This window comes from Amblyomma mixtum, chromosome 4 (genome assembly GCF_055824585.1).
Source record: "Amblyomma mixtum isolate Tamu chromosome 4, ASM5582458v1, whole genome shotgun sequence".
In the NCBI taxonomy this organism is placed as follows: domain Eukaryota; kingdom Metazoa; phylum Arthropoda; class Arachnida; order Ixodida; family Ixodidae; genus Amblyomma; species Amblyomma mixtum.
Window position 1 is genome coordinate 147,218,664 of NC_143015.1, and position 144,179 is coordinate 147,362,842.

General features: G+C 46.6%; 4 protein-coding genes and 1 pseudogene across 14 annotated transcripts; 1 reads left to right on the forward strand and 4 right to left on the reverse strand.

Moving 5' to 3' along the window:
- The first annotated feature begins 22,221 nt into the window (after positions 1–22,221).
- On the forward strand, positions 22,222–26,278 carry LOC149348673 (uncharacterized; annotated as a pseudogene).
- Positions 26,279–27,825: 1,547 nt separating this feature from the next.
- On the reverse strand, positions 27,826–88,246 carry LOC149348674 (uncharacterized). Of its 11 annotated transcripts, XM_089588242.1 has the most exons (27): positions 88,155–88,246; positions 87,914–88,009; positions 87,651–87,746; positions 87,388–87,483; positions 87,125–87,220; positions 86,862–86,957; positions 86,598–86,693; positions 85,759–85,854; positions 84,872–84,967; positions 84,618–84,713; positions 84,363–84,458; positions 84,106–84,201; positions 83,851–83,946; positions 83,597–83,692; positions 83,340–83,435; positions 83,085–83,180; positions 82,573–82,668; positions 82,318–82,413; positions 81,298–81,393; positions 76,178–76,273; positions 67,269–67,364; positions 44,151–44,180; positions 43,056–43,166; positions 41,507–41,614; positions 34,988–35,098; positions 29,488–29,628; positions 27,826–27,975 (listed from the first exon to the last, which is right to left on the reverse strand). In XM_089588242.1, the coding sequence occupies exons 1-26, from the start codon at positions 88,219–88,221 to the stop codon at positions 29,525–29,527; spliced, it is 2,451 nt and encodes an 816-aa protein (XP_089444368.1). In that variant the 5' UTR covers positions 88,222–88,246; the 3' UTR covers positions 27,826–27,975; positions 29,488–29,524. The 11 variants fall into 11 exon arrangements, with proteins under 11 accessions (XP_089444368.1, XP_089444371.1, XP_089444369.1 ...); XM_089588245.1 differs by lacking the exon at positions 86,862–86,957; XM_089588243.1 differs by lacking the exon at positions 85,759–85,854.
- LOC149348675 (uncharacterized) lies at positions 65,780–66,359 on the reverse strand (the record flags this gene model as incomplete). Its single annotated transcript, XM_089586074.1, has 1 exon — positions 65,780–66,359. A coding segment is annotated over exon 1 (540 nt), but the record flags the coding sequence as incomplete, so codon positions are not given.
- Positions 88,247–88,382: 136 nt separating the features above from the next.
- LOC149348676 (uncharacterized) lies at positions 88,383–93,822 on the reverse strand. The gene is made up of 6 exons (XM_089541822.1): positions 93,743–93,822; positions 89,921–90,016; positions 89,210–89,305; positions 88,946–89,041; positions 88,682–88,777; positions 88,383–88,513 (listed from the first exon to the last, which is right to left on the reverse strand). The coding sequence occupies exons 2-6, from the start codon at positions 89,985–89,987 to the stop codon at positions 88,383–88,385; spliced, it is 486 nt and encodes a 161-aa protein (XP_089397948.1). The 5' UTR covers positions 89,988–90,016; positions 93,743–93,822.
- A 16,111-nt stretch (positions 93,823–109,933) lies between these two features.
- LOC149348677 (uncharacterized) lies at positions 109,934–118,469 on the reverse strand. The gene is made up of 11 exons (XM_089541823.1): positions 118,382–118,469; positions 113,285–113,380; positions 113,025–113,120; positions 112,760–112,855; positions 112,483–112,578; positions 112,195–112,290; positions 112,021–112,116; positions 110,749–110,844; positions 110,492–110,584; positions 110,230–110,325; positions 109,934–110,061 (listed from the first exon to the last, which is right to left on the reverse strand). Exons 2-11 carry the CDS (start codon positions 113,370–113,372, stop codon positions 109,934–109,936), a joined length of 981 nt encoding a protein of 326 aa, XP_089397949.1. The 5' UTR covers positions 113,373–113,380; positions 118,382–118,469.
- Between the last annotated feature and the right edge of the window lie 25,710 nt (positions 118,470–144,179).

The window sequence follows — 144,179 nt, forward strand, 5'->3', positions numbered from 1 at the left end:
TAGTCGGCGCACGTGTTGCCAATGAGCCTGCAAAACAGTCAATTTTATACATACCTCTCCCTGTAACGGTGTTAAGGAGCGTTCTTTAGGTGTTTTTGGACGGTATTCGTGTGATGGCATTGTAGGCACTGGTGTGCAATGTTTCTGCGCTGAGGCTCGCCTTTAACGGGGTTTTGACACCATTTCTCAGATTTGCGCTGCTTATTAGTGTTCCTCGCTATATATCTAGAAACTGGGCAATATATGAGCTCATTTGGTGCATCGAATAATTTGTAATTCAATTTTTTAAAGTTCTGCGGAACAAAGTGGTAGTCAGGCAACTCTGGCTCGCTCGCGGTTCTTGACGGTATAACCGACCATCGCGTGCTTCCTTGCGACTGAAAGACTGAAGTACGCATATAGTGTGCATAAGGGAGCGAATTGTTAATTGTTGAGGCTTGGGTTGTGGTGGGGTGAAGGGGTAAGTTGGAGGGGGACAAATCCGTTTCATGTTTGGCTTCTGCCCGGTATCGGAGACTTCACCACAATATCCCACGGTCTTACATCGAACGTGCGCAGGGCAGCTTTGCAGCAAACGACGGTGCTGTCAGTTTATGACGTCACTCAAGCTGCTTCAGTGTGGCTGGCGCTGCCAGGGGGAGCTGCTTAGAGCGGATAATTTCAAACTACAATTTATATCTCAAATGCGCGAGTAGATCCCTACTTTTTTTAAGCATGCATAGCAACATCGTTACTAACAGCTGCATCGTAAAAGCAGGATTTGTTGGTAGACCATGCTATAACCTCTTGAAGAACTGCCTTGGTCATAAAATAATGATCAGTTTTCACAGCGTACAGGGATTTCATGGCGCTAGGCGTGAGCCGTTGCTCCGACCCGGAGGTCAGTGAAAGGGATGGTCTTTAGCACCGTGTCCCGAACAGAATTTTTTGCGCTTTCTGGTTTCACTCACACCGTTGTTCTCTGCTGCGACTGTTTGTAACAGTGTGACCCCGCACTCGATTTTAGCTGTGAGGGCGTTCCGTAAGTACCAGCATCCAGTTGGCCCTAATTTAAAATTCGTCTATCGAAGACGCACAATTCTCGGTCCCCAACGATATGCCATCGCTCCCGCGATGTCCAGGGATTCCTCCCTCCTGTTTCAATGAGCTCCATTTTCATTACTTTAGACGCTATAGTGTAGTGAAAGCAATTAACATGAAACGTGCTGAGAAGAGAGAGTTGGCGTCCCGCTGCATTGTTCCGGTGACCAAAGGCCATGCTAAATTCCGGGCTGTTAATCCCTCCAATGACCCTGCCATGTTTCAGTGTGGACTAAAACTCACCTGTTTTGAAGAAAGCCTTTCTTTGCCAATTGCTGTCCTCAATAGCAGCGTCTCTCTTCCGTAGGTATCACGAAACATAATGTTCGTTTGATCGGACAATTAGCAAATACGCTTTTCAGTAGAGGTTCCAGCTGCGCTTTTGAAGTTCGGCATTGCTCCCTGATACTCCACGATATATCAGTAGAAGCCGTAATTTTTGCGCATTGTAAATGCAGTGCTTTAAAATTTCTTTTAAGTGCACGTCTTTCCATTTCATAGTTCAATCTCAACCTTTTGGAGCCATGAATTAGGAAAGAAGTTTTATTCTACTTTTATAGGAACTTCTGTCATAATTTCAATGTGTTGAACAAGCGGTAAATTGAAACACCCATGAAAAGCTGGAAACCAAGACCTCCAATCAGCATGGGAACTTTCTAATGACTACAAAAATAAGGTGATGTTAAAATATCTCAATAAGCGCTGCCACGAGCCGATGTGCACGAGCCGATGAAGAAGTGCGTTGTTGTCATTCCTTAGTTTCTGCTTGTATATCCGCTGAACTTTCACAGCACTGTATTCCTGAACATCGCAAACGTTTCCCTTAAGAAGCCAGCACGTTAGGCTGGTTTGAGTTTAAATGACAGCCGTATCTTTTCCCTCATAGCAATTGCTATCAAGGTCCGCTTACCATCATAGTGTAAGCAGCCATATCAACTCAATGGGCACACAGTGCCTCTTCAACCAATTATTGGAGTGGAAGTTGTGTGCCAAAATTAGGTACCAATAATAATTAAGTTCTAGAGTCGGAAAAAAAAGATCACGCTTTAATGAATTATTAGCTTCACTTACTAGGTGTATAAGTTATCGGATTCCTTGTTAGCTACGAAAAAACGCATAAAAGCCACTCACGTTTCGTGGCGCACAGCCCGAAACCCACAGTAAATAAAGTAACAAGAAGCATTTCTCTTTGCATCTTCACCCTGTAAATGAAAAGTACATCCAATGCCACTTTTTTTGGTTCGGGCACAGAAGTCATGGGAAGTAATCGCTGAGCTATGTTTACGAAGGTGAAAGGCAAAATAGGCCTGCACACGCAATCTGGTCGGCGCCAGCACTAACAAGAAAAGGACATATTTTTTTTAAATACTGATTGCAACCGGATCGTTTTAAACAGCATAACGTGGTGCCAATTCTGAGGCCTATGTAATAGTGAAAATTTGCGGAATATAAAAATTACGGCTCAAGAAGTCTCCAGCAGGTTATTTCTTCTCTAAATAGGCTCTTTTTATTCACACACACACTCATTAAACCTTCATAAAGACTTGATGGCCTCAGCAGTTGTTTCCAAGGATTGTGTAATAATGCTTGTCACTCAACAACCGAACAGCCTGTAACAAGACATTCGTTTTGTTGTTTGATGGAGGTGGTGGTTTCTGGGAGTACTCGAACGTCTGAATTATTCTTAAAAGCATCTTTTACCGACTTCCCTCTTTCCTTTCTACTTTCTGTGCGCTGCGCACGTTAATTGAAAGCTCTTTAGCGCAATTTTTGAAATAATATACTTCCATATCAGTTTTCGAGTTGTCCCTACATAATGTTGATGTAGAAAACGAAGCGACTGCGGAAGACATGTTTTACCCTCTTACACGCTCATAGTCCTAAAATACCAGTCAGTCTGCCTTTATGTTATCTGTGCCTTAATAATAATCTACAGCTTACGCAGTAGCGCATAAAAGTGTATTCTTGCAAATAAACTCCTATACTGCCAGCTATTGGACACAAAGAACGGGCTCGTTGAAGAATAATAATGTAGCTAATTCTGCTTAATAGCAGATAATTTTGAGAAGTATGTATTCAGAAGGAGGATTCACTGAAAACATCAGCGTTCAAAAAAATTCAGTTTTAAAGCAGTTGATATGACTGGCTTTAGGCTTGCAAAACTTCTCTCGATCAAGGCGAAACACTGAATATGGGTGGCAGCATTGCATAGAAAATTTTGAAGAAATTCTTTGTGGAACAAAGTAGCCTTTGAGCATGTTAGGCGCACACTGAATTTCAAGCCTGAGTAGTAATGCAAGTCTGAACCGTTTAGTTAGCCTCTTCCCTAAAAATAAACTTGAAGATGGAGCGCGTCTCTTATAAATTAAAACTCAAGTAAAAGAATGCTACTGCGTGTCTCACATGCTTTTCCAGTTTTAATGGATACCTTCAGGATTCAGCAATATACAGTGAAAAAAAATGGGCCCCTTCTGGAAGCTGGCATGTAAAGCGTAAATCACATGAGTCTATATCTTCTTGGAGCCCCAGGGCAATGAGCGTTGCTTGGTGTACTGAGGTCTGGAGCAATCACTCACGGAGGAAGAAACATTTCTCGAGTAGAAAGAGGAAAAATAAGCAATATGCTATACGGCGAACACATACCTAAGATAGCAACAACAGAATTCTCCAAACTCAGCACAGCAGGAGCAGAGATTCTGCCGAGAAAGAAAGACGCCTCATCAGTGGAGAGATCATCTTACGTAGCTAAAACAGATTGGACTCTGGAAATGTCGATTGCCTAAAAATTGTATTTGTGGCAGCTGTACGTTGCACTCATTTTCCTGGAGGTCGGACACAGCCAGCTCAAATATAAAACATCGCTCCTATGATTCGAACATTCACTTTTTTTATTTGCTTCAAATGCGAGTTATGATCTTTAAGAGGCAATTACAATGGCACCACTCGGACGGTAAAGCCAAAAGGGAACAAATGAGGCAAATGGTAGAGCCCCTTGCGAACAAGCGTATGTTACGATTAGCTTATGCCAGCTTTGGTGCCGTTGTTTTTCGCCGACCCCATTATTCATGCTTACATGGCATTAGCATGCGTTGCGTGCACTTCCAGAGCCTGCCAATACCAAGGCCTTTTCGCATCTAGAAAGTACATGAGGGCCTGCTTAGCCAAATGCTACGTTCAAATGACTTGAAGCCGGCGCAGCGCAGAGACCATGGAATTTCGCCGCTATAGCGCTGGAGTCGCGGCTTGTGCTTGGACGTTTACTGTCGCGTGGAGAACGGTGTTACCGGGAGGGTAGTGGTATTTCTGGTAGCGGTCAAGTCACCACGCTGGAAGTATGTACTCATGGGCCTTCATGAACTGACTTGATAAGTATTTGCTAGTTGCCTTATCTGTTCTTTTCGTGCTGAAATTGTAGAATGCCAATAATTTGTGGCCTTCTGCTGCCACTCGCGCGTTTCTCCTGATATTTTTGCAGTGCAGTATTTTGATTCCCACTGATGCTCTTTCTTCTCATGCTCAACATTATCGGAGAAAAATTTTGAACACTGAACAATTGTAAGAAACTGATATGACAATATTGAAAGTAATGGTCCATACTTCTGATATGTAACAAGATCTTTCTTTTGAAGTGTTTCCAACGATCGCATCTAAAAGTTAATACTCCCACAGAAAACCAACTTTCAACGCTTTCGACGGTAGCGGTAATATTAAGAGAAAAGAAATAAAATACTGCCTTCGATTGATCAAAGGATATATTCATTGTTGTACAGAAATCTTACATAATATGAAAAAATTGCATTCATAAATGATTTCCTGCTCAAAACTGCTTTCGTCCAGAATTGTCGGGTATGGGGGAGATTAAGACTACTGGAGAATTTGTGCGAAGGGTACTGACTGCGGCGTTGGTTTCCGTGTAAAAACACTCCCGCCAACTGCTTGGAAAGAAAACTTTTCAAGCAAAACTACTTTTGACCCATTTGATGAAAGTAACGCAAGGCGAAGTGACGGCGATCTTGAGTGCAATCGCTCTGAGAAGGGCAGGCGCTGCAGGGCCGTTTATTAATCATTACATGGTCCACAACGCTCATCTCGGTACTTATTTAACTGTTTCAGCAGCATACTGCGTTTGGCTGGTTCATCTAAATCCTTCCAAAACTCTTTCCTTCTCATCGCCACAGAAGAACAGAACGACCTATAATGTCTTCATTAAAGTCTCTCGCTCTCTCTCTCTCGCTTACCGAAACCTTTGTTTTCGGGTCTGATCACGCCAGGTTAGGCTGCTAATAACTAACCACTTTAACTTACATAGCTGCTTTCGTCATGCGCCTCTCATCGGTCCAATCTGCTTGTATGACAACATAATTGCTTATTTTCAGTATTTCTTCATCTTTTTTTCTTGTGTATATATATATATATATACATATATATATATATATATATATAAGCAAACAAGGGAAGGGGATTGAGGGGCTCGTTATGAATATAAGAGAAGCCAACAGCCACGAAACCGAGGGACACAGGGGATTTTTAATTAATTTATTTATTTTCTGGAGTTGATCAAGTTAGAATAATTATAGAATTTAGAGTAATTCGGAGGTCATGGGTTCGCTTCCCCCCGGCGGCGAGTGGTTGTTTTTTCTTGTTTTTTTTCTTCTGCTTTTCTAATCAATTAGCTTGAAGCGATAACATATTCAGTAATATTCTAAATTGTTAAAGACCACAAAATAAATAAAGAAATTAAAAATCCCCGGTGTCCCTTGGTTTCTGTGGCTGTTGGCTTCTCTCCTATATATATATATATATATATATATATATATATATATATATATATATATATATATATGCGTGTGTGTGTGTGTCAGCTAAATTTATGCAGGGCTAAAAAATATGCCGCTGCACTCTGAGACGACACGACCAAATGCATCTTGTCAGGTATTGTGTGGTGCAAGTACAGTATTTTTTGTAATGTGGTTAGTTGCACGATTAGTCGAGAATAATTAACAAACTTCCCAAGCAGCGAAGATAGGTGCAACATTTCAATTATAAAGTTGTAGAACGGTGCGCAAAGCGTCTGATTCAACAGTTCTAAATTTACATCTGTTAGGCGATAGCTTTTTTGTTTACTCACTGATAATGCCCGCGAAATAGCAGTGCTCTGAAACGTTCCGTCTGCAAACCAGCTTTTGTTTAGCCGGGCGTGCTGCTGCTTTAAATATGACAGGGCCGCGACCCCGGCGCTGGCTGTGCGACTTATGCCAGCGCAAGCGAAAAGGGCTGTGTCTGCTAATCGCTATCAAGAACAGCCGGGAGATAAGCATAACGCTGGCGAAAAATGCACAGCCAGCTGCTGTGTACCTGCTCTGCCACTATTTAAGCGGCATCACACTGGGATAAATGATCTGATCGCTCCTAGGCGGAACGCTTGAGAGCACTGCAATCGTGGCGCGCAAGAGGGCTTGTCACGTGGAATACTTGTGTTTCGCGCGCATCTGCAGTGAGTGGAAAAAAAGCTATTACGTAGTAGACGTAAAGCTATAATCACTACAATGTGACGTTTTGCGGACCGTTCTACAACTTTCCAATTAGAAATTTTCATCTATCTTCGTTGCTTGTGATGTCGGTTAATTAATCTAGACTAATTATGCAATTAATCACAAAACAAAAATATTGCGACTTGCTGCATGTAATAAGAAGCACGTATGGTCGCGTCGTTTCAGAGTGCCACGGCATATTTTTAATCCCTGACTAAAGTTAGCTTGGACAACCTGTATATAAAACGCGGCAAACTATGTATCAATACAAATAATAAAGGTAACGCAGTTAGGCATTATCTGCATAACTGGCCGCACTTTGGGCCACTGGTCTGTGATTCATCTCAAGCCAAGCGCGTAGGTGCTATTTTCGTACAGCGTTTGTTTTATTTCCTTTCTCCTTTCGAGGTTTAACTAAGGAACATTGTAGCAGCCTTTTCCGACGCTAATAAATACTCATCTGGAATAATCATGTAGCACTTTAATAAAACCTACATGCTTCAAAAAATTGAGTTTCAATACCGGCTCTGTTAATCTTTTTGCGTACATATTTATATCTTTTGTATGTATGACACGACACCCTTGCCCCCCCCCCCCCCCCCCCACCACCCCACTCCCCTTCCATCACTCGCGTACGGGCTGTCCCTGACGGTAAATTTAAGGGGAAATTCACGTAATGAAGATTCTGTATTCTTAGAAAAAACGACCACAGGATGCGTAGGCGGTAAATCCATGTAGGCCGAGCTGTCGATATTTGTACCTGAGGTAGACATTGCCAAACCCCCCGCAGTGAAAGCACGAACACCAACGGGTGGAGTATTTATTATCTTCTTAAATTACCTGTTTCGAATCAAGCTCCAAGCATATATCCCCCATGCTGCACACAGAAGCAACTATCAAGATTCTCAAATATCTGCTTCCCTCCACCTTTTTAAAATCGTCCTCGTCTGCTCACCAGGAGCGAAAATACCGAAGTCTGGGCTTCTGATCATGCTTATTATATCTCTTAATTTTATTCACAAAGTCATTCCAGCGACTAAAACGATCGTTTACCTTCCTCATAAAATAACTCTCCTCAATAGCCGTTCTAATCGTTTCGGATCTGAAGTACTTAATTTTTCATTTTTCTTATACTTTTATTTGTTATTGTTCTGAAATTAAGCCCGAAATTAAGTATGAAATTAAGCCCGTTATACTTAGTGGCACGAGCTGGGGTCGTTCCCTTTTAAATGTTTTTCTTCGCCCCTCCATAGTATTAATCCGGGCCATGCCAGATGTCCGCATTTTGCAGTGTTTGTTGATCATTTTGCATGTACCGTCCTGGCTACATGGCGTGTAGCAGGACGTGAAGAACAGTAAAAATAACGCCGAAGCTGAAGAGTGAGGGTATGTTGAGCGGCGGCAGTCCGTTGAGAAGGAGTGTGATTTGTAATTTCGTAACGTAGACCTGATCACTTCCTGTACCTCCTCGCGGATGCCTCTTGCAAAACGGCCGATCGTTGGATGCTACGTACAGTCAAGTTTTCACCACTCATTACGCGCAAGGCAGCGGTTCAATTCGCGGAGAATGTACGCTTTGCTTCCGCAGGCCTAGAAGGACTCCGCAACTGAAGCGGCGAGTACTGGGCTTCGTAAACTATGAAGCACTGCAAGAGAACTTTCTCCGTTGTAACTGCCTCTGTACAAAACTCGACCAGAGACCGGCGACGGGGGTTACCCACAAGGTCTACGAAAAGCTTAAAAAAGATGCCAATTAAGTGGCAAAACTTTTTGGCTTCTGACATGGGCGCGTCAGCTTGAGAGAAGAGCCGCGGAATGTCTTCGACATATACCGTAACGTCTCGATGGAGTATTTGTATGAGGGACAACAGAGCCCGCTAAGCTAATTCCCGACAATCCAGGCTGATGTACGCCACGAGTAGTTTAGTGCGGAACTGAGGCAATAACTTCAAATGTTCCTCGACGTTCTGGTACCATGCACGATAGCCGTCCTCCAGGCTGCAGAAGACGCACCTCAGCTTTTCGGCGCCATCCTGTTCGTTAAACTAGGTAACATGTTCAAGCTGAACGAGTCAGTCTTTCATGTTCTCACTCTAAGTGTTCTGTAAGGACTTCGGTAGTCTTGGTTCTTTAGCGATGGTCTCTGCTACTGGCTCGCTGAAATGGCATGTCGACAGGCAGAGGCCTGAGGTACTCTGCAGGAGGGCGGCGTGTAACATCTAACGGAGAACCTATCCAGTGCTCAACCTCAAAAATGCGTTACGGAACAAATGAATGAGGCACCGCTCACAAGCAGTGTTACAGCTTCAAGGGCGCGGCAGACATCAACTTGCTGATATTCAGGCACCACCTGGCGCCACCAGATGGCAATATATGCGGGTGAATGGCGAGCATATAAACCTCCACACTTGCCGTCTCACGTTCAGTTTTAGCCTCACATAATAGCAATAAGTATTTCCCTAAAGTAAGAACCTTCGGCGTAAATCTAGAAAGCCTCTGATGGTTACCACAACAGACTTAGTGGCATCTAATGGAGTTCAACGGAGCTAGTAAGCATACAATGGACAGGACGGGTGCCATAAGTAAACGTACAATGGAGTGGACGGGCGCCGTAAGTAAACATGCAATCGACAGGACGGGCGCCGTAAGTACAGTCTTTGTCAAAAGTAACCAGGCTGCATGGTTTGCCTCTAGCTCGTACAGTGGAGCCCTTACAGCTTCCCAGAAGCTGAAGTGGTCGTTAAAGGTAAGGAAAGCCACAGGGGCTCCACTATACAAGCTAGAAGCAAACCATGCAGCCTGGTTACTTTTGACAAAGACTGTACGTGGCACCCGTCTTGTTCACTCTTAGCTCTCGTCCTTGTTTTCTTGCGCCATTGTATTCCACTAGGCATGTATCATCACCAACTACCTCAAACCAAAGTGTGTCCTAGTGGAGATGTATTCTGTGATGGTGAGTGTCATGTGGTAAACGCCAGAGAAAACTCTCATTAGCAGTAAGTTCGTTAGAAATTTTCCCACTTAGCTCTACAAATTTTGCTTAAATACTAACTATCTGCGCCGCCCGACAGTACTGCAGCGGGTGAAAAAAGATTTGTAACATATTGCGGTAAAAGAAATGTCAGTGTTTATCAAAATGGTGATGGGTATGTTGCGTACAGGATGAGGCTCTACAATATGTCAGCAATGAAACTGATTATACAGTACGAAATGTACGTTCACTTGAAATATACTCTCGATATTCCACACGCTCCATCACTGCGCTAAAGCTTGTTGCCGACTATAATAATTCAAAATAGTATTACATTAGGATGACTTCTAAAGGCCATAGGATAAAATGTCAGATATCAGAAATGCCTTGAAACGTTCACATTGTTCGATGCAGCGGGAACATGGACACCCACTAAAGAAATTTGCACAATTGACTCTTCAGTTCTCATCTTGTTATTTTGAGCAGCCCTGCACTGACTTTTTTGTTGATTAGAATCTTTCTTTAAAAAGTTCAAATCCCAGAATAACACTACGTAGAGCCAACATTTATAGAGCTCATCCACAAACTATCATCTTACCAGAAACAACTACTTGAAAGCACGTCTGTGGATGCGGAGAAACGCTGAAGAAACATCTGGAGCGAAATAACGTCTTATTAAGGTTATAGTTTAACAGCACAACAGCAAGGCACGAAACTCGGCTCTAACGCGAAGAAAAGCCGCACACGCGGGACACTTTGTGCCTCCGCAAAACTAAATGTACAAAAATACCGCAAAGCTAGCCTGTGTTCTGGCGCAGCGAGAAACCATGGCTGAGCGACAGTGGCTTTAGAATAACTTGCAAAAAAAAACTATTTTTGACCTGGCCATACCATAATGAGCTTTTCGACGCTTTAGCTGCTTTTAACGCAACATATTTTGTTATACGTCTACTGGCTTTCGATTATACCGTATACTGGCAGAGATGGTTTTGGCCGTCACTAGTACCAGCATGACATCCGTTAGAATATTTGCATGCTGAGACACATTCTTCAAAACATAACACCGCGAGGACGCTTATGTGGCGAGATAGCCGGGTAGGCTGAGTATCAAACACAGGAACAGGCGGTGAAAGAAAAAAAGCTGACGAAGCACTTCGCAAACAATAAAAGAAGCAGAGAGTACTCTATTACGGGCTTATTAACAAAAATCAAGGGTGCAGCGTAAGACACTCGTACAAAACCAAAAGTACAGCCTTTGCCAAAAGTAACCGGGCACAGGTGGGGATTTCTTCCTTAGCTGCGTAGAATTGCACTTCAGCCAGCCCTTAAGCTCTGAATTTGTGTAAAGTAAGGCGAGCCCTTTTCCTCTCGTTGTTACAACTTTCGGTCTTTAGGGGTGCCGTAAAGGCTCCGTTATAGGGCTGAGAAGCGAAAACCTGTTGCTCGGTTACTTTTGGAAACGGAGGTACATAGGAAAAAGCTAACCGCAGCGGTAGCGCCTTTCGAACCATTAGTTGGGTACGCTAGCAACGTTGTGCGAGGAGTCCAAGGCAATGTGGTCCCTTGCTCAGGACTGAAAGCGATATAACAGGGCCGGCGGTGGTCTGTGGCACTCGGCACAATCTACAGGCCAACACCCACGTCCACTGTTCCAAGACACTGCCGGAGCTAAAGGCCATCAGAAGGCCCTGAAAGACTGGAGACATCAGGAAGCAAGGGACACAGCGCAGAAAACGTAGGCCCAAGGCAACACAGACATGCCGCTCAATCCCCGCCACCTCCACGCTCGAAGGACATGTACTTACCCCAACAGCATTATTTCTTGAGTCAGTGCAGCGCTGCTTTGCTACGTTTTTCTCGTTCTCATAGGCACGGCGCACAAACATTGCACCAGCGCCAAATAAAATGCGTTCTGGGCCATATGGCGACATCGCGCAGACACCTACGAAGGCGAGCGAGAAGCGTAAATAACCAGGCAGTTCTCCACCGCTGCTCAATCACACCGCTGTCTGTCCCTTGGTATTTGTAAGAAGATGTATTCGATGACGGGAGAAGTTTTCTGTGCACTTCAACATAGTAGTAGTAGTAAAAGACTTTTAATCGACCATAATTTATATATTTCAAGTCGAGACACGAAGCCAGAAAGCTGTGCGATGTTTAATTTGCCCTTTAGCCATCAGGAAGGTAACTTTTTCTGAACAATGGGATTCTATCACGAGGGGCAAGATATCTGGCTCTTTCTAAGTCCGCAGTTTCTGGCTAAGGGTGGCGACACAGTGCACATTGATCCAGTGAAAATTCACAATCAAGTACAACTTTGCTGTTTCGATTACACAGTAAGCGTAAGTATTGTGAGTTTTTTGTATGTCACATTATCGTGCCTAAAGTTGAATTTCTCCCTGAACGAGACAACAAGCATTGTGCTTTTTAAGGATGAGGTCATTTCCTACCTTAAAAGTATGTCCTTTCTGTTACGACATCGAATTCTGCGACTCTCCCATAAAAAGTGAGTTTTTTGTTCAGCGAAGAAATTCCGTGTGTGCATATATGGCTTTATGGCTTTTTTTCGCGCTGTAGCGCCTGTCCTGTGTGTTCCTCCTCTTGTGTGCGTGTTCCTGTGCGCTTGAATTCATTTCAATATAAGCTATGCACCATCTAGCCCAAACAGAAGTTTTGTTAAAATAGCATATATGGCTGATGCAGCGCGCCAGAACAAGGACTAGGGAGCATGAGACCAGACACAGCGCTGACTTACAAATGAAGAGTTTATTCATAGCTCTACTGTCTCCATAAAAAAAAAAAACCTGGAATACAACAGAGGTAAAACAAGGCTAAACATGTTGTTTATTCACAGACACTAGAATGACACGAGAAAATTGTGTTCTGCAGGAATGCCGCCCGTAACATTGAGATTCATTATCGTGATTGTTCTTGCCATCCACTGGTTAAAAATTCCCACGTTGTAGCCTTCCACAAAGATATTATTGAGAGGAAGATTACAGAAGGCTCATAGATTAAGAAGTTAGTTAAGCACGAAATCTGTTACCAATCCTTGCATCGGTACCTCAAAAAAAGAACATTATTATGTGGTGTTCCTAGAGACTTTAAGTAAGCATTCTTTTAGCTTGCTTTATGCCTATTGTTATCAAGGTTTTGTATTTATTGTGTGTAGTTTTGAATGAACTCTTGAGTTGTCATTCCTGTGTATTGTGTCGTCTTCCCTCACCCTGGCGCAGGTGCGCTGTTCTAGCTTTATTATGTCCTGCAATCTTGCCCATCAGTTTGCGTTCTTTGCCCGCTTGCTTGCGTATTAGAACCAATCCCATGAATTGTTCACAGCACCTTCGACTACTGTGTTCAGATAGCAATGAGAATGCTATCTTAATGACTTGGCCTGCAGATTGTTCCACTTCTGAGGCGACCAGTTGGACTAATGCTTCTTGTACTATGGTGTAAATAATCTCTTCCCTGCTGGGCACTCATTTGAGCAGCATCGTACAAATGAGAAAGGACCTGTTTGGAGATGAAATATCAGGAGCCTCATACACAAGCACCTGTGCTTGTCTCGTCTCCCGGATGCGCCCCTGTGTGGCTGTCAATGTAAGTTCAAAGATTTAACCCACCTCTGGAGTATATTGAAGCCTTCAAGCGGTCTGCACCAAGCAGTCAAAAGGGAAGTCACAAAGCAGTCAATGGAGTGCGGGGAAATTGCTTGTGAGCACCTCGCTTGCAGGCTTATGTGGCCCCACTTCAGTACAAGCGTAGCCTTTAAAAGCTGGATGCTGCGACAAGGTGTGGACTTTTTTGCAGAGAAGGACACAGGTCGACCGCTCTACACAAGGGCGGAGCATACTGTACACACTTTTCTTTTGTCTAAATTTACCAAAGACTGCAGCAGTTACAGGCACCTCTTTCTCATGGTTGAAGCCACAAAACAGGAAAGGCAAATATTCTCAAATTTAGTTTAAACTAAGGCAGTACACTTGAAATTGACTTCGCAGCTTTCTGTCTTCATGCGGGCCGCTTTAATTTCGCACCTCGCCAGGATCTCCACTTCTTGAAGCACTTCTTTAATTTATGTTGAGGCATTGCACTCTGTACAAGTGCCACTGAGAGGGACATCATGCGCACCTATGTTTTAAGTTCGCTTATTTTTTGCATGCTCTGTCGCTTCCTGCAATGGCCTGGAATTACTTGCCTCTAACTCGTGGTTAGCCATTCCAGGCGCATGCACCTGTGCATTTGGTTCAGCTAATATTTTTCACTTTTGCAGACTGCTGACCAGAGCTGGATTTGACTTCGTCATGTTACCATCCAGGTGGCATTTTCCTCGCAAGAGAAGTGATCTTGGAAACCTAGCAATTTATTCCGTGTCATCTACATAGAGCATCCATTGTTTTTTATTTTAACAACTGGTCGGGTGTCTACAGTTTTCAGCCATTGAAATGCTTGCCATTTTAATGTAAACTGAACAAGTAAACCGACCTTCTTAGTGGCGACTAACATTATTTCATGTTCAGTATCTTTCCTGCGTATGTAAGTTAATTGAATTCAACAAAGAATAACGCAGCGATTGAATAGCTTCTTTTCTTTTCACACTTAGCATGTGTATTTACGCCTCCAGACTGGAGCCCTTCATTCCTAATAATTTGTGCTCATGCTTCCCGTCATTGCAGATGAACTTTTAGCTCTTTTTTAGGCGGCTTCGTTCAGAAACACGGACTCTTTAGCATCTATATAGCTTTACGGCATTTAAAGGTAGCACTAAAATCAAATACGTAAACTATTCCGGGCCCCCATTTCTGAATAAAAAAGGAACGTTTAAAAAGTTCTTGAAAATGTCTACCTAAGACGATTTATTTCTACAAGCCTAGTGGTAGTGTAGCTACAGGAGGGCTCGTAAACATCTAAGTCTAAAGAACTGGACAGCTGACGCTTCTTTTAAATGCCAAGCTTTTTTCTCTAATGCTGTTTTTAGACGTCTATTAGATATTTGAATATTTCATGGGATCTATCGCACCAGCGGAACACTTGTAAGCCGCAACACACGAAATAGCCTCGGAACGAGCATCAATCATCGGCACAAAAAGGAATTATCTGTCATGCTGATGATCTGGAGTCCATCATAATCCAGACAACAGATAGCACCCTAAATCATAACGACAGTAATCTTCCACCTATGTACCAAGACGTTCGCGCGACTGCTGTGATGCACTAAAGCTTCTTGCTAAACGGTTTCCGTTTAATGAAGAAGGCTTCCCTGCGGAAGCCGTAATGTCGAACATTTTTTATCAGCCTTTGGTCTGCGCTCATTTTTATTTCGGCTTAACGCTTAAAATGCGGCTGTATTAACATAATGGCGGTAGTTTTTGTGTTCCCACTTCGCAATTTTTTGTGTTTCGTTCTTTACTCCTCTCCGCCAGTAGTAGTACGCGAAGGCCTATTAATACTATTGGAGACACTACCCTATGACGGTCCTATGAAAACAGGAGCAGCCGTGTTGTCTCAGGATTTTCTGTAGGAAATGATACAGCCGGGAAATAACGCGGGGATAATGGAGCGAACCTATTTATTAGAAGTTTATTTATGGTTGGGAAGCTACCCTGCCTAGCCCAGTGCCTCTAGACCACGATGCTGGCTTGTGCCCAGACGGTAGCGGAGGGATACCCGCACACCTCCCTCTATTCTCCACTGTCCCCTTCCCTATTGGGATCAATAAGATTGTTACCCACTAACTCTTTACTATTGGGGCTCTTTTGGCGAACACGTTTTAGATCGCTTTTCCGCAAAAGTTGGGAACCAAACATCGAAGTAACGGACTATTTCATTCTTCAGATTTCAACGCAGGCTTTTTCCCAGTCGGTATATGTCCAGTTTCTAAGAGGCCAAAAACTGCGGGTATTTGCGATTAACATGTTGATAATCTTTGACATTCGAAAATCGGGAAAGGCAGGCCACCTCTCAAGTAAAGATGTGCTGGTGCCGCGCTGTGGGGCCAATACTCGGCGGGCTTCGAGAGGAGCTGATGAGTTTTTTGTCGGAAGAACGTTTTTTCTTGGGAGAGGAAGAGTTTCTTCGCCTGTTGTCATCCTATCCATTTCTGTTAACAACGATCGTCTTTTTCTCGTTTTTGGACCAACTGGCGCTAAAGTCTTTTTCCTGTGTCAAATTATTGCTATTTTACTCTTCTGTCAATAGGTGTGCTATCCCGTTTTGCGTCGCCCAGGAGCAATTTATGTTGGTTACTCAAACATCTTCATGGTACCTCATTAATTGACTCGATTTACACGCTTAGCATAATGTCGACTTGTGAATGTGAATGTCATTGTGAATGTCAATGTGTCCGGTAACCTTGGCCTGTGTACATGTGTAAGTAAAATTTTTGTAAGCAACTAGGAGTCCTTCAGGCTGACATTGCCGGCATGTCCTAGTGCTTTGGGCTGCTTGCATCACGCTAGCATATAAAAAATCTAAGAAGTAATTTTTTTATCTTCTAGCCAGACGGAGGAACTGGGGCTGGGGCTGTCCCGAACCTGCCCACATCGGCCTCCTGCAGGGAAAATGCGGGTAAGCGCAAATTAGGGCTGCCACTGTAGAAGCAACATCGGTCCATTGCGATATTGGTGGGGCTGACCGATTTTACCTCCTCAATGGCTGCCTTATTCAGTCCAAAGTAAAACCGCTGGGGGTGGTGGTGGTGAAAACTGCCACCATGCTCAGCTTTTTTTTCTTTTTTTTTTACTGAAATAGAGTTTGAGAGCCAGAGAGTGGCCCCGCTACATGGTCGGCGTCCCTAGTCCGGGACACCGCATGACAATTCCCCGTCTCTCGCCCGTTTCACCAGAGCCCTTTGGGACTCAAGCGAGGAGCAGTTGAGGAGGGCAGTCTCCCATGCCTCTCTGGAAGGGGTAGGGGAAGGGGGGAGGAGGGGATTTTGAGTACATGCCCACACCATGTGGTAGATATCACAGGTCTCCCCACAGTGCGGGCATCGCCCATCCGTGTTAGGATCGTAATGCTTTAAGATTGCAGGACAGAGTAGAGTACCTGTCTGCAGGCGCCTTAAAGTTCGCTCCTCCGTCTTACTCAGCCCCTTTGCAGGGGCCGGGAAAAGGCTGTAGATGTCGCTATAATGCGTTATAATTTCCCTGAATCGCAGCAGCGGCTGGTTAGTCTCCGAGCCAGAAGAGCTGGGATGAGGAGCCCGGTGAGTAAGCGCTCGGGCAGCCGCGTCAGCGGCCTCATTACCTCGTAAGCCCTGGTGGCCAGGAGCCCAAATGATTCTTTTCGGTGTTGGATCAGTGGCAGTCAGTCTTAGAATGCAAGCAGCTAAGGGGGAGATCTCCCCTGCCAAGTAATGATGACATGCTTTTCGGGAGTCCGTAATGATGATTCTCGAATTGGCGTGGGCGGCAGCAAGCGCTATCGCTACTTCCTGGGCTCGCATTGAATTCGGGGCTCGAAAAGAGAGTCCATGAACGTGCATTTCCAGGTGAACGACAGCGGCCGTGTAAAATCCCGTGGGCGATGGCCCTGCTACGTCTACATAATATACACCGGGTCGGGAGCCGTGTTGTCTCTCAAGAGCCCGAGCCAGCGCTTGTCGTCTGTTTTCGTGCATGTCGGTGTCCATGTTACGGGGGAGCGGGGAGACCCAGAGCATATTGCGCCACAGTACTGGGATACGCTCCGCCTCCTCTGGAGTACAGTCGTGTTGGATGTGTAAGCGGTTTAGCAGACGGCGCCCAGGGGCCGTCTGCATGAGCCGCGTGTAATGGTTCACGAGGTGGGCCTCCCGCAGCTCCTGGTAGGAGCTTAGCAACCCCAATGCCTTGAGTTTGGCATTAGAGGTACCCACCGGGAGATCCAGGGCTCGCTTAGTTGCCTTGCGGATGATGGCGTCTATTCGCGCCTCGTCTTGCTTAGTAGTGCGGAGATATTGCACGGCGTAGAGGATCCGGCTAGTCACGAAGGCATAGACGAGCCGAAGCGCGTCCCTGCCCCGCAGACCGCCCCGCTTGTTGGAAACACGGCGGATCATGCGCCCTACCTGTTCGCCTACTCTCTTGAGTTTCACAATGGTGGAGTCCGGTCTGAGTCTGCGGTGAATGAAAAGGCCCAGAATACGGAGCTCCTCCACCTCGACCGCATAGCCAAACTCACAGAGCAAGCTGCAGCGTATGCTGCCGATCTCTCAGATTCAAATTGGATAGCACGCTGCGACGCCGCAGCTCATCAGATGAGCTCGAAGGGGATGTGGCGTCTCTTTCGCAGTCTAATCGACCCCTCCCAAACGAGAGGGGAGACGCAAAAGCAGCTCCGGCGGGCTCTGCAAGGGTATCAAGGTACGACGGCGCAACTTTCGGACACTCTGTGTGACAGATATCTCTGTCGTACGGAGGACCCGCCAGGGCCTGAGTACATGTACTCTGGCAGGCCTAATGAAACACTTGATGCCCCTTTTGAGTTGCACGACCTTAAGGCGGCCTGAGCAAAAATGCGCCGGGGTACGGCTCCGGGACGGGATCACATAACAGTGAACCTGTTGGCGAACCTACCGGACTCAGCCTACCTCCATTTATTAGAATACATCAACCAGGTCTGGGACGGGCGTCCACCCCCTCCCGAGTGGAAAACGTCACTTGTGACGTTTATCCCTAAACCAGATAAGGCCGTGAATACGGACAACCTGGGGCCCATATCACTGACCTCATGTGCGGGAAAGTATATGGAGACGATGGTTCGGGATCGCCTCTCTCCATACCTGGAGAGTAAGGGCTTCTTTGCAGTCACCATGTTAGGGTTTCACCCCCACATGTCTGCACAGGATGTCCTTCTCCAGCTGCACAGGGATGTAATACGACCCACAACTATGCAACACAATGACAAAGCCATCCTCGCCCTTGATCTGAAAGGGGCTTTCGACAATGTTAAACACGGAAGCATCCTGGTCAACTTGAGTTCTACCGATTGTGGGGCTAGGGCCTACGCGTATGTAAGAAATTTCTTGCCTAATCGCCAGGCCTTTCTTCGGATTGAGGGCGTGGAATACGGCCCTTACATGATCGGAACACGGGGTACCCCTCAGGGAGCGGTGTTATCATCACTCCTGTTCAACATAGCTATGATGCGCCTCCCAAGCCAACTGGCCCGGGTGGAAGGCATTCAACACGCGTTATATGCAGATGACATTACAATTTGGACCACTGAGGGGAGCCTTGGGGACATGGAGGTCCGCCTTTAGCAGGCCGCTTCCATAGTCGATGCGTATGCTATTGACTGTGGGCTCCAATGTGCTCCAGCGAAATCACAGCTTCTGCATGTCAGAGCGAACCCAAAGGATAGGACAGCAATTCACATGTCTCTGTCAGGAGGTCCGCTGGGGGAGCTGGGTGAGCTGCCCGCCAAAGCATATACCTCTCATGACACATCAGACAAGCCAGATTTACACTCCAAGAACTGCGTTGCTAGCAGAACCTTTTTTTACAGATGATATGCTTATAATAAATTAAATTACAAAATTTATATTTCATGCAATAGGGCCAAGCTGTTGGATATTTTCTACGGAGCTTTATGACATCACCTTGTCAATTTCCCCAAAGTTTGTCGTTTTCATTACTATTTTACGCTTTTTCGGTACATGGATCATCCTAACTTTCTGCGAAAAATTTGGATGATGATGATGTCATCAGGCTTAATGGCACGTACTCACGGCAGGCGACTGGCCGGGGTGCATCGAAGAAGATAATTTTCTTTGTTTTTCTTTTTTCCCATTTGTTCCCCGCGCTTCCTTTTCTTTTCTCTCTTCTGGATTTTAGTGTTTCTGGCTGCATACACAACAGTGCTAATATTTCTCATAAATATTTAATCAGAAGATAACCGAGGATAGTTGACAGCAAAGAACATGAGAAGGATCAAGGAAAACAAAGAGGTCGAGAACAAAAACATTGAAGGGTGAAACCGACGTGAAGGTTAAAGGCACATTTAAGCTGTCCAAAGATATCATTTTGCACCGGTGGTGATATTGCATTTAAAGTTTCAAAAAACAACAGGCACATTTTCAAAAGAGTAATCCTCAGTGGCAACTATTGCCACGTAGGTATATTTCGCTACCGGTTTAGAGACGTGGCCAGTATAGCTACCAGGGTGGAAAAAGACGATGAAGTGGAAACTCCCCCGACGCCGCTGGGATCAGCACCGAAAGACAGCGGCCGAGTGCAGCCCCGTTCCTCGCCATCGGGTAAGTATCATTTCTGAGCCGCTCCTCCCCTAGCCCGTTGTGCACTTTATCGGTCGCCTATCAAGAAAGAGAGTAGTCGGTTTATCTTGTGCGAATTGCTAGAGGCCCGTGTACTGTGCGATTTCAGTTCACGTTAAAGAACCCCAGGTGGTCGAAATTATCCGGAGCCCTCCCCTCCAGCTACCCCTATAGCCTTAGTCGCTTTGGGAGCTTAGTCGCTTTGGGACATTGAACCCCATAAACCAAACCAAACGAGTTTATCTTGGGGATAACTGACGAAGTAACGCATCTCGTCCTCACTGGAACGTTTTTCTGGTGCTAAGTGTCATTGTGCTGCGTTTTTAACCTAGTGATTCCTGCGCCATATCATTACAAAGTGCTGCGCTTCAGACACCAGCGAATTTCAGTTTCTGTGCGCAGGTCTCCTGGACGCAGCTTTTTGCTGTGTGGAGCATATGTGTTTTATGATTCGATCGTAGGACATGCAAGAAAGCATATTCTTTCCAGGAAACGTCCGAGCTAAATGCTGTTTTTTCTGGGGGAGGAGGGGGGGGGGGGGGGGGGGGGGCACTTCTGGAGGCAAAAAAAAAAAAAGCCGGGAAACATTTATATTTTGAGTGAACTGTTTCGAGAGCAGCTTCATTTAAAAATCACCTTCAACCTTATGAAGCCTGGAGAGAACTGTCAGCTCCGTTTTTACTTGGTTTTGTGCCGACAGCAGCACGCATAACTGACCATAATATGAATTATAACTGCACGCAGCTCTCAGCTGCATTACCGCTTATGTAATTCCCTTAGGGGGGACTTTTAAGGTAATAAACTGAACTGAACTGAAACCAAACAGTGTGGTCTCGGGCACTGCTTCGCCAGCCAGTGGATTATTGTAAGCATTAGAAACCGACACACGGATGCCACTGACGGAAGGAGCAGGCAATATTGTTTTAGTGTTTGGCATGTTACCCGCACGAATCTTGGAGTTCGAAGGCGTGCTATGTATATTTAAGGTTTAGAAGTATGTCACCTTCATATAATTAAGATGTAATTTTACATGGGGTAATTCCTAAGAGCAGGTTTTGATGACAACCAGTGGGGTGAAAGTGTCGACCACCCTCAAAAGCGTCGTGGTGGAGCAGCGCAAAGGACGGAGCACAAGAAACAAGGAAGGACGTACACAGGCGCTGAGAAGGCTGGGGCCAGAATGGAGACAGCTTACAGAGCCCGATGAAAAAGATATGAAGTTCAGAAGAGCAAGTTCCTGGGCTAGTTGATCCTCTTGCATCGTGGTGGAGCAGCGTAAAGGACGGGACACAAGAAATAAGGAAGGACATACACAGCGCCTGTGTACGTCCTTCCTTGTTTCTTGTGGACCGTCCTTTGCGCTGCTCCACCACGATGCAACAGTACCAACTAGCCCAGCAACTTGCTCAAAAGCGAGCATTTCATTATCATGGTTACAACATAACGTGCAGTGCCCCAACTAGCAGTATGTTACGATTCACTACGCCCCTGACACCGTTTTCCCATATGAAAAGCCTCATACCGCTCTACCCTTACGAAGAACCGCATGCATTCCTATTATTGCAGCTTGCAATGACAATGCAGTGAGCTGAGTGACCCGCTATATTTACTGCACTCAGGACCTATTCAAGTGGCTGCTGTACTCTATCTAACACACGAATATTTCAATGGCTTACGTAGTGTGGTGTGTAACAGTGACAGTATCTCAAGTTGCACAATTGCAAACTGCGCGGCAATACGCCATTGCTGATTATAAACACTGCGTCGTGTCTTCACGAAGTGGTGACGATTGCTTCCTCACTCTGACACGCCACGAGGTCCTCGAAAAACACAAATGGAAAGATTTAAGTCCACCCGTGCCATGAATGCAATATTGGTCGGTGCTCGAAAACCACTGTCGCCACATACTGCTCGCAGTATTCAATTAAATATTGTTAAAGGGTGACTTAAAATATATATCTTTAAAGCGTAATGATGCCTTATGTCTTCCCACGCGATAAATCTGGTACCGACAGCTACGCAGCCTGTGTTCACCTTGCCACGAGACCGCGAACTCCATAGACCGCCGAAATAATGTGATCCCCGATGGTACCTTCCTCGAAAGAATTCTCCTCGCCACTAGCTTGTGTCGAACAATTCTCTTTCGTCATGCCACATTCAGGGTGACTGCTTATCTTAAACAAGTTCCTGATTTTACAGATACTGCTTTGAATACCTAAGTCATATTTACAGTCCACGAGCGATGTGCTAATGAAATAGGGAAGCACGCCCCTCAGGCGCTATTACTTGCGCGCAGTGTCAGTTAGGCCGGGCAACCCTGGTTATCACGCTACTCTCTTGCGCAGATCCAAAAGACGGACACCACAGGGCGCGAAAAGGTCATGAGGCCGCCGGAGCAAGAGCACGGCCAACCAGAAGTAATACTCTTGGGCAGCATCGAGGGCATCAGCGGGGGCTTCTCCGGAATCGCTCTAAACTACCGTGCCCCCTGCACTGGTTCCGAACAGCGAACCTGTCACCTCGCCTGCAACATGTCGGCATGGAATGAGATCCTTATTCACGGGCGTCTAGAACTGCGTCATCTTCCAGGGACAAGCGGAAACCTATGCCTGTCTCGTATAGCTGGGAAACACCCACGCCCGGAGGAGATCGATGAATTTCAAACTCGCCAAGCTGCAACCCTTTTGTACTGGCTGCTGCATGAACACCCCTGTATTACCTCGGCGCACGTTCATTTAGACACCCTTGGTAAGCACGCTGCAATCGCCTCTAGTGCCCTTAATTTCAACACGTCGTTGAAGCAACTCAAGCTACGCTTTTCACGTTCCGACACCCCGGAACGCCTTACCGCGGTGATCTCCACTTTATGGCGTCTAGAGCAGCTTGAATGCGACTGCCTCGAAGACTGTCATTCAAGGCTCTTGGCAGCACTCTCGCAACTCCTGCATACGACCACGTCTCTTCGAACCCTGGATATATCATCAGTATGGATCGAAAGCGACCAAGCCGCACTGAAATTTTTCGCCGCCCTTAAAGTAAATTCGACCCTGAAAGAGCTTTCTTTCCGTTATGATGCGCGAAGGGCAGCATACCGCTCTGCCTTTAGCGATTACCTCCACAGCACAACCACGCTAGAAACCCTAAAGATCATTGCATCTTCTGACTCCAGCAGCTGTCAAACTTCAATTCTGGAAGGCCTTTATGCAAACGGAAGTCACCCTTGACTTTTTCAGAATTGATCGCAAGAATACGGAGCTCATGGCAGATGTTCTACAAAAGAACGACGTTTTACGCTGTCTGCATCTCGGACCGCTAACGGGAATGGGTCAGTTTCAACCTCCCAATATAAGCGGCCGCTTTCTCGAAGCCATCATACGGAACGAAACCTTGGAAGAACTAAGCATACCGGTCCATATCTGGGAGCCGGCACGATGGTCGCGGCTCTTCAACGCGCTGGCATATAAAGAAAAAATGAAGAAACTAACCATCCTGACTTCTATGTGGAACGCTGAGCTTTTGCAACATATCTGCAGCGTTCTTAGTGGTACCGGCGCAGAACAGAAGGTTTGCCTCGGAAAATACTACGTTGAAGGCGACATCAGCGTCGTCGAATGCAAGGCGGTTTCCGAAATCTGCTTCTTAAGCGGAACGCGAGACGACTTGGAACGCGGCGTTCTACAGTTCCTGCCGTCTTTGAACCACATAACAACGGTGTCAGTCGCTGTCTCCAGAAGCAATTTGGCCCTTTCATCTGCCGTCGCCAATTACGTTCGAGCAACCACATCGCTTCGAGCGCTCAAGCTCTATATTTCATCCGGGGAGAGCCCAGCCGACGCGGCAGAAATGGGCTGGGGAGTAATCCTCGATGCACTCTCTCAAAACACAAGCGTCACCGAACTGTTCGTTTCCGTGAGTAACATATTCAGCATGGATGAGGAAGACCTGGAGAAACTGGAGGATGAAGTGAGGAAAAGCAAACGCATCCGAAGCGGAGAGTTCTCTTTTGAGATGCTCGCCGAAACTAGCGTGTTTGTTCGTCGGCTGTCGATTGGAATTGGTGCAAACTACACACTGACCAGTATTCTCCTTCGCACCGGGATGGAACCGACCAGAGAGTGGTTCGCTGTGCTGGACGCCGTGCGGCGCAACTCGGACCTTGTGACCCGGGCTGCCCTCTTTCTGAAGACAACGCGATGGGACAAGTACGTAATCGCCGGTTGCTGGAGGTGCTATAACGCAGCTTTTCGTACAGTACGAGAGTGGCGTCGAAGAGTTAACCTTTGACCCTATTCCACCAGTACTCTTGCGTTTCAGTTACTACAGTGTGGCGAATAATCACTGGTTGAATAACTAGGTCACAGATACTTCTGCATACCTGCCTATCTCTTCGGTCTGAGAAGTACCGTGTTTGCCAAACGTAACCTGGCCGCACGTTTTTTTCTTTCTTAACCGTGTAATATAACAGTAGCAACCGCCTTTAGTTCGAAAATTATGCAATGTAAGGAGACCCTTTCTGCACACACTCTGAGACCTTTCGGTGCTTAGGAGTGCCGTAAGAACTCCACTGTGTGGCTTAAATGGAGAGCACTTTGTTTGGCTACTTTTCGCAAAAACTGTACTTGCAATCGGCTTGAACGAAGTTGACTACGTCTAAGCGATGATGCAGCGGTACTACTCACGTTTCAGATGCATTCGGCGCACCTACCACCTATATGAAAAATGTTCTCTCAGGTCACGCCACTGTTACCTGATAGCTTCTACCATGTGCCTCTGAGCTCCTTTGTTCATGCTCCAGCACTTAACACCGAGCACTTAAAGGTAGTGTTCGAATCGACTCTAGATATGAAATTATTTTTGTACTCTGCCATGTTTTACTTTTTCGGATCGCACTTTTAATTGTCTTTGCTCTCACCCAACAAGTTTTTTTAACGCTTCTTTAGGACTTCTATTTCATCACATTTAGTGGACCCTTTACTGTATTCCTTCTTGAACTAAAAAATATTGTGACGAAGACGAAGCTGGCAGTGGCGCGGGACGGAGCGCTCGCGCTAGGCCAGCGGCCATTAATCATCTGATAGCCATGGTTCACCACGTCTCATTCTTCGGCTGGCCGCCGCGTAACATTTGGTGTGAGGTGCGGGGGTCCCTTCATCGCCATCCTGGTCACAGAGCTTCGGCGTCCTGGGCCTGCCGTGGACGTCGGCAGTGAGTACCTGGTCAGCGCCGCACGGCCGTCCCCCAGCCCGCCCGACCTGAACCGACCTTGACGCTCACCCCAGCCCCGTCCCCCGCCCGGACCACACTACACGACGACCCAAGACCCGACGGACCCAAGACCCCACCGACCCAAGACCCCACTGACTCAAGACCCAAACGTGAAGACACCGTCCCCCTGCCTCTGCCGTTCGGTGCGTCCAGAGACCTCGGCCGTCAGCTCCTGGCACCCTACGGCCCGGATGCTTCGTGGGCCGGGACTCATTCTCTCATCTTTCTCATCGTGGCGGCCAGCACTGCACCATCTTGTATATCTGTTCAACCCTCCACTCAAGACCATCGCCATTTCGCCCGTCTCTTCGTCACCGATCGGGACAATCGCTCGGAGGCCCCGGGTAGTGTGACGAAGACGAAGCTGGCAGTGGCGCGGGACGGAGCGCTCGCGCTAGGCCAGCGGCCATTAAATCATCTCATAGCCATGGTTCACAACGTCTCATTCTTCGGCTGGCCGCCGCGTAACAATATCTACGCCTTCAGAATTGGCGAATAACTTCGCATAGCACAAGCATTGAAAATTCCGCGGCAGCAACGCTCTGCACCCCGTCTAGGGAATCATTTTGCCGTAGATGTGTTCGTACCGCACTGCTACAAATGCGGAGTACCTATTTATACCAGACATTTAGATGTTTTTGTTTTGTTTTGACCTTTTAATTATTGCACTGGTAATCTGATTTTTCGCCTATGCCGAAGCACTGTCTTGGTCTCTCTGGAAATGTCGTAAAGCTTTCAAATACACAATTAATACCCACCTTTTATTCTTTATTAAACCATAATGAGCTAACACTTAATATTTTTAGTAGTTTCTCATAACAATATTGTTACTACAATACAGACACTGCGCCTCAGCCCTCGAGCCGGTCGCAAGACACCCTGCCCTCCTTCAACAGTTGGCTGAGCTATTGTCTGTCAACGATGCTGAGGCAGCGGCCATTGTTCAAAGTGGCCTCCTCGCCTTCGAGGACATGGACGATTTCATGCGAATCACTGGCGTCGTCAAGCAACGAGTGGTATGTCATCCGCGCGAAGCCGGTATCATCCAGCTGGATGAGCTTAACGGGGACTGCTGGCACCACGTCAGAAGATATCTGGCCCTGGAGGACATCAAGGACCCTGTACGCCGTATGGGCACACCGTAATCAAGTTTCATGCAGGAATGCCTTAACTGCAGAACAGAAAAATTTGCCGTGATACGGTGCACCATTACTTGTCATTACCTTTCTTTTTGCTCTAGTTATCTCCTCCGGGAGTTCGCTTGGACCATAAAGTACGGCTACTTGAGCTAAAATCCAGTCTACTGTGCTCTTAGTATATCAACATTAAAGAAACTAAGGAGTCTTTAATCCTTTGGATGGTCACTTCGACTGCAATGAAGGTTGACTCTCACACCAGACATCATATTCTCTTGCCCTTCTCATACAGGATAGTGTGCCCAAATCATGTGGGTGCAAACTGAAACTAGTCGCAGTCATACACCCTTTATTTACGGGCCACAATCTAGAGTTTAGTTTGTTCATTAACGCTTTATTTTAGTCAATATGCTCCGTTAAGAGCCTTCAACGCACATTCTTCATCCTGCACCTGCCACAGGACATTTTCTGGGGCACGTACGCAGAGGCGACAAAGGTTTGAGAAAAATTGCTACTGCCTTGTCAGAAAATTTTAATTTAAATATACGTCCTATGATGAAGAACAGGAACTGGGGCAGAAATGTTTGATTTCAATTTCTGTCCCTGATTAGACGTCCAGAATCTCCGAGAAGAGCCGTCCAGAGGCCGATCTAGGATGCGAACCCAATCAGACAAAATTCCGTCACATAAGTAATCGTTCATAGCGTACAGACTACAAAGGCTAATAGCGCATAAAATGAAGCGTGAGCAGGACAGTTGAAACTGGAACAACTAAATGAGTAGATTTTTATTGAAGAAAGTTATATAGGGCAGACCTTCATTTTCACTTCGATGGCACGAAGACCACAAAGGGGGGGGGGGGGGGGGGGGGTGATTATAGACTGCACCTTTAATTCTCTCTTGTTATTTTGTGCTCGTCTTTACCCGTTTGTTTTCCTGCTGCCATTTTCATTCGACGCTAACAGTGCATGCGCACACTTACATGCTCCGTACCGTATGGTTTACAACATGTTGCAGAAAACAGCCAATTCCTTAATCGGAGGTCACAAAAGTAAATGTTAATGCTGCAATTACACTGAAGAAACTGAAGAGCATGGTGACCCTTCGGAGAAAACTGACAAAATTATTCACTGTTTCGGTCGTAAGGCTTCACCAGCAATTTAGGTGAGCAGGTAAAAAGGTTATCCTTAATGCTTTCAAATCGTATCCTAAAATCACGCGTCTGTGTAACTATATTAAGCACGGGTTTGTAACAATGAGCTTGGACGCTTATTGCGCTCTGAAGCGGTTACTTCAGATGTCAGTGGTATTCCTTGTGAAAAACAAGGTGTGAACTCAAAAGGGAACAAAACGTTTCAGATAATTTTCAATACCAGCGAAGAGGCTCTTTGTGGATTGAAGCTATAGTGGCATATTGGTGTTCTCAAGAAGGCCCTACGAAATGTTAAGGAATGGTCATGCGACAGATGGTGACGTAGCGCTATGCAGGTACCATGGAAAAAGAACCATCGCTCGCTTGCATCAATGGGGATATACGTTCCTGCGAATTTCAAGCGCAGTCAATATCACGTGAGTAGTATAATTTAATGCATAATACTTTAACAGCGTTGCTCGAGTGCTTGATTATAGGCTATTTTCTAAATAATTTATGCAAGGCGTTGCAGGGTGCTTGGTCATTATCTTCTCGTGCTGCCTTTGTTTGGTCCAAGTAGAAGACAGCAGACACGTAGTTTCCTAGAAAAGAAGTAAATGTTGGTGGGTAAGACAGGCTTTCGGAGTGATCTCCTAGAAGCGCTGGTCTTCTAAGAAAAAGGTTCCTGCGTGACTTTCTCACTTTCTATCTATGCGCTACACAGTGCTGCGCTTAGCGCAAACAACACGGTAACTTGGCTTTGGTGTCTTCAAAATTGAATTAAATATTTGTCTGAGTGTCTCGTCGTTGCTTTTTGCCATAAAACTATTAGAAAAAGCTAAACGCAAACAACACATAGTCTTAATATGCCAGCTATATAGACTGCGGCACTCTTCAAAAAGGTCGCCGCGCACAATTTCAATTGTTCTCAAACGTTTCGCGACATTTAAAAAAATTCTGCACCTCGATTTAGGCTTTTCTAATTGTATACTTCTGGCTGTATTCAGTGGATGCCCAGCACTTCTGAATAATAGCACAAGGTAAACTCAGCGGTATGACTTGGCGCGATTCAGTCCTCTTTGGATTTGCCACAAAAGGGGGAAAGTGTCGAAGGGTTTCGTGCCCACTGTTCGTTCGGGTAGGGGTATTGCGTCGCCTGCCCCACTACAAGACGGTTGCAGCGGAACTTAAGGCTGTTTTCAGTATTGGTTTATGTAGGATGCTGAGCAAAATTTTCGGCAGCCGTGTTGGGTGCACTATCCCTTTTATTACTAGTGATACCCTCTTGACTGATTTTTAACCTTTTCTGATCGTCACAGGTTACTGTATAGTCCCGCAAACAGTTGTACGGTCCCCTTAAGTCATTTTGAGCAGACATTGAAAACACTACAGGAACTGCAACAGAACAATAGCTTCTTTTTTTTTCACTTTTTCGCCAGATATGTGATGACATAGCCGTGAAAGTTTCAAGGCATGCGTTAACGTCATGGGTCCACCGGACTTGCATTCCACTTACAGGTTAGGTTAGTTTACGCCGACAGGAATTAACTTCTGGATTATGACTTTGCATTAATAATGATCATCAGCCTTAGGACGCCCTCTGCAGGACCAAGGCCACTTCCATGTCTTTCCAATTAACAAAACCGAAAGCTATACCGCGGCATCGCATTTCTCGACAACCCGCGCCTGCGCATACGAAAACACCACGAAGGCGGCACCAGTCGCTTGTGCGTTAAAGCGAGATCTGGTAAAGCGGATTCGAAGTTAAGCTGTGAAGCGCCGCTGACTGCCCAGTCCTTTGTTGCGCGGAGCGACACAGCTTGCAACAACATCAAAACAAAATGAGGGCCGTGTCTTGGCTGCCTTGATATTTATATTAGCCCGCTGCCAGCAAGCTGCGAAACATCGTGGCAACAGAAATTATAAGTTAGCTTTTCTTGCTTATTTACTCTAAACGTTATTAAATCGGATTTAGAGGCCGTTTGTTTCATTATTTGGGGTGATTAATAACAGCGAATCTAAGGGTACTTGCCGGGGAATCAAAATTTGTACGTTAAACCGAGAACTTCGTAAAATCACGTTTCGTTAGATGGAGGATTAACTGTAATACTCACTTGAATATTTCTTTTGATTTTGATTGAAAGCTTCTTGCTAAGGATTGCACAGACACACATCACCTTTGCACTTCGCCAACTTGAGCAGTTTCTTGCCAATTTGTATTTCACAATATTCTTGACATTTGTTTTGAGTACAGTCTATAATCAAAAGAGATGTGATATAATGTACTGAACCGTAAAAATATCTGGGCCGCCTCATAATCCATGATGGCAGTTAAATGACGGCATTGCTCTTGGAAGCCAGGAATGCGGTCGCTCCACGGAGCAGCTGGAAGCACAGCTCTCCAGCTTTCTTTACTTCTACAAATACGCGAGCAGTTAGCATACTGCAACATTTGCGCCACAGTGCTGCACATGTACGATACTTCCCACGTCGTATGTGGCTACTGCGTCCCCGCACAACAGCAAGACCGCCAACAGCACTACACGCCAGGGCACTCGCCTCTCAATGTATTTTCCGCTCACTGGGATTACCTTCCTTTCTTGACAATGCCTACGAAGCAGGCTGAAGGTAAAAGATAGTAAGGGGCAATAAAACAATGAGAAAACACACCGGGTGGTTCCCGTGGTTGAATGCGAGATGTATCAACAACTGCTTGTTAGTGCAAATGTTAATTGTCATCGTTATAGTCTCCCATCCTGGTACAGTGCGGGCCACGTCCCAAGGCGACCATTTGTGACGTCAGTTTTCTCGGACCAGGCAGCGTGAATCGGTACCATGACGCGTAGCAGTGACGTCAAACGAAGGCATACGAGTTCAAAACTCTGGAAAAAAGTGACTGTTTGATAGGTGGTGTCTGGCCACGCCTTTCAATGACTGGCCGGTTTGCAAATGGCAAGAAAGCACGAAGGAGGAAACAGGAAATAAACAAAACAATTTCAAACGCGGTAACTAGGTCCTTGATTTACAAATCAGCCAATTAAAGAAAACCAGTTAAGAAAGCAAGACCAGATGCCACTCTGGCTTACGGGGGGAGGGCTACGACGCAAAAAGTTTCTCCTGTCCTGCAGAGTGAAATGCAGCTCATTGGCCCGCACTAGAGTCAACCCCGTGACACATATTGTGCACACGCAACCTTTTCTGATTGCAACGCTACGGCTATGTTGATACATTAAAAAAACACAGAGGGGTAAGAACGGATTAAGACATCATCTAGCGCATTCTCTTTAGTAAAAGAGAGTGCGCTAGAGAACCGCTTACTCCATTTTATTCGAGTGTAGACGTATTGTTGTTTCAAGCGTAATCGCCAGAGTCGCTGCGCTGAGAGAGACACATCAGCAAGAGGTGGTCAACCTACCAACGCAGCTTACTCAAAATGAACAGAAATATAAGCAACTGCAGAAACCATTTTTAACTACCCTCACCAAACCAGCAAATTTACTGTCGGTGCGCCGATGTCCTCTAAGAACATATTCAAGCACACTTAAGCACCTACCTTCATCAGAGCAGACATCTGCACTCTCTTTTTGATCATGGAGCATACCACGGAATCAGAATAGAACAAACGGCCGCATTCCTCGCTGGCGTGAAGTATACGGAGAAACCATCCATTTTCGCCTCATAATTACAACTAAAGGATCGCCGAGCTATACACTGTAAATATCAAAGAGCTAGTACACTCCGCTTCCTCCATCTTCCCCCTTGCTTACAGCTGACTCGCCGCGAATTTCAAAAATCAGACAAGTGAAAACAGTCTTCTGCCTCGTGAACATTACAACCATTACGTTTTCAACCGCCATGGCGGCCCCTGCTGTGGAATAAGAGCGCCTATCCGAAGAAGACACAAAAGTCGGTCCTATTCAGGCGCCATTTTGTCACCTTAAAAGAAAACGTGTAAGGTTCATAGGAGATTTAGGACTCCGGTCCTGCTACACTACGCCCAAGATTATGGCAGCTTCTGGTGCTACACGTCACCCACGCGTTAGCTAGCGGCAAGACCGCGCTGATAAGCAGTCTCAAACGGACGTTGAAACATTGACTTGGAAGTTTAGGTTCTCTATCTGTCTCTGTCGAGAATTTGTGAATCATCGTGTCTTCGGCCGCGAGCATTAAAGTCTCACCAGCAAGTTATTTTCGACATTGTTCCTTTTATAACGAAAAAAAATTGAGGGGCACTTTGTCTAAAGTGCGTAGAGGCGAAAGCGTTTCCCGCACCACTTTGACTGCCACTGTGGCGCCAGTGACGTCACCCTTGATGATGTCACACATAATTAATGACTAATTACTATGTAATGAAAATTCCTAACTGATGGTTAATTACTGATTAATGACTAAATGCTAATTAATGATGCTTAAGCTTCGTCTTTCGCAGTGAAACGCGACAGCGTGTTGTAGCGCTGCCAGGGACTCCACGGAACGCCACCGCCTGCTTGGCGCGATGCCTTGCCCTTTGAACGCAACGCTTTTTTGAGGAAAGGAAATGACGCAGTAACTCTGTCATCTCGGTGGAAAACTGAACCGCACCGTACAGGAAGAAAGGAAAAGGGAGTGAAAGAAGAAAGAGAAAGAGGGGTCATAATGAAAATGAAGAAAATGAAAATTGCATTTGAGGAAAGCAAACGAAGCAGGAACTGTCACACATATCTCGGTGGACACCCTTCAAAAAAATTAGCTGAGGTTTAGCTTTGGTTAAACCCGGTAGGTTGCGTAAGCACAGCGCACAGCGCGCCCGTCTAGCAGCATCCTGAGGTCGCAGTTTAGCAAGCCGCCGTTCACGCTCTTCATCGGTCTTTTGGGTCCACTGTTGCTTCCTGGCTGCTGCAAGTCGCCGTAGCTTCTCTTTCTGTTTATCGGGCAGCATGTCGAATGAATCCAGTGTTGTTGCTGTTGTTGAGACTGAGACAAGGATGAAAAGGAAAGTGCACGGGCTTGACGACTGGCTCAAGCCGAGCCACCACGGCTGTCACGTGCAGATAGAAGAGAGTGAAAAGATAAGAGGAAAGAGTAAAAGTGTAAAAAGGCGCGCGGCGCAACAACCGCGTCCACCGAAGCGGACGCTAGCTGAAAAAACGGATAAGCGGCGGTAGCCGCGCCTCCTGTTGTTGTTGTTGTTGCATCCCGGCGGTGTAACCACGTTTGACCTTTAGCATGACCTCCGCTGTGACGTCACGCCAGAAGGAGAGAGGCAGAGCCCCAACTCGTCTCGTCGCGGTCGTCCCGGCGTAACCACGCCGCGCCGTGCAGCAGCTGCGCGCAGGTGCCGCGAATAAAAAAGAAGAAATAAAGAAATAAAAGAACAAAAAGTAAAAAATAAAAATAAAAAGTAAAATAAAAAGAAATAGAAAATAACTCAAATAAAACACAAAAAAATACGAAACAAAAGCTGAGCATGGCAATTGCCACCACCCCGTTTCAAAGGGGGCGCTCCTCCATCCATCCATCCATCCATCCATCCATCCATCCATCCATCCATCCATCCATCCATCCATCCATCCATCCATCCACCCACCCACCCACCCACCCACCCATCCATCCATCCATCCATCCATCCATCCATCCATCCATCCATCCATCCACCCACCCACCCACCCACCCACCCACCCACCCATCCATCCATCCATCCATCCATCCATCCATCCATCCATCCATCCATCCATCCATCCATCCATCCATGCGTCCGTCCGTCCGTCCGTCCGTCCGTCCGTCCGTTCGTCCGTCCGTCCGTCCGTCCGTCCGTCCGTCCGTCCGTCCATCCATCCATCCATCCATCCATCCATGCGTCCGTCCGTCCGTCCGTCCGTCCGTCCGTCCGTCCGTCCGTCCGTCCGTCCATCCATCCATCCATCCATCCATCCATCCATCCATCCATCCATCCATCCATCCATCCAACCAGCGGTTATCCGCAACCTCGGCCGCCGGCTTTGGCCGCGTAGCTCGCAGCTTCTAGACAATCATCCGTTAGCGTCAGCCTCTCGTTTTGGCGATCGAGGCACGCATAAATCTCCCAGCACGTGGGGGCCCTCGTGTGGTGAGTATAATACCATGTAAAACAAATGGGCAAAATTTGATAAACGTAACCTTTACTAAGAGCACTACCAAGACACACCACCAGCCAAACCAGGCGCCGCCAGGACTATTGCTTTCGCAACTTACCGGGCTTAACCAAGCTAAGCCTCTGCCAATTTTGCTTACACAATAAAACGTGACACCTCTGCTGACAGCCTTCTGTCCACAACGATGAGGCATTAAAGACTTTCGCCTTAATATGTCTGGTCCTTACTGCCGTAGTAGCGGAACGCATGCTGATGACAGGGAAGGGCGCATGTGGGTGACGACTGCCTTCTGTTTATTTAGTAGTCCTGGAGCGGTAGCCAGTGAGCCGGCGGAGCAGGCCGTGGAAGCTTCTGTCTTGGCCAGTTGCTGAAACGTTATGTCTTGAGCGAGCGAGCGTTCACGCTGCAACTCGTCGCCGGCTGCAGTGCGGAGGGCATTTTTGCTTTAGTAGTAAGCCAAGATGTATAAGTAGTTGCCTCAGCCTTCATATCGAGTTCTGCAGTACGGTAGTCAACGACATTCCCATCGTGGATAACTGGTCAAAAGAACTTTCTTTGACAAAATGCTTCAATAACTTTTCTTCAAATTCAGGACGAAGGAGTGCACGTGTATTGTGATACTGTAGCTTCTATTTTCATTTTCGTTGCTGTCTGTGTCTGTGCCCATAGAGTTTCTTACTATTACCTAGAGGGAAAGCTGGCAGCCCGTCTATGGGAGTTTGCATGGCGATCCCTCGAGACCACTTCAGCCACCATAGGCGCTCAAAGCATCATGGGGCGGTGAGCTACTTGTTGCGGAACTGAAACTTTTGGCCAAAAAATAATAGAAAAATAAAGCTGTTTGATAACTACAAACGTCCTAACATTCAATATCTTGTCTAATGATTGCAACAAACGAGCAGAAAAGCATTTATGTGCAAAGTTTGCCCAAAATAAGAGACGACTCGCTCTCCTATTGGCCAAGTGATGAACACTAAAAAAACTAATATTGCGTAATTAACAGGCGCGTTTTTAAAAGTAAATATGTTTTCAAAAAAGATGTTGTTGCTTCAATACTATAAGAGGTTTTTTAATAGCATTTCGGAAAAGTGAAACCTTTTATTGGCGTCGTGTGTCGTCGCGTTTTCACTACTATGAGTTTTGCCCACTGCGTTCGCGCGAAAGTCGTCTGCGCACACACGAACAGCGTTTTCGGAATGGAACGTCTTAGTAGTGCCACTCTATGTTCCCAAAAAATTACGACTGTGCCGCAACAAGTAGCTCACCGCCCCATGATGCTTTGGGCGTCCATGGTGGCTGAAGTGCAGCGCCGGCAGCTTTCCCTCTAGGTAATAGTAAGAAACTCTATGTCTGTGCCAAAATGCAGAACATCCTTCGACAGCAGCTTCTATTCTTGCGCATTTTAGAAGACTTCGTTTCATGCTCTAGTGCGCAAAAGTAAGCGCTAAAGCAGTCAATACACGCCGAGCAAGCATTATGATCGGATGTGTTTGATGTACTTTACCCTCTTGGTATTTGCAATTACATCTTCCTTGTCCAATGCACTCCGCACTCAGGAATGGTTTGTAAGGTATTTGTGCCTTGCACGCTTTAGCGCAGTCAGCCTCTGTGCATGCTGTAAAAGCACAGGAGACCAAATATTACCTTGCAAATACTGCACATGGCAGAAAGCTGCGAGCAAAATGCCTTTTAATATCTATAGCCTGTCAGTACGAGGGGGTACCCAAAAGAAACCGGACTAAATTTTTTGGTCGGCAAAGCTTCTGTGGTACCGCGTTTTGCCACTAGGAGCGCATAGAACGAACATTCCAGAGTCAGTAAGCCGAGTGCCGTCGTTGAAGGAGGTCAGACTAGTTTAGGCAGAGTTTTAGAGTGACGACTGTTTTGTGTGAATGTCGTTTTTGCAATGACTGATTTTCGTGAACAGCGTGCGCCGGTGAAATTCTGATTTTTGCTTGGAAAAAGTTGAATTGGAAACTCTTGAAATATTAAGAAAGACGTACAAGGGCGATGCTATGGGGACAACTCAACTGGATCGAATCCTGAATCAAAGCAACAATCATGCCAATGGAAAACTTCAAATTCACCTCGCCTCAAGAAAGCTCGTCATGTGAAACCAAACCTCAAAACAATGCTGATTTGTTTTTCGACGTGAAAGGAGTCGTCCACTGAGAATTTGTTCCGCAGGGTCAGACAGCCAGGCTTTCTACTTGGATGTTTTGAAAAGATTGGGCAACAGTGTGCGGTGGAAGCGGCCAGATTTGTGGCGGTCAGGTGTCTGGTTTTTCCATCATGGCAATGCCCCTGCTCACACAGCCCTGTCTCTGCGACAGTTCTGGATCAAAAATGGCATGACCCCTATTCCTCAACCCTCATACTCTCCCGACCTTGCCCCGTGCTACTTTCTTAGTTTCCTAGAATGAAAAAATAGGTGAATGGAAAGCGTTTCGCCGATGTTGCTGAGGTGAAGAAAAAAAACGACGAAGGCACTGTCAAGCATCACAAAAGATGAATTTAAACAATGTTTTGAAAAATGGAATGAAAGATTCGACAAGCGTATCATTGCAAGTGGGGAATACTTTGAAGGAGTTTGAAGGTCTGTGCTTAAAATGTGAACAAATAAGTTCAAACAAAAATAAGTCCGGTTTCTTTTGGGTACCCCCTCGTATATAGCCCGCAAACCACTTTTTTTAGGTTGCATTGCTGTAAAAACATTCACAGCAGCCATGCATCTACGTAATCATGATTTCTGAGGGGGCTTTGCCATTTTTTTTACCCTAGTTGGAGCTACATGCATTTTAATAGAATCATTCAGCTCATAAAGTTTTCTCTTCTACCTGGACGTAGAATAAAAAGCTTTGTTCTATCCGCGATGTGAACGGGCCGCGAAGTGCAGAACTGCCACCGACCAGTAAAGGAACCTCTGTTTGGTTTCATTTTATGTATATGTACATTTCTGCGTGCAGGTTTCATATTCTAATAATAACTGCAGATTTTGTAACAATTCATTGTCATTCAACAGCTAAAACAAATAGGACAGAGTAAAAGAAGGTGCACACAAAATGGCGCTGAATTTGAAACTGAGTTTTATTAGAAGTATGCATGTCAATTTATAAAAAAGTAACTTTTACTTTTGTATAAATTTAAGCTGTTGTATAAATTGACGCACATACTTCCGATTAAACTCGGTCGCAAGTTCAGCGCTGTTCTGCGTGTACCTTCTCTTACTCTGTCCTGACCTCCTTGTTACCGCTGTTGAGTCATCATGAATTTCATATTCTATGCTTGTGGGAATCTGGCTTTCCGCCGTCGCCTTTGCGCGGCTGTGCCGGCCGCCCGCGTTGTTTCTCCTCTTTCCCTTGCTCCCGCCTCAAGCGGTGGAGAGGCGGCTGGGTGACTAATCACTGTCATTTAGCCACAGCTCCGCCCCGGCTCCCCAAGGGCCTTTGCCATTGGCGCCTTTTGGCGGGAATTCGGGACCCCGCTTTGGGCGGCCGCGCGCCGCGCGACCGTCCGAGCGGGGCCCAGAGAGAGAGCTCCCTCCGAGACAGCGAAAGGTGCGTACGTTACTGTTTGTCCCTGCCAGCCTTTGCCGCTCGGACCAGTGCTTACTCGAGCTCGCCCGCACGTGTCCTCTGACCTGCAGCGGCTCGAGCCTGTCCAGCGGGGTCCAGCGACCTCTGACAGGCGTACCTTGCGTTGAATGCCCACTCTCTCTCGCAACCGGCCCAACGGTCGACACGAGAGAGAGATCACAGCACTGCCGCGGGGACATTCTCCTGCAGCGGCGTGCTAGCGGTGCGCATTACTCGAGTCGCTTCGTGCGCGCAGCGGAGCCTTGCTCCTCGCGCGCCCCCGGGACGGGGTGACTATTGAGTGTGTGTGTATCAGCTGGAGGACGATGTGAATAAACGTCTCCTTTGTGAACTTGGAGGCCTATTTCTTTGCGGCGAATCGCTCTCCTCCCAGCGGAGGTTGAGTGCACCGCATCGGTGTCCCAGTGTGTGTGTGGTGACGGCTGATCGGGGCCCTTGGCTCGCGCGAAGCTCGAACCCGCGGTGGGTGGTGGCCTGTGTCCACTTAGAAACCCACAACTGGCGCCCAACGTGCTAAGTCATTGGCGCTTACGCCTTTGATGGCACATTAGCCGAGCAGGTCGCCTTGACGATCACGCTTGCGCACCGTGTCTACCACCCCCAGCGCGGCACTCGGCAGCTACATGTCGGCTCCCTACGGAGTTGTAGCGTCGTTTGATCCGCTGGCTGCTGTTCCTTCGAATAGCTAGACATCGTGGTTGGCCGCGGCCCCCATTGGGGTTTACGGTGACACAACCCAAAATGTTGACCACGTGGCTCCCATTGGAGCTGTATCGGAAGCACCCTGCGGTGCATCCGCTGGTCACATGCCTCAGCTGTGCACGCTTTCCGCCCAGTGCGAAAGCAGTTCGTGTCACGCTGCCGCAACCGGCAGTTTCGAACAGCAGCAGCCGTGCCCCGCGAGCAGTCAATTCTGCTCTGCGAACGGCGAGGCGCTGGCCCGGTTCCCTGTGGAAACCACGCCGTTCATCGAACTAGGAGCCTTGCCTCCCTCGTTCGTGCAGCCCGCCCAAGCCTCCACTGAGGCAGGGGTGCAGTGCGCTCAGTTGGCTGATGCGGCTCCGCGAGCCTGCGGGTCGGCTGGTGCGCTGGGCTCTCCTGATACAGCATTACGACTTTTCCGTGCAGTGTCGAAAGGGGAGCACAAACGTGGTAGCTGACGCGCTATCCCGTGCCCCACTCGCCAGCGGCGCCTTGACGCCTGTAGGCGGAGGGGGCGAAACAGCGGACGAGCCGCCGGGCGGCAAGGAGGGGGAACCCGCAAACGGGTTAACCCATTCCGCTAACCAGGCGAGCAGCGCTTCGCAAAGCGGACGAGAGGCAAAGCTCTTCGTGAGCGCCTCGGAGGTGCCGACGCGAACGGAAATTTTGGCTGCAAACCTGAGTGGGGACGAGACCATGCTCCCCTCTGGGATGACTGGAATCGTTTTCAGCCGTAAGAGCTACTGAAAGCCCAGCAAAATGACCCCTTTTGTCGCGAGGTGAGCGACGGTCTCAGGGAGACGGAGCGCCGTGACGCTACTTGTATTGTAGCGGGCGCAGGGGGGCAGAAGCCAGCGTGTGTCGTGGCGAACCCCGGGGAGTCATATTTGCTGGACCATGACGGGCTCGTGCTGAAGTACATAGCCACCGATGACGAGTCCATCGACCCGTTCTAGGTGGTTATCCCCAAAAGTCTAAGAGGCGCACTTTTGCGATTCTCTAATGACGAGCCACTGGCCGGTCATCTGAGTGGCTCCAAAGTTTTTGCAAAACTGAGTCATTCGGTGACGTAGCCCGGCATGAAGCGTGACATTTTCCGCTATTGCCGTTCCTGCCATGTCTGTCAAGCGGTGAAGTCACGGGGCGGCAAGCCGCCTGGAATGATGAAACCGATTGACAGTGTGCGTCCGTGGCAGATGGCCACCTGCGATTTGATGGGGCCTTTCCCCAGGAGCAAGCAGGGGTTCATAGACCTGAAGGCCTACGCGTCACGGTCTGACGAGCTTGCGCCGGTACCCATTGGTATCAAATGCAAGCGCAAAGGCACAACTGGTGCTGCGGAACGCAAGCGTACGGAGCACCGGTACAATCTGAGGCGACGGTCACCGGTGTGATTGATGCCGGACGGCGGACTTTTCCGCAACCGAAGGCACGCAGCCTCAGCTAGCTGGCGAGCTTTCTCATCAGGCCCTACCCAGGCGAAGCATGGTGTGTTATTTTTTTGTTGTTTTGGCAGCATGCTCAGTTCCAGCCTTGTGTGTTTATCTATTTATTTATTTGTTTTTGCTTGAGTCAGTTTCTAGTAACTTTCGTTTTCCTGCTTGCTCGTCTGTTTTCGTTCTAACGTAGCGAGATGTACATAGGCTAACTTCAGCCCGCTCGTGCTTGCTCTTATCTTCTAGAAGGAATAGATTGGATTAGGTGTCGTTTGTACGGCGCGCCTTTTGTCATTTCCGGCCCGACTGTGGGTGGTTGGCTCGTTAAGGAGCCGTGTGTCGCGGTGCGAGTTTTGTGCGGCCCGTATGGAGGGGAAGTTGGCGGGGCGTTTGGGGCGATGGGGGCGGAAAGTGCAACCCTTTGACCCTCGCCGCGGCGCCTCTGGACGCTTCTGATGAGGGGGATCGTTGTCGCCGACCAGCGTCCGCGTACGTGCCGGTGTATGCGTGGTTGTGGCTGTGACTGTGTGCGCGCGTAACCATGAACCAAGGCGACGCCTGTGAGTTGTGCCGCTGTGCTTCTGCGTGAGCGCGAGGATGAGAAGGACCCCTCGCTGTGGACAAGGTTACACATCTGGACGCCGCCGAACGTCCTCGCCCGTTTCAGCCGGCGTGAAAGGGGTGCACTAACTGTCTTGTGCCCGAACGTGATGTCGTGTCCAAGGGCGCGAGGTCAGTGCCCTGCCGCTGCCCCTTCGTCATCAAGGGAAAGAAGACCGCCATCAGTCGTCGGCCCTCCCAACCCGTTCAACTTGAAGTCTGCGAGCGGTGAGTCGCCGACAGGCCCATTGGGCCGCGCCATCGAACTTTGAGGCTGACATCCACCTGTCACATAGCTGTACAGTTGTATTCACATCTTGTGTACCGTGTATATAATCTGCAAGCTGTTTTGATTTACTGAAGCGTATGCAAGTGTTGTTTGCCTTGTTTTTCCTTTGTTTTCTTGCGTTGTTCTGGCTGGAACTGAAGTGTAGCTAGTTTTTTTTGTGTATTCATTTCTTTATTTTGGAACTGAAGTGTATCTAGTTTTTTTGTGTATTCATTTCTTTATTTTGGAACTGAAGTGTAGCTGGTTTTTTTTGTGTATTCATTTCTTTATTTTGGAACTGAAGTGTAGCTGGTTTTTTTTTGTGTATTCATTTCTTTATTTTGGAACTGAAGTGTAGTTTTTTTGTGTATTGATTTCTTTATTTTGGCCGCGTGCTTTGCCGATGGGTAGGAGGGCATTTAAGGAGAGGGGGATGTGGGAATCTGGCTTTCCGCCGTCGCCTTTGCGCGGCTGTGCCGGCCGCCCGCGTTGTTTCTCCTCTTTCCCTTGCTCCCGCCTCAAGCGGTGGAGAGGCGGCTGGGTGACTAATCACTGTCATTTAGCCACAGCTCCGCCCCGGCTCCCCAAGGGCCTTTGCCATTGGCGCCTTTTGGCGGGAATTCGGGACCCCGCTTTGGGCGGCCGCGCGCCGCGCGACCGTCCGAGCGGGGCCCAGAGAGAGAGCTCCCTCCGAGACAGCGAAAGGTGCGTACGTTACTGTTTGTCCCTGCCAGCCTTTGCCGCTCGGACCAGTGCTTACTCGAGCTCGCCCGCACGTGTCCTCTGACCTGCAGCGGCTCGAGCCTGTCCAGCGGGGTCCAGCGACCTCAGACAGGCGTACCTTGCGTTGAATGCCCACTCTCTCTCGCAACCGGCCCAACGGTCGACACGAGAGAGAGATCACAGCACTGCCGCGGGGACATTCTCCTGCAGCGGCGTGCTAGCGGTGCGCATTACTCGAGTCGCTTCGTGCGCGCAGCGGAGCCTTGCTCCTCGCGCGCCCCCGGGACGGGGTGACTATTGAGTGTGTGTGTATCTGCTGGAGGACGACGTGAATAAACGTCTCCTTTGTGAACTTGGAGGCCTATTTCTTTGCGGCGAATCGCTCTCCTCCCAGCGGAGGTTGAGTGCGCTGCAGCGGTGTCCCAGTGTGTGTGTGGTGACGGCTGATCGGGGCCCTTGGCTCGCGCGAAGCTCGAACCCGCGGTGGGTGGTGGCCTGTGTCCACGTAGGAACCCACATGCTTCAAGTGGGCCGCATAGTGACTGATCTGAATTCCGTTTCTTTTCTGGACCTAATTCCTCAATGTTGTACAATATTAAGAACTCTCCTGGCTATTTACGCAACTAGCTCACACTGGTTCTTTCCGTGCGTGTGCAGATCAACCATGCTCTTTATATTGACAAGAAATTTATACATGCCCGGATGTTTGTTGCAGTGGCAAACATTGTTCTCGCAGTGCGAGGATTGGACGTGCTCCTTTTTCAAGGTTTCCTGGCAATACTTGGAACATTTATCTTCGGTGCATTCTGAAAACAAATATCGAATTATGCATCACAAACAGAGTACCTAATATAGCATGTTTAAAACTACATAGCCATGAAAGGACAGCAACCTGTGCCCTGCAATGGTGTGAAAGGTGGTGTGATGGTATGAATGGTGTGAAAGGTGTGAATGGTGTGAAGATCTACTATTTTTATTCAACGACAAAAAATTGCAATTGCTACCTGTAACCTAAGAAACACTGTCTTGCTTCCCAACAAACATGAGTTCAATTGCCACCGAGAATATTTTAAAAGCCTTTTGTAGACAAGACCAAATTATTATTCACTGCTGCCACTGGGTTGTCATATAACCACAGCCTATTGTCAGCTGAAGCTTAATCATAAGCTAGTGAAAGAATTCGCTTCCTCACAAACGCATCGGCAGAATAGATTGACTTTGTACCTAATGAATCACTCAAAACAACACTCATTAGTGTTGCCTTTACAATGTTTGTTCCTTAAAACATGCCCACAAAAAAAACGCGCATTAATGTTTGCGTCCCTGATATAAATCTCTCCCAATGTTCTAGTACTCCTAATCCTCACCGGTAACAATAATTACACAGTTTTACCATGTGTGCCATCGCCTGTCAGTACGTTTACTGCAGTAGCACTGGAGTCCACAAAAAGGTCGGCGTGTGTAACAAAATTCGCTGTTTGGTCGGGAGATGCCACATGACCTTGTTAAAAAGTCGCATGATCTCGTGACATCATCACAACCTGCCAGCTGTGGCAGGTGGCAGCCTGTCCAAAGAACTGAGAGGTCTCGTGACTTTGTTGCATGCTCACAACCTGCCATCGGAAAACGTAGGAACCGGCCGATCGGATTGTCAGCAAGCTGCCTACAGTAGCAGGTGATAAATGAATAATGAATTGTAGAGTTGGTCGCGTGACCTGGTGACTAAATTGCTACTTGCTCACGGAAGAAATTAGAAAGAGAACGAAGAGAAGCAATAAAAAATAGCGGAAAAATCCGGTTAGAATTATTTCTCGACTTCGACTACGCGAAAGTAGCAACAACTGGGATCTCTAATGTTTCACTCATATTTCACTCTTAGGCTCAGTTAGGTGTCCCGATTTTGTTTTCATTCAGAAGAAAGAAAACAGTGCTAACAGAATTCTCACTCTTGGCAGTAACTCTTGCAATTTATATGAAGGTTCAGGGGGCCAAAGCGTGCTCGCAATACGCACGATCAAAACAATGCGAGACAGTAGGACAAAAAGAGTCATTCGAATCAAGACGAATACGCACTTCCGAAAGCGTTCTCGAGTCAACTAGCCACCGCTAGTTGCTGAGGACAGCGATACGTAGCAGTGGCAGCATCTCCTGTTCGTTTTTTTCAAAGCCATCGGCTCTCTTTACTAACAATGTTCCCTCCTCTACATGAACACAAACATGTCATGGGGCAGCAACTGGTGTACTCACCGTCTTCGTAAGTACAGTCACACGCTGAATTTCCGATGCACGACGCGTTGAGCACCTTTCTTTCGGGTTCCTCATTTTGGCACGCTTCCATGCATGCTTGTTTCGTGCATTCTGCGTTCACAATAATGTTTGACACGTGTAAGCATTGCAGCAATACTGAATAACGGAACTGATTTCGGCGGCCCTTTTTTGTGTGTGATGCTTCCACAACAAAGCCTGGTACATAATGGAAGATTCTGCGTCAAGTTTCGGAACCTAACTCTGCCGTTTTCTCTATGCCTGTTGTGAACAATGCGCTTTTGGGTGCATATGTTCGAACCACATGAGATGGAAAGCTTAGTTTGCACTTAACGAGCTTATATAATTGAATTTCTGCATTCCGCCCGAGAGGACATCAATGGTGCCATTTTTTTAAGAACTCTGTATAAAAACAGACTGCACCTGCCCGCTTAAATTTGATTTTTCATACTGATTCGGTCTATGTATTATTCAAAGTTTCAAACTACTCGCAGTATGCTAGTGCATATCTGCGTGACCATGCTTTTATTGCAAGCAAGCTTAATCGGAAAACAAAAGGTAAATTAAAAGCCCTTACCACCTTTTCTACGCCGAAAAATCGCTTGAACTCGTACAGATGGTACAGACTTCCACAGTGATTAAGTTCAGTATTTCTCAGTGGTAGCGGCTCTAGTGCGCGGTTGGATAATTTTTTCGAAAATAGCGTTCAAGTGTTGCTGATGCAAAATCAAATTATTGTAACAGAAAAGAAAATACAAGGTGGAAATATTTATAGAGAAGCAAATCTCGTCCTCCTTTCTGTCAAATATAACAAGCTAAATTTAATTTGTCGAAAACGCGGCATCGTATTCAGTTTGCATGGGTAAAATTGGATGGATAAAGCTGTTCCCGAGATTGCATCTAGCAGGGTAACAGCACCCGCCTTCACTGCTAATTGCAATGATAAAACTGAGTGTCGTTTATGAAAACGAACCAAGATTCAATTACCAGAATGTGCAGGCAGTAAAAGACGGCTTCTAGCTAGCATAAAAAGTGATTCCGCGCATGATCAAGTCGTGCAAAAGTGTCTTCACTCACCGAAGGCAGCTGTTGTTGTTTTCAGGGTCTCTGTGTCAACAAACATACATTTGATCATAAACTCTGCGTTCTACGCCCTTGCCAGTCGCTTCGTGCAAGCCTTCGCCACATGAACTGCTCATTCCCAGAAAATATGTGACAAACAAATTGCGCTTTTCTACCCCGCACAGCCGATGATTGATATAGCAAATAAATGACACAAAAGAAAACATTGTAGAATACTTTGTGGCACAGTACATTTCCAAGAGTGGATGAATTTTATGCTCCATGAACGCTTGAAGAAGTATTGTTTAAGATAGTTCTTTACGGTATGCTGGCAGTAAACTGAAAGGAGTTAATACGGATACCCTTTCAAATCACAAAGTATCAAAATCCTCGCAAGTGCTTTAAAAGAATGCAGCATCGTTATAATAAATAGAAAGCCAAAATATCACTCCGCACATCGTCTTTGTTCCCCCTAGCACCGTTATATCCGGCAACAAAAATAAAGTGATAAGGATTTCCATATGCGGAACCGGTTGACGGTCACGCCCTTATAAAAATGGTCTAAAGACAGTCTATATAGACTCTATTGCTTTTCTATAGATATTAAGGCGAAAGCCTTTAATGCCTCATCGTTGTAAGCAGCAGTTGTCGACAGAAAATGTCACGCTTTTCAATTGGTCGAAACGGCCGTGACGTCACAGTGCGCGAATTTCAAAAGGGGCCAATTGTACTTTGCCTAGTAACCATGCAAGCAATTGAAGGGATCGTATAGTGATGCTCCAAGTAAGTGGGACTGAGCTTAGTTAATTGCTTATTTACCCAATTAGCCTAACTAACTTTTCTAGCCAGGCCATATAAATAAAGAAAACGGAGTAGGAAATTGGTCGAGCTCGGGATTCGAACCCCGGTCTTCGGCGTGCGAGACGAGCATGCTATCCACTCGGCCATGCCAGCTCTTTTTTTTGTCTTTATTGCACGGCCATGCCAGCTCGATGGCTTGGCATGAGCAAAGGCGCGTTTAGTGAATACGGTGTCTTCGCTCACTGCATTCCTCCTCCCTTCCCTTCCGGAGAGATTTAGGTGTCCACCGAGATATGAGAGACAGATACATTTCCTTTCCTCAAAAACGAATTTACCGACGAGCGAGGCGTAGAACCGAATGGGCAATGGCGTTCTATAGACTCCCTGGCAGCGTTGCAAGATGCTGTCGCGTTCCACTCTTAGAGGCGAAGCTTAACCTCTTAACCACACATCAGTGACCACACTTTAGGTAAAAAAAGTGCCCCCTGAATTTTGACTGGAGATAATCCCCAAAAAGAAAGCACGATCTAAAAGCACTTATATTATAAACCTATACAGCCCGCCCAGACAGAAAGATGGGGACTTTATTAGGCTCTTTACGGAGGCGAAAAAGTTAGCGGGGAACAACACCCTAGTAATAGCAGGTGATTTCAACGCCAAGAGCGCGAGGTGGGGCTACAATAAAGACGACAAGAAGGGACGTGGCATTTGCGCTGCAGCAGAACAGGCCGAGTGCGAATTGCTAACCGACGAACACCACCCAACTAGACAGGGGAACAGCGTCAGTCCAGACACGTGCCCTGACTTAACCTTCGTAAGGGGCGCCAGACAAGCAGAATGGGAGAACCTGCTCGAGAACCTTGGAAGCGACCACCACATAATAAGGATCAGCACAACCGCAAACAATATCAAGCGGAAAATAGGCAAGGTCCGCCTAACGGACTGGGACGCCTTCAGAGCACACTGCAAGCAGATCAAGGGCGGCATTGAATCTGCGGAGGAGTGGAGCCAGCAACTCAGACAGATCCAAGAACTCTATACTAAAGAGGTGGATAGAACCGAACAAACTCCGGAGGTGGACAAGCGGCTCCTCAAGCTATGGGAGGCGAGACGCGGGCTCACCAAGCATTGGAAAAGACAGAAGTTCAATAGGAAGCTAAAGATTAAAATAGCCGAAATAACTAAACAAGCGGAGGAGTATGCAACGCAGCTGGCTAGGCAAGGATGGCAGCAATTCAGCAACGCGCTGAACGGCACCCTCAGCACGGCCAGGACGTGGCAGATCCTCAAGTCCCTCATGGACCCGAGCAAGAACAAATAAGAAAGCGGCAAAACGATTCAGAGGCTGGTGCACCAGTACACGGGCACGGACGAACAGCTACTCGAGGAAGTCCGGGTCAAATGCTACGGCAGAGACCAGGTCGAAAGCTACCAAGAAGAGTACCAGGGCGAAGAGAATCCAACCATGGATCGGCCCATAACGAGAGAGGAAGTCGTCGAGGCGATCAGGTCGGCAACAAAAAACACAGCAGCGGGGGCGGACAGAATCAAGAACTCGCTCATAAGAAACCTCAGCGATGGAGCCATAGATCAGCTCACAGCCTACTTCAACAAGCTCTGGCAAGAAGGAACAGTGCCGGCCGAGTGGAAACACCCGGTAGTGGTAATGATCCCGAAGCCAGGCAAGAAACTCCAGGTCGAGAACCTCAGGCCGATCTCCCTCACGTCGTGCCTGGGCAAGATGTACGAGAAAGTAATCACAAAAAGGATCCAGTCGCACCTAGAGAAGAACCAACTGTACCCAGACAGCATGTACGGGTTCAGAGCCCACCTGTCTACGCAGGACGTACTACTCCAACTCAAGGAGGAAGTACTCGAGAAAATGCCGAGAAGTGGCGACAACGTAGTCATGGCCCTCGACATAAAGGGAGCCTTCGACAACGTGAGCCACGCCGCCATCATGGAAGGCATCAACAACACCAACTGCGGGGGAAGAACCCACGACTACATCAGGGCCTTCCTGAGCGACAGAACAGCGACCGTGGGACTAGGCGAGCTGAGAAGCGACGTCTTCACCACGCCTTGCAAAGGAACACCCCAAGGCTCCGTGATATCGCCCGTCCTGTTGAATATGGCGATGATCGGGCTAGCAAGACGACTCAAGGAAATCCCGGGCATCCAACACGCGATGTATGCCGACGACATCACGGTGTGGGTCACCCAAGGATCGTTAGGGGAGAAGCAAGACAGACTACAAGAAGCTGCGACCTGCGTAGAGACCTACGTCAGGGAGAGAGGCCTGAGATGTTCGACGGAGAAGTCGGAAATCATCAGGATCGGAAGACATCCTACCAAAGCCTCGCTGGAAGTAGTTCTAGAGGGGCAACTGATCCAAGAACAGAACATGGTACGAATCCTAGGCATGTGGCTGCAGAGCAGCCGAAAATGCAGCCATACCATCAGCCTGCTGAGAAGAGCCGCGGAGCAGGTTGGCAGAATGATCAGTAGAGTCTCTCAGAGAAGGTACGTGATGAAAGAAGAAGATACCCTCAAACTCGTCAACAGCCTAATCGTTAACAGAGTTATGTACTCCTTGCCCTACCACGCAACAACAAAGGCGGAGCGAGAGCAAGCCGACTGTATTCTCAGGAAGGCATACAAGATTGCTCTACACCTGCCCAGAAACGCATCAAACGAGAAGCTACTCCAACTCGGAATCAGCAATACCTTCGATGAGCTTGCCGAGCCTCAATTGGGGGCACAACTCATCAGACTCAGAGGCTCCTCTACGGGAAGGGCGCTCCTGAGAAGGTTGGGTCGGAACACGTGCGGACTGGTAGACAGATACGCGGACGTACCGGACGACCTTAGAAAGACCTTTAATGTAGGACCCCTGCCTAAAAACATGGATCCTAACCTACACGAGGACAGACGAAAAGCAAGGGCCGAGCAGATAGAAAGGAGGCTAGGCCGATCAGAGAACACAGTCTATACGGACGCCTCCATGTACGTACATGCAGGGAAGCGCTTAGCCGCTACGGTGGTAGTTAATAGCACAGGAGACATGGCCACATGCGCCTCAGTGGAGGTCGTGGGCATAACGGAGGCCGAGGAAATTGCCGTCGCGCTGGCGGTAGCAGAAGGCTATAGGAAAGGCCGATCCCTAAACATCTTAACAGACTCGAAAGACACGTGTAAAAACTATACGAAGGGCAGAATTAGCGGCATGGCCCTCAGGATAATCAGTGGGGCAGCAGCCTCTGCTGAGAATACACCCATACAACACATAATCTGGGTCCCAGGCCACGCAGCCGTAGCGGGGAACGAAACAGCAGACAGCCTAGCTCGAGGGCTTACATACCGAGCAGGCATGTCAGATGTTCTGGAGCTTCAGCTACTAGCATGCGAGGGGGGATACACAGAGACATTACAACTATACAGGGGGACTAGATTCAAGTACCCACCACCACACAAAGCCCTCACGAGGGAGGAAGCAGTCGGCTGGCGTAGGCTACAAACAAACTCCTTCCCCAACTTGTACATCTATAACAAGATGTCACCAACACAATACAGAGCAAACTGCCCCTGGTGCGGCGACACACCCACACTATACCACATCACATGGGAGTGCGAACGAAATAAAGCATTCCACCAACACGAATTCCCGAGTGCGGAGCAATGGGAGAGCCGGCTCACCAGCAGCGAGCTCGCGGCCCAAAGGGCCTTGGTGCGGCACGCTACTGATGCAGCGCGACTCAGTGGAGCCCTGGACTAGGGGCCCAACCTTGCTGAAGAGAAGCCTCAAGTCGCCGGCGCCACGAAAGACGACGGAGGCTTCGAATCCGCGAATCTCTTAAAAGATCTCAATAAAAGTTTTCTACTACTACTACTACTTGACGGGTGTTCACCGAGATATGTGAGACAGTTACTGCGTAATTTCCTTTCCTCAAATAAAATTTTCATTTCCTTCATTACGGGCGCTCTTTGTCTTCTTTCACTCCCACTTCCTCCCTTCCTCTACGGTGCGGTTCAGGTGTCCACCGTGATGACAGAGAATTACTGCGCCATTTCCTTTCCTCAAAAAGCGTTGCGTTCAAAGAGCAAGGCATCGCGCCGAACGGGTGGTGGCGTTCCGTGGACTCCCTGGCAGCGCTACAACACGCTGTCGCGTTCCACTCCTAAAGGCGAAGCTTAAGCGTCATTAATTAGCAGTTAATTAGTATTCAGGCATTAATCAGTAATTAACCATTAATTAGTGATTTGTCATCACTTAGTAATTCGTACTCAATTATATGTGACGCTAGCAGTGCCACAGAAGCAGCGAAAGTGGTTCAGAAGACGCTTTCGCCTCTACCCACTTTAGACAGCCAAAGTGCCCCCTGAATTTTTTCTTCGTATCTATCCATAGTCTATAGACATTCTATCTACAAAAATCTACGAAAAGTGTGTGTGGCCATAAATCTATATATTGTCTATAGATTGTCTAAATGATTTTTATTGCCTGTTGACTCTTCTCTAGGATTAGTCTATAAACAGCCTATCGGCTTTATGGCATAACTCTGGAAAATCTGTAGACTCAGAAATTTTTGTAAGGGCGTGAGAAATTTTTGTAAGGGCGTGCCCGTGTGTGCCGACTGCTATCACGCTGCGCGTACAGCCTCAGTATCGGTCGATATTAGTGCGACCAGCGAATAGGACATCGCGTTGGCTAATGCGACAGCTACACTGATTCTGAGGATAAAGCTTGTACGTCAGCAGGTTCCACGCTTAGCTGTACCTACTTGCTTCATAGCCGGATATTTTTACCTTGTGATGCTTTTGTTTTCACGCGCTTTATATCCACACAAGGCGCCAAATTGTTGTGGAAGGGAAAAGAGGAAAAAGGCTGCCCAGAGAAGACTACTCTAAGCCCAAATTCTGCTAGTCGATCTCAGCTAGAGTTCTTCTCCGCCAATAGAGATATTTCCTCTGTTAAAAAAACGCAGCACATCCAAGCCATCAATGTGTTCCTTCATGCGTTAAGTGTTCGTGATCTAATTCCTAGTCATTTTAATCAGGTGCATCGAATTCCTGTCATTTTCAGGCCGAAATGTTGAATTTTAGATGCTTCCACATTGCAAAGCCCAAGAAATGTGCAACCTTTGCTTGAAGCGTTTACAAGGATGGCTAATCAGAAAGGTGTACGGGTCTAAAAAAATTGCTGAGGCTCAGCTTGGCTAAGCCTGGGGAATGCGAAGCATATTAGTGGCTATAGGCTTGGTAATACATGGCTTTCCTTGGTTGAATACTTGGTCATTTTAATACAACCACTAGAAGCCTTCGTCGTGGGGGAAGACAACGGCATGGCTACAGCGGAACGCCGACTAACCCCGAGACGCGCGTTGGGTGAGCGCCTGGATTGCCACGGAAGCCGCGTCTGCCTGCCCGGTGGAGCGAGCGTTTCACCTACACCGAGTGTGAACGCGCGTTCGAAATGCACGGGAATGCGCGTGTGTGACGGCTAGGGGTCCCACGGCGACGGCGCGAGGTGGAGGCCGGCTCTCTCATCCGATGTCACGTGGTGTGACGTCACGGTGTCACGTGGCGTGACGGCTAGGGGTCCCACGTTCCTCTACCACTACGAGCGGACGTACGCCACATGCGCTCCGCAGTTTTTGGGCTTTTTGGCCCGGTCAGCTCAGCGGAACTGCCAAAATTTTGGTGGGAGGCGACGCAGGAAGAGAAGCGGACCACGAGGACACCATTTTCAAACCGGTGGGCCCAATATTTTTGGATTTATCTGGTCTTGAAGATCAACCACGTGGACGCATGAGCTAAGCCAACGCTAGGCCTAGCGACTAGGCTTCACGGGCGGCGACTTCCGCGGACTCCTCGACCTCGGCAGGCGACGGAGGCAGCGGAAAGATGGCCCAGACGCAAGACATCCATGCCAGACATGAATTTTTGGCAAACCGAATTATGGAGACCCAAGAAAGAATGGAGGAAGACCAACGAGACGCAACCGCCGGGGGATCCCACGTACAGGGCCCGACGGTGAACACCCAAATCCCGGGAGGCAGCACCCTAACAAAAACAGCGCAGGCGAGTCGCAAATACGATTCGGACTCAGACTGGACAGTAGCCATGTCGCAACGGCGGCACAAGAAAATACGGAAGAGCCAGGAAGCGACGGCAGGCCACGTGACGGGGGATCCGAGCCCCTCAAGCGGAGGGAAAAGCACAGGCGACAAACAAAGCACAACCAAGCAAGGCGAGAGGGAAGGAGCGCCGAAGAGGAGACTCTCTCCCCTACCGAAAGAAGATTTAAAGGTGATCCTGAGGCCAAAGGGACTAGCAGTGCGAGAGCTGCAAACACACCAAGTGGCGCGAGCGGTGGTTGCAGCCACCGGGCATGGATGCAAGGCAGAAGACCTTATAATCCGGCTGCGCAACGGCTCAAACATCATAATCGTCAGCACGAATAAGGAAGAGACAGCCAAACAAGTCAAAAACATAGCGCAGCTCAACTTCGGTGGAAGAAGCTACCAAGTCACGGCACACGTGGCGGCGCCGGAGGGAACGCTACGGGGAGTCATCCACGGGGTAGACCCGGGAACCCCAGAAGAAGAATTAAAGGCCAACCTAAGGACAAGAACGCACGGAGTGAAGATTTTGGCGGCACGAATGCTAGGGAGATCCAGCACAGCAGTCATTACCTTCAGCGGCCCAATCCTTCCCAAGCAAGTCCTGCTCTACGGGGGAGAGATGTGGTGCCACCCATATAGACCAACGAGGCAGATATGCTACAACTGCTACCAGCAAGGGCATCGAGCAGATGTATGCCCAAACCCGGAAAGCAAGGCGTGCAGGCAATGCGGCCAAGCAAATCCGGAGACGCAACACCAATGCGTACCGAAGTGCCTCGTGTGCAAGGGCTCCCACGTCACAGGAGCAAGGGAATGCACACAGCGACTAAAATCATTCGGAGAGCTACGAGCCTGGGGTCAGCAGCAACGCGGCCGCAGCCAAGGCAGAAATGGAGGACGACGACCACGCTGGTTCCGGAACGAGGACCAGGAGAAACAACCTGACTACGGAAGCGAGTCCAGGGGACGCAGCAACAGCCGCAGCCGGGACCGGAGCCAGAGCCGGGGACGAGGCGAGGCGAGCCAGACCACGGCCAGCCAGCAGCAAACGCAGCAGAAGAAAAGCGGCGGAGTTAAGGTAAGCTGGGGAGGCGGCTCTCCCAAAATACTTTTTGCTCCGCATGAGGAAAACAACAAAACAGACACCAAGGCAGAAAACGAAAGCCTAAGAGCAGAAATCAACAACATAAGAAAGGAGAATAGGCAGCTAAGAAGGCAGATCAGCGAATTAATCGCAGAACTACAGGAGATACGGAGAACAGGTTTCTCACCAGTGAGAACGGCAACACCACCACCACAAACTATAGAGAACCCACAAAACATGGGGGAGACCAACACGGCAGGGGAAGACCTAAAAACACTCATGCTGCAAATGCAACAACAAATGCAGCAACAAATGCAACAACTAAGCCAGAAGATAGCTTTGCAAGACCAGAGCTTCCGTAATTACGTTAAAAATCAAACAACACAGAGAACACTAAACGACACCAGAGACCGCCTCTTTAATGAGCGGAGGTTCGGTACAGAAACCCAAGGGAACAATAGTAGCTGCAACACAGCAACATGGCAGGAGGACAACAACTAGAGATTTGGCAATGGAACTGCAGGGGCTACAGGCGCAAGCAGGGGCTCCTGCAGCAATTCATTAGCACTAGGGGAACCCCACCAGACCTAATCTTATTACAAGAAACAAACTGTACCCCAACCCTAAGAGGCTACTCATGCCAGGAAAAAGGGAAAACAGCAACACTCATTAGCGACAAAATAACAGCAATAAATCATGGGGAAATAGCAGACACACAGCTAGAACACGTGATAACTGAAATAATTCCCAAAAGGAAAAGGAAAGCAAAAAGCACCTTTGTTATAAACATATATAGCCCACCTAAGAACAGGGGAGACTTCATCAAGCTTTTCGCGGAGGCAAAGAAACTTGCAGGGCAGAACACCCTAGTTATAGCAGGAGACTTCAACGCGAAAAGCCCGCAATGGGGCAGCAAAAAAGAGGACATAAAAGGGCGGAGCATATGTACAGCAGCAGAAAACACAGGCTGCGAGCTACTTACGGATGAGAGCCAACCCACAAGGCAAGGCAACAGCGTAAGCGTAGACACGTGTCCCGACCTAACCTTTGTCAGAGGAGCTAAACAAGCACAGTGGGAAAACACACAGGAGAACCTAGGCAGCGACCACTTTATAATCAGAGTGGCCATTGAAGCCGAAAGCATCAGAAGGAAAATAGGCAAGGCAAGACTGACAGACTGGGACGCTTTCCGCACCCACTGCAAAAGCATCAAAGGCGACATCACGTCTTTAGAAGAATGGAGCCAACAACTTAAACAAATAAGAGATACATATACCAAAGAAGTTAACCGCACAGAACAGGCACCAGAGGTAGACAAACGACTCCTCGGCCTATGGGAGGCAAGGAAAAGCCTTGTATCGACGTCATGGTACACCGAATGCCAGGGGGGAAAAGAGCGCAGCTTTATTTGAGCAACGCGTATTTATACAAATGGCTTGGACAGCAGCGTATCGGCTGTTGCGTATCAGTTGTACATTTCGAGGCCGCACTGCGCATGCTGTCCCTCACGCATACGATACATCTTCCTTCTTTTGGAAAGAAAACTAAAAACAACAACAAAGCAAAGTTGCAAGCACAACATGGGCTCAGTGCACAAAAGAATAACTTAAGACATTTGCTGAAAGTCTCTCCCGTATTCCAAGCGTCGCGGGGGTGCACGTTGTCTCTGCGATCGTCTTAACCCAGGAGCGCTTGACACTGCATCACCATCAGATGTCACTGGTCGCGGCTGCTGCTGCGGCGTTCTGTCCTCAATGGTGTCATCGCCGTCGTCGTCAAGTTCACTCAGAAATGTTTCTTTCGTAGACATGAGATGTTTTCGATTGCGACGCAGAAGTCTGCCGTCTTCTGTTAGAACATTGTAGGACCTTGGTTCAGCGCAGCGCTGCACGACCTTTGCTTTTTTGTCCCAGACAACTTTCTTCACGCGCACAACGTCACCTTGTCTCAGGGGTGGTAGGGGTTGCCGGTCTCTCTTACTCTGGCGATGCTTGGCAATATGCAAACTGGGACCTTCTTGAGTGTCTGGTAGCGTTGTTCGTAGCTTTCTGGCCTGAAGAATCTCTGCGGGTGCCGCAGAACCTTCCAGTGGGGTTGTCCTGTAAGCGAGCAAACCAAGCCAGAAATCTTGATTGGCTTCAGCAGTTTTCTTTAATATTCGCTTCACCACCTGTACCCCCTTTTCTGCCAGGCCATTCGGCTGTGGGTATCTAGGGCTAGAAGTAATGTGCTGGAAATCATATTCTCTTGCAAATGCAGCGAACTGGTAGCTTGAAAAAGGGGGTCCGTTGTCTGAGCATACCTCCATTGGTATGCCATATCTAGCGAAGATAGCGCTTGTTGCTTGAATGACAGTCCTGGCCGATGTATCCTGAAGTAATTCCACCTCCGGAAAGTTTGAGAGCGCATCGTAAACACAAAGATAAGGTCTACCCCCATAGTAAAAAATGTCGATTCCTACTCGGTACCACGCTTGCGTGGGCACTGAGCGCATCTGCAGCGGCTCACGCGGCTGGCTGTATGCATATTTCCGGCAGACTGCGCATTTCTGGACAAAGGCTTCAATGTCACTATTCATGCCTGGCCAGAATATCGCTTCCCGGGCTCTGGATTTGCATTTGCTTATACCCAAGTGGCCTTGGTGAATTTTTTCCAGAATTTCGTGCTTCATGCTAGTGGGAATCACCACTTTGGAACCCTTTAACAAAACGCCCTGAACTTGCGAGAGCTCGCCAGTAAATGGCTTCAGCTGGCTTTCAACCGGTGCACCTTCTCTCAGACTTTTGAGTACACTGCACAGATATTCATCTTTGTTTGTCTCGGCGACCAGTCGAGTTAAAGTTCTATGGCTCACGCGAGACGAAACTACACTCACGGCGTGTACTTCTGCATCTTGGCTGTCGATGTCGGTCTTGTCACAGTTGAGTGAAGCCCGGGATAGCATATCGGCCAGGAAGAGGTGCTTTCCTGGAACAAAAACAATCTTGATATCGTAACGAAGCAGTCGCAGAAAGAAGCGTTGCAGCCTTGGCGGCATGTCACCAATCGCTTTTTGAGATATCGCTATCAAAGGTCGATGATCGGTTTCCACGATAATGTGACGACCGTATGTGAAATGATTGAATCTTTCACAACCGTACACAATCGCCATGGCTTCTTTTTCTATCTGCGAGTATCGCTGCTGGGTTTCCGTCAGAGCTTTAGACGCGTATGCGACCGGCATCCACTCATTATCGTGAAGCTGTAATAATGCAGCACCTAAGCCGTTTTGCGATGCATCGCATGAAATTTTAGTTTCTTTTGCAGGGTCGAAAAGCGATAGGAGTGGTTGTTTACTCATGCTGTCGCAAAGCTGGTTCCACTCTTTGGCGTGGTTCGCCGTCCATTCAAACACAGTTCCCTGCTTTAGCAAACCTCGTAGTAGTGCTGTCCTGCGCGCCAACGATGGCAGAAATTTGCTGAAGTAGTTTGCTACGCCGAGCATTCTTTGCACTGCTTGTTTGTCCTTCGGCTCAGGCATTTGCGTCATGCATTGTATCAATGAGTGGCTAGGTCTTACTCCCTCACTGCTGATTGTGTCACCTAGGAATTCTATTTCTGTCACGCCAACTGTGCATTTGGTCGGGTTGAAAGTCAAGCCAGCTCGTTCTGCCGCTTCTAACGCTAGTCTCAGCCGGTCATCGTGCTCTTTCATCGATTTGCCCCAGACTAATACGTCGTCAACGTACACTCTAACACCTTGTAGTCCATCGAAGATTTCATTCAGAATCTTTTGGAAAACCTCTGAAGCAGATGAAATCCCAAAAGGTAACCTAAGAAAACGGTACCGCCCGAAAGGCGTTGCAAATGTGCACAGTTTTGACGTTTCCTCGTCCAGGGGTATCTGGTGGAACCCGGCGTTCGCATCGAGGCGCGAAAAAACAGTTGCCCCGGTCAGCTCCGCCTCTATGTCTTCTCGCGTTGGCATCTGGTAATGTTCTCTTTTAATACATTCATTAATCTTCCTGGGGTCCATGCATACCCGAAGTTTTCCATCCTTTTTTCGTACTATCACAAGAGGGCTTACCCAGTCAGTGGGCTCCGACACCTTGGAAATGATTCCACCCTGTTCCATGCGTTGCAGCTCTTCCCGTAGTGGCTCCCGCAAGGCTAGAGGGCACTCGTCGCGCTGGCTGCACTACCGGCACGGCGTCATCGCGGAGTACCATATGGTATCGACGCTCAACGCAACCTGTGCCGCTGAACAGATGACGGAATTCGTCCACCACTGTTTGTGTTGTATCTTGAGACACGGCGTGCACTTGCCGCGAAAGGAGTCTAAGGCGTTCGCAGGCTTGAAGGCCTAGTATCGCTTGCCCTTTGCGCACAATGAAAAACTGTAGAACGGCGTTGTGACCATTAAGCTTCACTTCCGTAGTGATCGTGCCAAAGTGTTGAATTTCGCTTCCGCCGAAGGACCGCAATGTCGCGCAACTGGGCTTCAGCGGTGGCTTTGGCAGCATCTTGTTTAGGACACTGAGGGGAAGAATATTGGCTTGTGAACCGGTGTCAACTTTCATGGACACCGACAAGTTGCCAACTTGTGCTTGAGCAAGCCAATCGCGCTCACGAACAGTGTTTCTGACAGCCACGTTGAGTACATCGAACTCTTCCTCGGAACCAGTGAGCTCACTTATTTGCTGCTTTGCTTTACAGCAGACCGCAAAGTGGTTTTTCCGCTGGCATTTATAACAAGTACGACCAAAAGCAGGGCAGCTTCGCGGTGCGTGCGTTCGTGCGCAGCTTTGGCAGATATAGGCGTGCTGCCTTTTACGATGGGTAGAGCTCGTTTTCTGGACTGGGTCGACCTGATGATGGTCTCGTTCCCATATTTCCTGATGCGCCGCGGCTGCTTCGGCAGCCTTGCAGATCTGTTCTGCTTTCTGGAGGGTGAGCTTGTTATCTCTCAATAACTTCTCGCGTATCTTGTCGTCAGTTATACCAAAAACAATTTGGTCTCTGATCACTGAATCGAGTGACCCGGCAAAGTTACAAAGTCGTGCTTGAGTCTTCAAATCCCTCAAAAAGTGCTCGAATGGCTCGCCGGGTTCCTGCACTCGCCTCCTGAATAAGTAGCGCTCATATACTTCATTGCTCTGGGCTGCGCAATACTCGTCAAACTTTTTGATTACCGTCGCGTAGTCACTGCTGCTTTCATCTTCCAAAAAAGTGAAGGTGTTAAATACCTCAATTGCTTCTTCACCTGCGGTAGTCAGCAGTAGCGCTGTTTTCGTTGGCTCTGGTCGAGGCTTTGCTGTTTCTGTCGCCGTCAGGAAAAGCTGGAACTTCTGCTTGAACAGCTGCCAATTCTTTGCGATGTCCCCTTTCAGGTGAAGTGCGTCCGGTGGCCTTAAGAAATCCATTTCGTGGCTTATTCCTTCGGTCTGCTCGTCGGCGTTAGCCACTTCTGACACCATGTATCGACGTCATGGTACACCGAATGCCAGGGGGGAAAAGAGCGCAGCTTTATTTGAGCAACGCGTATTTATACAAATGGCTTGGACAGCAGCGTATCGGCTGTTGCGTATCAGTTGTACATTTCGAGGCCGCACTGCGCATGCTGTCCCTCACGCATACGATACAAGCCTAACCAAACGCTGGAAGAAACAGAAGCTTAACAGGAAACTAAAAAAGAAGATAGCAGAAATCACCCAGCGAGCGGAAGAATACGCAACACAACTGGCTAGACAGGGATGGCAACAATTCAGCACAACACTGAATGGCACCCTAGGCACGGCCAGAACGTGGCAAATACTAAGGAAGCTCATGGACCCATCGAAGAACAAAGCAGAAAGTAACAAATCGATACAAAGACTGATCCACCAATACGAAGGGACGGAGGAGCAGCTAATCCAAGCAGTAAAAGAGAAATGCTACGGAAAAGAACAGGTGAAAGCCTACCAAGGAGAATACCAAGGGAAAGAAAACCAGGACATGGACAAACCGATAACAAGAGAAGAAGTTATTCAAGCCATAAGGGCAACGACAAAGAACACGGCAGCGGGGGCGGACAAGATCCAGAACTCGTTGATAAGAAATCTCAACGATGAAGCGGTAGAACAGCTCACAAAATACTTAAACAAACTCTGGGAAGAGGGAACGGTTCCGAAAGAGTGGAAACACGCGGAAGTCGTTATGATACCCAAACCAGGCAAAAAACTGCAGATAGAAAATCTCAGACCTATCTCGCTAACATCGTGTCTGGGCAAGCTTTTCGAAAGAATCATCACTAAAAGAATACAAAGACACCTAGAAGACGGAGGATGGTACCCCAACACCATGTTCGGCTTCAGGGAACATCTGTCGACCCAAGACGTGCTGCTTCAGCTCAAAGAAGAAGTACTAGAAACAATGCCAAGCAAAGGGGAAAACGTAGTCATGGCCGTGGACATCAAAGGGGCCTTCGACAACGTATCCCACGCAGCAATCATGGAAGGCATCAACGCCACCAACTGCGGAAAGAGAACACACGACTACGTGAGAAGCTTCCTCACAAACAGAACTGCAACGGTGGGTTTGGGAGACCTACGAAGCGAGGTCTTTCAAACACCATGCAGGGGAACTCCACAGGGCTCAGTGATATCACCAGTGCTCTTCAACATATCAATGATCATCCTAGCCAAAGAGCTCAGCCAGATACAAGGAATCAGACACGCAATGTATGCGGATGACATCACCATATGGACCAGCGAAGGCTCGCTAGGAAGCAAAGAAGAAAGTCTACAAGCGGCAGCCACCTGCATTGAAGGATACATGAAGAAGAGGGGACTAAGGTGTTCCACCGAAAAGTCCGAACTTCTCAGAGTAGGAAGGCACCCTACAGAGGCTAACCTCGAGGTGAAAGTAGAAGGGCAGAACATACCGGAACAAAGAATGATAAGAATACTCGGTATGTGGCGGCAAGGTAGCAGGAAATGCAGCCACACACTCAGCCTGCTACGCAAAGCGGCGGAGCAAGTAGGCCGAATGATAAATAGAGTAGCCAGCAAAAGGCATGGCATGAAGGAAGAAGACACAATCAGACTGGTGAACAGCCTGATAGTCAGTCGAATAACATACTCACTACCATACCACGTAACCATCAAAGCTGAAAGAGAGCAAGCAGAAGCTATCCTTCGCAAAGCGTACAAGATAGCCTTACATCTACCAAGGAACACGTCCAACGAGAAGCTAATGCAACTAGGGCTAAACAACACTTTTGAAGAGCTGAGTGAATGCCAAATAAAGGCACAACTTCAAAGACTCAGCGACACAAGAACCGGACGAGCACTTCTGACTAGGTTGGGTCGGGAGACGGAGAACCATCACAACAACAGGGCAAACATACCAGACGCACTAAGAAGAAACATAAGCGTACAACCCATCCCCCGCAACATGGACCCAAACCTCCATGCCAGCAGGAGGAGAGCCAGAGCAGAATACTATGAAAAAACAATAGGGCACAGGGACAGCACGGTATACACCGACGCTTCCCCGTACTATGGTGAACGAGGAAATAAAATGGTGGCGGTAGTCGTCAACCACCAGGGAGAACACATAACGAGCCTCACGGCCAGGGCATCAAATGTAGCAGAGGCGGAGGAGATAGCGATAGCCCTAGCAATGAGGGAGGAGGATAGAAAGGGGAGACCCTTGAATATTTTAACAGACTCACAAGAAGCGTGTCGAAACTACACAAAAGGAAGGGTAGGCAAAACGACACTCAGGATCCTCAGCGAGGGGGCACCCTCGGGGAGGAGAGAGAAACATAACATAATTTGGATACCAGGCCACGCGGGGGTCTGGGGCAACGAAAGGGCGGACGAACTAGCTCGAGGGCTTACTATCCGAGCTGGGGGGTCACAAGCCCCGGAGGAGCTCTGGACTAGCCTAGGGGCTGGGTACTCTGAAACACTAAGTTTATACAGGGGGCTAAGATACAAATACCCCCCACCACACAAAGAGCTAAGCAAGGAAGAAGCCGCAAAATGGCGGAAGCTACAGACAGGCTCCTTCCCCAACTTATATATACTAAGCAAGATGTTCCCGACACAATACCGCGCCACATGCCCTTGGTGCGAAGCGAGGCCAACACTATACCACATAACATGGGAATGCGACAGAAACATATCGTTCCACAAACACGACACACCAAGTGCGGAGCAATGGGAGAGCCGGCTCACCAGCTGCGAGCTAGAGGCCCAAAGGGCACTCATAGCACACGCAAGCGAGGTGGCCAGACTCAGTGTAGCCCTGGACTAGGGGACCACCCAAGGCTAGGAGGCAACCTCAAGACTTGAAGAGAAGACTTGAAGAAGACCTCCACCGCAGGCTAAATCTTATAAATCAATAAAGTTTCTACTCACTCACTCCACGGCGACGGCGCGAGGTGGAGGCCAACTCTCTCATCCGATGTCACGTGGTGTGACGTCACGGTGTCACGTGGGGGTCCCACGGCGACGGCGTGAGTGGTATCTCTAGCAATATACTTCGCATAAAAATCAAATACGTGCGTTTAACTTCAGGCGAGAGGTAGAACGGGTGGTCTCCCCAATAGCCAACTTCTCTACAAGTGTCGATATCTGTCAGAAATTGCGAATAAAACTAGCTAGTGATGGCGTAACGGAGCAAGACGCTAAGTAATCACAGGAGGAGGCAGAACTCATCTATATACAAGAACACAAATTCCATTTGTTCTCTAGGAATAGCACACAGAGTAAAGTGTCTTCCTTCAACGAAAGGGTGCATTCGGTTTCGGAGCTTCAAAGAATTCAGAACAGCTCCAACATTACAGACATATAATGTGCGGAGGTAATGGGAACATCACAGGGGGAAAAGTAGGACTGGCTGCTCCATGAGGGTAGTAGTAATAGTAGTAAAAGATTTTTATTCGACCAAACTTTATAGGCCGAGCATTTCGACCGCCTGGGCGACCAGAAGCCGCTGTTCTTCTTCCCCTTCAGCGCCAAGCCAGTCGAGCCAGGTGGTGATGGATAGAGTGGGTGGGGGGAAGGAACCCGACTGCTGAGCAGCCGGGCAATAGAAGAGGCAATGGGACAGGTCCGCATAGATACAGGGGCAGTTGGGACAGGAAGGGTCCGATCGATAGCGATAGAGGAAGAGGCGGGACGGGGTGATAACTGCATTCATCTGAATGTGCCGAAGGCGAGACTCCGGCACCGTGAGTGATGGATGAGGGGGAGGGTAAAGGCGTTTGTCGAGGCGGAGCTCAAGGTAGACCTCTTTTATGGTGCGGCGAAGGGTGAGTCTCCCACCGTCCTCCGAGGGCTTGGGCCAGGGGATCAACGGTGCCCGGAAAAGTGTGTCGCGGGCGAGCTGATGGGCCAGCTCATTGCCGTCAATCCCTGAATGCCCAGGGACCCAGCGGAGGAAAACGATGGAAGGCTGCAGTGCGGAGACCGCTCGTTCGACCTCCTGTTGGAGAGAAGGGGTCAGGGTGCGTTTCTGTATGTGGTGTACAGCGGCTTGTGAGTCTGAATAGACTGTGTACTCTTGGAGAGAGGGAAGGAGGGCAAATGACTGGAGGGCATGCGCAATGGCGAGAACCTCGAGGGACAATGCGTCTGGAGGGTGTAGATACGGCCCGCTGGTGTGGGTTTCAGGAGCAGGGAGGTGTGGATGGTACAGGGCGTAGCCGCAGGAACCTCGAGGAGCCACGAAAGAGGCATCCGTGTAAGCTACACCCTGGGTATCAAAGAGAGGGGAATGGTGCTGCGCGGCCGCATGACGACGTCCGGCGTGCAGGACGGGGGACATGTTGGTCGGGAGGGGAAGGTACGAAGATTGGGGGCGGGGGTGGGAATAGGAGAGGTAAACGGGGAGATTGGAATGGGCGAGATACCCGCTTGAGTCAATAACCACTGACCCTGACGGGTAAGGGAAAGCCGGGCAAGCTGCGAGTCACGATGGAGACTGAGAAGAGAACGAAGATGATGGAAGAGGCCTGTGGCAAAGAGCTTAGTGGTAGAGGTAGTGATAGGGAGGTTGAGAGCTGCCTTGTAGAGGCCCACAAGGGCAGTCTCGAGAGCGTTAAGTTGAGTCTGAGTGAAGGAAGCGTAGGGTGCAAAGTACAAGACCTTGTTGAGGGCCAGCGCGTGGGCAACTCGGCACGCGTGAGCCTCGTGGAGACCTGAGCGTCGAGTGACCACGCGCCGCAGGAGGTGAGTTACAGAGTGGCAGGTGGTGACAGCGCGGTGGAGGGCTTGCACATTCTTAGTCGCATGCAAAGGGAAGCCAAGAACTTTGCACTGTGTGACGACAGGAATGGGAGAGCCAGAAAGGTGGAGAGAGACGAAGTGGTTGTGTGAGCGCTGGTAGGAGGAATGGTTGAGAAGGAGAAGCTCGGATTTCTCAGGAGCAGGAGAGAGGCCAGCGGTGGTGAGAAAGGAGTCGATGAGATCTAGGCCACGTTGCAGGGTGTCCTGTACGTGACCGGGAGAGCCAGATGAACACCAGAGTGTGATGTCATCGGCGTAAAATATATGATGCAGGTCGGGAAGTTCAGCTAGCTGGGAGGCGAGAGGGGCCATAGCGAGATTGAAAAGGGTAGGAGAGAGAACAGCACCTTGAGGAGTGCCACGGGTGAGGTGGTGTGGGTTAGACAAGTGGGTATCTACTCGAAAGCGAGCCACACGTTTAGAGAGGAATGAGCGGATATAGGAGTACATGCGGGAGCCACAATCCAAAGAGGCGAGTTGAGAAAGGATGTGATCGTGGCAAACACCGTCAAAGGCCTTGCGAACATGGACGGTCACAAGTGCGTAAATTTGAGTGGGTGTAGGGGACAGGAACGTTTGCTGGAGAATCAGAAACATGTCCTGTGCACAGACGCGGCGTCGGAAGCCAATGAGAGAATGGGGGAAGAACTCCCGTGCCTCAAGAAAATCAGAGAGGCGAGTCAGAGCCATTCGCTCAAGGGTCTTACCAACGCACGACGTCAGGGAGATTGGGCGGAGGTTAGAGAGAGAGGGAGGTTTGCCCGGCTTTGGAATCATAGAAATAAGGGAGGATGTCCAGGAGCTCGGCAAGCAGCCGCTCTGCCAGGCCTCATTGTAGGTTTGGAGGAGGAATTCTTTGGCGCAGTCAGGAAGGTTACGAAGTGTGGTGTATGTAATGGCATCCTCACCGGGAGCCGAGCGTGTAGCATTAGCAGCCAGAGCAGATTCGAGCTTCCGGAGAGTGAAGCATTGGTCCAGATCGGGGTTAGGTCCACCTGAGTACACCGGGTAGGAGGGTGCCAGAGGGGGCGGGAGGTAGAGAGAGGCAAGTTGATCAAAAACTTCGGAGGGAGTCCCCTGAGTGAGGGCTTTAGCTAGAGTGGGAGCAAGGGCAGGCTTAGTGCCAAGGAGGGATTTAAAGAGAGACCATGCGGATCGCGAGTGCAAAGAAGAATCAAGGCCATCACAAAGAGCACTCCAACGAGAGTGCTCGAGGGAGGCGCAGTGGGCGACGGTCTCGGCCCGCAGAGCAGTGATCCGGGAGGAAAGTTGGGCATTGTGTGGTTGGGAGCGAAAGGAGCGTCTTGGGTCTGGGTCTTGGATTGGGTAACGAGAGCGAACGCGACGGCTACTGGACGTGAGCGCTGCAGAGATGCGCGACGTCCAGTCGTCGTAGGATTGAAAGGAGTCGGAGGCGAGATTAGTGCGAAAAGCATGCCAGTCAGTGTGAATAACCGGATGACAGCGAGGGATGTGGGAAAGAGAAGCGGTGATATGGATGAGAAAGTGGTCACTTAGAAGAGTTTCGGCTGTCACCTGCCAGTGAAAGGAAAGTTAACCCCGAGAGAAAGTGAGGTCGGCTGTCGTGGGGCGTTGTGAGGCAGTGCCCGCTCGAGTAGGAGAGCCAGGAGTATTAAGAAGGGTGAGGTGGCGTTCCTGGGACAGACAATGGAGGAGGCGGCCGGGTTTGAGGGTTTGTGGGTAGCCCCAGAATGTGTGAGGGGCATTAAAGTCACCACCAAAGAGGATATGGGAGGTAGAAGGAAGAGAGTGAAGGAATTTACCCAGAGCAGAGAATAAAGAGGAAGTGACAGGGGGGTTATAAAAAGACAAAAGGACGAGTGAGATGCGGGAAGAAGGGTGGTAATAAACCACACCAACTAAATATTTAAGGAGGGTGGAGGGGATGTCAATTTGCTCTACGAGCACGTCACTGCGTACATAAATAGACGCAAGTGGTGTGGCCGTAGTGGCATGGTAGGCGCGGTAGCCGGGGACATTGCGGGCCGTCCGGGTCTCCTGGAGAAGGAGAAAATGAGGCAGAGAGGGGCGGGTGAGTAGATACTGGTGGAGGGGGTCTTACTGTGGCAAAGATTCCGGCAGTTCCACTGCACAATCTCGAGGTCCTCGCCAAACGCCATTATGATAGTGGAGAGGAACGCGATGGTACGCGTTCCTTCTTTTTGGCCGGGGGCAGTGACTCATGCAGGGATTGTAGCGTAGAAGTGAAGGATTCTAATTGTTTGGATTGTGCTTGGAGGGTGGTAAGGATCTGGAGAACCGAAGTTTCCAGCTGAACCAAGCGAGTGTGATGGGCCTGTGTGGTGGTTTCTACAAGGTCAGCCAAAGGGGCGACCTGGGCGCTGGAGGAAGGAGTGGTGAACGTGGCAAGGTGCTCATTTAGCTTGCTAAGCTGGGAGGTAAGAGAGGAGGTGGTTGTCTGGAGGGTTTGAGTCAAGGCATGTATCTGCTGTTGTAGATCGTGGGAAACGCGCTGCTGCTCTCGCTGCTGGCGTTCCAGCATTCCCAGCCGGAGGTCGAAGGAGCGTCGCTCGTCAGTCAAGGATGGAGAGGGTGGTTTAGTGGAAGAGAGGGACGCTGGCACCGAGGATCCTTTAACTATGGCGGCGTAGGAGCCTGGTGGTGACGTGATCGGAGCTGATGGAGATTCATGATTAGAGAACGAGGAGGAGGGGGTGGTGGGTTGAGTGGCCCGGCGCAAAGCTAGGCGTCGGAGGTATGCAGTTTTAGCACACTCGCGTTGTTTAGCAAGGAGAAAGGGGCAAGTGGGGTCGAGGGAGGGGTGGGTGTTCACCTTGCAATGAACGCACCAGGGCTGGGCACACACATGAGCGGAAGGGTCAGCGGGTAGAGGAGCAGCACAGCGACGGCACTTGGCCGGAACGCTGTGCTGGGGGCATTGGTGGGCGCGGTGGCCTAGAGTGAGACAACGGGTGCAGGTGGGAGGCTTAGGATTATGAGGACGGCACCGGAAGGCAACGCGTTTGAAATAAACAAAGTGGGGGATGACGGTACCAGCGAACGTAATGAGCACTGATTGAGTGGATCCCATCATGCGAGCAGCGAGAATATCTGTTTTAAAAGACTCTAGATCATGCATGAGCTCATCAGGAGTGAAGTGGCCACCGACGTTATGGATGACGCCGAGGCATGAGATGGGAGGATGGGGGAATAAGTGTTGATGCTGACAGGCTTACCGTGAAGGTGAAGGTGCGTGATCGAAAGTAGGAGGTGGGCGGTGAGAGGAGAACGAGTTTTTAAAAACACAAGGCTTTGGGCTGGCTTGGCCTGAAGGGTGATGTCTGTACTAGTCTTGGAGGAAAGTTGTGCAGCTGAGGTGACTGCGTCGAGCACGTCGTAGAGAGGCAGCTTGGGATTGAGGGTATCAGGAGGGAGTTGTATTCCAACAGTGATGAGCTCGGAGCGGGGTCGGGTGGCGGAAGCAGGCTTACGGCTGGCACCGATGGTGCTCCAGCCGATTTCCGGGGATGGAGTGTCGTCTACCGTGGACGCCATGAAGTCTATGTCTGCCGACAAATCGTCAGCCTGAGGCGCAATCTGCGACGCTGGTGCCGGGCTGCAGGTCTTGGTGTCAGCGGGTAATGTGGCAGGTGTAGGCGCGGCGGCACCGGCGGCGTCGACGAAAGCAGGCGGCTGCGACGCGTCTATGGGCCCAAAGGTGTTGGCGTCCCTTAGAGCGTGGAGTTGGCTAGCAGTGGACGCTGCGGCGACGACGAACGCTACCGGCTGCGCCGCGGCCGTCGATCCGGAGCTCCCAGCGTCGCTCACAGTGTTGGTTGCAACAGGATTTTGCGCGGTGACGTGGGCGGTTGGAGTAGGCCCCGCGGTGGCGGCATCAGTGGGTCTGGGCTGCAGGGGCTTCGTCAGACGCTGCATTGCAGAGGTGCAGGCGCGGCGCGTTAGGGTTAGCGAGGCGCCGCGCCGTATCAGACTTTTGGAGGCGCTTGGAGGGCCAGCTCGGCAGCGGGCCGTGATGACGATGGTATCCACGTGCTTCGGAAGCCTTCCTGAATCGATGGAGAGGAAATCCAGGGGCGGGCGAAGCACTGGACTATGCCAGGGGCAGGTGAAAACGGAGCACGGTAGGCAGCCAGCTAACCAGGGCGGCGCCACCTAGCGGGCTACCCATGAGGGTATCTGCGAGGTACATACATCAGCAGTTCTTGGAGCTTTAAATCTTGGAATTCTTCTGTCAGGCAAGATATGGATGTAATAGTGCCTTCTGTGAATTTTGCAGCTCCCATTATTCTGCCCCCAAAAATTCAAATTACTTTGAGAAATGCTGCACCACAAAATGAAAAAATTCAGGGGGCAGTTTGGCTCTCTAAAGTGCTGCAAGGCGAAAGCGTTTCCTGGCCACTGTTTGTGTTTATTTACTTTTTTATTTTTCATATTTTGTTTATTTAATTTTTGCTCCTTTTCTTATTTTTATTGTTTTTTATTTTTATTTCCACATCTTATCTTTATTTTGTTTTATTTCTGTTTTTTATTATTTTTAGTTTTTATTTTCCTTTTCTTGATTTTACTCCTTTTATTTTATTTATGAAGCCCATGCATTCACTAGATGCGCCTTTATTCATGCTGGAACCTTGAGCCTTTTAAGCAGTGACGCCGAAAGGCGGACGAATCTGCCGACGCGTCTGTCGACACGGCTGCCGACGCGTCTGCTAACGACAGTATGAGGCATTAAAGGCTTTCGCCTTAATATCTAGTATTCTAAACCGTCAGCCGCGCCTGCATTAGTACACATTTGATTATAGCGAACGCGCTATATTTAATAGCTGTGATGCGTCCTTTGGAGGGAAAGAAGAATGATTATTTTTACCTTTGCACTTCACAATTCCACCTTCGACTTCACAACTTTTCCCATCTTTTTTGCACAACTGAATCATATTATCATCACAACTGGAAGACTCGGGACCTGTTCCAGAAAAAGGCGTCTTTAGATACACCTTGGGTGAATATATAGAAACCATAAAATATGCAAAAGAACACATAATATACACATGGGCTAAGTGAGAGAAGGTAGGCTACAGTCCTGCAGGTTTCCGAAGCAACGAACAGACAAAGCAACAAAGTGTAGTTAAATACCACATTGATATTTCTACAGTGAAGTATTCCAAAGAGCAGTGCAGTAAACACCTGAATGCATGACTCCGGACGGAAACTTCACTGATTTATCGTAATCGGAAGTTTGGCAAGTTTGTAATTTCACAGCAAAATCAAAGCAAATAGCGCAAACATAATCAGGATTGATATACGTCAATCATGCTTCGATCCCGTCTAAAAACTCTTGCGAGATGACAGGAAGTTATCGGTTTTCTTCGAAGTGAGGAGTGACCAGTATCAGAAAACTTTCAGGAACTTAATTTGCAACAAATCCGAACAGTTGTTACCATCCCTACAGGCTCGTATTCCAATGAGAATCAATCAATCAATCAATCAATCAATCAATCATTTTATTTCCTTAGAAAAGCAGGAGTACGGGACTAAAAGCTCGATCTCTGAATGAATGCTATACTCTGTCTCTCTCTCACCTTAAGGTGAAAAAGTAAAGGAAATACGGAATTTTAATTGTGAACTTCAGAAAGAAGCCTACATTCTCAAACACAAAAAAAAACATCTTCGAACCAGCCTTTTTTCAGCGATTACAAAACTATCGAGAAAGTTTAGTATTCCTCTAAAATTTATAAAAACAAGGGAAGGGGATGAGGGGCTCGTTATAAATATGACAGAAGCCAACAGCCACAGAAACCAAGGGGCACAGGGGATTTTTTTTTCAGTTATTTATTTTGTGTTGTTGATCAATTTAGAATATTACTGAATATGTTATCGTTTAAAGATAACTGATTAGAAAAGCAGAAGAAAAACAACCACCTGCCGCCGGTGGGATCCGAACCCACGACCTCCGAATTACGCGTCCGGTGCTCTACCTCTGAGCTACGGCGACGGCTGTCAATTCTTCTGCTTTCGGGGGTATTTATGTTTAAAAGTAACCTAACCTTGAGAGTGTTCATCAGCGCCACCCACGTTCATAAGCGGCGGACGTAGAACGTCCTGAGTTACCGCAGGTGTGACGTAGAACGTCATCGAACGGAGAGGGTGGAAGCTGCGTGAGAACCCTCTTATGCTTCCTAAGGCGTCAAGGCTGCCAGAATCGAGGCCCTCGCTAAGCAATTAAGCAAACAAGGGAAGGGGATGAGGGGCTCGTTATAAATATGACAGAAGCCAACAGCCACAGACACCAAGGGGCACAGGGGATTTTTTTTTCAGTTATTTATTTTGTGTTGTTGATCAATTTAGAATATTACTGAATATGTTATCGTTTAAAGATAACTGATTAGAAAAGCAGAAGAAAAACAACCACCTGCCGCCGGTGGGATCCGAACCCACGACCTCCGAATTACGCGTCCGGTGCTCTACCTCTGAGCTACGGCGACGGCTGTCAATTCTTCTGCTTTCGGGGGTATTTATGTTTACAAGTAACCTAACCTTGAGAGTGTTCATCAGCGCCACCCACGTTCATAAGCGGCGGACGTAGAACGTCCTGAGTTACCGCAGGTGTGACGTAGAACGTCATCGAACGGAGAGGGTGGAAGCTGCGTGAGAACCCTCTTATGCTTCCTAAGGCGTCAAGGCTGCCAGAATCGAGGCCCTCGCTAAGCAATTAAGCAAACAAGGGAAGGGGATGAGGGGCTCGTTATAAATATGACAGAAGCCAACAGCCACAGAAACCAAGGGGCACAGGGGATTTTTTTTTTTCAGTTATTTATTTTGTGTTGTTGATCAATTTAGAATATTACTGAACATGTTATCGTTTAAAGATAACTGATTAGAAAAGCAGAAGAAAAACAACCACCTGCCGCCGGTGGGATCCGAACCCACGACCTCCGAATTACGCGTCCGGTGCTCTACCTCTGAGCTACGGCGACGGCTGTCAATTCTTCTGCTTTCGGGGGTATTTATGTTTACAAGTAACCTAACCTTGAGAGTGTTCATCAGCGCCACCCACGTTCATAAGCGGCGGACGTAGAACGTCCTGAGTTACCGCAGGTGTGACGTAGAACGTCATCGAACGGAGAGGGTGGAAGCTGCGTGAGAACCCTCTTATGCTTCCTAAGGCGTCAAGGCTGCCAGAATCGAGGCCCTCGCTAAGCAATTAAGCAAACAAGGGAAGGGGATGAGGGGCTCGTTATAAATATGACAGAAGCCAACAGCCACAGAAACCAAGGGGCACAGGGGATTTTTTTTTTCAGTTATTTATTTTGTGTTGTTGATCAATTTAGAATATTACTGAATATGTTATCGTTTAAAGATAACTGATTAGAAAAGCAGAAGAAAAACAACCACCTGCCGCCGGTGGGATCCGAACCCACGACCTCCGAATTACGCGTCCGGTGCTCTACCTCTGAGCTACGGCGACGGCTGTCAATTCTTCTGCTTTCGGGGGTATTTATGTTTACAAGTAACCTAACCTTGAGAGTGTTCATCAGCGCCACCCACGTTCATAAGCGGCGGACGTAGAACGTCCTGAGTTACCGCAGGTGTGACGTAGAACGTCATCGAACGGAGAGGGTGGAAGCTGCGTGAGAACCCTCTTATGCTTCCTAAGGCGTCAAGGCTGCCAGAATCGAGGCCCTCGCTAAGCAATTAAGCAAACAAGGGAAGGGGATGAGGGGCTCGTTATAAATATGACAGAAGCCAACAGCCACAGAAACCAAGGGGCACAGGGGATTTTTTTTTTTCAGTTATTTATTTTGTGTTGTTGATCAATTTAGAATATTACTGAATATGTTATCGTTTAAAGATAACTGATTAGAAAAGCAGAAGAAAAACAACCACCTGCCGCCGGTGGGGTCCGAACCCACGACCTCCGAATTACGCGTCCGGTGCTCTACCTCTGAGCTACGGCGACGGCTGTCAATTCTTCTGCTTTCGGGGGTATTTATGTTTACAAGTAACCTAACCTTGAGAGTGTTCATCAGCGCCACCCACGTTCATAAGCGGCGGACGTAGAACGTCCTGAGTTACCGCAGGTGTGACGTAGAACGTCATCGAACGGAGAGGGTGGAAGCTGCGTGAGAACCCTCTTATGCTTCCTAAGGCGTCAAGGCTGCCAGAATCGAGGCCCTCGCTAAGCAATTAAGCAAACAAGGGAAGGGGATGAGGGGCTCGTTATAAATATGACAGAAGCCAACAGCCACAGAAACCAAGGGGCACAGGGGATTTTTTTTTTCAGTTATTTATTTTGTGTTGTTGATCAATTTAGAATATTACTGAATTCTGGCAGCCTTGACGCCTTAGGAAGCATAAGAGGGTTCTCACGCAGCTTCCACCCTCTCCGTTCGATGACGTTCTACGTCACACCTGCGGTAACTCAGGACGTCCTACGTCCGCCGCTTATGAACGTGGGTGGCGCTGATGAACACTCTCAAGGTTAGGTTACTTGTAAACATAAATACCCCCGAAAGCAGAAGAATTGACAGCCGTCGCCGTAGCTCAGAGGTAGAGCACCGGACGCGTAATTCGGAGGTCGTGGGTTCGGATCCCACCGGCGGCAGGTGGTTGTTTTTCTTCTGCTTTTCTAATCAGTTATCTTTAAACGATAACATATTCAGTAATATTCTAAATTGATCAACAACACAAAATAAATAACTGAAAAAAAAAATCCCCTGTGCCCCTTGGTTTCTGTGGCTGTTGGCTTCTGTCATATTTATAACGAGCCCCTCATCCCCTTCCCTTGTTTGCTTAATTGCTTAGCGAGGGCCTCGATTCTGGCAGCCTTGACGCCTTAGGAAGCATAAGAGGGTTCTCACGCAGCTTCCACCCTCTCCGTTCGATGACGTTCTACGTCACACCTGCGGTAACTCAGGACGTTCTACGTCCGCCGCTTATGAACGTGGGTGGCGCTGATGAACACTCTCAAGGTTAGGTTACTTGTAAACATAAATACCCCCGAAAGCAGAAGAATTGACAGCCGTCGCCGTAGCTCAGAGGTAGAGCACCGGACGCGTAATTCGGAGGTCGTGGGTTCGGATCCCACCGGCGGCAGGTGGTTGTTTTTCTTCTGCTTTTCTAATCAGTTATCTTTAAACGATAACATATTCAGTAATATTCTAAATTGATCAACAACACAAAATAAATAACTGAAAAAAAAATCCCCTGTGCCCCTTGGTTTCTGTGGCTGTTGGCTTCTGTCATATCTAAAATTTATAGGTACGGCTCCTACACTTCCTAACAAAAATAGGCTGCAGCCGTCTACCAAAAATGCAAGTCATCAGATAAAACCCACAAGTATTGTATTCGTTTTCTTGTGTGGTCAAGTTGACATAGGTCATTTTAAGTAGGACATTTTCTTTATTACGTGGATTTTTTTGTTGCCTCACCTAACAAAAGCTGACGAAATGCTTTTAGCTTGTCACCCCGCCCCCTTACCTGTTAAAAAAAATGCAACAACTATGATGTCTACGCTAAATATGTGTATCATCTTCACCGACAGTTGACGGGCGCAACTTAAGGACAAAGACGCCTCATATATTTCTCCAATCAACCCTGTCATGTGCTAAATGGAGTCACCTCCATAATTTCATCTGCCCGCCCGGCATTCTGCTACTCTCTGGTGAGCTTGACTTCTCTTGGAACCCAGTCCGTAACCTTCAGAGACCCAGGCATTACATGCTGATGATGATGACCTCAGTCTTGGTCCTGCCGGTGCCCATTTCTTATTCTTCATTTCGACTAAGATGCATTTCGCGTTAGTTTCCTGATTCACTCTTCTCTCCTCCTGTCTATAAACGTTAGACACATAATTTTCCTGACCATAAATCGCTGCGTTGATCTCGACTGAAGTTCTAGCACTGTAGTTGTTTATTATCTTATTTAGTTCCTAATATTGAGACCTAGCTGAACACCCTTTTGCTACCATTAGTGGTGGGCCTCTTTTACAAATTACCGCTTTGAATAAAATGCGGAAACTTGCATGTTTGCCTCTGCAATCTCCGATTTAATTTTTAATTTCACAACCCGTTCTTTTTGCTCTCCGCGTCTCTGCCACGCTTGCATGACAGGAGGCAACCTCCTAGCCTGAAGAAAGATGCGATCATCGAACATAGAATGGCGTGCGAAGGCAAATGAGACCTAAATATCTAAACTCGTTTTGAATATGTTAGCGAAGACATTAGCTTACTAAGCTCGCGGCTTAATCGTGAGTGCTATTGAATATTACTAGATAACATTTCGACAATTGGTTTTCAGAGAAAAGTTATTGCTCCTTCAGTTTACGAAATACTCAAACTATAGAGCTTGTAACTTTAGTCACCCCGCGATTGTTTGGCCACATGTCAGATTTTTGCCGCTTAGGGCTCAAGCATAAATTCCTACGCAAAGCTTTTTTTTCCGTAAAAAACAATGTGAACAAATTTCTTTCGTTTTAGCACGTTATTTAACAGAGCTTCCACGCCAATAGTGCGCCGAGGTAGAATAAGGCATTTTTTTGTGACATTTTGGAACTTTCGATTCAGTTTATAGCCTCGCAACATTTATTCGTTGTAAAAGACACTTCAACTCACTATGTTAAATTATTGCGTGCACGTTAGAAATGAAGAAAGAATGCTGCATGTGCAGGAATTGTTCATTCTGAAACATCAGTTGATCAGTGACCCGGTGCACTAATGTAGCCGAAATGGAAACGAACAGGAGTCTTCTACCATTGAACGGGAGCCAAAGTCTGAGCGGCGGCAGATCGCAGCAGTTAATGAGGTCGGACGCGAACGCGGCAGCCTTCGTAACAAAGTGAGCACCGGAGTCAGCTTTTCACTGAATTATTGGTATCAGGCTTCAACCTTAACCGTCAAATGTTTATTGATTGTCCTTTGCATGTTTTATTCATTACTCTATAACGTCTGGCATTCGTTATACACGGGAAAACATAAGTGCTTTAGAGTGTAATTTGACGCCGGGTTGAATAAAGCCGTAATTTACAGTTCCTTCAGACTGGGTTATGCGGTGGGGGAAAATAATTTTTATGCGTACCATATTGCAATCACTCAGTTCAGCCCTTGGGCGCGGCCGGGCAGCCACCAAACCACGTGACGTGACGTCACTACAGCCGGAGGAAGAGCTGGGCCCCAACTCGCGCGGTCGCGCGCGGCCGCAGCCACCATCTGACTCCCGCTCCTCCCGCTAGAGGCGCTGCGCCGGCGCGTGACGTCACGGAGGAAAAGCTGCTGAGAAAATCGGCTGCCGCCAAGCAATACCTCGCGCAAAAAGAGCGCGCAATATGCAACGCATTCTTGGCTTAACCAAGCTAAGCCTGGGCATCTTTTTTTTTTAATTCCTACCTATAGCCATTTTTTATTTCCCCCTTATAGTAATTGGGTGATAATTTAAAAACATTTTTATATGAACATAAGTCACATTGTCATTTACCTTTTCTACTGATTCCCTCTTATGTAACACCGCCCCGCCCCACCCCCAACCTCCGAGGGATGTTTAAGGGAATAAAATCAAATGAAATACCTTTGCACATTGCCACTTCATTCTCAATGTGGCATTCTTTACCTTCTTTTTTGCACACCTCAATTTTCTCTTCGTCACAGATAGACTCCTCTCGCTTTCCCCCTAAAAAAAAGGAGCAATGTTTGCTGGCTAATTATATAACATTACTGTCCTTGGTAATAGACAAAAATTTTGCACTAACAGTGCTTGTTTCCAATTTCGAAATATTTCTTTTCTTTTCTGCGCGTAGCAGCTATATTCTCAGTCTCAATTCTAAATATAGGCAGCATTCGCATTTATGGAGTTCCTCACAACTGTACGTTTTATTTCAATTCACAAGCAGCACTTCCAAACGGATCTCCTTTCCAGTCGCAACATATCCGGAAAAAGGCATTTTTGAGTGGGAAAGGTTTTATGAATGGAATTTTTTCATATAAATTAAGATTTCACTATAACAGTCAATATTACCCAATGTACATCTTCAATTTTTTTCGATTAACGCTTTTGCTATCGTTATAAGCATGCCCCATTGTTTTTCTAAGGGAGCCCAAAATTTTCGATGTGCTGGATCTAAAGAAATTAAAAGGAAGATTTTCCTACATATCAGAAGAGTGGATCATTCATCAGCTTCAATGTAAAAATATCTCACAATTTTCTAATTTTCAAAGTTTATGTCCCAAATTGTGGGACATCAAAAAACCCGACAGGTTTAATAGAGTAGCATTGCAATGAATTTAGATGTTATCACTTACCAACGATTTTGTTTTTTGTAGTCTCTAACTCTGCATACTTTTAACTCGCAACTCAGGAGAAATCCGAATTCCTCATTTATGCAGGCGGTCGTTAGTGCTTCCGCTGCCCAGATCGCACTTTTGGAGTTCACCCGAACCGAAAAGGTGCGTAAAGTTGAGGAAAGCCACGCCTAGCTAGAGCGGCCATGTGGCATGTACTCGTGTTTCTGCGTGTCTTTTCGTGCGTGCGTGTAGCGTAAGTGGCTTTTGTGCCAACAGCACAGCAGACGAGGGATAGGACCGCGCCTTCTCTCTTTCCTGTTTAGAGTACCTTTCAAAGCAGCGCTATGCTTGTGCTTAGCGTGCAAGCGTCTACTTCGGGTGTGCCTCACACGCTGCCATGCGTGCATCTGTGCAAACAAGTCGCCTTTTATCCACACTTATGCTACGCGATTCGCAACATCGCGAACTCTATTTCCTCTCTGTGTGACAACACTGACTATCAGGTACTTGTGGTCACTTGCGCCCTCCAAGCAACGCAACTATTTTACAAGGCTGATTTCAATCTTTTGCATGTCCGCGAGGTGGATGAACCCTGAAGAACCGTTCGAAGTGAGCCAATTTGAATTCAGCTTCAGTGCATATTGGTGGCTCGTTGTCGCAAACTCTTTTGCAAGTGTGCTACACAAAATGTACCTATGAAAAGCAACAACTAACAGATGTCACTATAATTTGGGTTAGAGAGTGTTACTCTCACAATGCTTTCTGCTCTCTAAGCAGTCATGATCAGTAAAACAAATTCACCTAGGATATACTCAAATCTACGCACCTCTAAGTCGAGGTGATCAGTATCTAAATATGTAATTTTCATTCCGCAATCAAGCGCAGTACACACGTGAACTCTAAAGTTGAAGGGATTCACATGCATCTACCTCCCTTTTACCCAACTTTCGGGCTTATAACTGGGCCTTTCCTTGTAAAATGGCATATTTGCTTGCACGTTACGCTATCCTTCTGGCCTGACTATGTATTCCATTCTGGCATCCCGTTAAACCAGCCAGAAAACTACAACGGGGTGCTGGTAGGTTTGTCTCCTTTGAATAGATTACAACATCCGTGTCACCAACGCCGTCTGCACAGAACTTTGTAGGCATTTTTCACCGCCTGTCTTGGGGTCCCGCTTCACAAGATGGTAATGTATGTATTAAAGAAGTGATGACGACGACAGTGACGTATGCGCCTAGATAGGGTTTGGATCCTTCAGTGCCTCGCTCTTATCGATATGACTAGAAAAAGAAACTGCAGTTCAGGTATAACTGAAAGACGCACAAAAACAGCATCTCACATCGATTATTTAAACTACGTTCCTTAGAACCAGCGCGCAGCAATATTTATAAAAGAGGGCTTCACAGTAATCGCAACGCTATATCGCCTAGAGCCAAAATCAAGCACCATGCTGTGAGCTTGTAGCAGCTGGTTTATGAACATGAAAAAAATACTCGCTTACCTGAACAAACAGCCTTCCCGTCTTCAACACGGCATATTTCGCCAACCATCATGCACTTTTTGGTCATCTCAGCGTCACAGTTTGCGTCCTTTCTGTCTGTTGCGAAAATAAGGATGCACAGAACAGCGTACTGTACGCGCTGTAGTTTCAAGCATGGGCTCACCTTTAATTTGGCCCACCATTACTAAGCCCAGCACTGGGGATACTCGACTATCCTGGGAAAAAACAGCGCCGGCTAACAGTGGGCTGCCTCTTTAGTCAAAGTACAGATTTTACGCTATAACATCTATTCTCTGTTCAATGCTACTGTCTGTGATAAAAACCGCGTGTGAAAGAGCGCAACCCGGGTGTGACTGACGCTCGCGTAGGCGAAGAACCTCATATCATACAAGGCAAGCCACTGAGAGTTTGATGGGATAACATGAGAGCTTTCGTCACGCCTAAACCCCGCCTATATCCTGCATCGCGAAAATTTCCTGATTGGTCGACACATGCCACGTCACGTTGTGACGCCATCACAGAATGCGCACCGAGGCAGGAGGTAACTTTGCCACTAGATTGTGAGCAATCTGCCCACCGTGGCAGGTGTCATAAAAATTATTGAGGGCTCGCGATAGGTCACGTGAACTTGTGTCGTCATGACAACATGCCCACTTTGTTGTGAGCAACCCAGTTTCTAGACAGAAACGTAGACAAAGAATGGAAATGAAATATTAGAAAAAAATCCGAAACTTTGATAAAAGAATGTTATATTGAGAGCATAGCGTTTACCTGCGACTGCATTCAGCAGTCTGAATATGGTGGTTTATGGACAGACAATTGCAAAAAAACTGCCGCAATCACACATACAAGTTACAGCAGATGCTACGACAAATCAGAAATCTGATGCTATTCCATTCCACGCTCAAGGTGACTGAAGTGCCCCTATAGCTTCTCTTTACCTAATTTCTACAGTATTTCAAAGAATGCTTTTATCAGAGCATCCCACTGTACATAACGCCTGCCACGAATATTTTATTAGCGATATACCGCAGATACACTGACAAGCACAGAAGCAGGAAGGAAAGGCGCTAAAATTACAAGTGTTTTCACGCAGTCACTGCAACGGCCACAATCTGATTGCATTGGCAGGATTTCCGAACGTCGCTCAGCCAGTGCTGCTAAGCTTCGCGGCTTATACTGCTCTAATGCGAGGCGACAGATTCATTAAATTTTTGATGCAATGGATGATGGTACGCGCCATTTTTGAATGTTCAAAACCATGCAGGATGTTCTGCCAGTCAGAGGAACTAGAAACGACTGTCCCAAATTCATGTCATCACACTGTCACAACTAAAAACTAAACGCGAAGAAAATACCGGCAGCGTGCACTTCCACACAATAACGTATGTCAGGGAGAATTTTGTTCTGTTTCTTAGCGCGAGTCGCGGGGTTGTGTCGTTCTTGATGCCGCCTTTCTCGGTTGCGTTCTTGGAGTCCGCAAATAATTTCACAATCTGCCATTGTTGCTCTTGTAAATGGATGAGAGCGTTGTCAAAGTGCTGGTATGCAGCTTTTTCTCTCATCCCTCAGGTCTTCGAAAGAAAATGCAATAAATGAAATTAAATGGTGTATATTGCTCGAAAACCCTTTCTTTGGACATGCTCTACAATTCTGGACAAAAGCATTTTTGAGCTGTAAATCGTTTACGATCGCATTTTCTCATGTTATGAAAGATATCACTACAACAACCAATATATGCCGATCCCCCGATGGAAGTCCTGAATTTTTTTTCTATTAAAGTTTTTGCTATCGTGAAAAGCGTTCCCCATTGGTTTTCCATGGGAGTGTTAACTGTTTGATGCGATCGGTGGAAACACTTTTTCAAAAAAAATTGTTCTACGTAAAAGATTGGAGCATTACCTTCGTTATTTCCATAAAAATATCTTACGATTTTTCAAATTCGAAATTTTTGTCCGAAATTGTTGGACGTGATGTAGAGAAGGCCACAGGGGAGGAGTGACTATAATAGTGTCATTTGTCCAAACAGTTTGGCCGCACGACGGTGTGGCTGGCCGCCTACCACGTTTCTCTCTACATGGCTACGTGACTCCGTCGCTGGTGCAGCAGGCGGCCGCTAGGAAATTCATTCGGATAAACATGAACTGGTTTTCCTTGGCTTTTGAATGTTGAAACTTGGCAATTATAAACATGCCTTAGATATCGAGTATGGATAATACACTATATTTTAAGAGAAAACTAAGAATTGTAATCGAAGACTATATAACGCTGAGTGTTTCCGCCCCATAGATTGCAAAAAAAAAGTTATCAGGTGATAAAGTTGAGAAAACTTCAAGCGCTTGTAGGGTGAAGAGAAAACAACATTTGCATCAACGCGTTATTCCACATTATTTAGGTGGCGCAAGCGCCTGTCGAAGTATAGTAGCCAAATATTTGTGCTTTCCGGGTCGTGTAAAGGAAACCGTTGTCATCTGCGAGAAACTAGACTGCGCAAACTGCTATATCTGTGAATAAACAAATGTGAAATTTAAAAAAAAAAAACGTGAGGAGCTCGATGGGAGGTCATATTTGCTTGTACTGGTTGCGCAGACTCGGCTGCTGTGTCGGTACCAGCAAGTGCGGAATGATGATAAAACTTTGCCATGATATAGCCAGAGAAATAATTTAGGCGAGAAAACAGACAGACAGACATTCGTGCCTAGGCAAGGCGTTGCTGGCTTTCTTTGAAAAAAAAAATCGATTTTAGATGACGCATAAGGAAGAAAAAAAGCTACGGGGACGCTTAAGTAACCTAAAAAAATGGAAAGCGATACCATTAGCTTTCACATTTGTCGCAGCTTCTGATGCATGTTCTGTCTATATTTGATTAAGCTTGTTTCCAGTTTTTGGCCCATCAACCGCCATTTTCGGCTATCAGCTGTATATGAGGCAACCGCTAATCTGTGGCGGTGCCGACATTGGTATACAGTATCCGATTTTTTAGTGTGAAAGCAGTACTTAACGGTGTCAAACCCAAACAAGAATCTTGTCTAAAATCTTGGAGTAACGGGGGTAAGCCGGGTTTAGTTAGCAAGAGCGCCTCGCCAACTGTAACCAGTGGGAGGAGGGCGGATGCCAATAAAGCGTTGAGCATTACCAAACAATGCGCATTTCGTTGCCCTTGCACTTGGCAAGCACGCATGGAGAACGTTTTTCAGCTCAGGCTACTCACAACGTGCCCCCTTTGGCTGTCAAATTCAAAGTGAGCAAAGCTCGTGAACGAATCAGCAAATCGCAACATCTAAGTAGCGCATACTGACCAGAAGACATGAGTAACGCTGTTATTAGCCACGTGGACACAGATTATTTCAGCTACGACACACACTTGCGTGCTACATAATTCCCTACAAGCGTCAGTCTCCGCTGAAATATTACAGCCCCTCACATGGTGTTGTTTAGGCGATAAAAATTAGTTCTACTCCTACCGTTGTGAAGTATGTATAGAAAACACTCCCGGCACCAAAACATTTCATCATCATGAGCCTGACACTCCAACAGCAGCAAAAAAGGCCCCACTCATATATCTTAAACAAGTTCTTGGCTAACAGTCGCCAACCTAATCCGGGAACTTCCTAATCTCATGGGCATACCTAGCTTTCTGCCTCATCTTGCTATGCTTGCCGTTTCTTGGAATCTGGACCGTTACCTTTATCAGGCTTCGGCTATCCTGCCTTCGCATCACATGAAGTAACACTGCTTACTCATTCTCGATTTCCGTTAGGATACCAGAAACTCACGTTTGTTCCCCGATCGACTATACTCTCTTCCCGCCCCTTAACTAACACCTATAAATTTCAGTTGCATACATCAATGCGTGAAGCTCAATTTAAGTTGATCCATTTTCGTTAGCCTCAATCGTTCAGTACTATAGGCGAGTGTCAGTAAGATGTACTTTTTGAAATAGTTTTCAAATGAGGGATACTGGAAAAATACCAATGCACATACTAGATACCTACCACCCCAATCTTAGTCTCCTACGTATTTCCCATCCATGTTACGAACTTACCGTCATTTCCAGTAGTAAGTAGATGCATTCCCTCACTACTTCCAGCCCTTCACTACCTATTGTAGTTTTCTGTACCCTTCCAAGACTGTTGAACAATGAATTTAGTTTTCTGCATATCACTCTCTAGATCTGCCCTTTTTTTTAAATCTTGTCCTCAGCTGTTCTAAATCCATGTCTCTGAATACCTCCTGCACACATGCGGTGAATATGGGTCGAACGCTCTCCTCTGCGTGCTCAACAATTATACTTGATTTTAATGTTTCCTTTAGCAAGACACTAAAATCCTAAAGTAAAGATCCTAACGACTATAAAGTAGACGCTAAAGATCCAAGCAAGAATTTATATAAGCGGCTATTCTAATTCTGAATAATAGACCATAGACCCTTCTAAGTACTAATTAAAAGCCAGGTATGAAATATTAAGCACCATTCTTTTAAAAGCTTCGTTTTAAATGCTTAGCAATGCTGACAAATTTATGTACCGCACTACATAGAGCCGCGCAAAGATTTGTTGAACATTCAATTCTGCAGTTTTGTCCCGCACTTACCAGTCATTTCCTATGCAAGACCCCTTTTTATACTTTGTGATGTCAGTTTATGATAAAGATCCCCAGGCCATCGAAATTATCCGAAGCCCTCCACTACAGCACCCCCGAAACTCGAGTCGCTGTGAAACGGTCAAAAAACCATCAAACCGAAACTTTAATTTTATTTCCGAATTCTATTTTGCGATCATTTCTTCAGAGAATATTACATGTTCGGCGCCACGACATGAGCGATCCAAATGATAGCACTTGTAAACCATTTCTCCTCGCTTTCAATAATGTTGTTGATATCTCCAATTAGATTTTCTAAAACTGGCAGTCTATTTAGCACGTTACGATCATTTCTTCATTGCAGCCTGACTGGTCTGCACCTGAATACGTGTGAAAAAAGGAGAATACTAGTCTTCAATGTTTCTTCACATAGGCAAACCCAATTCCTTATATCTATATTCTTGAATATAAAGCAAGACCCTTCGAGCAAACTTTCCTTATGGCATTAAAAAAAAAGTCTCTCGAACGGTCTTTTTATACCTTTGCACATTGCAACCCCGCCTTCAATCTCGCATCTCTTGCCATCTGCTTTGCACATTGCGACCATTTCTTCATTGCAGCCACGCTGGTCTGGACCTGAATACGTGCGAGAAGACAGATTCCAAAGTTAAATTCTTTCTTTCACATTGGCACTTCATTTCTGCAACCATATAAATGAATACAAAACATCCCGCTTTGAGAAAATTTCTGTGATTGCATTGTTGAACGAAAGCAACTCAAATGTTCTCTCCTATACCTTTGCAAATGGTGACCCCGCCTTCAATCTCGCATCTCTTGCCGACTAATTTGCACTTTGCGATCATTTCTTTGTGGCAGGCAGGTTGGCCCGGAACTGAATACGTGCGAGAAGAGATACTACAACGTACAGTATTTCACTCACTTCAGCCGACGATATATAAATTCATATGTATGATTAGAAAACATGATGATTCAAGCAAATATTTCTAATTGTATTGTTGAACAAATGTAGCTCGGAAGCTGTTTTGTGTACGTTTGCAAATTGCGACCCTGCCTTCAATCTCGCATCTCTTGCCGTCTGCTTTGCACTTTGCAATCATTTCGTCATGGCAACCAGGCTGGTCTGGACCTGAATTCGTGCAAAAATAAAGATAAGGTGTAGTACTTCTTTAACTTTGCCAGACTCGATTTATACGTTCACAGTATGATTAGAAAACTTGCCGCTCCAAGCGAATTTTTCTGATTGTGTTATTGAACAAAAGTATCTCAAACGCTGTTTTGTGTACCTTTGCAAATTGCGACCCCGCCTTCTATCTCGCATCTCTTGCCATCTTCTTTGCACTTTGAGATCATTTCTTCATGGCAACCAGGCTGGCCTGGACCTGAATTCGTGCAAAAAGAATGATTACAAGGTGTAGTACTTCTTCCACTTTGCCACACTCGATTTATACGTTCACAGTGTGATTAGAAAACTTGCCACTCCAAGCAAATTTTTCGGATTTTGTTGTTGAACAAAAGTATCTCAAACGCTGTTTTGTGTACCTTTGCAAATCGCGACCCCGCCTTCTATCTCGCATCTCTTGCCATCTTCTTTGCACTTTGCGATCATTTCTTCATGGCAATCAGGCTGGTCCTGACCTGAATACATTCGACAGGAGAGATTACAAGGTTGGAGTATGTATTTGATTTTGGCAGGCTCGATTTATACATAACATATATGATTACAACACATGCCTCCTCAAGCAAATATTTGTGATGTATCATTGAACAAAGCATCTGAATAGCTGATTTGTGTACCTTTGCAAATTGCTACCCCGCCTTCAATCTCGCATCTCTTGCCGTCTGCTTTGCACTTTGCAATCATTTCTTCATGGCAACCAGGCTCTTCTGGACCTGAATTCGTTCAGAAAGCGAGTATACAACGTCTACTACTTTTTTCACTTTGCCAAACTCGATTTATAAGTTCGCAGTATAATTAGAAAACTTGCCGCTCGAAAGCCAATTTTTCTGAATGTATTGTTGAAAAAAAGTATCTCAAACGCTGTTTTGTGTACCTTTGCAAATTGCGACCCCGCCTTCAATCTCGCATATCTTGCCATCTTCTTTGCACTTTGCGATCATTTCTTCATGACAACCAGGCTCTTCTGGACATGAATTCGAGCGAAAAGAAATTACAAGGTCTAATAGCTCTTTCACTTTGGCAGACTCGATTTATACATTTATATATATGTTTAGAAAATATTATGCTTCGAGCAAATTTTTCTGGTTGTATTGTTGAACAAAAATATCTCAAACGCTGTTTTGTATACCTTTGCAAATTGCGACCCCGCCTTCAATCTCGCATCTCTTGCCATCTTCTTTGCACTTTGCGATCATTTCTTCATGGCAATCATGCTGGTCCTGACCTGAATACATTCGACAGGAGAAATTACAAGGTTGGAGTATGTATTTGATTTTGGCAGGCTCGATTTATACATCACATATATGATTAGAGCACATGCTTCCTCAAGCAAATATTTGTGATGTATCATTGAACAAAGCATCTGAATAGCTGATTTGTGTACCTTTGCAAATTGCTACCCCGCCTTCAATCTCGCATCTCTTGCCGTCTGCTTTGCACTTTGCAATCATTTCTTCATGGCAACCAGGCTCTTCTGGACCTGAATTCGTTCAAAAAGAGAGTATACAACGTCTACTACTTTTCTCACTTTGCCAAACTCGATTTATAAGTTCGCAGTATAATTAGAAAACTTGCCGCTCGAAAGCCAATTTTTCTGAATGTATTGTTGAAAAAAAGTATCTCAAACGCTGTTTTGTGTACCTTTGCAAATTGCGACCCCGCCTTCAATCTCGCATCTCTTGCCATCTTCTTTGCACTTTGCGATCATTTCTTCATGACAACCAGGCTCTTCTGGACCTGAATTCGAGCGAAAAGAAATTACAAGGTCTAGTATTTCTTTCACTTTGGCAGGCTCGATTTATATGTTCACAAAATGATTAGAAAACATGATGCTTCAAGCAAATCTTTCTTATTGTATTGTTGAACAAAAGTATTTGAAACGCTCTTTTGCATACCTTTGCAAATTGCGACCCCGCCTTCAATCTCGCATATCTTGCCATCTTCTTTGCACTTTGCGATCATTTCTTCATGGCAACCAGGCTGTTCTGGACCTGAATACATTCGACAGGAGAGATTACAAGGTTGGAGTATGTATTTGATTTTGGCAGGCTCGATTTATACACCACATATATGATTAGAACACATGCCTCCTCAGGCAAATATTTGTGATGTATCATTGAACAAAGCACCTGAATAGCTGATTTATGTACCTTTGCAAATTGCTACCCCGCCTTCAATCTCGCATCTCTTGCCGTCTGCTTTGCACTTTGCGATCATTTCTTCATGGCAACCAGGCTCTTCTGGACCTGAATTCGTTCAAAAAGAGAGTATACAACGTCTACTACTTTTCTCACTTTGCCAAACTCGATTTATAAGTTCGCAGTATAATTAGAAAACTTGCCGCTCGAAAGCCAATTTTTCTGAATGTATTGTTGAAAAAAAGTATCTCAAACGCTGCTTTGTGCACCTTTGCAAATTGCGACCCCGCCTTCAATCTCGCATCTCTTGCCATCTTCTTTGCACTTTGCGATCATTTCTTCATGGCAACCAGGCTGTTCTGGACCTGAATTTGTGCGAAAAGGGATTACAAGGTCTAATAGCTCTTTCACTTTGGCAGACTCGATTTATACATTCATATATATGTTTAGAAAACATTATGCTTCGAGCAAATTTTTCTGGTTGTATTGTTGAACAAAAATATCTCAAACGCTGTTTTGTATACCTTTGCAAATTGCGACCCCGCCTTCAATCTCGCATCTCTTTCCATCTTCATTGCACATTGCGATCATTTCTTCATTGCAACCAGGCTGGTCTGAACCTGAATTCATGCGAAAAGAGAGATTACAAGTTCTCGTACTTTCACATTGGCAGACTCGACTTATACATTCATATATATGCTTAGAAAACATGATGCTTCGACCAAATTTTTCTGATTGTATTGTTGAACAAAAGCCTCTCAAACGCTGTTTTGTATACCTTTGCAAATTGCGACCCCGCCTTCAATCTCGCATTTCTTGCCATCTTCTTTGCACTTTGCGATCATTAGTTCATGGCAACTGGGCTGGTCCGGACCTAAACACATGCGAGAAGAGAGATTACAAGGTTGGTTGCAGCATTTCTTTCACTATAGTAGACTCGATGTATACATTCACAAAAATGATTACCAAACATGGCGCTTGAAGAAAATTTTTACGACTCTATCGCTAAACAATTTTTTTATCGTTGAAGCATATCTAACAAATCACAGCTGTCAAAGAAGTACTAAAAAATGTTCCTCTTCTCATGAAAACACGCCGCTACCATTTTCAGAAATGACAAAAATGTTTCCATTAATATTGGCGTTTTCAAAAAATATATTCACGCCCATATGACCACCAATTTGGACGCCGCAAAACAAAAGAAGAATTCTTGGAGAATATTCAAAAGCAGTCAATTAACCTGCTGTAGAAACTTCTGAATGCAAATAGTTTGGTTGTAACGCCACTGGACAATATTTATTCGACAATTCATCTAGAACATCACCTATGCTTTCCTGTTCATTTCACATTTCTTTCAGCTCTTTACCGCATCCGGGTCTTTTAATCTTCTGCACATCAAGGATAGGAAGCATCATTTTCTCGCAATTGTCACTATTCCTATAACTTAATTACTACAGCATAATCATTCCTTTGGCGCAGCTCTGCCGTGCTTCATTTGCTCACAAAGAAAAACAAATATTTTATGCTTACCACAAGACGCATGACATCATAAAATGTTACAAAATTAAGAATATACAATGCATAATGTTCAAAGGTGTTGTTATTTGCACGAAATTGATTTATTTCACTTAAATCCAACTATCCAAAAACGCTAGCCCGACTCACCTCTACACATTGCCATCCCGTCAACAATGTCACATGCCTTTCCTTCGGCTTTACATTTTGCTATCATTCCTTCGTCGCAGCTCGGCCGTTCATCACCTGCAGATGAATGCGATAGGTCAGAAGAGCATAAGCGACCCTCTGAGGTCACCGCTGACAACCAGTCCAGCAGTTTTCTGCTCTAGTGGAAAACTAGTGTGCTGGCAAACACAGTGTACTGTGTACTCTTAGCACAATGACTAACAGTGTACTGGCTAACTAACGCTGTACTGTGCCTGGCGGTGCTTAAGCATTTCAACATATCCTTTGATGGCGCGTGCAATTTCAATGAGGAGGTGGCTAATGGTTCGAACGTGCCAATCAAACCTATCTATCCTCCCAAACCCGAACTCCACCACAGAGGACTGGGAGGTGGCCCCGCTTGGCTGTCAACACCTCAAGACCCAAAAGGCATTGGTTCAACGGACACGGGTGGCGTTGCTTGCCTGTGGCGTCCAGGAATACGAGCTCCACCTCGTATTGTGAGGGGAAAGGGCCAATGGTGCCTTCCCCTATCAACTCTCTGTAACACTTTAGTAGAGGACGAACGCTTTTAACTACACTACTGCATGGTGGCGCTCGGCTGCTGACCTGAAAGACGCGGTTTGGATCACGACCACGGCGGTGGAATTTCGATGGAAATGAAATTTAGACAGCCGTGTACTGCGTGGTCTCAGTTTACGTTGAAGAACCCCAGGGGGTCAAAATTTGCAGAGCCCTTCACAACGCCGCCCTTCATAGCCTAAACTCGCTTTAGGACGTTAAACACCCAGAAACTTAAACTACACTGGATAGCTACTCACCTTTGCAAATTGCCATCCCGTCAGCAATGTCACACGCCTTTCCTTCTGTTTTGCATTTTGCTATCATTTCTTCGTCGCAGCTTGGTGGTCGTTCACCTGGTCACAAAGAACGACATATTCGTTACGCTTGCCACTAAATATCTGACAAACCGAAATAATACGAATAACTTATGATGCTACAGTAATCATAAAAAGTGCTCTCAACTGCAATCAATCGAGGTATTTCATTTCAATTCTGCTGCACTAAACGGGAGCCCTGTTCACCTTTGCACATTGCCATCCCGTCAACAATGTCACATGCCTTTCCTTCTGCTTTGCATTTTGCTATCATTCCTTCGTCGCAGCTTGGTCGTCGGTCATCTGGTCGCAAAAAATGACACATTTCATACGCTTGCCACTAAAGGCCTGACAAACCGAAATAATACAAATAACTCAGACGCTACGGTCATCACAAAAAGTGTTCTGAAATACAATTAGTCGATGTATTTCATTTCAGTCCTGCTGCCCTAAACTGGAGCCCGACTCACCTTTGCACATTGCCATCCCATCAACAATGTCACATGCCTTTCCTTCTGCTTTGCACTTTGCTATCATTCCTTCGTCGCAGCTTGGTCGTCGGTCATCTGGTCGCAAAGAATGACATATTTCATACGCTTGCCACTAAAGGCCTGACAAACCGAAAGAATACAAATAACTCAGACGCTACGGTCATCATAAAAAGTGTTCTGAAATACAATTAGTCGATGCATTTCATTTCAGTCCTGCTGCCCTAAACTGGAGCCCGACTCACCTTTGCACATTGCCATCCCATCAACAATGTCACATGCCTTTCCTTCTGCTTTGCATTTTGCTATCATTCCTTCGTCGCAGCTTGGTCGTCGGTCATCTGGTCGCAAAAAACGACACATTTCATACGCTTGCCACTAAAGGCCTGACAAACCGAAACAATACAAATAACTCAGACGCTACGGTCATCATAAAAAGTGTTCTGAAATACAATTAGTCGATGTATTTCATTTCAGTCCTGCTGCCCTAAACTGGAGCCCGACTCACCTTTGCACATTGCCATCCCATCAACAATGTCACATGCCTTTCCTTCTGCTTTGCACTTTGCTATCATTCCTTCGTCGCAGTTTGGTCGTCGGTCATCTGGTCGCAAAGAATGACATATTTCATACGCTTGCCACTAAAGGCCTGACAAACCGAAATAATACGAATAACTCAGACGCTACGGTCATCATAAAAAGTGTTCTGAAATACAATTAGTCGATGTATTTCATTTCAGTCCTGCTGCTCTAAACTGGAGCCCGACTCACCTTTGCACATTGCCATCCCATCAACAATGTCACATGCCTTTCCTTCTGCTTTGCACTTTGCTATCATTCCTTCGTCGCAGCTTGGTCGTCGGTCATCTGGTCGCAAAGAATGACATATTTCATACGCTTGCCACTAAAGGCCTGACAAACCGAAATAATACAAATAACTCAGACGCTACGGTCATAATTAGTCGATGTATTTCATTTCAGTCCTGCTGCCCTAAACTGGAGCCCGACTCACCTTTGCACATTGCCATCCCATCAACAATGTCACATGCCTTTCCTTCTGCTTTGCACTTTGCTATCATTCCTTCGTCGCAGCTTGGTCGTCGGTCATCTGGTCGCAAAGAATGACATATTTCATACGCTTGCCACTAAAGGCCCGACAAACCGAAATAATACAAATAACTCAGGCGCTACGGTCATCATAAAAAGTGTTCTGAAATACAATTAGTCGATGTATTTCATTTCAGTCCTGCTGCCCTAAACTGGAGCCCGACTCACCTTTGCACATTGCCATCCCATCAACAATGACACATGCATTTCCTTCTGCTTTGCACTTTGCTATCATTCTTTCGTCGCAGCTTGGTCGTCGGTCATCTGGTCGCAAAAAATAACACATTTCATGCGCTTGCCACTAAAAGCCTGAGAAACCTAAATAATACAAATAACTTATGACGTTTCAGTAATCATAAAACGTGTTCTGAAATACAATCAATCGAGGTATTTCATTTCAACCCTGGGGCCCTAAACTGGAAGCCGACTCACCTTTGCACATTGCCATCCCGTCAACAATGTCACATGCCTTTCCTTCTGCTTTGCATTTTGCTATCATTCCTTCGTCGCAGCTTGGTCGTCGGTCATCTGGTCGCAAAAAATAACACATTTCATGCGCTTGCCACTAAAGGCCTGAGAAACCGAAATGATGGAAATAACCTATGACGCTTCAGTAATCATAAAAAGTATTCTGAAATACAATCAACCGGTGTATTTCAATTCAATCCTGCTGCCCTAAACGGGAGCCCAACTCACCCTTGCACATTGCCATCCCATCAACAATGTCACATGCCTTTCCTTCTGCTTTACATTTTGCTATCTTTCCTTCGTCGCAGCTTGGTCGTCGGTCATCTGGTCGCAAAAAATAACACATTTCATGCGCTTGCCACTAAAGGCCTGAGAAACATAAATAATACAAATAACTTATGACGCTTCAGTAATCATAAAAAGTCTTCTGAAATACAATCAACCGGTGTATTTCAATTCAATCCTGCTGCCCTAAACGGGAGCCCAACTCACCCTTGCACATTGCCATCCCGTCAACAATGTCACATGCCTTTCCTTCTGTTTTACATTTTGCTATCATTCCTTCTTCGCAGCTTGGTCGTCGTTCATCTGGTCGCAAAGCATAACAAATATTTTTTTTTCTTAGTACTTAGAGCTTCACAAAATCAAATTGTTCCAAACTGGCTATGACACTAGAGCAATCCTTAAGCGTGTTCTAAGATTCAATGACTCGATTTAGCGTTTCAATCTTATTTCACTAAACTGGACACCAGCGGCGGCGGTTGAGGTGGTGAAAACATATTCTAGGCTATAAAACGACAGGAGGTATGCTTGGATCAGCCGGTAAGGAACCGTGCACATAGAAGCACTAGGTCGAGCTCCCTCTTTCGGAACACCACTGACGATGGCCGCCGCCCGGGCGCGCCCGACTAAGCTTTGTTGGGCCTGTAAGTCATGACAGCCGAGCAGACTGGCCTCCCAGTCCTCACGGGCTGGTTTGAGGTTGGGGAGATTATCCGAATTGGAGGGACAGGCCAGCATCATGTGATAGGTGTCCGAGGACACCGCTCTACAGTGCGAGCAGCTGCCGTTAAGGGCGTGGTCAAGATTTTTTCTGCTGCCGGGCACAGCAATGTGTTGGTAACAAGGCAGAGAAGGAGCCACTCGTCGGCCTTCTTGAGGCCTTTACATGGGCGAGGGTAAAGGCGATGACTATCTGCTCACCTTTGCACGTTGCCATCCCGTCTACAATGTCACATGCCTTTCCTTCGGCTTTGCATTTAGCTATCATTCCTTCGTCGCAGCTGGCTCGTTGTGCATCTGCACTTCATGAATAGAAACGATTCCCTCTTTGTATTTCCGGACATATCTCACACATATTTTTTATCTCAATAATGAAGATAATAGAATACGTAAAGCATTTAAGCAAAAGCACTTTCAAAGACGTCAGAACAAAGTAGATGCGCATATTAATGCGCCGTGAAAATTTTTCTTCTTGAAAGTAAACAATGCTACATATTTTGACGAAGACATTGAAATACATTCTTTGTCTTTCTGCGAAGGTCTTGTAAAAGATCGCAGTATCAATAAATAAAATGTTACCGCATACATGCTCCTGCCGTATCCATGTCCCTTCCGCAAAGCGACTTACGTACCATGTCAGTGCTGACGACTTTATCATTACTGCGGCGGCTGCTACTGGCAATGGCGCACTAACTCTCTCACTTCTGAGTGGAAACCTCAGCCGCGCCGTAGGGAACACGAGGAAGCTGGGAGTTAAAGAAGCGAGAAAGAGGTGCCGCAGTGCCGGGCTCCGGAATAATTTCAACATCCTGGGGACCTTTAACGTGCACTGACATCGGAAATTACATATGCGCCTTTTGCTTTGTGCCCAGCCATTCAGTCACAGCACGACGTTTCTTTGAGAGGTGTTCCAAGCTTCGTTCTTTCGACTGCACTCCGCAGCAGGTAACGGCAAAGCTAGCGCCAGGCACGTACTGTAGGTGCGGGGAATTTCACGTAATAATAGGGAAGCGCGCTCCAATCTGAGGCGACGAAAGTAGCACGAAGCACGCTGCGCAAGGCTAGATCAGGACGCTGAGGGCGCTTACGTGCCATTAAGCCTGAGGGTTTCATCATCGTCGTCATAATCTTCAACGTCATCAGGGCACTGGGGCACGAGTACAGTCAGCGATGAGTCAGCGCTCGTGTGTGTGTCGTTTCTTCGTGTGTCTGTATTTTTTCGCGCCGTTTCATCCTTTTAAAGTTTCTCGCCTGCTTTTAGAGTGCGCTGAAGCCGAGGGGCAGAGCTAACACGGCGGTGTTGTAAATGACGCGTCCGAAGAAGCAGGAGCAATGGCTACTTGATTGACAAATAAACCCGCTCTCTGAACTGTGCTGATCCATATCGTGGCCATGCAGATTGTCCTCGACGCGTTCCCAAACGCGAGCATTATATTCGATGATCAAACTAATAGCACTTTTAGAAGCGAGCACTGTAAACACCTTTTCAACTAAGCAAATCAAAACTTTAAGAATAACTTTATACATTTCTCTTTTAGTGAAAAATTCAGGGGGCACTTTGACTGTCTAAAGTGCGTAGAGGCGAAAGCGTTTTCCGCACCACTTTGACTGCTTCTGTGGCACTGGTTGTGTCCATGTAATTGAGTACTAATTACTAAGTGATGACAAATCAGTAATTAATGGTTAAATACTGATTTTTGCCTGAATACTAATTAACTGCGAATTAATGACACTTAAGCTTCGCCTTTAGAAGTGGAACGCGACAGCGCGTTATAGCGCTGCCAGAGAGTCCACGGAACACCACCACCCGTTCGGCGCGATGCCTTGTCGTTTGAACGCAACGCTTTTTGAGGAAAGGAAATGGCGCAGTAATTCTCTGTCATATCGGTGCCCACCTGAACCGCACCGTAGAGGAAGGGAGGAAGTGGGAGTGAAAGAAGAAAGACAAAGATGGCCCGTAATGAAGAAAATGAAAATTGTATTTGAGGAAAGGAAATTACGCAGTAACTGTCTCCCATATCTCGTTGGACACCCGTCAAAATTTAAGGGGGGGGGGGGGGGCACTTTTTTGACCTAAAGTGCGGTCACTGATGTGTGGTTACGATGTTAAGCTTCGCCTCTAAGAGTGGAACGCGACAGCGTCTTGCAACGCTGCCAGGGAGTCCATAGAACACCATCGCCCATTCGGTTCTACGCCTCGCTCGTCGGTAAATTGGTTTTTGAGGAAAGGAAATGTATTTCTGTCTCATATCTCGGTGGACAGCTAAACCTCGCCGGAAGGGAAGGGAGGAGGATGGCAGTGAGCGAAGACACCGTATCCACTAGACGCGCCTTTCTTCATTCCAAACCATCGAGCTGGCATGGCGGAGTGGATAGCATGCTCGTCTCGCACTCCGAAGACCGGGGTTCGATTCCCAAGTTCGAGCAATTTCTTACTCGGTTTTATTTATTTATATGGCCTGACTAGAAAAGTTAATTAGGCTAATTGGGTAATTAAGCAATTAACTAAGCTCAGTCCCACTCTCTTGGAGCATCACTATATGATCCCTTCAATTGGTTGCATGGGTTACTAGCCAAAGTACAATTGGCCCCGTTTGAAATTCGCGCACTGCGACGTCACGACCGTTTCCACCAATTGAAAAGCGTGACATTTTCTGTCGACAACTGCTGCTTACAACGATGAGACATTAAAGGCTTCCGCCTTAATATTAAGGCGAAAGCCTTTAATGTCTCATATTAACGCCTTAATATTAAGGCGAAAGCCTTTAATGTCTCACGTTGTAAGCAGCAGTTGTCGACAGAAATGTCACGCTTTTCAGTTGGTCGAAACGGTCATGACGTCTCAGTGCGCCAATTTCAAACGGGGCCAATTGTACTTTGGCTAGTAACATGCATGCAAACAATTGAAGGGATCGTGTAGTGATGCTCCAATCAGGTGGGACTGAGCTTAGTTAATTGCTTAATTACCCAATTATCCTAATTAGCTTTACTAGTCAGGCCATATAAATAAATAAAACCGATTAAGAAATTGGTCGAGCTCAGGAATCGAACCCCGGTTTTCGGCGTGAGAGACGAGCATGCTATCCACTCCGCCATGCCAGCTCGATGGTTTGGAATGAACAAAGGCGCGTCTAGTGAATACGGTGTCTTCACTCACTCTCATCCTCCTTCATTCCCTTCCCGCGAGGTTTAGGTGTCCACCGACAAATGAGAGACAGATACATTTCCTTTCCTCAAAAAACAATTTACTGACGAGCGCGGTGTAGAACCGAATGGGCGATGGCGTTCTATGGACTTCTTGGTAGCGTTGCAAGACGCTGTCGCGTTCCACTCTTAGGGGCATCAGTGACCACACTTTAGGTCAAAAAGTGCCCCCCTGAATTTTGTGAGACAGTTACTGCGTAATTTCCTTTCCTCAAATACAATTTTCATTTTCTTCATTACGGCTCCTCTTTATCTATCTTCTTTCACTCCCACTTCCTCCCTTCCTCTACGGTGTGGTTCAGGTGTCCACCGAGATGACAGAGAATTACTGCGCCATTTCTTTTCCTCAAAAAGCGTTGCGTTCAAAGGGCAAGGCATCGCGCTGAACGGGTTGTGTTCCGTGGACTCCCTGGCAGCGCTACAACGCGCTGTCGCGTTCCACTCCTAAAGGCGAAGCTTCAGCGTCATTAATTAGCAGTTAATTAGTATTCAGGCATTAATAAGTAATTAACCATTAATTAGTGATTTGTCATCACTTAGTAATTAGTACCCAATTATATGTGACGCCACCGGTGCCACAGAAACAGCGAAGGTGGTGCGGAAAACGCTTCCGCCTCTACCCACTTTAGACAGTCAAAGTGCCCCCTGAATTTTTTTCTATTCTTCTTTCCGAGGCACGGTCGCTATACCGCGTTCACGATGTACTGAAGAATCGCAGATGACCAGGCATACACGACATTATCTTTAAGACTCGTACGTTGTGGTGAGTGTCAATAATTTCATTCCATCTCATTTGCACACAGCTATTTCCTTTCTCACCTTTGCATATTGCAATTCCGTTTTCAATGTCACATATCTTTCCTTGGGCTTTACACTGAGCGATAATTCCTTCATCGCAACTTGGTCGCTCATCATCTGCATGCAAGGCATACCCGAGGTTCAGTAATTGTGGCCGGTGGCAAGAAAAACAAAAAAAAATGTTTCGATTTGTGAATCAATATTGTCAAAGATTGTACTGGGTCCAACATTTTACGTTCTAACGGGAAAGCAGCCAAAATTATGGCTTACCTTGGCACATTGCGAGCCCTTCTTTAACCACGCATGACTTTCCTTCTGCTTTGCAGTTCGCTATCATTTGTTCATCGCAGACAGGTCTTTGCTCATCTGCGCATAAAAGGCAAGCATGAGAAAAAAGCTTTCTTTTGTTTATAGCTCAGACAACTAATTTCCCATAACAAGGATAAGAATGAAGTAGTTCAACGACAGTAATTCAATAAGGATGAAATAATTTCAATACTTCGTCGTACCAAGTATTCTTTTTATTCCATAAACATTTTTGTGTATGTAATCATGAAAGATAAAGACCGTGTACTTGTTGCAGTTCGGGTGTGCAGCATGGCGGGCATTATGTCCGGAGCAGCCGGTAACAAACAGACTATCAGTTAACTATTAGTAGCTCATGAACTGTTCATGTTTTGGTTTGGTTTCGTTTATGTGGTTTAACGTCCCAAAGCGACTAAGGCTATGAGAGACGCCGTAGTGGAGGCTTCAGAAATTTCGACCACCTGGGGTTCTTTTACGTGCACTGACATCGCACAGTACACGGGCCTCCAGAATTTCTCCAAAGAAATTCAACCGCCGCGGCCGGGATCGGACCCACGTGTTTCGTGTCAGCAGCCGAGCACCATAACCACTGAGCCACCGCGGCGGGTGTTCATGTTTTGATTTTAGTATATGATGTTATGTGGTTGAATCAGACGTAATCTCAATTTTCGCAAATTTCAAAAACATCATTGTTGTTCGAGATACTGAGCGTATAATTAGGCGCACAAAAGGAGTTAATGTAGAAACCGACGCGCCAAATGCGCCAGAAGGAGGGTGGCCGCACATTACGCCGCACTAACGCGTCTAAATGCCAAGCACACGGACTAGGGTTCAATAGGACAGGGGGCAACCGGTGATTTTCTCTGAGCGCCTCCAGAGATAAATCTGCGTGAAATGGGGCAGGCGCTCCATGAGCAGAGCTTCACTGTCAAAAAACGATGTTGTGCTTCGGCCATAAATTAAGAAATTAATGGCGCGATCGGCATGGCAATGTAGCCGGGCAAAAGCATCGGCGTGGCCCGCTAGAGGAAGCGAGAATGCCTCCTTTCGCGGCCTTATCCGCAGCGGAAACTCCATATAACAGGCGTCTCCTTGAAAACGCCGAGTAATAGAGTCAAGAGCACGTAACGAGGAGCGCTACATGTTAGGTGTGCCTCTCTCATAACTTAGAATGTTAGCGCGCATATCTCTTGTGTATACTCTCATCGGGTTGTTGTGGCCGCGTAGCTCCACGCTTGATATTTCAGACCATTACGCCGATTTAGAAATTTAAAAACCTGTTCAGCTGTAATTGTGAACGGGACCAATTCGGCAACACAATCTTGTACCTTAAAACAAAAATATTAAACTGATTATTTCGTAATATTTTAATGGAGGTATTTAACGTACGACCGCGGACATTATATCCACTATGTCATCCAATCGTCCACAAACTTGTCTAGAGCGCCTGTATGGCACATTCTGTTGTGCATTATGATAGTCACTGCTGTCTGGCGGGTCCGATATAGCTTTTAAAGACATCAAAAGTTAACCAAAACTAACGAGAATGTACATGCACGATGAAGTTTCGTTTTCAGCTCAAGGCCACTCGCAACTGACCCAACTTCATGCGCCGTTCCAGCGCTCTAGACAGGTTTCTGGACGACTGTACAATCCACCTACGAAGTCCGCAAAGCCTTTTCTTTTATTACTTATTTTATCATTTAGATATTTGAAAAAGCGCCCGTAATGTCGGAGCGTATTCGCGTATTCTAGCGTGAGAGTAAAGTATACAACCGCAGTATCTTGCCCGTTCTACCAATGGGGTCGATACGTGGAATCTAGCGAACTTGGTTTAAGTTAAATTGAGCGCATAAACCCTAAAACGTATTTTCTGCCACCCTACATTATATCGGAACGGTGCGATAATGAATGGAAAATACGCGAGAAGTAATGTCGTACTGCTGCTTTCAGCACTCTTTCTTTCCGCATACCACCAATAAATAGAATAAGCTGCCTCATGCTGTTGTTAAGTGTCGGGGTCTGACAATGCTTTTAGAACACTGTTGTCGAGCCTGCGGTGTGCGTGAATGCTCACTTAAACTTTACCGCCTTTTCTCTGTTTTGCATTGGTGCCACCAGTAAACCTGGCATGTGTGTACACAGTTGATGCCACTACTTTCTTTATATTTTCTTCTTTATTGTCGTGTATCACTGACTGGGTGGCCCATGTTGTTTGTTTTACACGCATGTACGTATCTACCCCCCCTGCAATTATGCTGTCACGGCACCGCAGGAAATTCAAATAAATAAACAGACAGCAGCGTAGGTCAAGGAAGAAATGCGCCAACGACATTCTTGCCAAAATTAAGAGCGAATGGGCATGGGCAGGGTACGTAATGCGAAGGCAAAATAACCATGATGTGAACAGCGCGAACTACAAGGGACAAGAAAAGAAGGGACACAGGACGAGCGCTGACTCGCAACTAAAAGGTTTATTCACTGAAACCTTCTTATATGAAGAAACAACACAAAAAAAAAACAAAAAAACCATGAAACGCAACATTCGTCAGGTGCTCCCGAGAAAATTCATCTCCCTATCGCAAAGGAAAACAGATGGTTTACTAACGCAATTCAGTTGATCCCCTGCGATGTGAAAAGCCTCGACAACTTCTCGTGTCGTCTGATCACTGTGGGTGTATAGTACACGTGTTTGATTGAATAATGCAGTGCATTTTTTCTTTTTCTTTTTCATGACTTTACATTCTAGACAATGTTTGACCAAATGTGAAAGGTCATCACCAATGTTTAAGTTGTTCCTGTGCTCTTGTAGGCGCTTGTTAAGGCAACGCCCGGTCTGACCAATGTAACGCGCTCCACAGGAAAGGGGTACACTGTATACAACACATGTTTTACAGGCCACAAACTTATCCCTGTGCGCAACGCCACATCCTTCTTTTTTCGTCTTGGCCTCTTTCTTTCTTTCAATGGCAGGGCATATCTGTTTGAGTTTGACGGGGGCTGAAAGGAACACGCCAACTTTGTACCTACTTGCTACGTTCTTTAGTCCGTGGGAGACGCGGTGTACATATGGCAAAACGGCAAATTTCTTCTTTTCAGGCTAGACGTCTGTCGTAATCGGAGTGGCATGACGCTTTAATGACTGAATTAACCGAGAACACGCCCCTGCTATCATCTGGTCTTGATATCCAGCAAACTTAACCCTAGACAACTGGGTCTGGAAGCTATCTTGAATGGTGTGATGACAGGATTTGGTCAAAGCACTTCGCAAGCAGGAACTGATTATGCTATTTTTTACCAATTTGGAATGACCAGAGTGAGAATTAAGAAGTGTCTTTGACGACCTCGGGTTATACTTCCAGCAAACATGGTTCTGCTCGAAATGCAGCCGCAAGTCTAAAAACTGCAGTTCGTCGTTAACTGGTGCCTCAAAAGTGAACTATAACCCCGACCCACACTCCCTGAACACTTTTAGAATGTCAACCATTCGAGCCGGAAAACGCCCACGTTCTACAAAAATAAGATAGTCACCGACATATCTGACGGTCTTGATATGTAGGCCAGACAGGTTCTTTTCCAGATCCCTGTCAACGTACAACAGAAAAATGTCACTTAGGACCGGAGCGACGCTGGACCCAATGCACACTCCTGATTTCTGCGCAAATAGCTTGCCTTGCCACCCTATGAAAGTGGAATGCAAATAAAACCGTACCAGTTCTAGGAAGTTTTCCACAGACATTCCGCATTGTGTTACGAACGCCACTTCGTCATTATCATCTGTAATGTACCTTTTCACACGCTTTAACAGGCAGTCATGTGGAAGGCTATAATACAGGTCTGTGACATCGATACTGAAGGCTGCACAGGCACTCGGGTTGTTCTCCTTTAAGAAGGACACGAGGGCGTCGGAATTGGGGATCTTGAGAGGGTCGAATGCATCCAAGGACGAAAGATGCTGTTGCAGAAATTTTGACACGTGGTGTTGCCATGTGCTCCTTTCCGATACAATCGCTCTGAAGGGTACGTCAACTTTATGTGTCTTCGCGGTGAAAAAGATGTCCAGGTGCAATTTCTTGCACTGCCCAACCTGCTTGGCCAAGCGTTCGAGGCCGAGACTTTCGGCCTCGAACGCTTGGCCAAGCAGGTTGGGCAGTGCAAGAAATTTCACCTGGACATCTTTTTCACCGCGAAGACACATAAAGTTTACGTACCCTTCAGAGCGATTGTATCGGAAAGGAGCACATGGCAACACCACGTGTCAAAATTTCTGCAACAGAATCTTTCGTCCTTGGATGCATTCGACCCTCTCAAGATCCCCAATTCCGACGCCCTCGTGTCCTTCTTAAAGGAGGACAACCCGAGTGCCTGTGCAGCCTTCAGTATCGATGTCACAGACCTGTATTATAGCCTTCCACATGACTGCCTGTTAAAGCGTGTGAAAAGGTACATTACAGATGATAATGACGAAGTGGCGTTCGTAACACAATGCGGGATGTCTGTAGAAAACTTCCTAGAACTGGTGCGGTTTTATTTGCATTCCACTTTCATAGGGTGGCAAGGCAAGCTATTTGCGCAGAAATCAGGAGTGTGCATTGGGTCCAGCGTCGCCCCGGTCCTAAGTGACATTTTTCTGTTGTACGTTGACAGGGATCTGGAAAAGAACTTGTCTGGCCTACATCTCAAGACCGTCAGATATGTCGCTGACTATCTTATTTTTGTAGAACGTGGGCGTTTTCCGGCTCGAATGGTTGACATTCTAAATGTGTTCAGGGAGTGTGGGTCGGGGTTACAGTTCACTTTTGAGGCACCAGTTAACGACGAACTGCAGTTTTTAGACCTGCGGCTGCATTTCGAGCAGAACCATGTTTGCTGGAAGTATAACCCGAGGTCGTCAAAGACTTCTTAATTCTCACTCCGGTCATTCCAAATTGGTAAAAAATAGCATAACCAGTTCCTGCTTGCGAAGTGCTTTGACCAAATCCTGTCATCACACCATTCCCATTCAAGATAGCTTCCAGACACAGTTGTCTAGGGCAGGGGTTCTCAAACTTTTTTGCTTGGAGGAACCCCAAAAAAATTCAATAAGTACCACGGAACCCCCCCCCCCCCCCTTACCCCGCTTTCACTTACCAGAAATGTTGTCGAGTGCATTTTTGCAAAGAGAGAGTTGCAAAAGTTAAATGTTTATTGCGCCGATTAATACAAATACTAATGTGATGGGTGGTACTGCTTCCCTTTTGAGAGCAAGTCAAAGCGTGGCTCAGCAGCACTCAGAGCCAGTCTCATATCAGCTGTCGGGTCAGGGCCAGTGAGGGTTCTCGCGGAACACAAGAAGACAGCCCGCGGAACCCCTGTGTTCCGCGGAACCCAGTTTGAGAACCCCTGGTCTAGGGTTAAGTTTGCTGGATATAAAGACCAGATGATAGCAGGGGCGTGTTCTCGGTTAATTCAGTCATTAAAGCGTCATGCCACTCCGATTACGACAGACGTCCAGGCTGAAAAGAAGAAATTTGCCGTTTTGCCATATGTACACCGCGTCTCCCACGGACTAAAGAACGTAGCAAGTAGGTACAAAGTTGGCGTGTTCCTTTCAGCCCCCGTCAAGGTCAAACAGATATGCCCTGCCATTGAAAGAAAGAAAGAGGCCAAGAAGAAAAAAGAAGGATGTGGCGTTGCGCACAGGGATAAGTTTGTGGCCTGTAAAACATGTGTTGTATACAGTGTACCTCTTTCCAGTGGAGCGCGTTACATTGGTCAGACCGGGCGTTGCCTTAACAAGCGCCTACAAGAGCACAGGAACAACTTCAACATTGGTGATGACCTTTCACATTTGGTCAAACATTGTCTAGAATGTAAAGTCATGAAAAAGAAAAAGAAAAAATGCACTGCATTATTCAATCAAACACGTGTACTATACACCCACAGTGATCAGACGACACGAGAAGTTGTCGAGGCTTTTCACATCGCAGGGGATCAACTGAATTGCGTTAGCAAACCATCTGTTTTCCTTTGCGATAGGGAGATGAATTTTCTCGGGAGCACCTGACGAATGTTGCGTTTCATGGTTTTTGGTTTTTTTTTGTGTTGTTTCTTCCCTTTGATTGTTTCTTCATATAAGAAGGTTTAAGTGAATAAACCATTTAGTTGCGAGTCAGCGCTCGTCCTGTGTTCCTTCTTTTCTTGTCCCTTGTAGTTCGCGCTGTTCACATCATGAATATCTACCAACTCGCCCAACTGAACGTTTTGCTAAGGCAATATAACCGCTGGTCCTTAAGGGTAACGATGAGGATTCCAAGAGAAGGCAAGCGCAGCACGGGGCAGCATAAGGTGACCGCAGCTGGCACAGGACAGGGTTCATTGGAGTGATATGGAAGAGGCTGTGGCCCGAAAGTGGTCATTGTTGCGATGATAACAATGATATTCAAGCAGCTTACCTTTGCACATTGCCATCCCATCCTCAATCTCGCATGCCTGCCTTTTCGCTTTGCATTTCGCTATCGTTTCTTCGTCGCAGCTCGGCCGTTCATCGCCTGCAGATGAATCGATACGTCACATTAGCGTGAGCGACCTTTGAGGCTACCGTTGCTGACACAGTCTAGCAGTTTTCTGTTCTAGCGGAAAACCAGTGTACTGGTTCGCATTCCTAAGACGTCCACTAGCTCCCGTTACCTAAATAATCAACAGATGGCGAAGACAGAAACGGGTGAGAGTTGAAAAGGAGGAGGGGGAAAAATAACAAGAAAGAAGACGGACAGAAAGAAAAGAAGAATTGAGAGAAAATTGTGAGACGACGTCGTGCATATAGCCTGCCGTCACGGCTCTCGCGGAGTGTTTAAACAAGGGCGTAATCTCGTTTGACTAGAAATATTTGACAGAAAATCCCGCTAGCAATTTTGAAACTCCCATTAAAGTAACAACGCAGAATATTTCCTCAGCTTACCTTGGCAGGTTGCCATACTGTCTTCAATAACGCATGCTTTTCCTTGTGCTTTGCATGCATCGATCATTTCTTTTTCGCATGTCGGCTTCTCATCTTCAGCTGGTGAGGAATGGTGATACAAAACGAACATTTTATTCTAGATTAAAGTAACCCAACGATTATTTCTGTGTTAGTGTCACCATTCAGAAGGAAATATTTTCGCACACACGAGATCGCCTTCATTAGATTGCTTGGTTTAGGGTGTGGTCTATGGGTGTTTAACGTCCCAAATAAACACAGGCTATGAGGGACGCCGTAGTGAAGGGCTCCGTGCACTGACATCGCACAGTGCACGAGCCTCTAGACTTTCGCCTCCATCGAATTTCTACCGCCGTTGCCGGGATCGAACCCGCGTCTTTCGAGCCATCAGCCGAGCATCATACCCACCGTGCTACCGCAGCGTCCTTCATTAGATTTTTGATCACGTTAGGAACGCAAGCAAATTTCTTGGCTTACCTACACATGTTACCATGCCGTCTTCAATCACACAGGTTTTTCCTTGAGCTTTGCACATATTACTCATATCTTCATCACATACCGAGGTTGCATCACCTGTACAGGAATATTAACCCAAAAGTGTTTGAGTTGCTGCTTAGAGGAAGCCAAGTATTGTTCCAATGCAACGGTTATATTGTTTGCAATGTATTCTGATACAAATTCCAACACCTATTCATAATTTGTGAACAATAAGGGTGATTGGTCGATTTGTTTTATATTTTGAACCCATTTTCAACCTCACAAACTTCTCATTCAGCTTTGCAGTAGTCTGTGGTTACTTCGTGACAAAATGGGTGCGCTTGATGAGACGAAAATATTAATGGTAATTTATGCTCTTTATTGGCGCTGAAAGGAAACCTCCAAAAGAATTTACTGGTATTTTTGTATCCCACTAGAAACGTTTCCACCAACACTATCAAGCGTTCAGTGTAAGTCATAAATAAATCGTTCCACAGGCCTTCGTTGTCTTATCTTTGCACATTGCTTTGCCATTCTCAACGTCACAAACTTTTCCTTCCTCTTTGCACTTGTCAATCATTTCCTGGTTGCAAACTCGGAGCTCCTCTCCTAACGGCGAATAGTAATCGCGAATTATGTTTCTGAACAGCGGTAGAAAATGCATACGAGTTTCATTTATATTTTTAACATCACGAAAAAATCTGGTGACACAAGCAGTTGACCTTGTGCAAACTTTTTGCGCAAACACACACAAATATCGAGAGAAAGGCCACACACGCGCAGAAGCACTAACGGACGTCTGACTTCATTATCTCTTGTACTCTTGTACTCTTGTTTGTGCTTATATGTCCATATAATGCCTTGTTTTTCAGTAGGCTAGAATAAGCCTTAAGTAGAACTTCGTTATTTGATGTAGTGTTTCATGTATAAGTCTTGGTCTCTGTTTCTTATTTATACTCATCGTACATTTACGATGCAAATTCTCGTCAAGCGCTTTGGTCTTTTTTTTTTTTTTTGCTGAGTGCGTATGTATTTTGCTCGGTATAATGCTTACTTTTGGGCTTACTTTTCTTTGTTTTCGTTTTGTGTCCTTATCAACAATACTGTTTTGTACCGGCCCGCCGGACTTTTACATGTTTGTCATGTAGTAGGGGGCTGAGGCCCTGTCCGGCAACATTGTGCCTTTAGCCTCAGCCCCTTCTTAGCCAAACGTCGAAGCAAGAAATAAAAGAAAAGAAAAAAAGAAAAGATGGTCACATCTTAAATAGGTAGAAGCGTTGCTTGCGAAATATGGTTAAAATGGGTGGCAAGTGTTGATGACTGAGTGTAAGCACGTAAAAGAATGCACGTAAAAGAATGCCTCAGCCCCTTCTTAGGCAAATGTCTAAGCAACAAATAAAAAGAAAAGAAAAGAAAAAGAGGTGGATCACAGCAAATAAATTTTCTTTAGATTTTGTTTTCATTTCGTCAGCAGCTAGCCTTCTCTTGAAAGTATATATCAGCCGCAAACAGAGAAAAATACAGGTCGTTAAAGACCTCACTGCGAAATTCCTCTTACGTGATAGGCTTCTAAACTTATCCACGCTGTCTTGTCTGCACTGTTACCAAGCGTCTTTGTCCCTTCAAATCGGGTCACACTTCCTTCGCACTTAATCACGCGCGCAATTCATTGTTCGCACATGTAACCTAGGTATTCGAATTTTCGAGCGTGCTCTACTAAACGTTTGTGTGCCAAATATCCAGTTTGGTCGATGTGAAACTTTCCTCATGAGTAAGTTCTACATCTACCAAACTGGAAGTCGCGTCAGTGACCGTTTCGGAGAGCATGCTCGAAAATTAGACAACATAGAAGACTCGTAAGCACATTCAGTTAAGCGCGTCATTAAGTGCAAGGCATGTGTGATTTGATTAGAAGAGACAAAGATTCTTGGTAAGAGTTCAGATAAGACGGCGTAAATTTGTTCAGAAGCCTATCGCAAAAAGCCATTAGGCACTGAGCGCTTTAGCTCTCCGTCTTTACCTCGGTTTGCGGCTAGGAATGACATTTTAGCAGCTGCCAACTGCTGGCAAAATGAAACGAAACATACGAAAATTGATTTGATGGCTGCGCCTCTGCTTTCTTGCCAATGCGTTCTCCTATGTTGGCTGAGTCGTTGACACTTGTTATGCATCTTCCTAACGCAAGACGTCGGCGTGTATAAGGTGTGCCCTTCCGCTTATAAAATCAGCTGTCAGTAAGCGCTACCCTAAATAAAATTACCCTTTTTACATCATCTAAAGCCTTTGAGTCGTCTTTCCTTTGCACCGTGCTTTTCCAATTCGCCTCTTTGCTTTGCAGATGTCGGTCATTACCACGTTGTACACTTGTAGCTGTTCTCCTAACAATGAACACTGTAAGCGCTGTATGCGGCTTCATCCTCGTCATCTACTTGTATGCTGCCTGATCCTTCTCACCTGTGTATACTCATCATCAACGCTTCGGGCAGTTTTCTTGGGGGCGCGAGAACGGCGACAACCAGATCCTTCCCGCTCGGCCTCCGCTGTACCTGCCACTTGGACCGTGAGCAACCGTCAACGCGACGCCTAGATGTTTGTTGGCCTCTGCGGCGACGGTGGTGACGACAGGCTTGAAAGCTACCACCACATGAGTTCGTTCAACCGACGAGAAATCATCCTTAAGCTACTAAATGTGTTCTTCTACCTGATGAATGACGTTCAAACATGGTTCCTTAATCTCGAGACGAATATTCCGGGCCGGATCAGTTTCAAGCAGCAGTTGTGCGAGATTTTTGACGCCCCGGCTGTTCGGTCTCAGCCGAAAAAAATAAACTTCATGACTACTCTCAGCATCCGACTGAGTCGTACACGTCCTTCACTGAGCATGTATTCCTCCTTCGTCAGCCTATCAATACCTCATTGACCTAGGCCCACCGTCCTCAAGGGTATAAAATCGGTCGCATTCAACGCCCCTGCCATCTAGAGCCCAAGCAGCGTCGGTTTCATCCTCAAAGCCTGAAAACATCTCGACCAACTCCAGTCAATCCGTTTGCAATAAAACCCGACTGCCTGTCTTTCTCCGCTGACTCCGTCCTCCGTGCGTTAATTCGTGCGCTCAATCGTGAAGAGCTTATCGCTCACGGTTCTTCATCCGCCATGGGCCTGACACCCCTGCTCGCTCGGTATTTTATTTTAAGCATGAAATGCTTTTAGCTCCCGTTGTCGGCAGTGTGGTGACGTCACGCCGAGACCGAGAGCCATCATCCGGGCACTGAAATCCACTCATCCGGGCACTGAATTCCAGTCATCCGGGCTCTGAATAAAAGGGAAGTTTATTCAACAGTGCAAACAAACAAAACATCCGGGCTCTGAAACGAGAACATCCGGGCACCGTACGAGACTTAACGAGATTTAACGAGACTCTCTAAGCCCTCCTACGCGACCGGCATGGAAGCGCCGGTTGGTCTCCAAACGAGACAAAAAATAACTGCTGCCAGTGCCTTCTCAATGTTTATCAAGATATCAGTGGAGCTGTGGGTTTGATAATGCACGGAATTATAATTTCCGATTTCTAATAACGCGTGCAAAAAGCACATAAATGCCACGTTACACTTCGTTCTCATACGTGATGCGGGGGAGAAGCGCTGCGTTCAAAGGGCAAGGCATCGCGCCGAACGGGTGGTGGCGTTCCTCCCTTCCTTTACGGTGCGGTTCGGGTGTCCACCGAGATGGCAGAGAATTACTGCGCCATTTCCTTTCCTCAAAAAACCTTGTGTTCAAATGGCAAGGCATCGCGCTGAACGGGTGGTGGCGTTCCTCCCTTCCTGTACGGTGCGGTTCGGGTGTCCACCGAGATGACATTAGGCCCGTAAACATTTCATGCTTACTCTACTCTCGTTTACGGGAGAGGCAGTTTTTTTATTACAGTCGGCCTTCGAAGCAGTCTGAAAGAAGAGTTGGCTTCAATGACCTGCTCTTTGCTCCTTCTCCTCATCTAACACCCACGTGCGTCAAAGTCGCTACCCTGTCTTTCGATCACCTTCAACTCCGGCTTTTACCGGCGACCATCTAACTATTTTCACCGACGTACTACGCCACCGTACTACCAGCCCTGGCGCCCACGATCCGCTGTTTGTTATTATTGCGGCTTCAGGGGCCTTATTTCCTACTTCACTCGTCGCCGCTCCAAGACAAACGTCGCGTCTATTAGGCATTCGATACCAACCACACTCCTATTTCTCCCACCTACTTGTTCCTCTTCCCTGCCTCTTCCCGCCGTTCTCCTTCACCACTTGATAGCTCCGCTGAGCCTCGTGGTTATGGGCCCACAAGAGGCGATCCCCTTTGCGTACCGCCGCTCTCCCTCTCCCCTCCGGCCGGCTTTTCTGACGCCTGACCTCCGCTCGGAAAACTAGCTCCTCCTATTTTAGGAAGGAAAGCTGCATACTTCAGACAAAGGCAAATTCCTCCGGATGGATGGAAACAACTTTATTGCATACACACAAAAAAAATCATCGATCCCCGGTAATAAGCGCGTTCATGCGCTGGCCTGAGAACTCTCCTCCCGGACCCCGGATGATCAGGCACCCAAACCCTGCGACAGAGGCCCCATCGGTCCTCTCTGCATATCATCAAATCACAACATTCTACAAACTCAGCCGCATGACACAGCCACCACCCCACAGTACCTTGTCGCCCTCATCTAGCGCCACATGGCGACAATTATAGACAGGCTGTTTTATTCCCCCCCCCCCCCCCCCCCCCCCGTCTCTCATGCTTTCACCCCACCTTTCCTCCTGACTGTACCACTTGTGGCGTGCCCAGGTCCACACTTTTCCACTACCTTTGTGAATGTCCTTCCCCAAAGGCAGTACCCCCCATCGCCCCATTCTTCCCGCGAGGCTGCTTTACGGACCGCTCAGCCCGCCGGCCAGAAATGGCTGGTGGATCGGGCTTTACGTGAAGCACAAGCCCGTGGACTCCTGGACCAGTAGGGGACCACCCTGGAAGATTCCTCTGTAACTCCCGCCTACAACGGTATTAGTGTGGGTGGAGGATTACGAATTCTGGCCTTCATTTTTTTATTGGGATTTTAACTTCCCAAAGCGACTCTGGCTCTCAGAGACGCTGTGTTGAAGGGCTCCGGCAATTTCGACCACCTGGGGTTATTTAACGCGCACTCGCAGCGCACGGGCCTCTAGCATTTTGACTTCATAGAAATGTGACCACCACGGACGGGATCGAACCCGCGTCATTCGGGTCAGCAGCCGAGAGCCATAACCATTGAGCCACGACGGCGGCTCGGGCCTTCATTGGCACGGGCGGTGCTGTTTCTGTAATTCGCGCCACTTGGGCTCCCACCTATCTAAGGTGAAATGGCCCCCAACTGATTGCAGCTAACGACGTCATCATTTGACCATCAGCAAAGTGGAATGTGCTAGTTTCTAGTGACGGTGCCCGCCACAATGTACAATTTCCTGTACTGTCTCCTTGAGCTTACTTCTGCAGCCCTTCACTACGGCGTCCCTCATAGCCTGAGTCGCTTTGGGATTTTAAACCCCATGTAACCTCATGCAATGTATCAACATGAGACCCTTGCGGAATGAAATGGACAAATAAACCCCAAACCTACTCGTTTTTGAACTGGATTTCTTGTCTTCCACATGTGCTTTATAATCTTGTCGCAACCACATCATACACATGACCAAGAACGACCCTTCCTCTGATGCCTGCGAGCCGCATCACCGCCTCATTGCCACTGCTGCTGCGGTTTTGCGCACTTAGTGTGAAGAACTTGTCTCGGTTACTTCTGATGTCATTGTTATGCGGAGAGGCTCATCGCATTTTCTGATAGCCACCTAACCAGGAAGATTGCCTTCTCGTCTAGTTTTGTCCGCTTCGAAAAGGGGACAGCCGTCGTCGCTGCCTTGAACTCCTGCTGTTTCGTGCGGTTTTGTGCTGATTATTGTCCCCCCCCCCCCCCCCCAAATAAAAAAAAAAACTTCTCAAAGACGTTTACCCGCCCCAGATTGATGACTTCCTGAACTCTCTCCAGTGAGCTGAATACTTTCCCAGATGATGTATCTGTTCCCGTCATTGGAAGGCTCCTATGCACGAAGCAGACAAGGAAATGAACGCGTTGGCCATTCCCGACAGGCTTTACGAGTTCCATGTAATGAACTCTGTAACGCCCGCCGCATCCCCTACTTTTGAACGCTTGATTAATTCAGTCCTCCGGGAGGTACAATGGAAAACCTGCTTGAGCTACCTGGACAACTTAGTTATTTTCTGTTTATTTTTTTCGCGACTACTTTGGCGGCCTCAACAAAGTGCTCACGTGCATAGCCTCCACTGGCCTTTAACTGTGTCGTTGTTCACACTACTTTTATCCTGCCACAGCTAGGCCGCATCTACTTCGGTTGTTCTGCGCATCGCCCACGTGCCCTATGGCACTTTGGACAATCTCCACACCCTTGTCACGACCAACTCGCTAATCCGCATTGTCATTCATTATTCGACAGCCTTGCCAGGGCTTCCGACCCTCCTAACACAAGGATGCGTAGGGAGAATCACCAATTTAAAGTCAAAAACAGCGTCCTCTGCCGCTACATCTACTACTCTGACAGAACCCACTGGTCTCAAGCAGTGTCACGTGCGCGTTGCTTCAGTATTTTGGAGGCCCTCCAAGGGTGACGCTATGGCCAGTCATTGAGGTGTTTAGTAAATAATCACTGCGCGGAAAGTCGTTCCTTCTCTTCTTTTCTTCTTTTTTGCCCTTTCATTAAACGTGGATCAATACGTCACGACTTTCACCCTCTGCCATCGTCAAAAAGCGCCGACTTCACCTCCCGCTGAACTTCTGCACCCCCTACCGTGCCCGGTCACGCCGCTCGCCGTTGTCGGCATGTACTTTTAGATCCGCTTCCCCTCACTACTATCAGTAATCGTTGAATAGTCACCGCTATCTACAATCCCAGTTGCTACGCTGAGACCGCTGTCTTTTCTGCTGGCTTCACGCCCCAAGTTGCAACATTTTTTTAGTCCACCGTAAAGCGCCATGGCACCCCTCAGGTGCTCCTCGGCGACAACGGCCAGACGTTCCTGTTCAGAGTTGTTCACGAAGTTCTTCAAGCCTACCCTGCAGTTCACAAGATGACCTCCAACTACAACCCACTGGCAATTGGCTTAACAAAGCGGTTCCATAGATAAGATCAGATAGGGTACATGGAGATCATATACGATCTCCATGTGCGTCAAACCTGACCTCCGATATTCGGACGTATTCCTTCCTTTCGTCAAGTTTGTCTATAACTTGGTGTTGCAACGAACCAGGGTTTACTGCCCACTTTTGCATTTTTACGGCCGTCCTCCCACTTCTCTTCCCGACGCCTCTTTCAGCTCGACGCCTGCGGGCTTGTCCTCGTCTTTTCCTGACCAGCTCCTCTCCCGAGTGGCCCGACTCCGCCGCCTTGCTCACCTCGATACTAAAGCCAGCCAGCCAGGAGGACCGCAGAACTCCCTACGCCATGGCCCACCACGTTGCCTCGTTCCGTCCTGGTGACGAGTTCTTACTTTTTACCACATTGCGCACGCCTTGTCTTTGCCCTACTTGGTGTTTAATCAAGGTTATTTTGCGAACTATCCCGCCAATCCTGCTGATCTTCCTGCGGGCCACCTTTGCGGTGGGAATGAAATTGTATACGTCTCCTACCTGAAGCCCTGTATTCGGTGCACCGCATCCGACTAATCGCTGTCAGGCTGCCGCTTCTGGCTGTGCGGGTTGTTAGTGTCAGGTATGTGTCTTCGTCCGTCTCTTGTTTTTATAATACATTCGGCTGGAGCGCAGAAAATACCCACCCCCTCACATAAAACTAGACTCCTCCGCAGCCATACTCTGGAGGAAAATTCAGACCAACACTTTCCCTAACTTGTTCATCCTACACAAGATTAGCCCCACTCAATATCAGAATACATGCCCTTGGTGTGGAGCTTGCCCTACGCTCTACCACATATCGTGGGAATGCACAACGAAACCAAAACACTTAACTATATCCAACCCGACATATGAGCAGTGGGAGGTGGCCCTGACCAGCGAGACCCTGGATCAGCAACTTAAGTTGGTTCAGCAAGTCCGTCAGTCAGCGAAAGCCAGTGGCGCCTTGGACTAGGGGTGCCACCCAAGTTGCTCGAGCAACCTTCCTCATTTTAAATAAAAGTTTCCTCTATAAGTAGCTTCATCTTTCTCACCTGTGTGTGTCGATCATCATCGCATCGGGCTGTCCTCTCAGGCGCGCGACACACTTCGGGTTGGGATAAACCTCTTCTGTTTACTCCTTCTTGAAAATATAAGTGGAACATTAAGTGCTTAAACAGCGGTTGAAGATAGCGTATGTGTTTCACAGCTATTTTGGAAATACCTAATAAAAACAATTCTATTACAATAGAGGTTGAGTGCCTTCAGTAGAACGGTCCTTTCATAAAGTCACAAATCCTTTGGTCATCTCACCTTTGCAAACTGCTCTTCCGTTCTGAATCTCGCATGCTTTTCCTTGCGCTTTGCAGATGTCAATCATTTCCTTAAGGCACACTGGGCTTGTGTCACCTGGTGAGAAATGGTGAGGGAAAAGTCTTTCTCTTTGACTGTTTTAATTGTTCGTCGTGTTCCATCGATACCCTATACGTCTCAGATGCAACGGTTAGTTGCCCGTAGCAAAGCATACTAATATAACTTTCATATCTATATCGCCGCAAGAGCCTTTTGTCTCTTTACCTCTGCACGTCGCAATGCCGTCTTCGAGCTCACAGGCTTTTCCTTGAGCTTTGCAAAAGTCGATCATTTTTTTATCGCATATAGGCCTCGTGTCACCTGCAAGAATGGTAATGAAAGAAATGTTTTGTACACGTGGTTAGAGAAATCCGACGAGTACTTCTTGTTATTATGGTCATGTTATAAAATATATCGACACATTAGAGAACAAAAGTTTTAAGAATAGTAGTACAGTACAAAGACGCAGTGTCTTATTTGGGCGTACCTTTGCAAACTGGCAGCCCATCTTCGATCTCACAGGCTTTTCCTTGAGCTTTGCACCACTCGAATTTTGCTTCATCGCACACTTTCTTCTCTCCTGGCGAGAAATATTACCAAAAATTTTTTTTTCATCGGCCACTACAGGAACCCTTCTAGTTCCACTCTACAGTAGCCATGTTTTTTAAAACTCTGATCGAGTTCCAACTCACATTCATTATTTACGGAAAAAGTAAACCACAGAAAAGCGCTTCGTCGGCTTACCTTTGCACATTGCCATCCCGTGTTCAATCTCACAAACTTTTCCTTTAGATTTGCACTTTTCTATCATTGCTTTGTTGCACATTGGTACCTCTTGGCCTGACAACGAAATGATTTAAAATTTTACGTTTCATCACACGCTTAAAAAGACCACAATGTTCTAATATATGTGCTCTTGCCATCACACTCTAAATCTTTAAAAACTACCGAACATTACAGATGAGTCGCATTATTTTTACTTCACAAAGCAGTCAGTAGTTTGACGTTTGCATACTACCCTTTCATTTTCAATTTAGCAGTTTATTCCAACCTTCTGCACATGCGGATTATTTCCTTTGTGTACATTGGGCGCTGCGTACCTGATACGAAATGATAATTCAGAATTGTTCTCATGAACAATTACAGAAGCCTGGTAAAATTTGTAATCATGGTATAGGGTACTTCTTAAAAGAAATGTGAACGTCCTTCTGTAAAACTATCGTAGTTATACTGCCGCTAACCTGTGGTGTACTTGGCTTTAAAAACTGGATATATTCATACTCACTGGCTTTTGTTTCGGCTTGACAATGGTCGCTAATTTTCTTTACAGCTTACAGCATGCTCTTGCCTTGTTGAAATATAAATATTATATTCAGTAAAACCATGGCAATGCCAGTATTACTGATTTTTTTCATTGCCAGTCAGACAAGACCGACCCCAATTTCTCCGATATATTTGACATAGGATATGCAATCTTTTCGAAGAATTGAGAAACTGCAATATTTATAATAAGGTGGCTTGCCTATACAGCCTAGGTTTACGATTACTATCTTACATAATTTTCTCTGCATTTCGCCGCTGTTGATCACGGCCTTATCTCATAAGCGGAGCTTTTCGATGCCTGCAGTATGTAATAAATATGAAAGTGTCCTACATTGCTACTCAGAGAAGTCTGACGAGAAGGCTGACTGGCGATATTTTTACACGAACTTTAGCAAGCGTTCAGCATCGTTTTAGCATTTATGCCTTCATTAAGCCGACCCTCGACTTATCTTCGCATACAGCCATTCCATCTTCAACCTCAAGGCTTGTTCTTGCGTTTTACATTTGTCAGTCATTTCATACTACACATCTGGCACTCTTCACCTAAAGATACAGGCAATGTTCGGTGCAATATAGGGAAAACTGCTGCAATAGTATTCGCGCTTACTTGGGTGATTTATTTTAATATCTGATGCGCTACACGGCTAATGCACGAGCCGTCGGCGGAAATACGGTCCCCAAAATACTGCTCACCTTCACATGCTGGCTTTCCGTCTCTCATCTTGCATTTCTGTCCTCGTTTTGCGCATTGAGCTACGTATTTTCCTGGGCATTTGTCAGGCGCTGTGCCTGCAGTACGCGCAAAGCGTGTATCAATACATTTTACATACATCGTTGCGCGAGATTTCTGGTAGAAATAGCTCTCACCTTGGCACACTGGATTTCCGTCTGTTATCCTACATTCCTGGCCCATTTTCTTGCATTCGCCTATGTTGACTTCGGAGCACACTTGAGGCTTGCCCGCTGTCAATGACACCAAAAAAATTACAGAACAAAACTAAGTTTTTGGTGCGGGCAGTTGGCAACATTGCATTGTACTCTTGCGTTTATGAGAATGACTCTTGCGTATATCAGAATGGGCAAGAAGTAGTCCATCTCCACCAGAGTGCAACTAATCTCCGCCGGTGGGCTTTAAATATTACAAACACTCTTCACCTTTGCATACGTAGCTTCCATTCTGTATCGTGCACTCTTGACCAAGCCTTCCGCATTTATCCTCAAGTTCTGCGGAGCATTTCCCTGTCCGGATTCCTGCAAAGAAAAGTCCACACAAGCAATTACAATAAACTGAGGCTTACCACGAAGTAATCACTGCTATAATTAGCAGCACAGGCTTCGTTATGCCATTCTTAATTGTTCCGCGCAATATTTCTGATGTGAGGTTGTTCAGTGTCATTTAAAATTGAATGGTAAGGAACACTGCACCGCTCACCTTCGCACACGGGAACTTCATCTTGGAGCTTACATTCTTGCCCAATTCTCTGGCAGTGCGCTATCGAAGCCTGAGAGCACTGCTTAGGCATTTGATCTGGGAAAATAACAGCGGGCGACAGCGTCGGAAGGTCGTAAAGCCGCACAATGAAATTCAAATGCAGCTAACATAAAAATTTCGAAAAATACTTTGAATATACCTCATTCCACTCAGAACTAAACATATTACTTGCAGTAAGGCGTGAGTTGTGTAAGAAGCGTCTCACCTAGACATTTGGGGCTGCCATTTGTCATCTTGCATACCTGCCCACGCTTTTCGCATTCATCGATAATATCTGGCGGACATTCGTCCAACTCAGCTCCTGGAAAAGGCCGTGAAGGCGCTGGTGAGAGTCCGCATTCAGAAGTGGATTGTCAAACCACGTACCGCAAATGCTCCGTATAAAATCAAAAGCAGCCCCGCTATTTAATGCAGTAATTACAATTGCGCTTTAGCTAATAGAATCACCAAAAACATATTTCTTACCCCCGCAAGTAGGTGTCCCGTTCTTTATCTTGCATATTTGCCCACGTGTTTCGCACATATCAGACAAAATTTTCGGGCACTTCTGCATATCTGTTCCTGCGAATAAAAAGCGGTCGCGGTGTGAATGAAGAACGCAATGTACAAGTACGGTTGTGAAAATATAAAATAATCATTCATGGTTGCTGATATTTGGAACACTCTTAATTTCACAGGCAGTACAAGACGACGTGAAGTACGGTTTATAAGCAGACATTCAATGTATATACGGCTGGAAATTAAACTTCATCACTTCACCATTATTCCCAAATTCTCTCGCTTAGATTATCATTTACTTGCGTCCCTTTTTACTAATACTGATGTTTTCTACTTAATATTATCGCATATTATCAATCGCCTGTCGGCACGCTGCGGAAGCCCACTAAACGAGCCCACTTCGTTATAAGCCGCGTTGCGAAATTGCGACGGCGTCCAAACAGAGTCGTTCAAACGATAATGTGCCCAGCAAGCAACAGACAGCTCAAGGAGCAGAAATATAATTTATTTTCAGAGCAGTCACGCCGGCCATCAAAGCCGTGCACAGATAAAATTTCTGGTGTTCTGATTCTAGAGGACAAAAAAATTTTGCCACGTTCCTGAAAAATGTACCGCTCAGCGGTCTAGAGAGCCCACCACCATCGAGATACGGTTTCCCTAAAGGCTCCTCTTTAAATCTTACAGCAGAAGTCAGCCTAAGGCAAGATGCGAAAAACAGCCTAACCGGCTTGCACCATTAAACCGTAATCCCGTGTAGCGAGCGCTTTGCAAAACAGACGGATATATGGGCTCGGCCACTAGCACGAAGCGGCGAAATTTTTGCGCTCAAATTTTATTAATGCTTTTCTTTGATACTCTTATCCAACAGGAACAGCACTTCGGCCGATTAGCGTCGTGTCGTCATTTCTTTTCTTTACTTCTCGGTAATCAATCAGCATACCCACATACTCCTCCCCCAAAATGGTCCATACGATGATTATGACAGACGCTGGAATGAATCATATTGGCTCCAGAAAACTCTCACTCCTTGAGTATTTTTTTCAAATTTCTCGCTCTCCCAGCCGGAACCAAATTCTACTCGAGTCAACAACACCCTCTAAATTCAGCTTGCATACGCAGGCATCGCCGCCAACATTTCATGACAACATTTTACATGCATTTTTTTTTCACTTCGGATATCCAAATTTTCGCTGGTAATCAAGCGAATAACCCCAACATATTGTTACGGGGTAGTTACGCTTGGGATTGTAGAGAGCGGACACGGAAGACAGGGCTTTCAAACGACAGGTGTTTACTGCAGGCACCAGCCGACACTGCTCGACCGTCGTCTTTTTCAAAGCCTCACGTGCCTCTTCTTTGTCCTTCGTTATGCGTATATCAGTGCATGCACCACCTAATGTAACACTACCCCGCCGGCTGAAAAGCACCATCCTGGTGCGTACTAGCGTCGAAACCAGGGCCCTTGTAGTACAGCTTGAGGCGTGCAACATGGACCGTCTTGGTGCGAGGTGTAGAGGTATGGCGTGCGGGATGCAAGGGCGCAATTTCGTATGTCACTAGAGTAACTTGTCGTAAAATACGGTACGGTCCTGTGTAACGGGGCAAAAGTTGTTCCGAGAGTCCAACGCGGCGAGCTGGGGTCCAAAGCAGCACGAGAGAGCCGCAAGAATACTGGGGGTTGCGATGACAGGAATCATAGCGACGTTTCTCGGAGTGCTGGGAGGCTGTGAGTCGGTTGCAAGAAACAACGCGGCCAGCATCAGCTCGGGCTATGGCGTCACGAGCATATGAGCTGGCAGTGGCGACAGAAGGGAGCAGGCTGTCAAAAGGAGGCAGAGGTTCACGGCCGTATAGAAGATAGAACGGGGAGTAGACGGTAGTGATGTGACGCGACGAATTGTATGCAAATGTCACAAGTGGCAGCGTTATGTCCCAGTCGCGGTGGTCATCAGAAACGTACATAGACAGCATATCAGTCAGTGTCCGGTTAAGGCGTTCGGTAAGCCCGTTCGTCTGTGGATGGTAGGCAGTCGTGAAAGAATGACGAACGTTGCACAACCGTAGGATCTCGTCGACTATACGCGCAAGAAAGCAACGGTCACGGTCGGTGAGCAGTTGGCGGGGAGCTTCATGGACGAGTATAAAGCCGTTGAGGAGGAAAGCAGCGACTTCAGTTGCACAACTGGTTAGTATTGCTCATGTGACCGCGTAGCGTGTGGTGTAATCAGTGGCCACGGCAATCCATTTGTTCCCCGATGCGGACAGCGGAAAAGGCCCTAGAAGATCCAGACCCACTCGAGAAAATGCGCATATGAGGATGTCGATCGGCTGCAGAAATCCAGCTGGTAAAAGTGATGGCTTTTTCCGGAGTTGACAGCGGTCACAAGCAGCCACGTAGCAGCGGACTGCGCGGTATAGGCCTGGCCAAAAGAACCGACAGCGCACACTGTCGTATGTGCGAGAGACGCCTAGATGACCCGCTGTGGGGACGTCTTGAAGCTGTGCAAAGACGGCTGTGCGTAGGTGCTGAGGGACGACTAGTAGAAGGTCGGGGCCATCAGGTCTCATATTGTGCCGGTATAAGGTGCCGTCGTGGAGCACTAAAAACGAAGGGAAGGGTCATGGCGATCGGCGCAAAGGCGATTGATAATTTCGCGAAGCTGAGGGTCCTGGCGTTGCTCACGGCGAATGTTGGCAAAGTCAGAAATATAGAGCACGCAATCGTCATTGTCACATTCAGGTTGGCTTGGCGGGTCGACTGGATGACGGGACAGGCAATCGGCGTCTCGATGCAACTAGCCAGACTTATAAACTACTGAAAAAGGGTACTCCTGAAGGCGCAAGGCCCAACGCCCAAGGCGACCAGTAGGGTCTTTGAGTGTAGAAAGCCAACACAATGCGTGGTGGTCAGTGACTGCTGTGAATGGCCGCCCATACAAGTAAGGGCGGAACTTCGTAATGGCCAAGACTAGGGCTAAGCACTCACTCGATCAAAATTTTTGTATGGGCTAGTCGGTGGTTCATCTTAAGGAAGGTAATAGCAGAGCAAAAAAAAAAAACGGGGACATCAGAGAAACACAACCGCAACAGGACTGGCGCCAGTCCTGTTGCGGTTGTGTTTCTCTTATGTCCCCGTTTTTTTTTTGCGCTGCTATTACCTTCCTTAAAACTAAGCACTCGCGTTCAGTGATGGAATAATTCTGTTCGGCAGCAGAGAGGAGTCGGCTGGCATAGGCGATGACGCGAGAGGAGCCGAGCTGACTTTGTGCGAGAACGGCACCACTTCCATGACCCCTTGCGTCGGTGCGTACTTCTGTGGGTGCTGATGGATTGAAGTGAGCCAACACTGGCGGACGGGTGAGGTGGGCAATAAGAGCGGCGAAGGCGGCCGATTGTTCGTGGCCCCAGGAAAAGGAGACCTCTTTTTTCAGAAGCTGCGTGAGTGGACGGGCAATTTCCGCGAAGTTTGGTACAAATCGCCGGAAGTATGAGCAAAGCCTGAGGAAGCTACGCACGCGCTGCTAGATTTCGGTATAGGAGAACCACTTAAAGCGCGAATTTTGTCGGGGTCCGGTTGGATGCCTTCGGTGTTGACCAATTGTCCAAGGATCTTGAGTTCCCGGCGACCAAAGCTACACTTCCTGGAGTTCAACTGAAGGCCAGCTCGTCGGAAGACGCCACGAATAGCCGAAAGGCATTGGAGGTGGCCCTCAAAGGTTGATTAAAATACGATGACATTATCGAGGTAGCACAGACATGTGGTCCATTTCAACCCGCGTAGTAAGGAGTCCATCATGCGCTCGAAGTTCGCAGGGGCATTACATAAGCCGAAAGGCTTCACCTTAAATTGGTAGAGTCTATCCGGAGTGACAAAAGCCGTCTTCTCACGAGCTCTTTCGTCAACAAAGATCTGCCAATATTGAGAACGGAGATCGATGGAGGAGAAGTAGTTGGCACCATGCAGGCAGTTGAGGGCGTCATCGATTCTAGGAAGAGGGTACACCTCTTTCTTTGTTATCTTGTTTAGGTGTCGATAATCTACGCAAAACCTCCAGCTGTTGTCTTTCATTTTGACAAGTACTACCGGAGACGCCCATGGGCTGCTTGACGGCTGAATAATGTTGCTGGCCAACATTTTGTCCACTTCCTCCTGAATGATCTGGCGTTCTGAAAGAGCGACTCTGTAAGGACGCCGGTGAACAGGGCGGGCATCTCCAGTATCGATGTGATGTGTGATGACGGACATTTGGCCCAGGGATCAGTGACCCAAATCAAAAACGTCGCTGTACGACCGCAAAAGGCCGGCAAGGGCACTGGCATATTCGGGACGCAGGTCAGAATATCAAAGTGTTAGAATAAATTTGTTCGTACAGACCCAGTACCAGTTCCCACTTGCACATTAACTAAAATTTTGATCGTGTAACAATTGGTCAAAAAATGTCAATCGCTTTTTGGCACAGTTACTGCTTTGACTTCCGGAGACCAACAGGGATAATGGTTGTCTTCATAGAACTCCTTGCTATAGGAAATCAGCCAAAGTTTTCGCCGGCACGTATGACGGCGTACACTCTCTACTTACTTTCCACGGGCTATTAATTCCTTCCGTGTTGTTGCCTTCGTTATCAATTTGCGCTTTTGCGACATTCTGATTCACTCAGCCCTTAAATCTGCCATCGCCATCGAACTGCTTTGAACTCAGTGCGATGCGAGCTCGAACAAAAATATGAGACCTCAGTCGGAAACATTTTCGGCAAGTCACTCAATATGCATGTCATGATGCAGTGTCTCTGGCCTTTCGCGTAATAATTGAGTAAGAACTTTCACAATTCATCATGTCAGCAACCACATTTAAAAGGCGGCCGTCAATGTTTTTCCCGTAATGTGCTGGGCTTGTTTATGTTAGCAATAAAGATTATTGCACGTAAAGGGCTACACATGAATCTTTATCAGCCTCAGTTTTAATCCCACAGATATGTTTTCAGCGAGTGGTAGTTATTTAAAAAATTTGCCGGAGAGGAAAAGGATGTAAAGGGAACTTATGTTATTACAGTAATAGGAACGTACCTTCGCACGATGGAACTCCGTCTTTTATCTTGCATTCTTGTCCTTGTTCCTTGCACTTAGCTACAGAGGCTTCAGAACACTGGTTTGAACCTTTTTCTGCCGATAGAGACAAAACTAAGTGCAAACAAAAACCTCAGGTATGCCTGCCTTACAGAAGAGTACAATCCGCTCAGCAATCGTGTGGCACTAACATAAAACAAATATCTCGTAACTGAAGCCCTGTACACTGTCTGAACTTAATTTTTTTTCTCTTCTAAATTTTTACAAAACGCAATTTTTATAGCTCCTACGGATTAAACGAAACCTCTTACAAATATCGAGTCCCCATGTCTCTCCATAATTATAGCTCTTACATCCGCCAAATTTTATACAAGCTTTATACTCTCCCTGCTGCAGGCAAACCCGGCCAATAAGTAGAGCTGCGTCATCGCTCTTGTTTTCAAGACCGCACGCTGCCTCTTGCATTTTTCAGGCCAATTGATCAAGGTTAAAGAATGCAGCGCGAAAAGACAAGCACAACCGAAGAAGTGGACAGGACTGGCGCTGACTACCAACACATTTATTCGAAGAAACGAGTAGCTTTTGTAATGTCATCCAAGACCCACGTGACGAGATAAAGCAGCAGGCGTGGGAAATCTATCTAACAATGATACGCATCATTTTCGCGCTGCATTCTTTAACCATGATCACTGACCAACAAGCCCAAACAGCCACTTTAGTTCAATTGATCAACGCCAGAACATTTCTCCCACCTTCACACGACGGACTGCCGTCTTTTATGTCGCATTCTTTGCCGAGTTTCTTGCATTCTGCTGTCGCCGCTTCAGAGCATTGCTCACTCCTTTCACCTGCGAAAGAAAAAGAGGGCGGAAGGCAGTGGATGACACGCAAGCAAACTGCAGATTTATTTCGCAGCAAACAGAGCTCAACACGATCAGTGGACACATTTTTCGGCTGTTTCCCCCGTTTAACAAAACGAGCCGGTGATTAGAAGTACATTGGGATAATACAGACACAAAGAACACCTCACCTTCACAAATCGGACTTCCGTTCCTTATCCTACACAGCTGGCCATTTTTTCGACATGCAGCAGTTGTGTCTTCCGAGCACCGATCCGACGTGATCCCTGAGGAAGAAAGGACATAAGAGAGAGAGAGAGAAGTCTTTATTTCCACCATGTAGAGTACACAGATGGAGGACGACGGAAAAAAAGCCGTCAATAGGCGGCTTGACGAGCCCGTCGCCCCACTCAATGAGCAGCGTTTGGTCAACAGCAATCAATTCATACAGTCAAACAAAAAAAAATGAAAACACTTGATCAGTGCAGAACAGAAGTAAAACAGAGTGGTCCGAAAAATGAAATCTCAGGATAAGTAAAATCAGTTATTCATTCTCAGTAAACATAGGTCGAAGCTTAGCAGTGGATTAAATAAATAAATCAAAGTTAGTAGATAGATAATGGTTTAACAGTGATGGTAAAGATAAAGAATAACATAGGCGTTCCATGCCAGAGTTCAAACGGGGTGCAACTATTTTCCAATATTCTCCATGTCTTGTAGCATAATATTGCTCATTCTTTTCTAAATATGCCAGAGTACCAAGGTTATGTATATTATATCCTACTTCATATTTAAATCTAGTACTCAAACGGTAGAGATATAGTTTATGAGCCGTAATAACATGAGCTCTATGAAAAACAACCTGCAGTTGCTGCATTATAACCAGCGTTGTACACATGACGTAGGTATCGCTTCTGCATGACATAAATTTTTTGTAGATTAGAGAATGTAGTTGTACCCCAGACAAGTTGCCAATAGTTAACATGTGAATAAAAGAGTGAATTATAAACCACTAGTTTGAGTTTTGTAGAAAGAATGTATCTGAGAGGACCAATTATTCCAGTTATCCGAGCTAAATTCGTCACTAGTAAGTTCACATGAGTTTCCCAGGACATGTGAGCAGTAAATGTCACACCAAGGTTTTTGATATTGTCAACAATGTCAACAGGACGAGAGTGAACAATAATATCGGCATGAGGAAGGAGTGGCTTATTCTTTGCCCGAAAGATAACCGCTTTTGTTTTATTTGCGTTAATCGTCATAGAATTATAGGACGACCATTGTTGTAGTTGAACTATTGTGTCATTGCAACTAGAGATAAGTTGATCGGTATTATTACCAGAGAAAAATATGCTGGTGTCGCCTGCGTATATGATAAATTTGGCATCCTGGTTAATAATAACGATGTCATGTATATAAAGTTTAAAGAGCAAAGGCCCCAATATGCTGCATTGTGGGACACCACAAGCCAGTGGTAGGACTTGTGATCGAGTTATTAATTTGGACTACTTGTCGCCGGTGGGATAAATATAACCGTAGTAAATGTAACGCAAATCCACGTACACCGTAAATATCCAACTTATTCAATAAAACTTCATGATTAACCAAGTCAAAAGCCTTGGAGAAGTCGACAAAGAAGCCAACCACAATTTTCTTGTTCTCAAATTGTGTTAAAATATATTCTTTTTGGTGAAGCAAGGCTAATTCAGTTGACATATTCTTCCCGAAACCAAATTGGTAAGATGTTAATACATTGGAGGTTTCGATGAAATTCAAAACCCTGCAAAGAATTATTTTGCAATATAGATACAGGCCGATAATTGCCTAATTCGTTTCGATTCCCCTTATTAAAGAGCACTACTGCTTTGGCAACCTGCAACTTTACTGGGAATATAGACGTAGTTAAACACATATTAAAGATATTCGCAAGAACTGGTGCAATTACATCTGCGACGTATTTGACAGATTTTATTTGAATTTCATCGATATCCCTACTGCTGCTGTTGCATAAACTTCTAATTGTTGAAATAATAAGTATAGACTATCCAAGCGTTCGGCGAACATCAGTGCTAACAGTATTTCTCCTCAAGGAAAGTACCAACTGTGGCTACTGTGTTTATGGCTGAGCTTTGTGAGCTCAGCAAGGTTATTATTGCTAGCGCAATCCCTAGCATCTTTTAGGAAAAATGTTTCTTACCTTTGCACACTGCATTTCCATTGTATATCTTACATTCTTGACCTCTTTCCTTGCATATTGCTTGAAAAGCCTCGGAACACTGGTCGATACGCTTTTCTGGAAATGAAATAAGGATAGAATACGTAATTGAACTAAGGCTGACTCCACAATCCAGGTAAAACAACTTGTTTTTTCTTTGGTATCCCCGACAGAGGCTCTGTATACTGCACATTTATAGAGCCTCTGGAAAATTTACTTCAACCTCATTAGGTGCGATAGACTTAAGAGACAAAGGAAGTATTTTACGCCTGATGGACTTCCTATAAAGTATTGGCCACCACGTGCAACCGTCGCTAGAATATCTTGGCATTCTTCTGAGTTTAGATCTTATTGTTTAGATCTACTTTGTAAAAATGCAATAACAATGAAGGAAGTACTTATAGCTGATATATACAAAAAGGTTCAGTGTAAAAAACAGTTTTTTAGGCAAATACCACAGTTTGAACAAAGATTTGTTTTAAAAAAGTGTTCTTCCGCTGTATCTTTAACACATATACCTCTAAAGTCATTAATGTGAAGTCGCAGTATAATGTAAAAAAAATACTTAAGTAGCACGAACTCGTCTTGCACAATTTGTTGTGATTGGCCACAACGGTTGCGACGAACCATAAGCTTGTCAGACTTGCGGGATTCAAATAGCATTTTGCGGCACCACCTCCGTTTGAAGACAACACCCACCTGGTTTATCTGTTACGGCCTCCGCTGTGCTTGAAGTTGTTTCTGAAGTGAAAGGAAAACGTGAAACGACTAAATTCCATTTGCTACCCTTCCCAAAATCGTGGCTGAAGCAGCGCTTGTTGCTAAGACTACACCCACCTCGTTCAGCTGTCATGGCCTCCGTAGTGCCTAAAGTTGGTTCTAAAGTGAAAATAAAACGTTAAAACAATGGAGTAACGTTGAAACGATGGTGTTCAGAATAAAACCTTTGAAATTCATACAAGGAAAAAGACCACCTTTGCGATCATTTTTGAGGTTTCAAAGCAACGTTGCGAAGGCTTGCAACGACTAATTTAAGATGCGCCGATGATTACGTGAATTCGAGAGGCGAGGGAAAAGATACGCCCTGACTGCTCCGCAAAGTTAGCGTAGTATCGTCGTATTCCACTCTATCTCCCAATCAGTCAAGATTTCAATAATATATTTAAATGGCTCTTATTAGACTGCAAACAACCTTAACTTATTAAGGATTATTTTTGTCCGGCCCCCTGACAGAACCACTATTTCTTAACAGCATGCGTTCACGCATTTCTTATCATCTTATCAGTACCAGCAAAATCCAGGATTGTTTTTCAAGTGAACCAAGAAGCTCGAATTCATTCTTAAAGCAGATGCGCAATGTGCTCGCACGTCTCTGTACCTAATTTTAGTTTGCAATGACAAAATATGCGTTTACAAGTTTTAGACCAAGAACGCCAGCCCGTCCTACGCATACAGTAGCGACCTAACAGAGAACTCTAAACTCAAAATTCAATCTTTTAGAATTCTTTATAAGGCTGGCAACCTCTAGTTGCTCTTGAAGCTTTCCCCGTTTGCATTTTTTGTTTTGTGAAGATGAACGCAGGCCTCATTTAAAGGGGCAAAGCATTTTGAATGACTGAAGGCATCATGTTGTTTTCGCCGTTTCTTCCTCTCTTTAGCTTTTCGCCACTGGTTTACCGAGTGTGATAAGTTGCAATATCAGGCACGTTGGAGTAGCAACTATGAGATGGCTGCACTAAACAAATGATTTGTTGAGTGCACAAACACTCCCGTCATTTGATACTAATGCAAGTAAAATGCCGTCTTCATGAAAAACCTTTATGTCTGCATTTTTAGCAAGTCATTTCAGTCGGTTGCGAAGAATTCAAGAATATATAATAGGCATCGACCTGATGAGAATAATAATAGCGTTTTGTGTTTTGCAAAAACTTCAATCAGATCCTATTCACAAATTGATCGTGTCACGGCGAGTCATAGTACTTACCCTCTGTCATCATGGATGGTTTTTCAGGCCCTGCAAGGTAACACAAATATCCTTCTTCATGCCAAACTGACCCATTTTCGTACCATCGATCAAAATTCTTAAAACGCGGTAACTTAGCAAGTAATATATGATCTTTTCTGTCGCTTTCCACCTGTGCAGGCAGGCTGGAATTGGTCAGAGAGAAGTCGGACGCTTCCAGCTCAAAACTTTACCTATCGTTTAATTCAAATATTTTTTGTCAATGCTTAAGCGTTGTGTGCCACAATTTAAACATTGTACTGAAAACTGCTCGTGGCAAGCCAATACTCAGAAAATGCTTCTGGTTTTTACAGTATTCAGGGCATGAAGAATCAGTTTACAAGTTTTCTCATGCATATTTTGAGCAATACATGTACACTGTGTCCCCTCGTATCTTATACAAGCAGGCGCAAACAAAATCAACGAACAGTTGCATCATAAACATCCAGATTTAACAAAATCAGTTCTTAAACTTTTCATTACGAGAATCTAGCGTCAGTGTTTATATTGAGAACAGAAATTCAGTCAAATTCTCCTCCACATTTTAGCCTCATTTCCCCAAAGTCCACATGAAAACCGGTGACAATATACCCCCCTCTCATTTTCTGATATTAACAGGCAGGCTATGAGCATTGCCTAATAAGTTTGCCATCGATTTTTGTGATGTACGATGTTAACAATGATAACTATTCCTCTGACTGTGCGGTTTGCAGTATAACATTAAGCTATGGGATACATTTCCTTTGTTTATAAACGTATATTTTGAAAACTTCCGCGAATTTCGGTTCTGAGTCCACATGACGTTTATAGAATTTGTATCCCTCGCATTACTTGATGATTTGTCATAGTCCTACACAAGCAAGTAACAGACCCCTTTTTCGATTGCTTGCTTCCTAGACAATTTTGCTCGTTACGACAGTTTACTACCGCCGTCTTCTCCTGACGCCGAGGTCAATTAAATAGAAAAAGAATGATTAAAACGCGTAAACCTCTGCTTGCTCTGTCGCATAACCCTTGATTAACAAGCCACTCTCATCATCGTGCAAGGTCCTTCGTGGGAGATGAACAACGCTCATGTGAGATAACCCTTCCTCCTTGTAGTTGAGAACAGTCTACGTTCCTGCCCGTCTTCCTCTTGCATGTCACGCAGGACGATCCTGCTTCTAGTCATGTAACACAAGCTTGGATACTGCACCATGTCCCAGCATCCGTGCCAACACTGAGAGGGGTGTCAATGCTGCATTCACTGTTAGCACGACAAGCCATCTACTGTCGCCTCACCAGGTCGCTTTCACCCTTCCACACTACAAGGGTTCCATTAGAGCAAGCAGGCGTTGACTTCCTCAGCCTAATTCCTAGACCTTCTTACGAAAGCCGGTGAATCATCGTTTCTGTAGGCTGCCTAATTTGGTACCTTAAGAAAGCTGCTCTACCATCACGCACCGCTTAAAAAGTGTGTGCGCTATGCGCCGCTATTAGCAACTCTAGTCCGCAGTTAGCTACACATTTCTGGAGGAACTCATTTCAACCCTGTGCTTTCCAATTTCCTCATTTTACATTATATAGTTCGCAAACAAAGAAGAAACAAGAGAACAAACATAATTCTCACTATATACTCTCACTGTAAAGTTTCTCCAGCCATGGAAAGTAAAACAAATATTCTGCCTTTATTCACAAGTGCCTCCACTCAGCGCTTGAGACCAGAAGCTTTAGGCCATTGTTCGTCCTGATGCTTACCACCTTCGCCACCCACTAGAGAGCCTCCACGAATTTTATGCCCACCGAAATTCTTTCTCAGCTGCGATCTGCTTTGCTGAAAAAACTCCGCCCCTAGCCTGATTTCACATTCTCAGCCTGCAAAGATCGCTGAAAAGCATGGTATACTCAAAACGCGACGATGTCTCTCACTTGCATGCTGATTCGGTTTGACTCGGTTTGACTATAACCACCGGTTAGAAAACTTTGTACGTCCCAGAATATGCTGTTCCGCTATAAAGCACCCCACATCATTTGATGTAATTTAGCGGCCTTAAGTATGCCCAAGTCCGTCTGATGGCTGGCAGCTAACGGTCAGAAAAAAACACATATAAACCCAGTTGCCAAACTGAAGCCCTCCTATGCTCGCTAGGACCACTTGATAGCCCCACGGGCTTGCAATCTCAATGGCAAAGTGTGATTCCCATGGATATCCACCTGAAAAGAATAACACAGGGACAAAAGGCTCGTGCTTGAACTCAGCAAGAGTTGTCCAGAAAGCCTAAGTAGTCCAGTTTCATCTTTAAGCAAACCATAAGCGCCAAACGTTATTCTTTCATGCCATTTACAACGCATAATATCATGAATGCAGTTTGTCGAGAGGGTATACAGAAGACACAAATCTGTAAGCTCGAGTGCGTCAAAAGCATTTTCTGATCTATTTCGCAGCAAAAAAAAAATGATACGAGTCAAAGGTTTTCACCACACAGGCTTGCACGTTTTTCATCGCGCAGGTTACTTAAAAGTTGTGTGCTGTGGCTAATGCTTTGTTGCACGAAAGTGTCAAATTGGTCCTCCACTAGTCACCATTAGCAACTCTAACACTCACTTATGGAGCAACGCGTTTACACCCTGTGCTTCCTATTTTTCTCTTTTTGCGCAGTATAGTTCGCCAGCAAAAAATAAACAAATAAACAAACACAATTCTCATTCATATGCTCACTTTGTCGGCTTTCTCCGGCCGCAAATTGGGGCAACACTCCCCATTTATGCAGAGATACCTTCAATTCAGCGCGACAAACGGCCAGAAGCTTCAGACCAGTGATCGCTCTGAGGCTTACCACCTTCGCCACTCACTATATAACATCCTGGAATTTTATGCCCAACGAATTTCCTTCGTAGCTCTGAACTGTTTTGCTGAAAAAGCTCAGCTCCTGGCCTGATTTCACACTATGGGTCTGCAAAGATCGCTGAAAAGAATGGTAAACTCAGAACGCCACGACGTCTCTCACATGTATGGTGATATGGCTTGACTGTACCCTCTGGTTATAGAAAACTTTTCATATATCAGATTACGCAGTCCCTCTATGATTCTCCGTTCATTATTTGCTCCAATTTAGTGGCCTCAATTACGCCTAAGCCAGCCTGATGGCTAGTAGCCGACGTTCAGAGAAAACGGATATAACCGCAGTTGTCAATTTCAAGTCCTCCTATGCTCGCTAATATCACCTGATAGCCCCACGACCTTGCAAGATAAATGAGTGACAACCGTGGATATCCACCTAAAAAGAATAACACGGGGACAAAAGGTTCGCACTCGAACTCAACAAGAGTTGCCCAGACAGCCTCAGGAGTCGGTTTTATTTTTAAGCAAACCGTTAAAACCACACAGTACTCATATCATTTGGAACGCATAATTTGATGAATGCGGTTTGTCCAGAGAACATATGAAAGACACAAACCTTTAAGAAAATATTACGGATTCCATTCGCCTATTTACAGAAAAAAAGCCACGCACATTCTGCTCAACAGTGCAGCACGAGTGCGTCAAAAGCATTTTAGATCTGTTCCTCAAAAAAAAATGAAACAGGCCACAGTATTCACTATACAGTGACCAGCACTTTTTCCCCGGCGCAGCTTATTGAAACGTTTTGCACTCTGGCTAATGCTTTCTAGCACGACAATGTAGTTCATTTATGTGTCATCCTCATACAAGGCTAATCTATAGCCGCATATTCACCGCTGTCATTTTAATTCATACTTCAAAAGTTCAATAAGTCCAAGTTGCATAGTATAACAGCGCGGAAAACGAAGACGAACAAAAAAGCAAGCAATATGATCCCTGACTTGAAGCTGAACTTTAACACAAATTTGCATACATTTATACCGTTGTTATACTTTGGATCGTAATCAACTTGAACCGCTCTCTGTTCTTCTAACCACAGTTACGCAGTTGTAACTTTTAAGCACTTTCTTGTACAAGGCTTGGCTCTCTTTTTCTGCGCAGAGCTATTTTGTTCTCGGATTTTATCACGAGATTATTCTCAGCAGTCCTCTCCCCGACTGACTGTCGCTCCCGGATCCAATCTCCACGCCTTGGAAACTGTTCATTTGCCCGGCCGGACCAGCACATCTGTTGTTCGCATTGCACGTCCCACAAGACCACTTTCACCTTTAGACTTTCAATGGCGAAGAAATATATATAGCGTATTACTTACCCTTGCATAGTGACATTCCATTTCGAACAATACATTCCTGTCCTTGCCTTTTGCAAATTCTTGCCACCCTCTCATCGCAGAGTCCTGAACCAGGTTCTTTAAAAAAAAAACACACAATCCATGAATGTCAGATGCTTCAGGCCACCACCGAATTGTGAAGCAAATTCTTTAGATTATATATATTAAATACCGCGCCTATTTCTTTCCTCCGTGGTTTATTGTTTTTGTGGTTTCACATTTTTATTCAATTTCTGCATGTCAAGATCTCCTTGTTCACAACCCTGTCTTCTATGTTCTTGTGAATTTTGTGAAGTGAGCTCGTGCCTTTAGGTGTTAAAATCCGGCTAAGCCTGAGGGATTCTCTAGATAACACAGCGATCTGTCGTTTCCAATTCTATGCTAAGTAATAACTCAGTCTGCTCGGCATTTCACTTGTTCTCAGCTCCATTATCGACACGGAACTCAATTCGTTCAACACAGCATGCCTACAGATGGACGCGCAATGCTTTAGCTAAGGTGCAGTCCGCGTCCAACCCTCCATAGCTGAATAAAAATGCCGTACAAATACTTCCCTAGCTAACGAAACAAACAAATGATCACCAAGCTCTCAGATCATATCACTGGCACCTAGATGTCTGCGCATGTCACTACATGCTAACTGTACTGCCAGAACAGCTTTGATCGAAACACTTCGTTTGGTTTCTACCGCATTTTAAGAATTTGTCATTATGCCGTGAAATAGATGTCCTGACGCACAAGCACAATAACAGGCACAGGAAGAGAAGGCGGATGGGACAACCAGCAAATTTCCTCCCCGTCTGCGTCTTTCGTGCTAGTGCGCCTGTTATTGCTGAGATAATCATCTCCCAGACGGCACGCACCGTTCACTGAGGCTCGCATTTACTGTGTAAAAGACTTTTTTATGTCATTTTTTTCTACTTAATAAACGTCAGTTGAAGTAATTCAGAAGATAGCACCTACCTGGTTACATGATTTTTTTATGTCATTTTTTTCTTTTTAATAAACGTCAGTTGAAGTCGTTCAGAAGGTAGCACCTACCTGGTTTTTCTATCACATCCTCCATAGTCGCTGAAGTTTCTGAAAGTATAAGAAAACATCTAAAGAAAGAAATTTATCACAGCATTTTAGTCTTCCAAAGATCCAATAAGCGGCCCTGTGGCTGTATTCTATAAGCTCTTCATTTTTTTCGTTCTTCATTTCTCGTCCATTCAGTCCTTGGTCAGTGGTCACTCAGATATACCTACGGCTTTCAAGCGGTCGTGGCAAGCCACCCGGTCATTGGGGAATGGGTAGTTGGCTTCCGGACTTTACCATTGGCAGAAATTGAATGCAGTATGCAGCCGAGAGGGAGGTGTATCGCAATGCTCTGTCAACAGCAGACGGCCGGAACTGACCACTGGCTACCTTTGGCTGCGGTATGCAGATAAAATAAAAAGGTCCGGTCGGTGACCTTACAATCGCCGGGTAGCTTTCCACGGACGCTTGAAAGCAGCGGTTATATTTGGTGACCCCTGACAGAAGACCAAACGTAAGCGAAATGGAGAATGGAAAATGAACAGCCCATAGAATACGTAACGAAAGAACTATAGCGCACCAAGACGAACACAAGAAAGGACCACACAGGAGTGGCGCTAGTCCTGTGTGGTCCTCTCTTGTGTTCGTCTTGGTTGCGCTACAGTTCTTTTGTTACAACATTCCCAATCTAGCCCAACAAGAAGTTCTTCTAAACCATTTTATAGAATGCGGTCCTCGGTTACTTCTAATTTCTTTCGTTAAAATTTAAGCAGCGCTAACTTTTAGGACGAATACACAGAGGACATGACAGGACGGGCGCTGACTCCAACTATGTTTATTGAACACGTTTTTCGTAGAACATATAATAAAAGACGACCGTGAGCGCATGCGCACCTGCGACAGACCACAGCTCAGAGATTTTGATAGGCAAGAGATGTTAAAGCTGAAGTGAGCAGGCTTATTGCGACGCCTGTGTTAGAGTGCGCTGAAACTGCACTGAACTGCAACTTAAAGGAAGTCTGAGATTTACAGTTACTTCATTAGGATTTTACGGTTATACGAATCCACAGAGAAAGAGGTCCTAGAATAGTGCTCGTAAGCAGCTCATATTAACCCGCTCCAGTTCACAAAGCTTGCTAATATCAAAAACTCGCAGTTTTAGCCCATGAAATAGATTAGCAAGTTGAAATTAATTCCTAAAGCATAAGGATAATGTCGCCGCAGGAAATGTATGGAAAGATGTGTGTTGCGTCTCCCTCTGTACCGATTTTTTCAATCCCTTCCGAGAGATTCTCTGCCACAAGTTATAAAAAAGGCTCTGTGATCGAAACATACCTCTCACCGCTGCGCCCAAGCGAGTGCTTTCTTCAAAGCATTACGACTACCGAAACAATGTACCGTTGTGAGGAAATCAAAAAGACTGCCTGAAATATCTCGATGTTTGTATTTTTACGTTAACGCTTGTGTCCATTTTAAACTAATTTTGAAGTTATAAGCATTCTAATCACATTTTACAACACAAATTAGTTCGCAAAATGAATCACACCATAACGGCTCATAATACGCACCCGCTGGCATCATGCTTGTTGGTCCAGGCACTGGAAGAAAACAGTGAATAATTTCACTGGGCTTCCAGGAACCACTATTAGGGGCTCAGTCGCCATTTCACAACCCACGTTTTAGCGCAGTTCCGTTGTTGCTGCGCTTGCCAATATTGACTTTCTACGCCATATCAGCCACGATGAAACAAACGAGCCAACCAACCAAACCTTCATGAATATTCTCTCATGGTAAGCTAGCTCCGGTTGCATGAAGTGTTCTATTAGCCTACCTTTCATTGGCATGTGCCTTCAGCACAGCACGGCAAGACATAGAAGGCTCAAGCCCGATCTTCGTTCTTCACTCTCGCCATTTCTCAACACTGAGGACACCGTGCTTCTGTTTTCTTCCCACAAATGTCAGTCATGCTTAGCTGAGGCTCTAGCTGACGAATCTTGGCAATGATCCTGCCATCCCATTCTCCGCTGCAAAAATCTGTCATGAACAAACTCTGACGCTAAATGCAAGGACCCCACAAAAGCATCTGGGGATTCCATCTGGCTATGCCGGCCAATCAGATGACGTCGTTTATTTCACCTCTCTTTTGTCTTTACCGCATGAGCTAGGTCAATTAAAAAATGTGCATCCCAAAGCAATAAGTGGACATTCAGCGATAGCTCAAGCGGCTCATGTTGCCAGATTGCAGCTCTCCTCTTTCGTCAGGTTAACTGGCTCCTCCCGCGGGCAACCGATGCTAAGAGGGAAGTGTGGCACGTATGAAGAGTCTAGCAGTTATACCCACTGAAAAGAAGGCCACTCTAGAGCTCAGAATATCATTCGGCATCATAAGCAACAGATATAATTAAGAATATTGTAATTTTTCGATGGGGTCTGCAGAAGACACAGAGCAGTAAGCAGACATTACTGCTCTCAGTCCCTGGTTACAACTAGAAGGCCCCACACACTTCACACATTGAAGCTCCAATGTTCGATCTCGAAAAATAAAGTGTTTTCACAGTATCTGGAGTTTCATTATTTGATTAAAAAAAATCTGATATCCCACGTTATGCATTCCGCAGTGGCTTGGGCAAGTTTCATCCCCGCGGGTTTTTTCGAATAACTTATACTTTGGCATGTGCTTTCTGTGTGAGAAAGTTCATAATAATGTCATTTTCCTGCTATGCTATTCTCCTGCCATTTGCGCTTTGATTGCACACTCCTGCGTCTTTCATTTGTAGTTTCTTTCCTCATTGGTGATGTGAGGAAATGCTTATAGGCGTACCAGCTCACCGCGAGGCTCGTTAACAATGAGGCGAGTAAAAATATAATTGATCCCTGCCAGTTAAAAAATATGTCTTCACAGCCGGCAAGCAACCACAAACTGTATAACGCTGCTTTGCAGTTGTCAGCACCTTTTTTTTCACACGAAGCTTGGCTGTATTTTTCTGCATGTGGGTCTTCGAAAGCAAACACCCCAAAAGCAAACACCCCTCGTCGTCATTATTCTCTTCGCTGAGACCACGTGAAGCTTTATACCGGGTGTTTCACCTAGGACTTTGCACAATATTTAAGAATAGGCTTTTTTTCGCTACAATAATGTTGGCGGTGTAGTACGTCGGAAGGCAGCTAAGACATCCTAACTAGCAGGCTGGTTAGCTAATACTGAGTAGTTCACTTTTAACTGTAACTCTTAGCCTCGTTAATTATTAAGAGGCGTCTAGCCTACCGTAATTAATATCCATATCAGCTTTTAGAACTCCTAAAACTAGGTTACTCTCGGCGCTGTGGCCCAACAAATTTTGTCTAAATTGCGCCAAAATACGTACGCTTTAGAGAAGCTTGCAGGCTGAGCAACCTCTCGAGTGCACGTAACTCTTTCAAACAGCCACAATTTGTTGGGCCACAGCGGGGAGGGCAACCGCTTTCTCCAAGTTCTAAAAACTGATATGAATATTACTTACGGTGGGCTGCACGCTTCCCAATAATTAAGCGGCGCAACGACAATAGTTAAAAAGTTAACTGTTTAAAAATTATTTACTAGTCTTCTAGTTAGCACGCCTTAGCTGTATTCTGATGTGCTACACCGCAGACAATTTCATGCCTAAAAAGCGTTTTTGTAACTCAACAAGCCTATATTTGAGCACTGTGTAAAGTCCTAGGTGAAACACCCTATATAAATGCACCACTTTTCTACAATGAACCTATTCCAGAGTCAGCCACGAACACTTTCCTCTTGCAAAATTAGGCAAATGATATTGCCGCGCAACTGTCACTCCCAACTGTGCTCCCGTGCGACGCTATTTTTGGATCCAGACAGACAACAGATTATATGTTGCCTGCATTTCACATCGCCATACCATATGATCAACCATACTCAGATATCTCTATCCCGCTGACATCGTTTTCTCTCTAATGAAACATTAATTGCTTACTATTTCACTCTCGTGTGCTAAATCCTCGGTCTAATTTAAAGCTTTCTCATTAATTTCCGGGCTTCGAGCCAACTAGGAAGGGCTACAGTAACACAACAAGGATTTACTTTTTTTATGATACTATTCAAAAATTAATCTCATGCCATGTTGAACCATTAAAGCTACAAGGTGTCACAAATACTAAAAAACAATGTCAAATTTTCTTTCTTACACACGCATAATGACATTCCATTCTTCACAGCACATTCCTGTCCCTGGCTTCTGCACATTTTCAGCATTGCTTCCGAGCAGACTGCGTCACCACTCTCTGCAAGAACAGAATCCATGAGCATGAGATGTGCAGAGGTTACCACGATATTGAGAACACGTCCAATTATGTCACGGCACCGAAATATATGTCCCACAACTTCCATGTGTATCTCTTTTGAGAGTTTCAGCAGCTCCATGGCTTCGTATAATCTTTCTGTATTGTGCTGCAGTCCCTTTCACTACATGCAGTTTCGTTACATTCGTGCGCCTTCCCTATAAACTTCTAGTGCCTGAGAGCTCACACTATTTCCTATTGAAAACTCGCTCAGCTCTGGGGTTGGCGAATTAACACATGGATAATATTGTTGATGATGATGATGATGCCATGAGGCTTAATTGCACATAGCCACGGCGGGGGATTGGTCAGGGTTTTGTTCACATGACCATAACTCCCACGCCTCTCAATGTCTTCAGCACCTGATGCCTCCTGCTGTTCTCAGCATGTTTGCTTAAGGTGCAATACTTGCCCAGCAGCTTCCCATCTTTTTTTTTTCCTCAGGCAGAAAATACATTCAGTTTATGTGGAGATAAAGGGAGGCCTATCTATTTCTAAGATCTTATCTCTCGCACCTGAAAGTGCACCCCAGCTCCGACCCAACAACTTCTTTTATGAGAGGATTCAATTGACCATGCTTACTGTTATTGCTTCGATGCGGAACCTATTTGAAATTCCGAGGCGCTCACATAGGACATAAAGCAAAGGCAAATAAAGGTTCCAGTAGAACACCTCCTAGGTAGAACCTCTGTGATTAAAATACCTCAGCGTTCTCATCAGTGCCTTGTTTCTCTTTCCTGCTGCGACTCCACTTTTTAATTACCTGTCGTGGTGTTTCTATAGCCTGTCGGTGCTGATATCTTATGCACGTGGAACAGAAACGTAGCGTTGTTCAAGACTGAAACATATCAGAGGAGTAGGCGAGGACCACAGCTTTTTATGCACACATTCGCATACTGATCCTGTTTCTGTTTCTCGCCTTTCGGATATAAGACATTGTTGCCTCGTGATTCCGCAGAGAGCGGCAGCAACTACCTGCTCTGTGTCCCAAATGGTTCCGTTCAAATTTCGAATAAAATGTGCTGAGCGCAGTGCGGGCGAACTCTCCTGTCCAACCAAACCAGCAAGCTCAAGCTCGCTGCTGTGTGTCCTAAAAGAGAAACGTCGACTGCATAATTGTAAAAAATCTATTATCTTACCTGTCAATTTCTGAGAAACGTTTGTTAAACATGGTGCACACGACTGCGGCGCTTCTCTCCCCACGGTTTCGACACTTCCATTTGGGGATCCCAGAAAAGCATGACGAATTATACGAGTGCTCAAGAATGCCCCTCCCAGCCTTAGTATTTGGGTCGGTGCATAGTGTTTAAGTGCAAACCTCCTAAAAAAGTCGTCCGGACTGTACTAGCATGTGCACTAGCTGTCAGCAACTAGAAGGCCAAAGCAAACGTTCTGGATTGGTATTTCTTGATCGAATAACTAATTTCTCGGAGATTTAGCTGTAGCAGTTTTACAACAGCAAAGATGAAATGCACTAAACATTTGTTTGTCTTTTTAACTAGAAAAATATTAGCCATGTTGGCAGGAGTTTGAACAGTAGTCGAAACTTCAGTGCTGCAGTGTATGCAAACGCTAAAACTTTGCATTGGACTCTAGTCCTCCTCAGTGAAGAACCTCTGATTGCATGATAAACAATAACTATATTTATGATCATGTGTCTTCTGCGTCTAAATTCATAACTGCGTTCACATGAACGTAAAAAACATTCGTTCAAGGATGTGCAGTGTGATCAAAATTAGGCTTTTCTGATTTCTTACAATTAGGCGCTGACAAGTACGCGAAATCTATCCCTGCGCTTATGTTATGCGGCCAGGCGGGCTCAAAATGAGGTGAAAATTGTCATTGTCAGGCACCTAATTGCCTAAAATCGATTAACTATCTTTTTAGTGACTGCAGCAAGTGGGCATATTTATGCTGAAAAATTAGTGGCAGTCGTATTCGTACACAATTTCATTTGGTAGAATTCTTCTAGCACGTCTGTGTTTCAAGATATTCACTTCCGAATTTTATGCTCAGTCCGCGTAATGGGGCATTCAAGGCAGAGGCGAGTTGCATGCGTAATTACGCGACTTTTGGTGGAAAATTTGGAAATGAATATCGCAAAACGCGCCTGTTCTACAAGATTTCTTACAAGTGGAGTGGTCTAGAAGTGCTACCGTCTCAATGATTCCAATAGAAACATTCATGCTAGCCGCAGTGGCTAAAAAGCTCATTGATTTATTTTAGTGAAGGAGGTAGTGCAGCGATGGTGTAGAGGTAGAGCATCCGCCTCGCGTGCAAGAGGACCGGGGCTCGAATCCCGGTGCCACGCAATTCTCCACCGGATTAAAAAAAAAAAAAAACTCCGCGTGTCGATGGAATTGCATACCCAGGCTTGGAGTGCGGCCTGATTTCGGTGAACGGAACCGACAACGCACTTCCTCACCAGAACAGGATTTGGCCACCCTGGTGTAGTACTTGGCCACAACCTTCTATGAAAAAACCAATTAACCCTCGGCCCTCAGTCCCCAGCAGCTGCGGAGCAACTGACCAAGGCGGCGGTCAGATCTGTGACGCAGCGGAGGGTGCTAAGAATCTCTGGCTCCGGACAGGCCGCCATTGGAAACTGAACCTGGCAACGTCTAACGCAAGAACCTTATCAAGTGAGGCTAGCTTAGCAGTGCTATTGGAGGAATTAGCCGGTATTAAATGGGATGTCATAGGGCTTAGTGAGGTTAGGAGGACAGATGAGGCGTATACAGTACTAAAGGGCGGGCATGTACTGTGCTATCGTGGATTAGCAGATAGGCGAGAACTAGGTGTGGGATTCCTCATTAATCAGGATATAGCTGGCAACATCGAGGAGTTTTACAGTATTAACGAGAGAGTGGCAGCTATCGTAATTAGGCTTAATAAGAGGTACAAGCTTAAGGTGGTGCAGGCCTACGCGCCTACATTAAGTCATGATGACCAGATAGTTTAAAGCTTCTATGAGGATGTGGAATCGGCAATGACCAAAGTAAAATCACAGTACACTGTACTGATGGGCGACTTTAATGCAAAAGTAGGTAAAAAGCAGGCTGGAGACAAGGCGGTAGGTGACTATGGCATAGGTTCTAGGAACAGTAGGGGAGAGTTATTAGTAGAGTTCGCAGATAGAAATAATTTACGGATTATGAATACCTTCTTCCGCAAACGAGCAAACAGGAAGTGGACGTGGAAGAGCCCCAATGGTGAGACTAAAAATGAAATAGACTTCAAACTGTGTGCACACCCTGGCATCGTAGAGGATGTGGAGGTCCACGGTAAGGTCCGTTGTAGCGACCACAGAATGGTAAGGTCTCGTGTTAGCTTAGATTTGAAGAGGGAACGGAGGAAACTGGTGAAGAGAAAGGCTATTAACGAGTTAGCATTAAGAGGGAAGGTAGAGGAATTCAGAATGTCGCTGCAAAACAGATTTTCCGCTTTAACTGAAGAAGACAACCGTAGTGTTGAAAGAATGAATGATAATCTTACAGCTATCGTTACAGAGTGCGCCGCAGAAGTAGGTGGTAGGATTGTTCGACAGGATACCAGCAAGCTATCTCAGGAGACTAAAGATCTGATTAAGAAACGTCAAAGCATGAGGACGTCTAACTCCACAGACAGGATAGAACTAGCAGAGCTATCGAAGCTAATAAATAAGCGCAAGGTAGCCGACATAAGAAAGTTTAACATGGAGAAAATCGAGCATGCTCTAAGGAACGGAGGTAGCCTAAAATCAGTGAGGAGAAAACTGGGCATAGGTAAAAACCAGATGTATGCGCTGAAAGACAAACAGGGCAATGTCATCAGCAATATGGATAAGATAGTTGAATTAGCCGAAGATTTCTACAAAAATCTATACAGTAGCGAATCTAATCAAGTTACTGAGGGAGGCAGTCGAGCACAGCAATGTGACATCCTGCCAGTAACGAAGGAGGAAGTAAAGAAAGCCTTAGGAGCAATGCAAAGAGGGAAAGCAGCTGGTGAGGATCAGGTAACAGCAGATTTGTTGAAGGACGGAGGAGAGATTGTGCTACAAAAACTAGCCACCCTGTATACGCAATGCCTTGTCACCTGGAGAGTACCAGAAGCTTGGAAGAACGCTAACATTATCTTAATTCATAAGAAAGGAGACGTCAAGGACTTGAAGAATTACAGACCAATCAGCTTATTGTCCGTTGCCTACAAGGTATTTAATAAGGTAATCGCTAATAGAGTCAGGACAACCTTGGACTTTAGTCAACCAAATGATCAGGCAGGCTTTCGTAAAGGATACTCGACAATAGATCACATTCACACTATCAATCAGGTGATAGAGAAATGTGCAGAATATAACCAACCCCTATATATAGCCTTCATTGATTACGAGAAAGCATTTGACTCAGTGGAAACCTCAGCTGTCATGCAGGCATTGCGGAATCAGGGTGTAGAAGAGTGCTATGTGAAAATATTGGAAGATATTTATAACGATTGCACAGCTACTATAGTTCTCCATAAAGTCAGCAATAAAATTCCAATACGGAAAGGTGTCAGGCAGGGAGACACGATCTCGCCAATGTTCTTCACTGCCTGCTTACAGGAGGTATTCCGGGGTCTGGAATGGGAACAGTTGGGGATAAGAGTTAATGGAGAATACCTGAGTAATTTGCGATTCGCTGATGACATTGCCTTGCTAAGCCACTCAGGACAAGAACTGCAAAGCATGATCAATCAGTTAGACAGGCAGAGCAGAACGGTGGGGCTAAGAATTAACATTGAGAAAACCAAAGTAATGTTCAACAGCCTAGCAAGGGAACAGCAGTTCGCCATTGGTAGCGAGGTGCTGGAAGTAGTAAGAGAATATGTCTACTTAGGGCAGGTAGTGACCGCAGATCCGGATCATGAGAGGGAAATAACTAGAAGAATAAGAATGGGGTGGAGCGCATATGGCAGGTTCTCTCAGATCATGAACGGTAGCTTACCAATATCCCTGAAGAGAAAAGTATACAACAGCTGTGTCCTACCGGTACTCACCTATGGGGCAGAAACGTGGAGGCTAACAAAGAGGGTTCAGCTTAAGTTAAGAACAACGCAGCGAGCTATGGAAAGGAAAATGATAGGTGTAACGTTAAGAGATCGAAAGCGGGCGGAGTGGGTGAGGGAATAAACGCGGGTTAATGACATCTTAGTTGAAATCAAGAGGAAGAAATGGGCTTGGGCAGGGCATGTAATGCGAAGGCAAGATAACCGCTGGTCCTTAAGGGTAACGGAGTGGATTCCAAGAGAAAGCAAACGTAGCAGGGGACGGCAGAAAGTTAGGTGGGCGGATGAGATTAAGAAGTTTGCGGGGATACAGTGGCCGCAACTGGCGAAGGACAGGGTTAATTGGAGAGACATGGGAGAGGCCTTTGCCCTGCAGTGGGTGTAGTCAGGCTGCTGCTGATGATGATGATGAGTGAAGGAGGTGCCTGACAGGGACCATTATCATCTCACCTTTTGACCCCTGCCCACATAAACAACGAGCTAACTTAGGTGGATTTCAAGTGCCGCCCGATCGCTATTTTGGAGAAATTTGTAATGCTTAATTTTGATCCACGTGTATAAATAAAAATGCATCCAAGAAAATGATGTTCTTCTGCCGTCGTCGCTGAGGTGGTGCTTTAACCATTTCCACCGTAGCCGAGGCGGGAACCGGCTATGTGACCACATTGGCTCGAAGCATGAAATCAGACATTCCTTATTCGCACTTAGCAGACCAGACGTACTGTCGGAGGTGTAAGGCAGAGATGCGGCACGAACACATAATTGCAGTTCATCTATACCGCTACAATACATCACTTTGATTCTTACTTTGGCAAAGCGGCATGCCCCCTCGAATTGCACATTCCAGTCCTTGCTTTCTGCACATCGTGACCATTTCCTCCGGGCAGGGTGCTAGGAAAAGACAGACGCAGTGAATATGGGCTGGTAGCAACCTCCGCAGCCCGAGTGTGCTGCGATCACATTCATTCATTATGACACTTGGCTAAACTAGTTGTTATAACAACCTTGTTTACCTCACGATTTCTTCTATCCTTAAGAGTCACTGGTAGTCATACGTGAAGTGAAATTAAATGCACAACGTGACGAAAAGCCGAACAAAAAATAAAGTACAATTATCAGACTCCATTAGCGCTCAGCATGAACTCTTATTGTATGTTTCCACTTCTCATCATCGGACTGCCGTCATATTGTTACGTAGCCGTTGGCTCGTAACCGAAAGGCTTTAATGGGGGGTGACGTGGACGGAGAACAAGCCAAGAGCACCCAGAGAAGGCCGGAACCGATCTTCTTCTTCTTTCACTCGGCGGTGCACGCGACTTGCGAAGAGCAGCCGCCTAGTGGCTGCTTGTGGAAACGTGGCATTACCCCCCTCCCTAAAAAAAAACATCGACCCGATGCATGCGCAAGAAAAGAAGGTAAGAAAAGCAGTTCACAAGAACATGGAAGAAAAGAAGCAGTTCGTAAGCTAGCGGTGCTCGCGCGAAAAGTAAGGCTTCATTAGCACGACGTGGACGACTTCGGGCTTCTGCTGGCGGCGATGAGAAGTAGAAGAGCCGGCTGGAAGAAGTTCGTATGTGACGTCACTGAGCTGACGGACCACTCTGTAGGGGCCGAAGTACTGCTTTAGCAGTTTCTCGGAAAGCCCTCGGCGTCGAATCGGAGTCCACACCCACACCATGTCGTCCGGTTCGAATGTCACTTCTCGGTGGCGGTGATTGTAACGCCGAGCGTCTCGGCCTTGCTGGTTCCGGATGCGCAGTCGCGCAAGCTGTCGTGCTTCTTCGGCGCGCTGAGTAAATTCCTCGGTACCAGCTTCGGGGTCATGACCGTTAAGGGGCAACATGGCCTCTAGCATGGTGGACACCTCGCGGCCATACAACAGAGAGAAGGGCGTCATGCGCGTGGTCTCTTGTTGTGCCGTATTGTACGCGAATGTGACGTACGGTAGGATGTCATCCCAAGACCGATGTTCAACGTCCACGTACATAGACAGCATGTCGGCGAGAGTTTTGTTGAGACGTTCGGTCAGGCCATTCGTCTGTGGATGGTAGGCGGTGGATTTACGGTGGGTAGTGCCACTCAGCTGCATGACGGATTCCAGCAGCTTGGCCGTGAAAGCTGTGCCTCGGTCCGTTATGACAACTGACGGGGCGCCGTGCCTGAGGACGATGCGCTCGACGAAAAATTTCGCTGCTTCGGCTGCCGTGCCTCGTTCGAGGGCCTTTGTTTCAGCATAGCGCGTGAGGTAATCGGTAGCGACTATTATCCACCGGTTGCCCGAGGAGGAAGTTGGAAAAGGGCCCAACAAGTCCATGCCAACCTGCTCGAATGGAAGTCTGGGCACTTGGACAGGCTGCAGTAAACCAGCTGGCCTTACAGACGGTATTTTCCGTCGCTGGCAATCGTGGCACGTTCGTACATAGTGGCGCACTGCCGCCGCAAGTTTGGGCCAGTAAAAACTCTTTTGAATGCGAGCCAAAGTTCGAGCATAGCCGAGATGACCGGCGGTGGGCTCATCATGACATGCCTGCAAGACTTCGTCGCGGAGAGTGTCTGGCACGACGAGGAGATAATCCCTTCCCGTGGGAGAAAAGTTGATCTTGTAGAGCACGTCGTTTAGGAGACAAAACGAGGAGTGCGTTCTGGCGAAGGGACGGGGTACTTCCGTAGTACGCGCTTTCAGGAAGTCGATAAGTGGAGCGAGTACCGGGTCCTGCGAAACAGTGACTGCGTCGACAGTTGCGATAAGAGGGAAGTCGGGCTCTTCGTCTTCGTTCGCCGACTGGATAGGCGAACGGGACAAGCAGTCGGCGTCGTTGTGCTGGCGTCCGGACTTATACACGATGGTCATGTCGAACTCTTGTAGACGTAAACTCCAACGTGCAAGGCGTGCGGAAGGATCGCGCAAGTTCGTCAACCCGCAAAGAGAATGATGGTCGCTCACGACCTGGAAGCGGCGGCCATAAAGATACGGGCGAAATTTCATCACTGCCCAGACAACAGCGAGGCACTCTTTCTCGGTGGTGGAATAATTGGTTTCAGCACGAGACAAAGTCCGGCTAGCGTACGCGATGACTCGCTCAGCGCCATCCTGCCACTGTACGAGCACAGCGCCGAGGCCTACGTTGCTTGCATCCGTGTGAACCAGGGTCTCGGCATGGGCATCGAAGTGGGCAAGCACAGGCGTTGTTTGCAAGCGGTGCCGTAATTCATCGAATGCCTTTTGCTGTTCGTCTGTCCAGGCGAAGGTGACATCATCTCGGGTGAGACGCGTCAACGGGGCCGCAATTAGTGAAAAGTTAGCAATGAATCGGCGGTAATAGGCGCAGAGTCCCAAAAAACGCCGGACTGTCTTCTTGTCGGATGGAGTAGGGAAGTTGGCGACGGCTGCAGTTTTGGCGGGATCGGGCTGAACACCTCGACGGCTGACGACGTGGCCCAGGAACAGGAGCTCTTCGTAACCGAAGTGGCACTTTTCAGGTTTTAACGTGAGGCCGGCAGATCTTATAGCCCGTAGCACGGTGGAAAGGCGTTGGAGGTGTTCCTCGAACGTTGGGGAAAACACAATAACGTCGTCCAGATATACTAAACAAGTTTGCCATTTAAGGCCGGATAAGACTGCGTCCATCATTCGCTGGAATGTCGCTGGAGCGGAGCACAATCCAAACGGTAGGACCTTGAACTCGTAAAGTCCATCCGGCGTGACAAACGCAGTCTTCTCACGGTCTCGTTCGTCTACTTCGATCTGCCAATAACCGCTTTTGAGATCGAGCGAGGAGAAGTAGCGCGCATGGCGCAGCCGGTCCAAGGAGTCATCAATGCGTGGTAGCGGGTAGACGTCTTTTTTTGTGACCTGGTTGAGTTTGCGGTAGTCAACACAGAATCTCAGACTGCCGTCTTTCTTCTTAACCAAGACGACAGGTGAAGCCCAGGGACTCCTCGATGGCTGTATGACACCGTCATTCAGCATTTCGTCTACCTGCTGAGCGATGACTTCGCGTTCCCGCGGTGACACTCGGTATGGGTTCTGTCGGACTGGTCGGATACGTTCGTCGGTTATTATACGGTGCTTGGTGAGGGGCGTCTGCTTGACCGCGGAGGCAGACGAGAAACAGTCTTGAAACTGACAGAGCAGCCCGACAAGTCGATCCTTCTCGGTAGGTGATAGAGCGGGGTTCACATCGAGGGCGAATTGGGCCGTTCGGCTGGCAGATGTTCCGGTCTGGAGTGCGATGGAATCAGAAGTTTCGGCGATATCTTCCAAGTAGGCGACCGTGGTCCCTTTAGCGATGCGTTGTCGCTCATTGCCGAAGTTGGTAAGGAGTACATCCGCGAGGCCGTTGGTCGGATGGACGATACCGCGGGCAACACAGACGCCGTGATGGAGCAGCAGCTCAGTGTTCTGTTCGGCCACCCCTGCAGCACTGGACTGGTAATCGCACCTGACGGTAATGAGAGTACATGAGCGTGGCGGCACGGTTACATCCGCGTCAAGGATGCGCAAAGGTGCGTGGCGTCTTTCGGCGTCTGCGGAAGTCGGTGCAGGCAGTGAAAACGTGACCAAACGGCGAGGAACGTTAATGACGGCACCATGCTGTCGTAAAAAGTCAAGGCCGAGGATGAGGTCCTTGCAACAGTTGGGCAGAATAACGAAAACAGCAACAAACACGGAGTCGGCAATGGTGACTCGTGCAGTGCAACGCCCTAAAGGTGTCATAAGGTGGCCACCAGCAGTACGAATTTGGGGTCCAGGCCATTCAGTCCTAACTTTTGCGAGCCGATCCGCGAATTCTTGCTGATTATTGAGAAGTCTGCTCCTGTATCTACTAAAGCGATCACTGGGTGCCCGTCAACAAGCACGGGTAGGTCGGCGCTAGCTGTGTCATCGGTATGAGGGAAGCTCGGAGTCACGGAATCACGCTGCGTCGTCACGGGGGGGGGGGTCTTCGGGACGTCGGTTTCGTTTTTCAGCAACCTGCCCCTCTGAGGTCGCCGCCTTCAGTTTCCCCGGCGTGGGCTTGGCGACCGCCCCCTCATCGTGTCGCTGAAAGTACGACGGCTAGGTGACGAGTAGCGGACGGGAGAAGGTGACCGTTGGCGGCCGTTCGGTGAAGTCTACTGGAATATGGAAGCACATTCCTCGTATGTGCTATCGTGTATCACATTCGTTTACAGTGGAGTGGCCAGGACAAAGCCTAAATTTGTGTCGCATAAACCTTGGCATAGTTACCAGGTATTCGAAGCAGCGGTATTATTCATTTGCTTTTCAACATTGCGTAGCATAAGAAGATTTTTTTTTTCTATTAAAAACTACGCGCCGATAGCGAAGGCTCAATGTGCGAACCTCTTCATCTATCTGATACTGCGTTGGACCAGTCATCTACGGCGCGACTCACACTAGCGTGTGGACATATTGGCTTATAACTATTGATACTCTCATAGGCTAACCGTGCCATGAAAATGGTAGTTTTGGATAACTTTGCGCCTAGTTTCAACAAAACAGGGAAATGAAAAACATTGGAAAGCCCAGCCACTGGTCATATTAAGGCGGTGGTAGAAAGCAACTTCAGCTAAAGGTTGTTCAAACAACTTGTTTTTGTCACCCAAACCGTCTCGAAAGTTTCGCCATTTTGATAAATGCTCATTGTTTAAACTTTCACTGTTGTTTATGAAAAGTTCAAGTGAGCCTGCACATTAATGGCCAAGGCGAGGAAATTAGATGGCACTGCCCCCACCAGCACAATTAATCGGCCCAATATTGAAAATGTACTGGCAATTGCCGGTCCGACAAAGGAGCAAAGTAAAAACAACCATTTCCAATATTGAACTGATCGCCTGTGCTGCTTGGGGCATTCGACGTGTTTAAAACATCGAACATCAATCCTGTCGAAAACTTTTGTTCGTTATCTGCATGATTAGCTGCAGCAAAAAATGCGGCGGCTTCCAATCAAGAGGCATAAGCTGCAAGGCTTGGCGGCGCTAGCTAGTGACGTGCTAAGTTTCCGATAACATTTATGACCCCGTTTCATATCACCAGGAAATGATCATTAAAAAGCGAACTCCGCCGGGAGCATTGCAGGTTCGACTCACAATGTCACAATGCTAAACAACATGTGATTTTTGAAATGTTCTATGCAAATTCACTCCGAAAACT

Excerpts from the sequence above, each read along its gene's own strand:
- LOC149348674 (XM_089588242.1), bottom strand. The coding sequence starts at position 88,221 with ATGATAGCAAAGTGCAAAGCAGAAGGAAAGGCATGTGACATTGTTGAT. Across the intron at positions 88,010-88,154 it reads TGGGATGGCAATGTGCAAAG|ATGACCGACGACCAAGCTGC; the intron begins GTGAGTCGGGCT and ends CTTTGCGACCAG. Across the intron at positions 87,747-87,913 it reads TGGGATGGCAATGTGCAAAG|ATGACCGACGACCAAACTGC; the intron begins GTGAGTCGGGCT and ends CTTTGCGACCAG.
- LOC149348676 (XM_089541822.1), bottom strand. The coding sequence starts at position 89,987 with ATGATAGCTAAATGCAAAGCCGAAGGAAAGGCATGTGACATTGTAGAC. Across the intron at positions 89,042-89,209 it reads CGGGATGGCAATGTGCAAGG|ATGACCGACGACCAAGCTGC; the intron begins GTGAGTTGGGCT and ends TTTTGCGACCAG. Across the intron at positions 88,514-88,681 it reads CGGGATGGCAATGTGCAAAG|ATGACCGACGACCAAGCTGC; the intron begins GTGAGTCGGCTT and ends TTTTGCGACCAG.
- LOC149348677 (XM_089541823.1), bottom strand. The coding sequence starts at position 113,372 with ATGCAGAAGTGCCCGAAAATTTTGTCTGATATGTGCGAAACACGTGGG. Across the intron at positions 112,856-113,024 it reads TGGCAGCCCCAAATGTCTAG|ATCAAATGCCTAAGCAGTGC; the intron begins GTGAGACGCTTC and ends TTATTTTCCCAG. Across the intron at positions 110,845-112,020 it reads CGGAAAGCCAGCATGTGAAG|GCCAAGAGGTACCAATGTGC; the intron begins GTGAGCAGTATT and ends TTTCGTTGTCAG.